The following is a 144,179-nucleotide window of genomic DNA, read 5'->3' on the forward strand; positions in this document are numbered from 1 at the left end:
ACAATGCCAGGTCCAGGCCCTGCCCCCGGAAAATCTGATTTAGTTGTTCTGGGCTATGGCTGAGGCATCTATCTGTCTTTTTAAATTTTTTTTTTTTTTCAACGTTTATTTATTTTTGGGACAGAGAGAGACAGAGCATGAATGGGCGAGGGGCAGAGAGAGAGGGAGACACAGAATCGGAAACAGCTCCAGGCTCTGAGCCATCAGCCCAGAGCCCGATGCGGGGCTCGAACTCACGGACCGCGAGATCGTGACCTGGCTGAAGTCGGACGCTTAACCGACTGCGCCACCCAGGCGCCCCTCTATCTGTCTTTTTAAATGGCTCCTAGTGGGGTGCCTGGGTGGCGCAGTCGGTTGAGCATCCGACTCCGGCTCAGGTCATGATCTCATGGTCCGTGAGTTCCAGCCCTGCATCGGGCTCTGTGCTGATGGCTCAGAGCCTGGAGCCTGTTTCAGATTCTGTGTCTCCCTCTCTCTCTGCCCCTCCCCCATTCATGCTCTGTCTCTCTCTGTCTCAAAAATAAATAAACGTTAAAAGAAAATTTTTTTAAATGGCTCCTAGTGACTCTGATGAGGACCAAGTTGAGAATCTCTGGTCAGGGAGGTATAGGGTGAAAAGGGCTGGCCATGTTTGCAGGGTGTGTGTATGGGGGCTCCTGGGAGTAAAATTAAGTCAGCCCCAGTGTCCCATCTATGACTTATACAACTTAATTCCATTCTTCTTATCCCAAACTCCTTCAGATCGCAATTCTCAAACCAGAAGCACTCATGCATTCATTCTGCTCCTGCAAGAGTAAAGACTACAGGGGACAAGTCCATGACTAAATCAGTAAGCAAATTATCTCTACTTTCAGAGAAAAGACCTTGGCTGGTTGTGCCAGGGAATTAACATTTCTTGAGACCCCTTGTATGTTAGGAATCTTTATATTGGCATTAGGGGGCTTCCTATAGACTTTCTCAAGAGAAAGAAATGTAGAATCTTACAAAGTGACCCTTTGAAATGATTCTTCCACGGGAGCTAAAGAGGACCGGGCCAGCCTTGGGCAAAATTGGACAGATGTGGCAAAGGGTGTCTTTGGGGCTCTTCTATTTTCTGGCCGTACGAAGGTGTCTGTGCCTCCTTGCCCTCTCCCTCCCCCACCCCCCAGGCATTGTGGGAGAACTTTCTCTGCCTCCTGTGGCATTTTCCTACTCTCAGAGCTTTAATAACTGACAACGAATGGTATAATGAGATAATCAACCAAAGTAATACTTGATTAAAGGTTATTGGTCTCATAGAAAGGAATACTTCTGTCTAGTTAAAATTCATGAGTTTCCTTGAGAAAGCCCTTAAGGAAAGATCCTAAGATGGGAATCATTTCAGATCCCTAATGGCAGATGGGGGAAGATCTATTTTTAACAATTTCATTGATATACAATTTACATATCATAAAATTCACCCATTTTGCAATAGCCAAAAGGTGGCAGCAACTCAAATGTCCATCAATGGATGAATGGATAAACGACATGTGGTGTATATATACCACGGAAGATTTATTCAGTTTTAAAAAGGAAGGGAGTTCTGACCCATGCCGTACCATGGATGAACCTTGAAGACATTATGTTAAGTGACATAAGCCAGTCGCAAAAGGACAATTACTGTCAGATTCTGCTTACATAAGGTACCAAGGGTAGTCACATTAATAGAGACAAAAAGTAGAATGGTGGTTGCTAGGGGCTGGAGGGAGGAGGAAATGGGGGCTTGTTCGATGGGTTTGGAGCCGCTGAATTGTACCCCTGAAGACGGTGAAGACGGTAAGTTTTATATTACATGTATTTTAGCATAATTACAAAAATAATAAATTCACCCATTTAAAGTGTACAATTTAATGGTTTTTAGTACATATAGAGTTGTGCAACCATTGCAATAATCTAATTTTAAAACTTTCCCTCCTCTCCCAAAAGCCCCTCCTCGTACCCCCCAGCAAACATTTGGGGAAGATATTTTTAACAGGCCACAGGTGTTACTCAACACTCATAGACTCTTAGAGAAGGGACCTTAGAGATTTAGTCCTACCTCCTCAGATGAAGACATCGAGGGTCAGGTAGGCAAAGCGTCTTGGCAAAGGTCTCATAGCTAATTCATGACAGCGTCAGGCCGTTTCATTTCCTGGGAAGTTATTTTTGCTGGTACAAAAATGCTGTCTCTCGCGTTCTTTCAAACTGATGCTTACAGTAGATGAATAGTCTCAGGAGGTATCACTGCTCCCGGTCGGGGACGACCGGGCTCTTTCTTCAGCCTCCCTTCTCGTCTGCCCGAGTTAGGAAGCCGAGAGTAAGAGGAGAAAAGTGGGAGAATTTGAAACTGTTCATTCATGCTCCCTTATGCCTTGGATTCTGTTAGGAAAGAGTTATAACGAGCTTTACTGAGAATGATGTCTCCGCCTCTCTTAGAAGAACGATCCGAAACGCAGCTAGGCGCAGTGGTTTTGAAAGATGTGGCGTTTTTTAGCGGTGGTAGAGGTACCCGGCAATGAGCAGCAACATCATGTGTCAGAAATGCCGGGGTCTTGGGCTGGCAGTGGCGGTCACTACGTCCGTTGCCATATGGCTACTAGAAAGCTGCAGAGGAAGCGTGAGCCAGGGTTTCTGTAGGTCCTGCCATCCTCTGCCTCCTGCCTTTCTACCTCCACTTGCGTTTAGGCCTAGCACAGCCTGGGCCAGGGCGGTCATTGGATAAAGGTTGGAGTTAGGGGAGTGGTGGATAACTAACTTTGTGAGTTAGTTCGAAATGTGTTTCATACTCCTGAACTCATTGGTCAATTGAAGCATTTTCAATGGCTCTCATTCCGGGAGGCCTGGTGGGAACAGCTCTGTGGTGGCTAGCCATGAAGAAGGAGCAACCAACGACCAGAGGCCCTGGAAAATCACATGGCTAGAGAATCAGGAATTTCTAGACCAAGGCCTGAAGCCTAATTGTGGTGAGATTTGGGCCTCTTTTTTCTTCCGTCCTTCGGTTTCTCTGTGGATGGGAGCCACCCTCCCTCCTGGTGACCACCCTAACTCACCCCAGGCTGATGTGGGTCCCTAAGAGTGCTTGGAATTTCTCCAGCCGGGCTACACAGGAGGCAAATACTCCCAGCGTCCTGTGAGTTTCCATCCTAATGAGACAAACCTGACTGCGGAGATTGCTGTGGGGAATGACATAGGCTTCTCAACAATGAGTTCCCTGAGGACAGTGCCTAGATTATTCATCTTTAAACTCCTGGTGCCTAGCAGAGAGCCTGGATCGTGTGTTTGCTGAATGAATGAATAGTAACATTTCACATCAAATGACGCCTTGTTATTTACAAAGTGATTTATTTCCCATGCATTAACTCATCCGCACAACTGGATGGTAGGCAAGACTGTTTTACAGATGAGGTCACATGGCTGTAGGTTGGAGAGGTGACTTTCAGACTCTAAATCTGTTGACATACTGAGACTGCCCTTGCTAAGATACTCTGCCAAAGCACTGAGAGAGCTGAACAGGGATTCAGATAGACGTTGGTGGTTTCTGAATTTTGTTCCTAAATCTGGAGTAGCCGTAGCCTTCCTCTAAGTTTCTCCCTAATGGTATGGTTTTGTGCTATTTGCTAATCACTGTGGGTGTGTAGGTTTTTTATTACATTTGAGTTAAATAAAATTTGGGGGCTGGCCTGGTAAACTGGTGAATCCCCATGTAGTTTGTAGCAGCTATTTCCTATTGATATACATTTGGCGTGATATACTATTGTACCTCATACAGGTTTTGGTAATTTCAATTAACTGGATTGTAGCTTTATGGCCCTAGGTCTTCAAGAAACACATGTTCAAACATTCTCCCCGCTTAATGAGATCCTTGTTCCTGTTGAACTTCTACGACCTTATTGGAAATCAATGATTGCTTCTGATCTTCCAAATGCAATGCTGAAAAGACCTAGATGAAATCACTATACAAAATGCTTTGAGATTGCAGGATGTGGAGAGCGCGCTGTCATTAAAATGAATGATTCTTCTTGGAGGTAAACCGTATTTTTAGTCTGTGCGTCTATTGTGCTTGAGGGGATTTCTCTGTGCAGAATTATTTCCTCCAAATAATTCGCACGCTCACAGCACTCCTGGTAGCAGGTATCACCTAACTCCTAGAGGGCAGCTGAGCTAAAGCGAGCTTTCCTTTCCTAGCAACTGTTGCTAGGAGGGGCGTGGCTTCGGAGTCCCGAGAGGCCGCCTTAGGCCGCCCCCCCCCCCCCCCGCCGCCCCCCGGCGTAGACTACATTTCCCATGATGCTCGAGGGTGGTCTCCGTAGTGACGCACTGGGTGTCCGCGGAGCGGTGGGGGGGGGGGGGGCGGGGAAGAGAGGAAGGCGGGGGCGGTGGCGGCGGCTGCGAGGAGGGGCCGTGCTCTCCCCGTGTCCCCGACTTGCGCTCAGGCGGCTGCCGCCGCCGCCGCCATGTTGGCTTGAGAGGCGATGACAGGAGGCGGCTGCGGCGTTTGAGACTGAAAAGTGGAGGAGGTGGAGGAGGAGAGACAAAGCTCCGAGAGGAAACCATTCCCGGGCTGAGGAGAGGGAGGACCCGGCCTCTTCCGGGGACCAGCCGAAGTCGGCGTCGGAGGGGAGGGGAAGGCGGCGACGGGGGGTGGCGGAGGCAGGAGAGGAGCGCCGAGACCCGCCGCTGCCCGGAGGCGCCCGCGGCCTGAGCCCCGAGGGGCCGTGGGGTCTCCCGTCCGGCCCGAGCTCCCCGCGCCCCCACCTCCCTCCCCCCGCTCGCCGCCCCGGGCTTTCGCTTCGGCCCCCAACTAGTTAAATGCCCTTGAGCGCGGGTTTCCGCGGCCCGGCTCTCAGCCCCGGCAGCGCGAGTTGAGCCGTTTCCCCGAGCCGACCGCCGGCGCCGGTTCCTGCGCGGCCGCCACTCACTGCTCACGCGTCCATGTGTAGCCACATAGTTATCTATGTACATCCACGCCGGGGCATTTTCCTCCTGCTTAATGAGGACTTGACTCGGGAGCAAGTGTGAATCACTGCCGGGCTGGGAAAGGAGGAAGGCGGATTTAACCCCCTCCCACCCCGCTCCATGTCCGTGTGTCACTCGGCTCGGTCTACCTGGCGCGGCCGGTCCTGGAGCTGCTGCTGCTGCTGCTGACGACGACGACGACGACGACGACGGGGGCTGCTGCTGTCCGCCCGGGAGTTCCCTCCGGCTCCGGCCACCCAGTTCCTGGGGATTGTTCCTCTTCGCTCGGAACCTCGGCCAGGCCGGCACTGTGACTCCGAAATAACTTATTTTTTGGAAAGCACATCACGAACCGATCGAGATCGTTAAGGTTGATTTCTGTAGCTTGAAGACTTCTGCTCTTTTTTGTTTGTTGTAATTTTTCCCCCCCGGTGAACATCTGGGTGTATATCAAACGGCAAGATGTCCAGTAATGTCCCGGCGGATATGGTAAGTGAAGGATAAGTTACGACACTGATTTAATTGTGGTTTCCAATCTTATTTAATCAGAAAGGATGCAGGCGTGGGGTGAAGGTCTGCGGGGGACTGTTGAAACGCCACGGTGCTGGGAGATTTGGAGAAGTTGGAGGTTCTGGTGTCCCCGTCTTAGGAAGTACCGCTTTTAATATGGCTTTTCTCATTTGGTTGTGTTTTCTGAATCCTTTAAGACGATGGAGAAGTAGGGAAGATGTGGCGATGTAGCTTGGAGAAAATCTCCCCCCTGTCTGTTAGAAGCCTTTGAACACTTGATCTTAGAGCTTCTGAAAACGTCAGTGACAGTGGGCAGAGCTGAGGACGGGTGTCCTTACTAGATACAGAGGTAGACAGGAAAACGGGAATCTTGTTCTATGACACTGACGGGATCATTAATGCAGTAGATACAAACTTGATGTTTTCAAGCGCAGGGACGTGTAGGTCTGCAAGAAAAAGTCTACTAGAATTCGCTGGGAGCTTTTCAGTATGTCTGGGTGAACAAGTACGGCAGCAGAAATGTTAAGATGTTTCGGAATTTTTACAGATCTAGACTGACCGCATATTGGTGCTTCTTACGGATTTTCAGGACTTTCAGTAGCAAATATTTACTCGTATTACATCATTGGACTTTTCAAAGCTAATAAAACAAATTATTGAGCCTTGATCCTTGAATTTTGAGAACTTGAACTTGAAACAAAAAGTCCTCTTGCTTATTGATGCTTTTCTTTGTGTTTCTCAAGGTTCATGTTTGTTAATATTGTGAGTGTGTTGGCTAACAGTAACCGTGCAGGCTTGCAGTGCTGGGAGGGGGTGGGTTTGTGCGAATTGAAATTACACTCCGCAGTCTTAGGGACGAACATAATGCAATTAACAGGAAGATGAATGATCTTGTTTATGAAAGAATTGAAGTTAACATAACATTAACATTTGAGTGTTCGTGTATTCCAGTGAAAAAACAAAATTGAACTTTGCTGGTTAAATTTTAAAATGTCAGATGTTTCTATAGGATCGAACCTCATTTACAGACTCAAAAAAACCACCCACCTAAATGGCTGTAAATGGCATCTTTGACCTTGGTTTAAAGCCATTTTGCTTACGTTTGATTTGCCATTTAACATGCTATTTTAATGTATAGGAACCACAATGTTCTGTCTCTTGTGTGGCCACACAGCAACTTACACTCTCTTTCCTGAGTCTTAAAACTCGTGCATCGTCCCTTTAGTTTTCCTTTCCCTCCTGGTGTGCACACCCCAGAATGGTCTCCTGCCTGCCCCATTAATGGTAGCTGGATATGGTTTCCTCCACTCCACTCTCGAAGTTGCCTAGATAGGTCTCTGGACTGAGCTGGAAAGTGCTATTTGCCCTGTTAGTTGGGTGTTTTTGGGGCTCATTGCCCCCAGCAAAGATTGGTTCTCTAAAGCCTCCATTTTATATCAGTGCAAGGTATGTCCACTCTAAGTACTGTTCATTCTGCCACAGAAATTGTAATGAAATAGATTTGTGTCATTAAAACAGTGCCACTACTTTCTTTAGGCCCAGTGCTGAAGACAAGCGGAATGTGCGTAGCATCAGTTACAAATTGCAATGACTTGGGGAATACGGTTTCCAAGTCAGAGAGAGAGAAGGTTCGGAAGCTAATGCTCGGATCAGGGGGACGGGAACTAGTGGCAAGGTTTTATTAATAGGTGCAGTTATAAAATGTAACTATTTCTGTTTTAGACTGTATTTTAAGGCCTTGATTCGGTGGTGCTTTGAGATCCCTTGATTAAAGGTGATAGGCAAGGGCAAAGCAGTATTATGTAATAAACATATAATGCCCTGATGATGCTGTTTCAGAGTGTGCCTAATCTACACCTCAGATTAGATTGTTCTGAGTATTTTTCATGTCTAGTTTTGAAGTTGCTCAACTTGTTGGAAGTCTTGAGGCTTTTTTCCTCCTATGTCACAACCTCTTAAACCTTCATTTGCTGTTACTTCCTTAACATTGCATTTTTGCTTAAAAAGTGCCTTCATTAGATACGTGCCTAGAATTCTCAACTTTTTGAAACGTAACATGACAAATATTGGTTAGAGGTTGTTGATTACAATGTTTTGTATTTGTTAAGCTCTTCGTATCAATAACTGATAGTTTGCGTTTACTTTCAGAACAGTTTTACCACTTCGAATCCTACCCTACCCCCACTGCTTTCCACAGTCTGACCTTTTTTTTGCAGCATAAACTCCCAACTGATCAGGATACGTATGAATACATACATTTTTGCTAGGTGCAGTAAAATTTTCGAGTTTCTAGTGGTGACAGCTAGTATGTGCTGTGTAGAAACAAATGTTACGCTTTTACATGTTAATGATGCTTGTCTGTTGTAAAGGAAAATTCGTAGTTGGGAGATGAGGTGGGGCAGTGAAATTATAACCTCTATCATGTTTTCATTAAAGATAATTCATTCTTGAGCTACAGTAATTGCTAAATCAATTGATGTTTTTGATAAAGTCTTTATATGACAGCGATTGTGACTGACTTTAAAATAGGTTTTTTAGCATCGTTTTTTGTTTTATAAATATAACTCACATTTCCAATTTCTTTCGAAACATTCAATAAATTTTTGTGTTTACCATAAGGAGTCTCTTTTTTTATAATCCGAATTTAGCAAATCCATCTTTTTTGGAGGGGGAGTGGCACCCCTAGTGAATGGATTTGTAAAATTTACAGTTGGTACTTTAGCAATTAACATTCTGTAAATGTGATCTATAAATAAGTGTATTTACATAAAATACTGGTTTTTCTTTGGCTAAGAGTGATTGGGTTTGAACTAAGAGATTTACTAACATTCTAGTGTAATAACTTATTTGTGAAAAAAAGTCTAAAAATATCTGAACAGAATATCATTGTAATGCATTGTGTTTAAATGATTCATTTCCTTTATGTTTGTTTTCCCAGCCCAAATCATAATTCATGATGGGGCAGTATTCATTGTTAATAATTGTAGGATGGATTATGTTAATGAGTTTAGGTTTTCTGAAAGAGGATATTTACTCTTTCTGTTAATAGTAAGGCCTAAGGCTGGGTAGATGAGGTGATGATTTTGTTTTCTGGACTGGGAAAGCTATCAAGAAATAAATTACTGTATTTATGAAAGTATTATATAAAACATTTGAGCTGCTGTTTAGAGCTTTGGACTAAAATTATATTTTATGATATCTACAAAATTGAAAGCCCCACTTAAGAAAGAAATTGGCCGTGTGAGGATAACAGCAAAGCAATTTTGGTATTTGAAACATTTTTCGGTGATGAAACTCTTGGAGAAAAGCTCTATCTTTTTAAGCTGTTCGTGTAGAAATTGTAACAGATAGAACAATTTTTAGTCTGAGGTTAAATAAGATCATGATAATTTGAGTTTTTTCAGTGCTTAAGGACTATTTTTATTGTAACGTATCTCTTCCATTTGTGGAGAAATGTGGGAGCCCTCTGGTGGACAGGAAATTACCAAAATGAATTTCCTTTCAAAGTGAACTTCTATCACTTTTCCAAGTTGAAGTAAAATGACCGACATAGAGTCTACCAGGGGAAGATGTCATGCTAGAAAAAGGCCCAGGGAACAGAACATTTTTAACTTCGAAAAAAGAGGATGTAGTACCTCACATGTTCTCCTTACCTACAGCTCCTTTTAATTTTTCTTTCTCTTGCTGGAAGTCTCCTTTCAAGTATAAGTGGAGAGGTTTTATGAAGCTAAAGGGTGGATAAATAAGTACGTTTATATATAGAAGTGTGTGACCTGAGGAACAGCTTGAAGAATGTATCTCCAGTGGAATGTTCTTCTAAAATTGTTTGCCTTGAATATGTCTTGCATTCCGTGTTCTGGATGAGACACTTATTGTTAAGAAAACAAAAGACAATTTACCTCAGCTTTGAATGCCTTTTCCTTTCTAGCTCTGAATCCTCCTCCGGCTCATGTTCCTCTCCTGTGAAAATGGCTTTTAGTTCATTTCTAGCCCTCAAGTGTGAATCCTCTTCTGTCAGTGCGTTTGAGATTCTTCTTCTACGATGACAATTATATAGATATGTCTTATTTCTGATTTTTAAAACAGAATAGATATTTAAGAACAAATGAGTGAATTTTCTTGACTCATGGAGCATTATTGTCTTTGTTACTTGTAGAAAAAGTAAATATTGTTCCATACCACTGCTAATTATGCTGTTAAATATGAAGTGTAGGATGTCGTCTTCTCTTACTACTTTGAATATGAAAAATGTATTTTTAATATTAAGGCTTGAAATTATTTTAAATTAGTGGCTGCCTAATAATGGCTCTAGTTTTCATAATAAGGAACAGTGGAAGTATTTTAGGAGAGCGAAATATATGCTTCTTAAATATATTCTTTAAGAATTCCACTCATTCTGGGAGAAGAAATTGAAAGTGATTGTAGAATATATGGTAACTGGAAACACTGGGGAATAAGTCATTCTAAATCAGTCAATTTTCTGAGTACATGAAGGCTCTTTTGGAAATAGTTCAATCTAACGAGTTGGATTTCTGTCCTGTTTACTTAAGCATAATACACTACGCATAATTTAACTTATTTTTGGTGATCTAGAGTCATCGTTTGAATAATGTCGATTGGGTTCAATGAGGGTTCCTTGTTGAGTGCTTCTCTGTGTAACGTATCATTATTCTATAAACTACAATTTCACACCCTGAACACCTAATATAGATTGTGAAGCTTTATGCCCCTTGGCTGTGTCAGTAATTTCCAAAGTGACATGAGGCAAGTCAGTTGAGATGTGAGAATAATAATATTAGAATTTGTATTGGTTCATTTTATGCTCCAAAAAGGGGGAGGCATTGAGGTTTTGTATTAATATATGGATTGTCTCTGAGGCTTTTCTAGGCCCACATTCAGATGGTTACAATGAGTGTGGTTTGCTGCAGGAACTTAGGGGAGTTGTGTAATGTAGAAGCCAACAGCATGAGTTTTCTCAGAAGTTTTGTGGTGTTTCTGTGGTATGTTACATAGTTAGTTTAAAAAATGCCTTTTAAAAGACTATGACTTTGAATTGAGATGGGGAGCAGAGGCTCACTGTCCCAAGTATTTAAAAGGGTTGCAAAAAAAAAAAAAAAAAAAGGAGTTGTAGAACTTAAACCTGAATTACACATTTTATTATAGATGCTGATTTTTTCCATGGTGATAAGAAGCTATCAGTATTATGCTACCTAGCAGATATTTTTGAGAAAACAAACAGTAAGTTGTCTCTACAAGGCAAAATTGACATTTTAATCATTAAGTGAGAAAGTATCTGCTTTTCAGAAGAAACTAATGTTATGGAGAGAGCATTTTGAAAACATGTTTAGACATTTCCAGTCTGTTGAAAAATCTTACAGAGAATTTCGGTGGACTTTGGACCCATTTGTTAGAACCTAAAAAGCAACACATTTTACTCAGCTTGCAAAAATATCTGACGTCAGGAAAAAGAAAATGTTCATAACATTGACATCTGGTAACTGACTTTAAGTTTTTCTTTTTCTTTTTTACTTTTTTGAGTTTGTTTTGAGAGAGAAAGTGAGCAGGGGAGGGGCAGAGAGAGGGACAGGAGAATCTCAAGCAGACTCCACGCTGTCAGCACAGATCCTGATGTCAGGCTCAGACTCACAAATTGTGACATCGTGACCTTTTTTTTGTTTGTTTTAATTTTAATTTTTTATTTTTTAAAATTTACATCCAAATTAGTTAGCATATAGTGCAACAATGATTTCAGGAGTAGATTCCTTAGTGCCCCTTAGTGACGTCATGACCTGAACCAAAACCAGGAGCTGGATGCTTAACCCACTAAGCCACCCAGGTGCCCCCAGTAACTGACTTTTAATAAAAATTTGTGCGGGGCTGCCTGGGTGGCTCAGTCAGTTGAGTGTTCAGCTCTTGATTTCGGTTCAGGTCATGACCCCAGGGTCCTGGGATCAAGCCCTGTGTGGGGCTCTGCGCGTGGGGCCTGCTTGGGATTTTCTCTCTCCCTCTGTCATCCTGTGCCCCCCCCCCAACACCCCACTTGCTGCGCACATGCTCTCCTTCTCGTAAAATTAAAACAACAACAACCAACTTGTGCATATTTGGTGATAGAAAAGTGATACAGTTTAGTAAACCAGTAAGTGACCTATTTTTCCATAAAGATCTATGCATCTTTGTGAACTAAGTTTTTCAGTTAGGATTTATAGCAGTGCTTTTTTTAAAGTTTGTTTTTATTTATTTTCATAGAGATATGGAGAGCAAGTGGGGAACGGGCAGAGAGAGAGGGAGGCAGAATCCCAAGCAAGCTCCATGCTGTCAGTGCAGAGCCCAATGCAGGGCCTGATCCCATGAACTCTGAGATCATGATCTGAGCCGAGATCATGATCTGAGCCAAAATCAAGAGCCAGACTCTTAACCAAGGCGCCCCTGACTTATAACAGTTCTTAAATCATCAAAATACATTGAACTTTACAAATTGAGAAGGCAAGATTTCAAAAAAAAATTTTTTAATGCTTATTTATTTTTGAGACAGAGAGAGACAGAGTGTGAGTGGGGGAGGGGCAGAGAGAGAGACACAGAATGCAAAGTAGGCTCCAGACTGTCAGCACTGAGCCCGATGCGGGGATCTGAGCCAAAGTCGGACGCTTAACTGACTGAGCCACCCAGGCCCCAGGAAAGCAAGACTTTTAAAAAGGCATGTTAACAGTGCTGTCACTTAAAATGTTAATAGTAATAGCATTTTTAGTGATTGCAAGATTAAAACAAATTAATATTTAACATGGTTAATAGTTAAAATTGAAAACAATGTTTTAATCTTTTAATTTGTTTTGGTATTTGTTTTATAATGCACATAAAATATGATTTGTAAATGAAGATACATATATTGGAGGTATATGCGCAAGCATTTTAGAGCTGGGATGTTCAGTCAAAAGAATTTAGAACCATTGCATAAGATGACTGCAGATTTCTGAGCATTTTGAGTTACTGTGTTTGATATTTATAGTTTTTTTGTCCCCTGCCTTGTTGAGCAGTTATATTTTTCTTTGGTCAGTATGCTTGCCTCTCGCTCTCTCTGACCATTTACAGTTGCTGATTCTTATTTGCTATGGATGTGGAAGACAGATTTTCAAAGTTTATTAAAGTATGTTAAAAATATCAAATGGTGTCCAAGTAGGATTTTCAGGAGTTGCCCTATAGCAAAGTGCATGATCTTTATTTCATGGACTTGATCATGTCTATTCTGGTTGCTTAGAGTTCTGTTCACTTGAGGGGCTCATTTTCTGATCTTAACTGTGTTTTGCAGAGATGTAGATTCTTGATAGTGAAAGGTACATGACTAAAACAATAAAATTACACGTACAGCTTTATTTTGAGCCGAGAGCAAGGAGTAGGTAGTCTTTGCTGTGTGCTTGCTATACCAGGCAGCTGCTTGGCATTTTATATATCATGTTACATGATAACATTTCCTTTAAGTGACCCTGGGTAACTAGAGTTGGTTTATAGGTAAAGAAGCTGCTACTGCCTACCAGGGTAAGACCACCAGGAATGCATCTGGAGTGAAACAAATTAGGTTAATGACGTGCTGCAGCAAAGAAGGGCGCCTGCCATGCCAAGCCCCAGTGACAGGAAATGGGAGAGGTTTGGGGTAGGGTTTGGGTCGAGCTGCATGATTCTAATGAGGAGCCGGGGGAAGTACAGACTAGCTCTGGATTGTATACCCTCAGCCACGAAGTGCAGGTGGGTTAGTAATCTCTCAGTGATCTCTCAGCTGTCTTTGTTTAGGAGGCAGGAGAAATAAAGGGGCTGGGGCAGATGTTAGTCATTTTGGAACTCTGGTGTGGCCGTGGGAGAAGTTTTGTTGCCTATTGGTCTTCTCTTGGCCTTGCTGTGTCTTGTCCAGACATCACAGGGTGATTATCAGCAGAGCTGCTTTTTACTTTCTCACAGTCGAGGTTTAGAGAGGGTAAGGAGGTCATAGAGCCGGTAAAAAGTAGAGCCGGGATAGGAATTTGGGTCTGATGGTAACAGTGATAAGGGAGCTAAGCCCTTTCCCCCTCCTGTACCTGCTAAATCCCTCAAGCACATTCTCCAAAGCAGAATACCTTAGATTCCTTACCAACACCTCACTGCTGGCGTTCACTGCTGGTTGGTCTGAGATAGCGTGGTAAGGTAGAGCTGACACCTGTTTTATAGATCTTGGCAAAATACCGTATAACCTCTGGGTTGGAATGATTGTAATGAGCGTGGATTCTTTTGTTAGTTGCTAGAATTAAAGGGAGTTTTCTTTAAACTTGTTGGAGCTTTGAGTCTCCAACAAGTTGGAGCTTTGAGAATATATATATTATACAGTAGAATTTTTTCCTATAAACTCACCACTTTGAATGTAGAAACTATTATTGCTTTATGTATCTAACGCAGATTTTTAATGGATTCAGTGCTTTCAGAGTATTTTGGTTTTGTTTTTGTACTGTAGATACTTTTGTGTTGCAGGTTTTCTTTTTTTTTTTTAATTTTTTTTTTAACGTTTATTTATTTTTGAGACAGAGAGAGACAGAGCATGAATGGGGGAGGGTCAGAGAGAGGGAGACACAGAATCTGAAACAGGCTCCAGGCTCTGAGCTGTCAGCACAGAGCCCGACGCGGGGCTTGAACTCACTGACCGTGAGATCATAACCTGAGCCGAAGTCGGCCGCTTAACCGACTGAGCCACCCAGGCGCCCCTGTGTTGCAGGTTTTCTATTGATTGGTTCAAATCCAGTAGCATTTTTGTGGTCTGTATAAAATATATATGTGGGCAATTTTCTATGACTAGATTCTGAGAAGAAAATGTTCTTCCTGCTGTTGAAAATTGTCTGAGGCGTTAAATCTTTTGTTTATGAACTTAAATTAAGATGGTAATTCATTATGTTTAGAAAAAATGTTCTCATGATACATGTTCGATTTTCCTTACTTTCACATAAAATTAGTGTTTTTGCCTTAGAAACATTCGTGCTTTTGTATGCTGCTTTTTTCACTTAGTCATATGTCATAAAGAGCTATCCATACAAAGAAGTGTAGAACCATATTATAATTTTGAACTGATTCTGATGTACATAAATTGTTTAGCTAATTTCATACCTATGGGCATTTAAAAGCTATTGTAAACAATGATCTAATGCATATTTTAAAACATATCTCTGTACCTCGTCTGATTATTTTATTTCGTTTTTAAAAATGTTTGTTTTTGAGAAAGAGCACGAGCACAAGTAGGGGAGGGGCAGAGAGAGAGGGAGACACAGAATCTGAAGCAGGCTCCAGACTCCGAGCTGTTAGGGCTCGAACCCACGAGCTGTGAGATCATGACCTGAGCTGAAGTCGACGCTTAATGGACTGAGCCACCTACGCGCCCCTGGTTATTTTCTTAGGATAAAAGTCTTAGGAATGTAGTTGCTGTGTGTTAGATATGTGTTAAAATTTGGGGGGGAAGAGGGATACATTTTTATAAGTTTAAAGCATCCTTGGAATACTCAATAACTTTAACTTTTGTTTATGCGTTACCCTGTTCATATGCTAGATTATATTTCATTTACAATGTTTGCATTTTTGTTCATGAAAGAGGTTGACTAGTAAAGGTTTAGTTGTCAAGCTTATGATGACTTCATAAAATGAGCTGGGAAATGTTTTTGTATTCTTTGGTAGAGTTTGTGAGGATTGATTTTATTTCATCTATAAATGTTTGGAAGAATTCACTGGTGAAGCCATCTGGAGTTTTCTTATGGGGATTGTTGACTCTTACATACATACATGAAGGACTATTCACATTTTCTGTTACTTTGTCAATTTTTACAAGTTTTGCTTTTCAAGGGATTTGTCCATTTTATCAAAATTTTCCAATTTGGCTTACAATTTTACACGCTATCTTTTTATCTATCTATCTATTTATTTGATGTTCATAATATCTGTAATGATACCTGCGTTTTAAATCTGCTTACTGGTGATTTGTGCTTCCTCTTTATCTCCATCAATTTTTAAAGAGCCAATTTTCAGATTTAAAACATTATTTTCTAATTGATTCCTGCTTTTACCTTTATTTCTTTCCTTCTAGCTTTTTATTTTTATTTATTTATTTATTTATTTTTAATTTTTTTTTTTAACGTTTATTTATTTTTGGGACAGAGAGAGACAGAGCATGAACGGGGGAGGGGCAGAGAGAGAGGGAGACACAGAATCAGAAGCAGGCTCCAGGCTCGGAGCCATCAGCCCAGAGCCTGACGCGGGGCTCGAACTCACGGACCGCGAGATGGTGACCTGAGCTGAAGTCGGACGCTTAAACCGACTGAGCCACCCAGGCGCCCCTCCTTCTAGCTTTTTAAAAAAATTTAATTTGCTGTTCTTTTTTCCAGTTTCTTGAGATGGATACTCAAATCATTAACTGTCAGTCTTCTTTTTTTAATTTTTTTTTTAACGTTTATTTATTTTTGAGACAGAGACAGAGCATGAACGGGGGAGGGTCAGAGAGAGGGAGACACAGAATCGGAAGCAGGCTCCAGGCTCGGAGCCATCAGCCCAGAGCCCGACGCGGGGCTTGAACTCACGGACCGCAAGATTGTGACCTGAGTCGAAGTCGGACGCTCAACCGACTGAGCCACCCAGGCGCCCCAGTCTTCTTTTTTTAATGTATGTATTTAAGTCATGGAATTTCCCTATAAAAGCAACTTTAGCTGGATCTCACAAGTCTGATATGTTTTTATTTATCACTCAATCCAAATATTTTAAAATATCCATTGTGGTTTCTTATTTGATCCGTGGATTATTTCACCAGCTGTGAGATCATGACCTGAGTGGAAATCAAGAGTTGGACGCTTAACTGAGCCACCTGGGCACCCCTGGATTGATCCATTTATTGTCATTATCTCTAGTAATAATCTTCGCCTTAAAGCTTGCTTGCTTATGTATGTATGTATGTATGTATGTATGTATGTATTGGATGTAGTATACTTTTGGCTTCTGTTTCCATCTTTTTTTTTTTTTTTAATTTTTTTTTTTTTTAACGTTTATTTATTTTTGGGACAGAGAGAGACAGAGCATGAACGGGGGAGGGGCAGAGAGAGAGGGAGACACAGAATCGGAAACAGGCTCCAGGCTCTGAGCCATCAGCCCAGACAGAGCCTGACGCGGGGCTCGAACTCACGGACCGCGAGATCGTGACCTGGCTGAAGTCGGACGCTTAACCGACTGCGCCACCCAGGCGCCCCTCCATCTTTTTTTAAAACGCTTCTTTGGGGGCGCCTGGGTGGCTCAGTTGGTTGAGCGTCCGACTTTGGCCCAGGTCATGATCTCACGGTTTGTGAGTTCGAGCCCCGCGTCGGGCTCTGTGATGACAGCTCAGAGCCTGGAGCCTGCTTCGGATTCTGTGTCTGCCTCTCTCTGCCTGCCCCTCCCCCACTCATGCTCTGTCTCTCTCTCTCTCTCTCTCTCTCTCTCTTTCTCTCTGCCAAAAATAAACATTAAAAAAAAAGTTGTTTAAAAAAAGAGGACTTTTCAAAAAAAAACAAAAAACAAAAACGCTTCTTTGTCCTTAGAGATAAGATGAATCTCTTCATATACCATATAGTTGTTTTTTTTTTTAAACTTGATAATCTGTGTTGTTTCACATTTAATGTAACTGCTTTAGCACAATTTGGGGGTTTAAATAGACCATTTTTGTTTGTTTTCTACTTGTACTATCTTTTATAACATCTTTCCTCATTTCTTGCTTTCTTTTTGATTAAACATTCCCCCTCCCCCCCTATGTTTCCCCTCTTAGCTTTTTTGTTATAAATTCTTTTATTATCTCCTTACTGGCAACCTTAAGATTACAATATACATCTTTGACTTATTTGAGTCTATCATAAGTTATTTCCTTACTGCTTCCAGGAAAATGGAAAGGCCTTACAATATTTGAATCCCATTTCTGTATTCCATGCTTTGCTTTATTGTAAACCCCCAAAGATGACATTATTGTTGCTGTTGAGATAATAGTAATGGTAGTAGTAATTAGTAATAATAGTGTTGCTGTTTTTATTAAAATAGCCGTTACTCATCACTTTATCGTCACATTTACCCTTTTTGGAAGCCTTCATTTCTTACTGTTTTACTGCATTGACCTCTGGGTCATTTTCCTTTGTTATATATAAGGAGTTCCCTGTAGTATTACTTTCAGTGCAGGTCTTCTGGTAATAAATTCTCTGCCTTCATATGCCTTAAAAGTGCATTTGTTTTGCCTTCATTTTTAAAGGGTCTTTTCTTTCTGCACTTTCAACTTATTTTATAATTTCTGGCTCCCACTGTTTCTGTTAAGTCAGCTTTTGGTTTTACTGTTGCTTCTTTGAAGTCAGTGTGTTTTTCTTTGACAGTGTTTAAGATTTTATCTTTGTCTTTGGTTTCCAGCAATTTTACTATTGTGTGCTTATATATGACTTTTATTGTAATTATTCTGTGTAGAGCTTGTGGAGCATCTCGACTCTGTGGCTTGTTATCTTTTGTCACTTTGGGGATTTTCTTAGCTGGTATTCTTTAAATATTGTTTCTGTTCAGTTCTCTCCTTTCCTTCTGTGACTACGGTTACATGTATGTTAGGTCATTTCATAGTTTCTGACCACTCACCCCTACTCTACTCTATCATTTTGGATATTTTTTTACTGATTTCAAGTTCACTTACCGTATCTTCTCTGTGCACTGTTCACTTATACCCAATTATTAAACTCTCAGTTTCAGTTTCTGTATGTTCAGGCCTAAAATTTACAAGTTCTCACAGTGTGTACATAAATTTTCTTGAGCACATTCATCATTGGTGTACTATTCCTGTCCGATGACTCTAATACCTAGATTACCTATGAACCTGTTTCTGTTGTCTGGTTTTTGATCATTTGATCCTTTTTCCTAGGATACTTGGTAATGTTTTATTAACATTATGATGAAAAATTATAGAGGGTTTGAATGATGTTATCTTTTTACAGGTAGGTTTTAAATTTTTTTTTTCAATGTTTATTTATTTTTGGGACAGAGAGAGACAGAGCATGAACGGGGGAGGGGCAGAGAGAGAGGGAGACACAGAATGGGAAACAGGCTCCAGGCTCTGAGCCATCAGCCCAGACAGAGCCTGACGCGGGGCTCGAACTCACGGACCGCGAGATCGTGACCTGGCTGAAGTCGGACGCTTAACCGACTGCGCCACCCAGGCGCCCCTACAGGTAGGTTTTAATATTCTCTGGCAGGCAGTTAGAAAAACATTGGTCACTTTAATTCATCAGTGATTGATATGACATGAGGCTGAATTCTGGGCTGTCAGGAAATTCACTCCTAGTTTGTAGCCCTTCTGTGCTCTCACTTGAAAGTTTGGAGTATTTACCAAGATGTTTCTTTTTGGTAAGCCTTGGCAATTGTAAGTACAATTAACCCTTGAACAACACAGGTTTGAGCTGCACAGGTCCACATATATGCGGACTTTTTTTTTTTTACAATACTGTCAATGTATTTTCTTTGTGATTTTTGTAATAACATTTTCTTGTCTCTAGCATACTTGATTATAAGAATATATATATAATACCAATAACTTACAAAATAAATATGTGCAATAATTGTTTATCTTATTGGTAAGGCTTCTGGTGAACAGTAGGCTGTTAAGTTTTGGGGTGTCAAAAGGTATATGTGGATTTGTGACTGCAGAGGGATTGGCACTCCTAAATCCCCATGTTGTTCAAGGGTCACCTGCTGATGAAAGCCCTGCTTATTTAGTCTCTTTGCAACATCTTTTTGCTGGTTTTTCCTGCATTTCAGTCCATGTTTATGATTCAGCACATTTCTGGAGGGCAAAAATGGAACCAAATGTTGGGCTCATTCTTTGAGATTCCTTTTTATCTGAGATCCTCAATTCCTGCTTACCTCGGTAGTACAGAATTCCAGTTTTGTCTTCTCAGTCCAGTGAGACTGATGCAAACACCAGGATGTGCTTTGTGTTTGGCTTTTATGCTGTGTATTGGTAGTTGGCAAATACCCAAAGGGGAAAGAGTGGCGATCGCGAGGTGTTTCTCTTCTCTGTGGGCTTTTGGCTCCCAATGTCCTGGATGTCTTGGTTGCTCCCTCTATGCCTTCAAATAGCTGAGTTTCTTTGTTTTTTTAATTTTATCTCACTTTTATCGTTGTTTTCAGTGGGAAATTTTGTTTGATATTGCTATTCCCTCATACCTTGACCAAACTCCTCTCCCCACCCCCACACTCCCATTTTGGCCATACACTCACCAGTTCTCTCTCTCTTTTATTCTAATAGTAATTGAGAATAGCTACAATTAATTAAATACTTAACTATGTCACTTCCCATGCCACCATCAGCCCAGCAGTTGCTTAAGTTAGGAGTCATCTTTGATTCCTCGCCCCCCCCCCCCCCCCCATCCAGTCCATTGCCAAATATTTCTGGAATCTGTCCACTGCTCTTTATCTCCATACTACCACTCCAGTGCAAGCACCGTCTTTCTCCCCTGGACTCTCCTGCATTAGTCTTGGAGCTAATTCTTCTCCTTCCATTCGCATCACCCTATACTACATTTTCCAAAATGGTTTGAGTGATGTTTATAAGACATAAATTGCATTCTCTTTGCCTCTGAAAAACAGAAAACTTAAGCAGCTTTCCATTAAAGAATAAATTCACATAGAATAATATAACAGTCCCAAGGCCCTTCAGAGTCATCATCTGGCTCCTGCCTATCCCTCTGATTTTCTGTCATTTGACTTGTGAGGCTTCAGTTACACTGGGTTCTTCTCAGTTCCTCAAACAAGTCACAAGCTCTTTTCCACAGCTAGTTTGAGTCTTCGCACATTTCAGTACCTATGCCAAAAACACTTAGCAGTATACTTCTATGCCCTCTGTATATGGCTAATGCCTTATTTTTTCTGTCCTCAGAAGATACTTCCTGACCATTATCTAAAGTTGAATTTCCTTGCCTTCTTGGTATATGCCTCTGGACTCATTAGTTTCCTCCATAGAACTTGTCACACCTTGTAATTCATTTGTCTGTCTTTCCCCGTAGACCACAGATAGAGTCTATGAGAATAGATATATATAGCTAGCACCTAGTATGGTACCCTTTGTATAGTAAGTTCTTCATAAATAGTTGTGGATGAAAGGAATAAAGGACTGTGATAGGAACTGTACCAAGCTTATTACTCGAAAGATTTAATCCTCCAAAAAAACTCTCAGAATAAGCCTGTCAGGTAGGTAGGTTCTAGTGTTAGCTGTATTTTATTGCTAAGGAAAGTGAGATTTAAGATGTCTGGTCATTTTCCTGAAGCCACTGGCTAGGTGGGCTTTTTTGTGTTCTTGGATTGTTTTTTACTTTTCCAACTTTTTGACATTCTTTACCTCGCTTACGTCATTTCCTCTTCACCGTGTGTTTAAAACTAACTGCTGTAATCATACAAATATTCTGGTATTGCAACTTAAGCTTTTTGCCTAATAACAGCCAAAATGTCAGAAAAGAAATTAGAAATTTGTAATGGAAGTTGAGAAAGTATTAATAGGACTTAAATACTTGAAGTGGTGAATTTTCAGTATGGCTGTCAAGTATTGTGACTTTCAAGCTATAAAATCTCATCCTTTTGTGACTAAATAAAAAGGTTACGTTACAATTAACTACATATATTTGAATATCTATATATATTAAAAACCTATTTGAATAAAACATTTTGAATCTTTTATACCTAAAGGACATACAGATTTTTGATTTTTGCATTCAAAATAATTATAAAATTTCCATGGTAGACATCGTTTTATGTGTATACTTATTAGTCTAATATAATAACCCTGCCCTTTTTATTTCTTTGCATTATTCATTCAGTTAATCAACAACTATTTGTTGAGGATATGCTGTATGCCAGGCATTTTTTAGTCTCTGGTATACGGTGGTAAATGAAACAAAGTCGCCCCCCCCCCCCCCCCCAGTGGAGCTTACATTTAAGTAGTGGGAAGACAGACATTAAACAAATAACTAAAATGTATAGTAGATGTTTGTAAGTACTACAGAGAAAAATAAAGCAGGAAAGAGGTTGAGAGTGCTGAGAGCATGCTTGTGCTGGTCGGTTTTAAATATTGTGTTCAGGGAAGAGCTGACCAAGATACTGACGTTTTTATATGGATCTCGAGGAGATGGGGAACAAGCCATCCAGGCATCTTGAGGAATCACGTTCCAGGCTGTGCGAATACTGCCTCATTCGATTTCTTATTTTTCGGTTTCGCTCACTGTTTCTTCCGCCAGCCCTCCCCTTAAATGTTTGTGTTTCTCACGGTTTCTGTTTTCTTTCCTTCTGCGTGAACTAAGTGATTATTACCTTCCTCACAACTTTTTGCAGCAAACATTTGTTGGATTCCATTGTGCCAGATAGATTCTGTCAATAGTTAGAGGCCATCAGTTTTCTCTGATGTCTCTCGGATCAATTTCCTCTTATCTCCACTACCTTCAGCCAGGTCTTCATCCAGATACTGGTCTGCTTTCTCCACTACTATCTACCTTTCACCCTTCCCCCCCCCCCCCCAGGTTTGCTTTTGAAAACACATATCTCCTCATTGGACCGTTCTACTTAGTGGCTGGCCACCACTTAAAGGCCAGTCCAGGCCACGCTGCTTAGTTGGTGGCATTAAGGCTCTTAGCGGTCGGGTTTTGATCCGTTCTCTTCTCTTGCTGCTGCCCCTCGGATGTGGCGTGTGCTTGAGTTTTGATGACCCCCTTGCTTGACACACATCTTTCTGTTAACTGTTAGCTTCTGTCTTTCATCTTCTCTCTGCTTAGGATGCACCGTTCCTCCCCCTTCTGGTGCCATTGGTACCTGAGACTTGTTCTCAACTGCAGTGCTGACTGGTAGCATCTTGTCATTTTGTCAGGCACTCAGGCACCGTAGGTATCACATGCTGGAGGCTCCAGACCAAGTGACAGTTGAAGCAGAGCTGCCTCCTAGGAGGGACCAGGGGAGGATAGCCAGAGGGCAGGACTGCTTTTTTCCGGCAAGAGTTAGCCACAGTGTAAAGCACCAAGTCCAGAGAGATGGGGCTTAAATCTTGTTTGGGCCTAACTAAGCACCTCTGGTTCTGAGTCCAGAGATTTCTAGGTAGCGGCGAGTCTCAGCATTTCCTGCTGAACCATCATAACTCCAGATGAAGAAGGCCAGATCTACAGAAAAGCCAGGTGAAAGGATTGGAATCCTAGGCGACTGGGCAGGAATAAAGGTTATTTTCTCTACTCTGGTCCTTGTAGATATTGCTGTTTCTTCTACTAGACAGATAATCTGTTCTTTGAGGCAAGAGAGAAGCCCTGTCTCCCTCATCTTGCTCTACTCCTTGCTCTGCTCCTAGCGCTGTGCCTATTATGCAGAGAATACTTCATGAATGTTGAATTAGCACTGCAGCTTTGTCCAGTAGAACTTTCTGAACTGATCAAAATGTTCTTATCTGTGCTGTCCAGTAAATAGCCACTAGCTGCGCGTGGCTTCTGAGCACTTGCACAATGGCTAGTGTGACTGAGGGACTACATTTTTAAATTTTATTTTAATTAACTTAAATGTAAATAGCTATATGTGGCTAATGGGCTGTATTGGACAGTGCAGTCATATATAGTTTACATAGTTAATGCTCTCAGTGGATTAAAGAGATCTCTGGGTTTTTTGTTTTTTGGTTTTTTTTCCTTTCTCTTTCTCTTTTCTTTTGCTTATTTTCCAAATGGTCCCAAGTTGCTAAGCTTTGGGTCCTGTGTGTGTGTGTGTGTGTGTGTGTGTGTGTGTGTGTGTGTGTGTGTGTGTGTGTGATTTTTCTGTTCTCTCAATGTCAGCATTCATTTTTTGCTGCTATCGTTATGTATACGGTCATCAGCCTTACTTAAAACTTTTTGGATTTTAGTCTAAGTGGCATAAAAAGACCGGTAATCAAGCTTATAGCATCCTCTTAAAAAAGAGCAGATAGGTAGGAACCTGGGAGTCATCTTTGACCTCTTTTTAACCCCAGTAAGAATGTGAAATCAGCCTTCAGGAAAGAAGAGAGGGCTAAAAATATAAATAACTGTGCACAGGCAATTGAAGAAAAAATCGTATCAATATGAGATTACATGAATTCACCAAGAGAGAGGGGACAGCCCAAAAGTACAATACCTCTATTTAGAGATGGGAGAGAAAAAGAGCAGAATTACAGGAATTTTTTTTAAAGTTTGTTTATAGTGAAAGCCACGCATGGAGAAACTCAAGGAGGAATAGTCTTGGGCGATAGTAGGCACGGCAGGAAGTGAAGAATAAGGACGAATTAAAGTCCCTTTTGGGTAATATGGTGAAGGCTATGTGGATCTTAACTCACCGTCAAGTATTTCAATGGGGTCAAAACAGTGTTTTCCTTGTAATTCTTCCATATTGAAGTGCCAGGCTTCGATGGATTCAATATGGCCACTCTTTTTGAAGTCATTACTGTTTCTTACTTTCGTGTCCACATCTACCTTTTCTCAACCCTTGCTGTGTGTCCAAATGTTTTGCTTTGCTACTGTATTATCTAGACAGGCGTTAATGGTTCTTTTTGCTCTGTCATTGATTCTTTTTAATCCTGCACAGGTGATTTTCCTTATTACCTAATACTAGGGCTGTTGTTTCAGTAACAACCCTTCAGTTCATGCTTTGATGCCGGGTTTACTAAGAGATGTCATTTCTTGTTAAATTATCCATGCCCGGAGAAAGACAGTTTTGCTAAAAATTGGGGCCACTTGCCTCTTAGGGGTGCTGTCAGACTCCCAGCTGGCATAGGAAGCAAGCACATGGCTCTTTCATTTCCCAAAGTGTTGTCTACTTCACACCTTTGGGACTTAGGACAGGCAGCCAAGAAAAATAAAAAACTGGGAAAATATTTCCCCTAAATATCTTTATTCTAAAATAGAGACGGGTTCATTCTTAGGTTGTGTATAGTGCATAGAGCAGATGTAAGCTTATTGTACTTTTATTTTCAAATTATGCCAACACTGGTCTTTTCTGAAATCTCGTTTCTCAGTTAGAACCACCACATGTACAGCTGAATCCTTCCTGGAATAATTGAAGTGGCCATTGCAGTTGGACACAAGGGGAGAGCAGTCTACCCTGAATTTGTAAAACCTTTTCCTTGTTTACCAGGTGATTTGAATACCTTATGTCAGTGATAGTTACCTGGGAAATGCACTAGAGATAGTCATAAGTACAAAGGGAGATGTCTGAGAATAGGTCCATCAAGAGTAACGAGGGGCGCCCGGGTGGCGCAGTCGGTTAAGCATCTGACTTCAGCCGGGTCACGGTCTCGCGGTCCGTGAGTTCGAGCCCCGCATCGGGCTCTGGGCTGATGGCTCAGAGCCTGGAGCCTGTTTCCGATTCTGTGTCTCCCTCTCTCTCTGCCCCTCCCCCGTTCATGCTCTGTCTCTCTCTGTCCCAAAAATAAAAAAAAAATAAAAAAAAAAAAGAGTAATGAGACAAGAAGAATGGTGCCCACCATTTTCCTTCTGTTTGAAACAGTCAGTACATATATTCATTTTAGCTAAAGAAGAACTTTCTCAATTTGACCATCCTTGTTTTGTTAGTCTTAGCATCTATTATTTTTTTTAAACGTTTTATTTTTTGAGAGAGAGAGAATGAATGAGCAGGGGAGGGGTAGAAAGAGAGGGGGACAGAGGATCTGAAGCAGGCTCTGTGCTGACAACAGAGAACCCGATGTGGGGCTCTAACTCACGAACTGTGAGATCATGACCTGAGCCGAAGTTGGATGCTCAACCGACTGAGCCACCCAGGCGCCCCAGCATCTGTTTGTTTTTTTTTTAAATAAACTGTTTAGAAGGAAAGGTAATCATAATTCTGCATTATCAAGTAGGTTAATGAGATTGCCACTCAGCAATAAATGAATGTAACTTATCTTACATAGTAAAACGAAATGATACTTATCCTTTCTGTGATCTCTAGATTTACTTGTCCAATGTTTTCTAAAGGGAAGTATTTATCTGGCTTGTCTTATTTTGCCATTTTTTTGGCCATAATCTATTTATTTTATGTATTTGCATTTACAAATCTGAATTTCATTGTTTTATTATTTTATTCTAATTTTGTAACTGATTAGAAAAGCAATAGCATTATTGTAAAACTTGTAAAATCGAAAACATTTGAAAGAAAATAATGCCATATATAAACTTAGTACAAATACTATTAATGTTTTTGCTCTCGACTCTCTAGACTTTGTGTGTGTGCACAGTTGATGATTCATTTTGGATTGTTGTGATTTGGGGAGGTCTTAAAGATCAAATTTAAGTGTAGGCAGTTTATATTAAAAAACCTTTATATATTTTTAAATGTTTATTTTATTGGGAGAGAGAGAGAGAGACACAGAGGATCCAAAGTGGGCTCTGTGCTGACAGCAGAGAGCCCGGTGTGGGGCTTGAACCCACGAACTGTAAGATCATGACCTGACCCAAAGTCAGACACTTAACCGACTTAGCCACCTAGGCACCCCCCAAAAACCTTTAAATCTTTGACTTTGTCCAAAGAATGAAGTAGGCTTCTTTTTAACACATCGTATCTGTACCATTACCTTTTTTTTAAAGATGCAGTCTTTCTGGACTTTCTGTAGAGTCTAATATGGATGTGCCTAATTTTAATTCAGTAATTTCCCTAAAGTCAAAGCAAAGCAAATATTCACCTAAATCAGAGTACTACTTTATTTTAGTAGAATCAAAAGGTGGAGGAGTTGGAGTATTTTTATATTTGAGATTTGCAGAAATGCTTATTTAAAGTCTTTCTAATCTCTCCAAAGGACTCAACTTTTTTTTTTTTGTTTTTTTTTTTTTACCCCCTCAAATAATATTTTGCTTTATCCTATTTCTAGTTTGGAGACACGTATATAGTATATGATAATAACATCTATGTACATCTTTATAGTACACAAGAGTTTTAAAAGAATCTTATACTTTGAATTTTATTTATAGTTTATTTACTCCCCTGTCCACCTGTCAAATAAGGTAAAAACAAATTCCTAAATGTAGAACTTACAAAATTTGTACACTGTGTTTACTTTTTAGAAATTGACTTACTGAGTTTAGTCTCTGTCAGTTTATAAGCTACTTTGCTTGCCAGATCTGTTCAACCAAGCAGAGTATTCTAGTGGTGGTATTGTTAATTATACCAAAATTGATAACATCAGCACTGTTTCTCAGCAGTCCTGAGATGAGCGATTTCTGCTTCTAATTTAAGTAGTCCAACAAAGAGGGCTTTAAAAAGACCAGTTGCAGTCACCTGGTGACTACTTATAAAATACTTTTTAGTTACATCTAAGTTCCTTAAGAGCCACATTTGTTAATGATTCTATTTTGGGAACTTATGTGCAGTCAGGTAATTCAGATTATGTATTTCTTTACCACATCAGTACGATACCATAAACCAAAAGTAAGTTTAAAGAACGTTGGTCAAAGTTTTTATATGCCCTTGTACTAGAGAAATATTAAGCAAGTAAGTTGGCATACTAAACCTTGTTATCTGTGGGATACATATTCAATGAATAAAGGATACATTCAGTGATAAATGAATGAATAAGGAAAATGGTAGAAAATTCAACCAAAGAAGTCAGCATATTTTTTTGGAAAGGACAGAGTCTTCAAGTTCCAGGTGAAATTTAAGATGCAGAGGAATAGTAGCACAGTCTTTGTTTGAAAGGTTAGTTAGACCTACCGATAAACTTTACAGAATGACTTTCTGAGCAATTTGATTAGTTACCCAAGAACCGTGATTCCTATGAAATAACGTAGTACAACTGTAAATAATAAATACAAGCTCAATCCTGATATGTATACAGCTTTGCTATGTCATGAGGAAATTGTTTTTTTTCTCTGTGATGAATCTAGTATACTAAATCAGATATGTAGTCTACACATAACAGATTTAAAAAACACACAAACATCAGATATACTGAAACATTGCTCAGATTTCAGTCTTTTATAACAAGATCCTTTTGGAGCCTAAGTCAGTATGCCTTCTTGTCTGGTTTGTGTTATTTTCAATATGTAAATACAGTTTAGATTAGCATGTATTGAGTGGTCAGGTGGGCAGTGTTTTAAGTGCATCAGACATGTTCAGTAAAATTTCCCAAAGTGCTATCAGCTAGGTATTGCTATTCCCATTTTATAGATATGGAAACTGAAACATGGAGAAATTGAGCACTTTGCTTGTAACTGGTAGAGTTAGGATTCAAACTCAGACCTTCTGTTTCTAGGGCCTATTATGTGACATAGGTAATGTCTCTGGATTTCTGGAAAGTTGTGCTATATTATGAAATACTACATATATTAGAAATGAAGCAGTTCATTTTACGTAAGCATGTGGTGATGTTAGAAATACGGCGGCCTTCATTTAACAAATAAGAGTAAAAAAGCTAAAGGGTTTACTTTAGTATCTTTAGCATGTAGTTACGTTTACAAAGTTAAAGGGTCAACCTTATTATCTTTAACGTGCAGTTTACTGTTTATATCATGGTCATAACCTAACATGTTGATTTGAGCAATGTCCATAGTCGATTCTTGAGATTAGGAGAACAAAAGTAGGGTGGAGGGTAACCCAAGGACGAAAAACCCTTGAGTGTAATGTTTTAAAATGTCTAATACCACTTCAAATATAGGAACATGAATGCAAAATAAACTCCAGGGTTGCAAGGAATCTGGTAGTAGCCAAAATCTAGAATTCATTTTATGTTACTATAAAAATCTAAGGACCTCCCGGTGAGATGCTGCTAGTCTCTGGTACATCTTTTTTGCAGAGTCACTAACATACCACTATCACTAGGGTCTTCATTAGAGAAGCTTCTTTCCAGAAAAAAATAAAATGCCGTATGTTAGAAGTGCTGTAAGAGACATTATTAGGCTTATCCAAACACCATAAATCATTCTGTTGAGTTTATTTGTAGAATCTCTTACAATTTCTGAAGTGGCTGATATTTCATCCTTGCAGTGGTCTCTAGAAAAATCTGCGGGGGGCGGGGGGGGGGGGTAAGGAATAGGGGAAAGGGATCATTATCCTTCCCTGTGATGGAAGCCTTAGGTCTTTTAATTAGCCTTTGACATTAATGAATGTTGCTCATTAATTCTTTTGAGGGGTTTGGAGTCTTTGTTTTTTTAAGTTTATGTATTTTGAGGGAGGGAGGGAGGAAGGGGGAGAGAGAGAGCGCGTGCGCGCGAGTGCACAAGCTGGGGAGGAGCAGAGAGAGGGAGAGAGAGAGAGAATCCCAAGCTGACCCCACACTGTCAGTGCAGAGCCAGACACAGAGCTCAAGCCCACAAACCATGCGATCATGACCTGAGTGGAAAATCAAGTCCGATGTTTAAAGGACTGAGCCACCCAGGTGCCCCAAGGGGTTTGGATTCTTTCTAAACCATTTCTCTCTAAATTGCTAATATGTTTCTCCTTTAACTTTTCCTATTAAAAAAAAAAAATGATGTCTGTAAGAGGAGATTTTATTTTAGAAGACTCATAAAAAAAATCTATATAATTTTCAGTGCCGTAGTATTTTAATTTATTATTAAAAGTAACCAGTAGTTATCCAGAATCAGTTACAGAAAATGTAACTGCTTTATTATATCAGGTCTTCTAATTCCATAATAGGTGGGTTAAGTTTTTTCCCAGATTTGTAGTACTATTAAAACCATCTCCGTAGTTTATGGACTTGGCAGAATCTTGTATTCGCAGGTGGCTGTATTTCTTTTGAAGTCTGTAACCATGTTTCTTTATTCCAGGACTTGTGCTGTGGATACACACTGCAACAAAACAGTTGGCCTTGCTTGGCCTTTCTCTTCAATCTTACACTGACTGTTCATTTCTCTCTCTCTCTTTTTTTTTTTTTTTTTTGTCCCAAGCTAGATGACCTGCCCTACAGTTTGAGTCAACTCTTTATAATATTGGGAGTCGCTTAGGTGGCAGTTTGCAAATGCTTAAAGTTCTATGAAAAATTGCAGACATACACAGAAATGGAGAGAGTAATATAATGAAACCACTATGTATCCATGTTCCAGCTTCAACAGTTCTCAACTCATGGTCAGAAATGTTTTATCTGTAAACCTGCTCTACTGGCTCCTGGGTTATTTTGAAACAAATCTCAATTATGTGTGATTTTTGATATATATGTTGAGATACATGATAATGACTTTTTGTAAACTACCATAATACCCAACACAGCTTCAGAGTTAGCAGTAATTACCTAAGATTACCAAACATTTAGACATAAAGCATATAAAGGCAAATTTTTATATTACCTGTTAGCAATTTGAACTGAAACCACTGAAAAATTAACATTTCAAAATGTGGTTAGCATTTAAATGGTTTTTGTCTTAAGAGCATTGGAAAGTAGAGAATACATAGGACAGATTTTTTTTATTTTTATTTATTTTTTTTTTTAATGTTTATTTTATTTTTGAGAGAGAGGGAGAGAGAGAACATGAGCGGGAGAGGGGCAGAGAAAGAGGAGGACACAGGATCTGAAGCAGGCTCCAGGCTCTGAGCTGTCAGCACAGAGCCCGATGCGGGGCTCGAACCCATGAGCTGCAAGATCACGACCTGAGCCAAAGACGGACGCTTAACCGACTGAGCCACTCAGGCGCCCCTAGGACAGTTCTTTTTAAATCCTACTTTAGACAATTTTCTAGAGTTCTGCTTTTCTATCTTACATCAGAAAGAAATAAAAAAGCATTTTGACTTGGCCGTCAGAATACATACGTTGGCCAGTAATGTCAAGCACATACACATTTGTGACATACATATTCTGTGAAGTAAGATTTTTAAGTAACTTTTTGAAAGGCAAAAAAAAAAAAAAAAGTATGCCTCAAGATCTAAAAACAGTTCTTGAACAGAAATTTCTTTCTGGTGATTGATTGGCTTTACTTTGGGAAATCATTATGTTGCTGTCTTCCTTTTTTATTGAGAGGAAAAGGAAGAAAATGAGTAGTTTTACCTCTGGTCAAGTGACCTAAATAGTTTGTTCTCTTTTTCCTTTGCTCTGCAATAGATTAGTATTTATTTAAATAATTGATGTTAAGTGTCCCTGAATTCCTGTGGTTTGAAGGCTTTCCAGATACTGTTAACTTTCTCTTCCTGACAAAGAGGATGTGTGTGATAGTATCTTTTTTTCTTTAGTCAGTCTAAAATTAGACTTCTTGATAATGAATTAAAAAGCTTGTGAATCTATGTGAACCAGAGGTGAGATACGGCTGTATTCTATACGGCTGTATTCTGATTTCTTCGCTGTTTCTGCTTCTTAACTTCCTTTTTTCACTCCTTGATGCAGTTAAGGGTGAAAGGAGAGCTAAATATAAACGTTTGCAAACAGTTCAAGCTAGAAGTTATGATTTGTATACCTTTGAATAAAAGCAAGTATTTATAAAACTCTCTAAATCAAATTTAATTTGGAATTCGTGGCTTACAGAGAAAGCAGTTCTTTATGTCTGGTTGCCATTTACCCAGCTCCCTGCTTTTCCGTCTCTCAAAACCTTGACCCATTTCGGTACCAGAGTAGGGATTGGCCACGTGTACATGTGAATTTAACAAAGTTGATCTTCCGTTACCTGGAGGTCATTTTTTCTATGATTACTTTCTCCTTTTAGAGTTGGATCACAGATTGACATTTAAAAAATTAAAACCCTTTAGAAGCCTTGTCTTCTCTAATACATTTAAAAATCTATTTTGTTTATGGCCTCTTCGTGTGACTCCATTGACCCATTCTGTCATTCCCATCACTGCAACTACTAGCCTTAACATCTTAACCCTGAGCATCCGCCTCCCCCACAACGCCCGACAAGGGTGGGCAAGGGACCGAAGCAGTGATGAAAATATGAGCACAAGTGTAAAATGGCTTAAATCATAGTTTTAAAAATTCAAGGCTTCTGCTGCCTCTACATGTATGCCACACGGGAGGCAAAGGAACAGAGAAACTGAAATTTAATTATTACAATTTATACTTTCATTCAGAACACTTAACATACTGCTGTAGTAACTAGTAGTCCTCCCCCATATTGGCCTTCAAAATCTAAACTTTTCTGGTTTAGATGCCTTTTTTTGTTCATTTATTCCAGAATGCCTACAATATGGCAGACAGATTAAGTTTATGTATTCACCTTCTTTCTACTCATGATTTTAAAGAATGAAGTGGTTCATCACTTGGCACCGTGGCTTGGGTCTGAAGGGTCTCAGCACAGAATTTGCAAGGCTGAAGAGCACACGGCACAGCACATTGCCACAGATTTTGTCTTGCTCTTGAGGTGGTTGCATGCAGCCAAGACAGCTTGTGTTCCGTAGCTTCAATCAAGAAATGATGCAACATAAGGTAGATAATCCCTAATTTGCCTAGTGGTTATCTTTAAGCAATCTCTGCTACCTGCAGCTTAGCTAAGACCAAGAAAGTAACGGCAAAGGTCTCCCAGACAGCAAAACAGTAACAACGACAAAAATCACACCAAGTCTGGTAACCAGATTGATAACAGCTTATTACTAAAAGATTTCAGAGTTCAACGTTGGCGGCATAGTTGCTCTCGTTTTATTTAATATAATTTATTTTTTTTAATGTTTATTTACTTTTGAGACAGAGCATGAACAGGGGAGGGTCAGAGAAAGAGGGAGACACAGAACCCGAAACAGGCTCCAGGCTCCGAGCTGTCAGCACAGAACCCGACACGGGGCTCGAACCCACGGATCTCGAGATCATGACCTGAGCCGAAGTCGGATGCTTAACCGACTGAGCCGCCCAGGCGCCCCTGTCGCTCTCATTTTAGACACAGTTTATAACTCCGCCCATAGCAAGAGATAAGCCCTCCGGGTAAAACAGCATGCTGCCCGACAGGCAGCTTCTGTGATAAAAACCCCTTCCTATGTTGGTTGGTTCCAAAAGTAAGTTCCCTAAATTCTGTGATTGTATTCCATAATCGAGTCAGTGTCTTCAGTACCACGTTTCATGTGGTAAATATTTATGATGGTTCGAGCAGAGACTGATTATTTGCTAGATAGTGAAGGATGCTCAGCTTATCAGCATTAGAAATGTGTAGATTATGCAACTGTTCACAGCTTGAATTGGCTCCAGAAAATAAAGCTAAGCTAGGAATGTATGGGTTGTTTCCTTCATTACAGTAAGGGAGTTCTTCAGGCAGCTTCTATTGAGTGCTTTTCTGTTTGGACTGGAATCCATTTGATCAACCTGTGAGTGATAAGCCAGTTGTTTGCCCATGCATGGAACTCATCTTGTAACTTAGAGACAGGTCTCAGTGCAGTTCGGGAAGCACAACAGAGAATTTCCACTAAATGACGGTAACATTGCCTGCATTTTTGTTTTATGGTTCTGAGTTGAGAAAATAGGGGATTAAATGGCATTCAGAAGGGTGAGAATAAAATAAGGATTTTTTTTTTAGTTTTGCCATGGGTAATGTATTTTCCTGGCTTCTGGCCCTCTCACATTTATTTGTTCCGGAAAGTTTTAACTTGGTAAAGTAATTTTAATGTTAATATCTTTTGATCCCTTTGATCCATGGCAGATTGTAATTCAGGGCAATTTCGTGAGGTATATGTATTTATAATGTTATAGCATTCACACTTAGAGGATCTCACAAGTTTCAAACAGTTTTAAGAGGCACCCCCCTCGCCCCCCCCACCCCCCCGCCCCCCTACACTTTCCACTTCACTAACTCCTATTCCAGGTTTCAGTTTAGGAGTCTCTTTCTCTGGGGTGCTATTCCAGACCCTTTTAAGTCTATGTTGGTGCTTTTCTCTCTGTGCCTGATGACATAAGATTTGGTTGTGGTATTGAGTTACGCTAGATTGACATTTCAGTTGCTAGTTATTTTGCCCAGGATTAGGCCCAATTCATGTGAATTGGGAACTAATAATGTTCTTTAAATATTTGCTCAACATATATTTAATGGAAGAAAGATAAACTGATTTTTTTTTTCTGGTAACATTTTTATATAGGAGCAAACACCTTATTCATTTCTACTGGCTGAAGCAAGGTCAATTTTCTAAAAATTCTTAGACATTTCCCAAACTTTGGTAGTTTTAATTTATGTTTTTTTTCTGAACGAGACAACTTTCTCAAGGGCATTTAAATTTTAGAAAAAACCTCTATACTGTTCAGTTGTGGAACCTGAGCTGACTGCAGCCAAATATGGCCAGTGTATTCCCATAGTGACTTAGTGTCCCCTGTAGATCTGAATTCCTAGACAGCAGCCTACCTGGGCCATGCCGTTATCAGACTCTGGTCTCTCCAGGGAGAGAATGGGGCCCATGCATCTTAGAAAACAGTGGGTGTTCAGTAAGCATTTGATGAATTGCTAGGAGTGTTAGTTTTTCTCCCCGTTACCCATGTGCAGAAATTTGGCTTGGAATTTCAGAAATAAAAGTTTTATCATTGTTTCTTATTACGTGTTAATGTGTATCTCTGTATATTAAGTGGTCTCTTCATGTGAGGAGTAGAACTTTTTTTTTTTAATTTTTTTTTCAACGTTTATTTATTTTTGGGACAGAGAGAGACAGAGCATGAACGGGGGAGGGGCAGAGAGAGAGGGAGACACAGAATCGGAAACAGGCTCCAGGCTCTGAGCCATCAGCCCAGAGCCCGACGCGGGGCTCGAACTCACGGACCGCAAGATCGTGACCTGGCTGAAGTCGGACGCTTAACCGACTGTGCCACCCAGGCACCCCGAAGAGTAGAACTTTTTAGCAGAACTTTCAGGTTGTTACCAAGAGTTTCTTTCCTAGATTAAGTTTTCTTTTTGGTAGAATAGAAATTTGTTTTCTTTGATAATATCTGTAAGCTAGCAGTCAGGCTTAGTTTTAGTTAAGGACTGAAGAGTAAAATAGGTGCATATGTAAAGATTTTGTTGCTACAAATGATATTTGAAGTAAGTAATTCATTCTGTTTATTCATACTCGCTGTAAAATAAGATAATTTCACAAAATCTATATCCAAGTAACATTATATACAGTTTTTGTTTTCCTAAAGCTTCAGAGTTAGACCCCAAACTGCTATTTCCTCTAAGGTTAGATGTGTTCATCAGAATAAGAATGGACTCCTAAATTTGAGGAGCCTGAGTGGGATTCCTTCTTCTGTGTGTGTGTGTGTGTGTGTGTGTGTGTGTGTTTTAATGTTTAGTTACTTTTTGAGACAATGCAAGAGACAGAGTGCAAGCAGCAGAGGGGCAGACAGAGGGAGACACAGAATCTGAAGCGGGCTCCAGGCTCTGAGCTGTCAGCCCAGAGCCTGACACGGGGCTCGAACTCACAAGCCATGAGATCATGACCTGAGCGGAAGTCAGACCCTTAACCGACTGAGCCACTCAGGTGCCCCTGGGATTCCTTCTTTTGTAACCATGAACATTATTTCATTAGAACAGTGTCACTAATATTCACTAATGACAACTTTTTCCTCTAAGGATTTTCATCTTATTTCAAAAGTGATTTTGATTCTCCTTCTCCAAAGTATATTAGAGTATTGTGGTGTATTAATTAAGGTTACTTTATTTTCATTGAAATGAATGAACTATGCAGAGTGAATTAGAAAATGAGAAATAGCATTTTGAAGATTTGGATACAGTTTTTAGTATTTTCCCTAAGTTTGCGTTTGCCTGAAATTGTTTTTAATATTTATCTAGGCTCTGATTCTTATATAGGGTTACTTCTTAACTCATTACCAAAAAAAAAAAAAAAAAAAAAAAAGTGTCTTTCGAAAAGAAAAATAAAATCAGCAAAGAGAAAGTAAGGTAAAATACTTCTTTCCAGGGGGCAAGGCAAAAAGAGATACCTCATTTTTTTTTTTAATTATTTTTTTTAACGTTTTTATTTATTTTTGAGACAGAGAGAGACAGAGCACGAACGGGGGAGGGGCAGAGAGAGAGGGAGACACAGAATCCGAAGCAGGCTCCAGGCTCTGAGCTGTCAGCACAGAGCCCGACGCGGGGCTCGAACTCACGGACCGCGAGATCATGACCTGAGCCGAAGTCGGCCGCTTAACCGACTGAGCCACCCAGGCGCCCCATACCTCATTTTTTTAATGAGGTTAATGTTAACACTGTAAAGCAAATTTTACCAGTTGCTTAGGAAAAGGAAATTGTTTTTCCTGGTACTAAGTCTGAAATTCTTACATAGGCGTTTATAAAAGAGGTATCGAGGGGCGCCTGGGTGGCTTGGTCGGTTAAGCATCCGACTTCGGCTCAGGTCATGATCTCGTGGTCCGTGAGTTCGGGCCCCGCGTCGGGCTCTGTGCTGACAGCTCAGAGCCTGGAGCCTGCTTCCGATTCTGTGTCTCCCTCTCTCTCTGTCCCTACCCCGTTCATGCTCTGTCTCTCTCTGTCTCAAAAATAAATAAACATTAAATAAAAAAAATTTTTTTTTTAAATAAAAAAAAAATAATAAAAGAGGTATCAAGGGGCGCCTGGGTGGCTCAGTCGGTTAAGCGTTAAGCATCCAACTCGGGCTCATGATCTCACGGCTTGTGAGTTCGAGCCTCATGTTGGGCTCTGTGCTGACAGACAGCTCAGAGTTTGGAGCCTGCTTCAGACCCTGTCTCCCTCTCTCTGCTCCACCCCTGCTTGCATGTGCTCACACTCGCTCTCTCTCTCTCTCTCTCTCTCTCAAAATAAATAAATAAACATTTTTTAAAAAAGGAGATATCTAGTATAGTAAGTAAATATAGGGAATTTTGAATGTCATAACTCCTGTTCACAATTTGGTAAAATGATTATTTAAAGAATAGCACTGTCAGTAAAAATACAGTGCAACAATAAATATAATTAAAAATTTTCTAGTAGCCACATTTAAAAAGTAAAAGAAATGGTTGAAATTAATGTTTTTAACCTGATATATAAAAATATTATCATCTCAGCATATAATTAAAATAACATTATTAATGGTATTTTACATTTTTTTCATACCAAGTCTTTGAAATCTATTTACAGCACATTTCAATTTAGGTGTTAAATTTTCATGAGAAATAATTCAGTCTGTAGTTAGATTACATAAAATTTACACTGATAATTATCAGTGAAGTAATATAATACTTCAATATGAAGTATATTAAATATGAATTGGGAAATACAGCCCCACAGTAGGAAAAAAGATAGATGTTATTTTGAAGCCTAGAACTGCTTCATTGACACGCAAGCTACTGCGTAAAGCATCAGCAGTCACAAAACAAAAAACTGAATTAGGAGTATGCACGTGTATCACTGGGTCAGGAGCGATGACAAAGGCAAAGACAGCATGTCTTTTCAGGGAATGGCCATGTGATACACAGAGACAGATTTCAGAATGAAGAAAGTGGTTTTGTTGTTTTAAGTTTATTTACTTAGCGTGCATGGGAGGGGCAGAATGAGAGGGAAAGAGAGAGAATCCGAGCAGGCTCCGCACTGTCTGTACAGAGCCCAGAGCAGGGCTTGAACTCAGGAACCACGAGATGATGACCTGGGCTGAAACCAAGAGTCGGATGCTTAACTGACTGAGCCACCCAAGCACCCCAAAGAAAGTGCTTTTTTAATGCAATATGTATTTAAGCTAAAGAACTCCTCACTTAGTGTATAATGAAGCAAAGATTTTGGGATAATTAAAAAAAGCATTAGACTGGGATCAGTAAATACATGGCATCGTTGCGCTACAGCTTTACTCCCCCGGCCCCCGAGCCCTACCCGTTGCCCATGATAGACGTGGATAATTAATCACAACTCCTGTTATACTGAGCCCAGAGATGGCTGTGGAATCCCTCCTAATGGAGCATTTTTGGCATCTGCTATAAATCAGTAGGAATTGGCAAGAGTAATACACCCCATTTTCCAGCCTGGCATTAGATATTTTCTGGTTATTATTACTATTTTTTTCTAAAGTAGACTAATGTAAAGGTTAGTATGTCAATCAGTATGAAAGAGGAAGTAACTACCCACTAATAGAGTAAATGACTTTTTTCCCTCCATGACACAGTTTTATCTAATTGAATGACTTGCATGTAATTTACTAACAGACGATACAATCTGCTAATTAGGATGCACACCAGGTTATTCTAGAATGGGTCCATATTTTCCCACACCAGTTTATTCTAGAATGGGTCCATATTTTCCCATATTTTATAAATTTTTATAACTGTATAATGTTCCATCAGCTTGGTCTGCCTATTTTTCACCTTTTTCTTTTTTTGGATATTAAATCTATACATTGTTGGGGTTTTTTAGAAGTAACATTTTTATATGTCATAGCTTCATTTCCTCTGCTTCTTTTGTTTTTTTAACAACTTACATCAAATGAATTTCTAGGAGTGGGATCTATCAGTAAAAGAGGGGGACCGGTTTTTACAGATCATGACTGCTAATCACCAAATGACCATCCAGAAGAGTTTACACCATCTAAGCTCCTCTTGCTCCTGAACCTATCCGCTATCAGAGCTTACTCATTCATCTAGGGTCTGGAACTTAAACCTCTCCTCATTCACTTAATTAGGGCCAGAAGGGGAAATGAGCTGTAATTTAAACCTATCAGTCATATTACTTTGTTGGTATCTTTTGTCAAATATATAGTAGAAGAAAATGTCAAAAACTGGTATTTCGAAAGACATTTTAAAATTGTGAAATTCAGGGGTGCCTGGGTGGCTCAGTCGGTTGAGCGTCCGACTTCGGCTCAGGTCATGATCTCGCGGTTTGTGGGTTCCTGCCCCGTGTCAGGCTCTGTGCTGACAGCTCAGAGTCTGGGGCCTGCTTCCAATTCTGTGTCTCCCTCTCTCTCTGCCCCTCCCCCGCTCATGCTCTGTCTGTCTCTCTCTGTCAAAAATAAATAAACATTAAAAAACTTGGGGCGCCTGGGTGGCGCAGTCGGTTGGGCGTCCGACTTCGGCCAGGTCGCGATCTTGCGGTCCGTGAGTTCGAGCCCCGCGTCGGGCTCTGGACTGCTGGCTCAGAGCCTGGAGCCTGTTTCCCATTCTGTGTCTCCCTCTCTCTCTGCCCCTCCCCCGTTCGTGCTCTGTCTCTCTCTGTCCCAGAAATAGAATGAACGTTGAAAAAAAAAAAAAAATTAAAAAAAAAAAAAGAAAAAAAAAAACATAAATAAAATTGTGAAACTCAGTGATTTATCTGTTTGGATTGACTGTAGGGTGTTTGGAGAAGTAAAACCCTTATAAGATCATAAATACAAACATGATAAAGAATGACTGTTCGGCAGTTGGATTTTGAAATAAACTCTTGAAACCTTTAGATAGTAATATAGTCGTTCCTTCCCTTTTGCCCTCATCCCAGAATCATTTTAGGAATTTTTATCCTACACCCATTTATCCTGCCATTGTATAAAATACTTTTACTCTTTGGACTTTTCTTTCGGTACCCACAGTTGTAGCAAACGTTGTCCTTTAAGATTTGGTCTTATTTTGAAAGCAAGCAAAAGTCATTCAAAACAAAGTCTGAAATAAAATGATGATAAACTCTATAGTCTTTGTATATGGAAGGAAATAAAATACAGTAGTGTAATTTATTGAGTTTAAATACCATCAAAACATTTTTACTTACCCATAGAATATCTTTAGTTATTCTTATTTCAAATGGTTTGAAATACCCTTTTTTGCTGTGTAGTTTAACCCATGAAGTTACTCGTTGCCTTGGATTTCTCCAAAATGTGGTCTTGATGATTCAACAGATTAAAGTGCTTAGTCTAGTGTTTCTCAACCAAGATGATACTGCCCCCCTAGGAGACATTTGGCAATGTCTGGGGACATTTTTTTGTTGCCATTACTTCTTAGAGGGTGAGGTGCCACTGGCATTTAGTAGAGAGAGAGACTAGGGATGATACTACACAGCCTGCAGTGCACAAAACAGCCCCTCACAGCACAAAATTGTCCATTCTAAAATCTTCAGTCATGCCGAGGTTAAGAAACCCTATCTCAGTCTAAGTTCGTGGTTCAGAGGTAGTCAGAGCTGTATTCAATCTTCTACTTGACCTTGGCAAGACGTTTAATCTCAGTTAGGCCTCAGTTTCCCCATCTGGAAAATAAAGATAATAATATCCTTTTCATGTAATTGTAGTTAGCATAGTTTCTGACACATGGTAAGCAGTCAGTAAATCTTAGTGTTATTATGAGCACCACCACCAATAATATCAACCATGTCAAAAATTACTAGAATGGTAAAGTTTGATGAGCGCTTACGAAGATCCTACAATTCAACTTCTTTGCTAAGTTCCCTCATTTGAAAAGTAATTCATATATGTGTTCTTTGTGTAATAGCTGTGCAATTGTATACCTAGGAGTCTTTGTTTTCTACATCTTCTTACATGTGCTTAAGGCTAACTTATTCAGATTTAAATTATCAAAGTAATAATGATTTAAAGACTGAAAAAGTGTATAGAATGATTGTAGATGGTCAAGGACCTTGACTCTTTGGAAGAAGGATGGTTAGTAAGCATATGGGCTATAGCTGCTGCTTTTTAGAGCTGCCTTGTGAGTGGTTCCTGTAGAAATCATGCATTGGCGATCATGGTATTTTCGTCTTCCTCTCTAATGGCCCCCTGATGATTTTATTGACGCACATTGGGGAAGATAATCAGATGGCTCAGTGCTTCCACCACGCCTGCATTAAGGATATTAATAATGCCACCACAAATACCCACTCTGTGAAAAGCTGGCTAATGGTGAAAGCAAGTAGAAGGAAGTAAAGACACAAAAGGAACAGAAGATATTGTGATTCTTGCCCTTGAGGAGTTTATAATCTAATTGAGGAGTTACACCTTACTTACAAGTTTAACTCCTATTCAGAGGATTTATAGGCTTACATATATGTTAGACCTCCCATATAAAGTAGGAAGTAACTGAGCAAGGTTAGGAAAGGGAAAAATCAAGGGCTGCTATTTTATTTGAAGCTAAGTATATCTTTTATATAAATATGAGACTAACAGTATTTTAAGGTCTTAGGATTTACACTACATGTTCATACTTTATTTGATCTTTGCAGTAGCTGTAAAAGGTAAAGTAACAGTTCTTAAAGTGCCTCCCTAATGCATGGAGGTCATGTATGTAATGTGAATGAAACTGTAGATTTGAACATGTATTGGGGAATATCTGTGTGCAATTAAAAGAGTAATAGTCTGTCTCCAGCGCTGCCCTGGCCAGTGGACATAAATGTGTTAGGAGACCTGAAAGGAGATTACCAGTGTTCACCAGATAACCCTATCTTGACAAAACTATCCTACAGTGACATTGCACTCCTTTAATTCTAGGATTCTGTCTGCACCTTTCAGACATATTTTACTTAACCAACATTTGATTTCAGCTCAGATCATGATCTTGTGGTTTGTGAGATAGAGCCCCGTGTGGGGCTCTGCACTGAGAGCACAGAGCCTGCTTGGGATTCTTTCTCCCTCGCTCTCTGCCCCTCCTCCATCCCTCTCTCCCTCCATCCCTCTCTCTCTCTCTCTCAAAGTAAAACTTAAAAAAAAAAAAAAAAGTACAATTTTAAGAATAGCAGGATGATTCCTAAGGAATGACATACTGTTTTTAGACAGATTTGATTACTCTGAAGTCAAGTAGCAAGTCAAGGGAGAAAAAGGCATTGTCCCTAATTTGAGGGGTCATATAGTGTGATCAGTCATGTGTCCACTGTTGTTCTGCCTGGAGGGAAATTTCCCACTGGTCTGTTCACTTATACCTGGGTTGATGACAAGATTTTTATTTCGCACTCCTGCCCCCATAGAAGGTGGTCCAAGCATCTGGGATTGTTGACTTCAATTGTCCACAAGTTATCAGGTCAACAGAAAGTCCATACTACACCCCTGATCTTTGAGTCAGTGATTTCTTTTCCCTTTTCCTTGGGGACTCTGTCTCCATTTCTTTCTCCCTAGTTTGAATCATCATTAAGCTTTTGCTCCATCTTCCAAGCCCTTCACCCCCACCTCAGTCTTGTCTTCATGGAAAAACTATCCTCAAATGCATAGCAATAAATTTTTCTGATTTGAACCTATGTTCGTAGTTTCTTTGGGTGGAATTCTGCTTTTGTGATTTTGTAGGCACGATGCCTTTAGTTCTTCCCCAAAACTGCTTCCAGGAAACATTCTTGGAGTAAGTGGATGGTGCTACCAAGATTGGTGTTACCAAGAGCAGTCAGTGGTGGAGGGAAATTTACAGAAAATGAACAGATGAAACTATCCAGCTATAACCCTGCCCTCAGTAAATGTACAAGACAACACTTAGAACTGGAATCAGAAGTTAATTCAGTATATTTCCAGAGTGATTTATAGAAGTTGTGGCAATATTTTCCCTTACAGTTAACTTTCTAACAGATTGTTGGGTTTTTGTTTTGTGTTTTGTTTTTTGTTTTTAAAGCCAGAACAAGTCAGGTTTATTTATTTAGGGAGCCTATATTTTGGAAATGAATGGGGCAGTCCAAGAGCTTCAGCTTACCCAGAATCTTTGACCATATAGCTAATCCTGAAGTAAATTCTGTATAAAGGTATGCGAGCAATTCAGTAAGTAAATAGCAATGAGAGAAGTAATAAAACCATTCAACTTCAGAAGAACCTGAAATATCAGAGGAGTCATTTGAAGTGAAACCCTGGTGTACTTTAAAAAATTTGACTGCTCTACAGAGTTAACTAAAACTTTTTAATAGTTATAGGCAGTTTAACATAGTGGCTAAAAGCACAAAGCTGGGAGCCAGGATTGGATCGAAACCCAGTTCTGGTACTTCTTAACTGTTGGACCTTGGGCAGGTTCTAGAGTCTCTGCTTGAGTTTCCTCCTCTGTAAACATGGACATAATAATAACTTTCCTGTAGGGTCGCTATCAAGAGTAAATGAGTCAATATATGTAAAATACCTAAAAGAGGATCTTTTAGGACATAGTAAGAGTTATATGTGTTTGTGATTATTAATAGTGTTACTACTTTTCACTGCATGTTAGGTATATGTAGTCTTATTATTAGATTAAATAGACAAAGGAATTCTCTGGGAAACTGACAAGCCCTATATAGACTTTTTTCTATAGAAATGTAATTCAGGTCACAAACAATGGATGTACAAATGAAACTTGGGGACATAAAAGTTTATTAATTAGAATTGGTTGGAATCCAAATTATTTAGTATTTGCTAAATTTTTTTAGTTTTTTTTACTTAAAAAATTTTTTTAAAAATATTTTGTTTATTTTTGATAGAGACAGAGCACAAGTGGGGAAGGGGCAGAGGGAGAAGGAGACACAGAATCCGAAGCAGGCTCCAGGGTCTGAGCCGTTGGCCCAGAGCCTGATGTGGGGCTCGAACTCACCGTGAGATCATGACCTGAGCCGAAGTCGGACGCTCAACTGACTGAGCCACCCAGGCGCCCCAGTATTTGCTAAATTAAAGCCATTTATCGTAGAGCTGTTCCTCGAAGGCATTAGATCCTGTATTCATAAAAGCTTATGTGTAAGTATATGGAACCAAAATCCCTAACTCCAATCATGAGTGAATAGCCTGAACACTCAAATGTGAAATGAATGGTTGCAGTGTTAGCAGCTTAAGACTGCCAAGGATTGTTGGCTTCAATAGGTAAGAACTGTAACAGTAACTTTGGGTGGAATCCTGCCTTTGTTATTTCATAGGCCTAATGCATTCAGTTCTTCCCCAAAACTGCTGCCAGAAAACATATATAGCCAATTTCATGATCTTAGAAGCACATACTAAAGTGTACCTGCTAATTTCCCTTGATTTTGTAGGTCTTAAATATTTAAGCATTCACATAGTAGGCCAGCAGTAAGTGTCCAACAAATATTTGTTGCATGGATGAGTTGTAGTACAAGGATTAAGAATGGCACGGGGGAAGGGGGGTGGCACAGAACACCCAGGAAGACCAATTAGCAGGAGACTACTGGTAAGAGTCTAAACTAGGATGTTGACAGAATGGGGGCAAGGGGTAGGGAAAAAATAAATGCAGTAAACACTGCAGAAGAAAAATTAATAAAATCTGGTGACTGAGGAGCTATGGAAAAAATAGTTGTGATCAAAATAATATTTTATTATTTTTTTTTATTTAAAATTTAAAAAAAGATGGTTTTATTTATTTTGAGAGAGCACGTGTGCAAGCCGGGGAGGGGCAGAGAGAGGGAGAGAGAATCCCAAGCAGGCTCTGCACCATCAGCCCAGAGCCCCATGCGGGGCTTGAACTCACAAACTGTGAGATCATAACCTGAGCTGAGATCAAGAGTTAGATGTTTAACTGACTGTGCCACCCAGGCACCCCTCAAAATAATATTTAAAATCATATCCACTAGCAGCCTCCCTTGTTGAGGAATCTGTGTTCTTCGTATCTTCTAACTTTTTAAAAAATGTTTATTATTTATTTTTGAGACAGAGACAGAGCATGAGCAGGGGAGAGGAAGAGAGAGAGGGAGACACAGAATCTGAGGCAGCTTCCAGGCTTGGAGCTGTCAGCACAGAGGCCAATGCGGGACTCGAACACACAAACCGTGAGATCATGATGACCTGAGCTGAAGTCAGATGCTTAACTGACTGAGCCACCTGGGTGCCCCTCTTCTTCTACCTTCTAGAATCATTATTGTATTCTCTACATTAACCTTTACAGGGTACCTATTTGTCACCTGACAAACAGAAGTAAGCCAGAAGGGTCAACATACATATGGGTACGAGCGTGTGCGTCCGAGTGTGTGTGTAAGATGGAGGGTGGTAGCTGCAGTGTGGATAGGGAGTGCCTCTTAGCGTCATTTGCTTCTGCAGAAAACTGGGAAAAAATAATCTTATTATATTACCTAAAATATCATCTTTTATGCCATAGTCCTACTTTATAAAACTTTGAAGATAAAGTAAGGACAGTTCCTTAGGGATTAGTAATTTTTCACACACTAATGTCATGAATATTCTGAAAATAAAATCTGATCTAGGAAATGAAAGTGATCAGAACACTGTCATTAGTTCCTATAGTAAGAGGTCCAGAGACTCATTAAATATCTTTCCCAGACTTTTATATCTGTTTTATGGTATTAATTACTCTGTTATTGTTGATAGAAGTTGGCAACTTCTGAAATTTCTCACATATTCTGCAGATGGTTATTTTTTTTTTTTTTTAATTTTTTTTTTTTTCAACGTTTATTTATTTTTGGGACAGAGAGAGACAGAGCATGAACGGGGGAGGGGCAGAGAGAGAGGGAGACACAGAATCGGAAACAGGCTCCAGGCTCTGAGCCATCAGCCCAGAGCCCGACGCGGGGCTCGAACTCACGGACCGCAAGATCGTGACCTGGCTGAAGTCGGACGCTTAACCGACTGCGCCACCCAGGCGCCCCATGCAGATGGTTATTTAATACACATGAGCATAGGCTAGTTCACTGGTTTAAAAAAAAAAAAAAAGCCTTGCTCAGCAGATAGTCCAAGTGACACTTAACTGCTCAAATGAAGAGTTCTATCTTCTGGTTCCTTTATAACCTCACACGACGTTTCTTTATCTCGGAGCCTAAGTTTCTAAATTTGCAAAAAGCGTAATGTGGTATTTGCAGCTCAGTGCTGGGGGTCCTTTAGTTCCTGAATTATTTGTCTGGCAACGATACTTCCTGATCTTTTCTTGTTCATGTCTTCAGATAATTGTCTAATCTACTCATAACAATCTTTCCTGTTGATAAACATTTCTTCTTTTGCTATTAGTCATTTACTTTCTTCCAGGAGTTCATCTGACCTTTTCCTTAACTATTTCTTTGTGAACATTTCCCTTTTATTTATAATTTGGACTTTACTGCCCTGCAGTTCTCTGTTTCCCCTCTTTGAAACCATCTGCTATCATTTGTTTTGCTTTCTGCATTGTAATACTAAATGTTCTGATGTTGCTGGATTTATGTCCTGTACCAACTCTTTATGGACATTCAGGGTTTGTTTTTTTAAGATGCATTCATCTCTAGTGACTAGCATTCGATGATTATGTTAATTAACATTCTTAGATCTAACATTCTTGGATAGTATATCCTGCATAGATCTTATGCTGTGTTGTACTGAAAATCGTACTTAATATTATATGGCGATGTTGATGCGTTTATCACATTTGCCTGTTTCGATCCCTTTTTGTTATGTACAACTGTGCTGCTGAATAATTCATCATCCTAATCCTAAGTGAACTGATAGATTATTTGCTAAAGTTTCAAAATTTAATAAATAATAATTAAAGCGTACTTGTATTCAAGTAAGAATCCATGGGTATTCCAGAGACAGTCATTCATAAATGAGAACCTCAGTATGAAGAGCACATGAGGTCATGGCTATCTGGGGCACCACTAAGTGACAGTATCCCTAGTCACAGGTTGATGCACATTGTCTGTGCAAGCTGAATAGGACTGCCCGGCACAGGCAGCCTGGAACAATCGGTTTCTTCATGGACACACAAATGTATTCTTCCTAAATAGGAGAGCGTGCTATCACTTTTGAATAATGAGTCGACTGACAAACATATTGTAAAGAATAGAATGATTTTTGAATGTCTTTTTCTTTTTTCCCTTTTCAGGGCAACTGTTTTTCACTCTCACTGTGGTCTGTTTCAGGGTTTATATTGCAAGATAGCTGTGTGTGGAAAATAGTCTATCATCACCTAACTGTATAACAGTAAAAAATATTAAAATACACTTTCTTCTTGGTAATTGTTGGTAGATCTCCTTCGTGGATATACTGTTACATGTACATTATTGAAATATTCTAGGAATGTTGTCTCTAGTCTGGCATATTCTAGTACATTCTTCATTCATCTTCCAGTATATTATGTACCTACTATTTTTCAGGCACAGTTAATCATATGAGGTTAACTATGTGCATTAATTAAATATACATGTTTTTCATTTGATCTGAAATGAAGGTTTAATTGGGAAACACAAAACAGCCAAAGGCACCTCATCTCCACAACTGTGCTTATTGATATGTTAGCAACTTCTGAGAGAACTATTAAGAAGTTTTAAGATTGATTTTCCATCCTCAAAGACCATGATTTAATTGGAGAGTTAAAACATATACAAAATGTATCTTGCTACAATAAATGATAATAGATGAGATAACCTTATAATTTATTATGTAGATTAAGATACTTTTGAGAGCAAAAGGGAGCACTGTACATCCTAATAGTAATCCCACAACTGTAGATCAGAACTGTCCCAGATGAAGCGTGAACACATAGGGCCGCTCCGGCACATGCCATGATTGGATGGAAGCCCTGGGGGAGGAATGGGCACTGTCATCCAGAGTGGTCACAAAGGCTTCAAAGGAGGCATTAGAACTGAATGAACAGAATCAGGAATTCATTCTTATGATTCTTGGCAGGATAGAATTATAACGAATTTGGCTGGAATAGAAATTTGGGTAGGGGAAGAGTAGTAATTGGATTGGACTGAGAAGTTTGGATTGTGAACCATGTGGTCTTGAGAAGTTACTTAATGGCAGTGTCCTAGTTTACCATCTACAACATGGAGGTGGTGTCTCATAGGGTTGTATAACAGTTAACTGTATACCTCATGCAAAGTACTGTATCACTTGTAAGTGATTAGTAAACGTTAGCTACCTATAGCACCGTGAGAAAATTTTAAGGTGTTGAAATTGTTTGGCAATGTGCAAGATGGATTAGGGGTGAGAGGCAGCAGAGAGAATTTGCAAGAGTTTAGGAACCCAGTAAAGGGGGAAAAAAGCGCAGAGTAAATGACAACCCTGAGCCTTCAAGCCTGAGTAACTGGGAGACCAGGAGAGTTTAGCAGAAATGATAACTGTTATTTAGGAAGAAATAAGTTTAAACATAGTCTTTGAGAGGACAACAGGCTATCCAATTAGAAATGGTCAGCTGACAGTTGGAGAAACAAAATTGGTGTCCCGTGGAGAATTAGTTTGGGAATGTTCCACACAGGTGACAGTTGAAGCCCTATCCACCCCCAGAGTGTGGGGAAGGTGTTGGGGAAAGAAAAGATTGATGAGGGAACCTTGGAAGGCCCATATTTGGAGTACAAGAGGAAAAAGAACAGTTAAAAGAGAGGGTCAGAGAAGCAGGAATAGTATTCCCCAAAGTATGTTTTACCAGACACTAGATCTGTGGGGGGGGTGGGGGGGGGGAGGAGTTGGGAGGGGGGCAACAGGTAATATGGGAAAGAACATTGGTCCTGTGGTTAAATACTACAGCAGTCTTGGGTGAATTTGTTCACTGCAATTCTCTGGGTTTTTAATGTTAACACACATGACAAATCTCCAAGAGGGAAATATATGAAGCAGTGTTTTGCAGATTCACTTGATCACTGGACCGTTTTTTTCTCCCAGAATCCTTCATGGAGGCCAGTGTTTCAGAAAACACACTCGGGGAATTACAGAAACCTAACGAGGAGAGGAATTAACTGTGTCACATGTTACAGAGAGACTAAGGAAGATGAGAAATGAGAAGAAGCTATTTGATGTTTCTTATTAGGTGGTTGTAAGTGACCTTCAAGAGTGCAGTTCAGTAGTGTGGCTTCCAAGGCAGATTCACAGGGAATTAAAGAGCAGAGTCAGTGATGAGGAAATGAAGGCAGTGGGTCTACATCATCCCGCCTCGATGACTTCAAATAAGAGGTGTGACTGATAGGAATAGCAGTGTCATTAGAACGTTGACATATCCTACATATATTTTTTATTATATATAATAAAATTCTTATATTTCTAAATAACATGACCTTTCTGTTTAATGCTAATCACATGACATTAGAGCTGGAAGGGACTTGAACAGTCCCTCAGAGAACTGTTTGTTTCCCTTTCATAGGGCAAAGGCACACATTAAAATTATTTTGTTTTCTAACCATAGTCATGGCATCAAGTCTAAGCCATTTTCCTCATTAAAAAAAAAAAAAAAAGTTTAGGGGCGTCTGGGTGGCTCAGTCGGTTAAGTGTCCAACTTCAGCTCAGGTCATGATCTCACAGCTCATGAGTTTGAGCCTTGCGTCAGGCTCCGTGCTGACAGCTCAGAGCCTGGAACCTGCTTCGGATTCTGTCTCTCCCTCTCTCTCTGTCCGCACCCCCCCCCCCCCACTTGTGTTCTGTCTCTGTCTCTCTCTCAAAAATAAACATTGAAAAAAAAGGTTTGTGGAAAAATAAGTCTTTGCAATTGTGCATTTTTATTTTTTAAGTTTTTTTTTTAATGTTTATTTACTTTTGAGAGATCAAGAGATCATGACCTGAGCCGAAGTCGGACACTTAACCTACTGAGCCACTCAAGTGCCCCTTAGTTGTGCGTTTTAAGATGTTCATCTTAATGTGTATTGTAGTCTAATATTAAAGGCCATTTCTGGGTATATCCTGCCCTTTCAGCAGTGGTGCAAATATCTAATTCACAATTATACCTCAAAAAGGAATGTCACTCTGACATCCTCTAACAATAGGTATAAAAGAGGTTATTTTAATTACAACCCTTTCAACATTTTTTATGATAAAATATTATGCCATAACACTGATGGTTGATTTTTTATTATGTGCAAATCAGGCTCCACATCAATATATTATGTCTGACAAATTTGAAATTCAGTAAACAAACTTTTTCAGTGACCTGCTTATGTTAGCCCCACTGCCTCCTGAGGTGATTGAATGCTTTATCGCAAATCCTAAGTACTTATTATGTTTTGATCACCTTTGTATCTTCTGTAGCATCTAGCCTCGTATCTTGTTTAAGAAACATTTGTGTGTTCAGTCTTTTGAAGTATCGGCTTAAAGTAGCATTATCGGTCCCTCTTCCCCTTAGAGATTCACAAATTCATTTTGGCGTATGAATGATTCTGAGAAGTTTTGCAGAGAAGAAACCGAATTTTTAAAAAATATTTTTTGGTTTTTAGATGGTGGTAGAATACACATAATATTTACCATCTTGACCATTCTTGTACTTCGTATAAAATGAAACACTTTAGTGTATCGGAATTACCTAGATGAGATGACTCCCCTACTGTTTTATTATATTTCAATAATTTAAAACTTCAGAGGATCAAGATTAATTATTAATGGGAAGTTATTTTTTTTTTAACAAACCATTGTCTTTGTGTTCTTAACTGTTCTTAAATGTACAGTTCAGTGGTATTAAAGACATTCATAATGTGCAACCATCACCACCATCCATTTCCAGAAGTCTTTTCATCTTGCAAAAATGAAAATCTGTAATCATTTAACATTAACTCGCCGTTACTCTCCCCACCAGCTCTTGACAGACACGTTGTTTGAATTTTTTAACCTGGCATTTCCAGATTTATTCTACAGTGTATAATATAGAACTCTTTTTCTCTTAACATTTGCTTATATTCCATACAGGTTCTGTCACTCAGAGAAACAGGATTAATTTTCAGCTACTATGCAGCAGATTAAGGAATATTTTGTCTCACAAGTTGTGTGAATCCTAAGAGAAGCAAGCCCTTCTGGAGTGGCTGTATGAATAAGACAAGAAGTCCAATGTTGAGAAAGCTGTAGGATGTTGAGAGAGAGTTTGGGGAGACACTGAAGTATGCTAGGACAAACCCTGACCCTGGAGAGAGAAAATCTGGGTTCTGTTTGGCCTCACCACTACTTGGCCGGCCTCTCGGGGCCTCTTTTCCCTTGTGCGTTCTCTATCTGTGAACCAGAAGAATTCTGTAAAAGTTGAATGATTGAGGAATATTGTGAAAGGCATAGTATTTAGAGTAGTGCTGAGAATTTGACAATAGCATAGAAGCAGCAAGGGAAATTGATACCCCAGCAGAAGGGCAGATGCTCACCTCAAGGGGAATATGGCCAAGGCTCAAGCAATGGCACAGCCAAGACAAATGAGTAAGTGTGATCTAAAAGATTCATCCTGGTTTTATCAGAGCAGCTAGGTGATTAGAGAGAAGAGAAAGTACTATTCAGGAGATACCAAAATAGGATGTGTGCTAGAACTACTCAAATGAGATACTACATGTAAGGAAAACTTCTGGTGCATAGTTGATACTCAGTAAATACTAATTTCCTTCCCCATGATTTCAGGCCATTAGCCAAAAAACATAAACCGTCGGATTTCCACTAATGGGAGATGGGCAGAGAAAAGGAAGTTGTCATCCTCCCGAAATACGTAATAGATAATTTATAATATTATAAATACAGGAAAAGCTACTCTCTCCCTTCCCCAGTGTCCTCTTTATCGCTTTGCCTTTGCCAGTTCCGTTTCTCCTATCTATAATTTAATATCTTCGGTGCTTGGTTGACAGAAACAGTTGTACTGAACTGTTGTTCTTAATTGAGTCCTAAGGCCTGAAAGTCTTTCTCAAAACAAAGGTTTCCCTAGATACAAATCCAGTGTCCCAGAGAGACTGCTTTGGTTAAATTCAAATTCGCTATTTAGTCCATAGTATGTATAGGAAATTAGACCGCTACACTTGCATGTTGAAATCTCGTTAAAGCAGCTAGCTTGTATCCTACTGTCAGGTTTTAATGTGAAACAGAACCATAATTCATTTTCAGAACCAACATGTTTTCTAAGTTTACAGGATTTGGAACTTGAAAGATTAGAATTCTAAGAATAATTTGGAAGGCTTTCTCAAGAAAATATGTTGTTCAGTCTTCTCATGGAATTTTAATTTTACCAGGGTTTCCCAGACTTGTTTTGTACTTTATAAAGTATTTAAAGAAAGAACATTGTATAGTTAGTATAATGTGATCTACTAAACTAACAATGGTTTTGATGATGACAATGATAGATAATTTGTGATAATGGCTAATTAGACACTGACTGTGTGCCAGGCACTAAATGTCATATAAATTTTGAGCTACATTATTTGATTCTGAACTGTGCTTACAAGAACCCAATGTGTTCTTTGTTTCTTCACTGATGAGTAAAAAAAAAAAAAAAAAAAATCAGTCAACATTTTCTAGAAAGCAAATAGGCTGATTTAATATTATTATTAATTCATTTGTATAGCCCAAAGGTTTCTTGTGTTCAGTGCTCAAAAAATAATAAATAGCTGGCAGGTTCATATAATTTAAAAAGCATGAAATGTTGCTTTGGAATGTCGTTCTCCACCTACATTTTAAAATGAGTTAAGTGTTCTGGAAAATCACATGCCAACTAAAATGAGATGTCATGAAAGTTTACTTTGGAACTTAAACTGGAGAACTCTCTAGCCTCCCCTTTGCCTATGGTTCAGGGCAGGTAAGTGTTGTTACCTATAAAGATTTTATATTCCGTGTGTATTAGAATCGACATCATGCTGAGTGCTAAAAAGAGTGTAGAAAAAGATCCCATAGTTTCAAGTCATTTAGCAGATCTCAATGTACCTTAGTTTATGACCCCACAATACAAGTAAATTCATAGACAAGAATTTAGGTGTGTTTTCTTAGAGGTAAAAATCTGTTTCCTTGGATGCCTTAACTTCTCCACAAATAGGATTTCTGCTTCATTCCAGTGGGGAATAGGAACGCTTTCTTGGCTTCTCTAATTCTAGTTTGAATTTTTTTTCTACTGTTTTCTTCAAAAATTTTGTGTCATTGCTCAGGAGGATTTATTTGTGCCGTCCCGCCTTAAACACATTGAAGCCAGAGTGTGTGGGGCTTGGGGTGGGGAGCATAGGGCACCCAGCGTTCTACACACAAGGGCCTTAAGCAAGTAAGAACTTGGCAGTTTTGAGGAGCTGAAAAAAGATACCTGTGGTCCGAGCATAGGGAGGGCAAGAGTAGTTAAGATGATGACCAATAATGGAGACCTTGGTAAGGAATTTGCCATGACCACCTGGTTCACTTGACCCAAGTGGTGAACATCAAATACTGGGCTGTTAGCACACCCCGGTTCAAATCTCAGTTTACCCGCTTATTAAAGTCTCTAAATGCATTCCCACAACTCTAAACTGGGAGTAGGAAGAACTGCTTCAGAAATGGGCTGGGTGACTAGTAACTAAGTGCAGTACCCAAAATACCATTAAAGCCACACAATAAATGGCAGGGGTTAGCATTTCTACTCCTTTATTCACTGTACCGAAAAAAAAAAAAAAAAAAAAAGACCCGACTCTGGAATGTCGGATTCCAGGTTCTCCTTTTTGTTTTTAAAATTAATTCAGCTAATATTTATGAGCACTTAAATTTTACATCCTAGCCACCCCTCTCCCCCACAGTGATGTCTCTCATAGTTTCAAGGTTATGAAATCCTCAAAGGCTTTCATAATAAGTCTTTTGTAATACAGACACCAAGCACACTGTCTGTTTCAGAAAATATTTGAAGAAATGAACAACTAAAAGCAAGTTTATGAAATATGATTACCATAATTTAGCACTGCAGTTGTGTGAATAATTTGTTTTAAATCAGTTCTCTGTAAAAAAAAAAAAAACACATTTCTTCCTCATTCCATTTTTCTGTAATGTTTAACAGAAATCCAGAATATACCATTTATAAATCCATAACTCTAGGAAAAAGAAGATATGCTTATCTATTTTAAAATTTATACATTGTCTTAAAATAAGTCACTGATAGACTTATATACTTTTTTCTATATCAAGTAGCTATTTTAATACAGTATTAATTTTTAAAAAGCATTAATTTGTCTTCAAATGCAAATAAGTAAAGACAGACATATAATGCCATATACATTTTTAGCAAGCTGAGTGCTTAGTTTAAAAAAAATATATATTTTTTTTTAAATTTTTTTTTTTCAACGTTTATTTATTTTTGGGACAGAGAGAGACAGAGCATGAACGGGGGAGGGACAGAGAGAGAGGGAGACACAGAATCGGAAACAGGCTCCAGGCTCTGAGCCATCAGCCCAGAGCCTGACGCGGGGCTCAAACTCATAGACCGCGAGATCGTGACCTGGCTGAAGTCGGACGCTTAACCGACTGCGCCACCCAGGTGCCCCAAAAAAATATTTTTTTAATGTTTATTTATTTTTGAGAGAGACAGAAACAGAATATGAGTGGGTTAGGGGCAGAGAGGGAGAGAGAGAGAGAGAGAGAGAGACAGGCAGACAGACAGACAGACAGACAGAGACAGAATCCTAAGCAGCCTTCAGGCTCTGAGCAGTCAGCACAGAGCCTGATGTGGGGCTCGAACTCACAAGCTGTGAGATCATGACCTGAGCCGAAGTCGGACGCTCAACCGACTGAGCCACCCAAGGTGCCCCTGAGTGCTTACTTTAAAAAAAATCTTTTTTTTTTTGGTTAAATGTTCTTTATTTATTTTTTGTTTTGTTTTGTTTTTTCAATATATGAAGTTTATTGTCAAATTGGTTTCCATACAACACCCAGTGCTCATCCCAAAAGGTGCCCTCCTCAATACCCATCACCCACCCCCCAAAAAATCTTATTTTGAGATAATTATAGGTGTGCATGCCCATGTAAGAAATGGTACAGAGGAATCCCATATCCCCTTCACCTGGTTTTCCCTGATGGTAGCATCTCACATAACTGTAGGACGGTTATCACAGCAAAAATGGACTCTGATAAAATCCACAGACTTTATTCAGATTTCTCCAGCTTTACATGCACTCCTTTGTGTGTGTGCGTTTGCGTTTAGTTCTGTGCAGTTTTATCACATGTGCAGATTCATGTGACCACTCACCGCGGTAAGACACAGAACAGTTCCATCACAAGCATCCCTTGTGCTTCCCTTTTATAGACACAGCCACCCCTCCCCCTTCTCTTCCTAAAACCTGGCTACCGCTAATCCGTTCTCCATTCCATAGTTTTGTCATTTCAGGAATATTATGTTAATGGAATCGCACAGTCTGTAACCTTTTGCGGTTGGCTTTATCTACTCAGTATAATCCCCTTGAGATAAATTGAGAGCTTCGGGGGAAAAAAACTGATTTGCAAAGAAAGTCTAACATCTCTCCACTGGCCACTTGCTTGCCCTTGAGCAAAAAGGGCAGGCATGAGCACTACGAGGGCTAGGGTTCCTCACTTGAACGTGCAGTACCCCAGTATTCATTTTATTCTTCCGAGACTCAGAGGAGGAGTCGGGAACTCCTTTTCTGGTGAACCCGTTGATCTCTTGTAGAAAACAGCCCCATTTCTCTTAAAGGACATGGTCCATCTCCATAGTTGTCTGTCTTATTTCTAAAGACCATTCCAATCAATTCCATCTTCCATTCTCTCCCTGTTTACTTCCTCTAAGTTTTTTTCATCCTGACCAATTGAATACAAATTGTTGTGTGAATTAAGTTCTAGATGCGGTTTCTCCAAATTGCTGTAATCTGACAAATAGGAATGACAATTTGACTAAAAACTTTTTTTTAACTTGAAATTACATACATAGAAGAATCCTTATCATTTCCACTGGCCTTAAAGAAAATGATCGTGGTAGCTACCTCACTAATAGTCTTGTTTTGATTTGTTTTGCCTCAAAAATAATTATGAAATGTATCACTCATTTGGATATCTAAACACCATCCTTGGGGATTGTATGACATAATAACTCCATCTCATGAAGTCATTCAGAGTCCTCATTAACAGTTTAATTTTTAGACAAGTATGTACATGTGGTATATCACATTTTAAGCTGTAAATAAGAGTTGTTTTTTTTAATTTTAATGTTTATTTTTGAGAGAGAGACTGAGCACAAGCAGGGGAGGGGCAGAGAGAGAGGGAGACACAGAATCCGAAGCGGGCTCCGGGCTCTGAGCTGTCAGCACAGAGCCCAACACGGGGCTTGAACCCATAAACCATGAGATCATGACCTGAGCTGAAGTTGGACGCTTAACCAACTGAGCCACCCATGCACCCCAAGAGTTGTTTTTAATCCATGGTTGATGAGCCAAGAATCCTACTGCTTCACAAGCAAAAGTTCTTTTGAGGTATTGACTTAGCTTTTCAAAGAAGTAAAACGATCTTTCATTAATAAATATTTAATTGGAACATAATCTTTTAAAATTTTTTTTAGGGGCGCCTCTGTGGCCCAGTCGTTTGAGTGTCCGATTTCGGCTCAGGTCATGATCTCACAGTTTTGTGAGTTTGAGCCCCTCATCGGGCTCTGTGCTGACAGCTCAGAGCCTGGAGCCTGTTTCAGATTCTGTATCTCCCTCTCTCTCTGTCCCTCCCCCACTCATGCTCGCTCTCTCTCTCTCTCTCTCTCCCTCTCTCTGTCTCTGTCTCTCTGTCAAAAATAAATAAACATTAAAAAAAATTAAAATTTTTTTAATCTTTTTTTTTTTTTTTGAGAGAGAGAGAGCGAGAGCGAGCATGAGCCGGGGAGAGTCAGAGAGAGAGACAGAGGCATAGAATCCGAAGCAGGCTCCAGGCTCTGAGCTGTCAGCACAGAACCTGATGCAGGCCTCCAACCCACAAGCTGTGAGATCATGACCTGAGCCGAAGTCGGACGCTTAACCAACCGGGACACCCCTGGAACGTAATCTTTTAAAGGAAACTAGCTCACATTTATAGGAATGCCCTGCATTTACTGAGAGTAGCTATAATTAACATTATTTATCTGAATAAGCTTGAGAAAATTTTTACTATGATAGGAGTAGTTAACTACTGACCCACCTGTGTATCCAGATGTTTATCTGGGTGATTGCTTTCAAGACTTTTCCTAAAAAGAGGCTATGGGATTTGCTGTTTTCCTCCATTGGTGTTACAGTCCTAAGATACACTTGACTGTATACTGAGGCAGATGGAAGCTTCTAGTCTAGAAGCAAGATCATCACATAGAGAATAAGCGTAAGAACAGATCTAGACTCATCCATTGACTTCTGCGTCAGTAACCCAACCTTCAGCCTCTTTTGAAAATTGGGTACAATATACGTGTTGAATATGGTAGATCAGAATTAATTTTGTTTTTGGAAATGCCTTACTGACTGACAGCATTTGTGTAAACTGTGGCACGTTGCTCACAGTGGCGATCCAGAGCCTGACAGATTGAGCACAGAGGTGGTCACATGTTGGAAGTATCCGTATGTCCATAGGACTACCAAGAAATGATTATTATCCATTCTCATTCTCCATCCCACACTGGCCATTTGATAAAACGCCCAGAACGCTGAGGCCTGGGTTTGAACCCTAGTGCTTGACTTTTCCAGTATGTTTCCACTTGGATATCAAAACTGAAGAAACTGAACTATTGGTAAACAAATAACGCATTCTGTATGCCAGGCATTGTACCGGGCACTGGAAGCGTGTTGGGCAACGTGTTCCTTTACTCGGCAACTGAATTTTGTGAGTTTATTGCTGTTATTTTTAATTTGGGACATAAACTTCATTCCTGAAGTGGTCTTTAACTGTTAATGTCAGTTTGAGATAGTTTTAACTGTAAGATTTGATAAGTTCTAGATTTATATATTTATACAGACTTAGAGTTTTTCATATTCTCTTTCTTCCCTACCCACAGAGGGGATTAGGTTCTCTCTGAGGTAGATTTTGAAATCTTACCTTGCTTTTTGTTCTGATTTTGTAGCCCAAAGCCACTTTGAAACTGTACCATGCGTTACAAACTGAACTGTTTTCTGGGAGCAGGCAGGTATCTTAAGGGCATGAAGCAGGCCAGTGTGAATAACCAGTAGGGCTTAGTAGGCCTGTGTCAAACTGAAAAGTTTATGTCAACCCATAAACATGAAAAAAAAATTTTTTTAACCTGTGACAAACACAGCTAGAGGCCAAAAGTTTCTAACATTCTGAAAACTTAGATGCACACAGATTCTTTAGACCATTGATTATGAAGCAAAAGTGAAACATCAGTTTGCTGGTGACAGTGATTGGTATCAGTTTTAAAAAAAGAAATGCTGAGAACTTTGCTGCGTGAACCCATTTAGTGTTACGTATTTATGCGGGGGTGTGTGTATGTTATTTTGTTTAATCTATTATGGACACCTTTCCTGGTCAAATCATATAGATCTATATCTCATGTTGTTTAACAACTGTGCAGATTTCCATAGTAAGGATGTACTGTCATTTATTTTCCTGTTTCCATATTGATGGATATTAGGGAAAATCTGAAGTACGCTTTGGCGTTGTCTTTACAGATCCTAAGGAGTCTTTTTTCCCTTTTTTCTTCGTTATTTTTAGATATTATAATTTGAATAAAAGCCCAGTAGAAATTAATTTTGAACTTAAAAAGATGATTCTGAGAAAAAGTAGATTCATATCATTTACATTGTCTTTAGGAGGCTTGAATTTAATTATCTTTCTGGTTAAACACATGTGACTGAGCCATTATGAGGGCATAATTTCTTGGGCATTAATGACTGAAGGGCTTGTATACTATTGTAGAAGTGGGAAGCCATTGAAAGTCTCCATATAATTTCAGAGTATAGTGTATATTTATCAATATTCACATATAAAGAGATTGCTCTGAGTTGGGCATCTCTGGCAACTAAAATTCGTATTATAGGCTTGTTGGTTTTCTTGCCTTAAGAATCACTCATTACTGATTTGTTATAGGAAATAAATATGTGGTGCTTTCTTAAAATGTAATCGTCCTTACAAACTATTATTGAATTATTCAGATGGAACTTAAAGAATTTACTTGTTTGCTGCAGTGTGATTTCATCAGATTTCTTCCTATATTAGGCTCTTTGGTCTAATTCCATTCTGGTTACGAAAGGCGGCAAGAAATTCTTACTGAACGTATAGAAAGAGCTTTTCACCCAGAATATAGATTTTTCTCTGATCTTCTAAAAAACTTTTTTATGGAGATACAATGCACATACAGTTAGAATACAATTTCTAATATTGTATCTACCCCACCTAATATGGGATCCAGCCACATCCCAGTGAATGAGGAATTGTTTGTGCAGAGCATTTTTCTAGAGGAGTTATTTTATAACTTTCAATACTTTTTCAAAGTGCTGAGGCACTGGGAAGTGGCATTGGCCATAGTGGTGAGAGATAGTAAATCAGTGACCTGGTATCTTTTTTTTTTTTTTTTTTTTTTTAACGTTTATTTATTTTTGAGACAGAGAGAGACAGAGCATGAACGGGGAAGGGGCAGATAGAGAGGGAGACACAGAATCGGAAGCAGGCTCCAGGCTCTGAGCCATCAGCCCAGAGCCCGACACGGGGCTCGAACTCACGGACCGCGAGATCGTGACCTGAGCTGAAGTCGGCCGCTTAACCGACTGAGCCACCCAGGCGCCCCCTGATATCTTTAATGGTACTGTGTTAGGAGCCAACTTATTCATTGTAGACGTGGCCATCTTCAAGGTGTTCTGGTATTTGTTTTTTTGTTTTTTTGTTTTTTTTTTTTAAGAGGAAAAAGTATTGGTAACTGAAGAAGAGAGCTTGGCTAACCTGGGACTGGGTACAATCAAACCAGTACAATGACGTTCTCTGTTCTTTATATATAAAGCAGCTGGGCCGGTCCCAGGACTCCACTCTGGAGTAGGCCCAACTTTGGGGAAGGTCTTATTTGCTCTCTTTAACAGTCCCAGAAGCACAGAAAACCCCGCCTGCATTTCCGTAACAGAGAAATGAGTGATACCATAGTTTTTAAAAATAACATCAAATTAATTCTGGATAGCGAAAAAATATTTTAAGAAATGAACATTTAGAAATGTGTTACAAAAGGTATAAACAAATATATTTATTTGGAAATGTAAATTCATTGGATCTCAAAAACTTTAATTCCTTTATTTATTTACCTTAGTTTATTCACTGAGCATGAATTTATGGCCTTTGTCACACATAGCTCCTCCTTTACTGTCCCCAAATAAATGATTGCGTTTGGGATTGATACAGCTACTATTATTGATTCCTCGTTTAACCACTGTAAAGTCTTTATTGTTTCTGGTTAGTTTGTTTAGACTTGAGTGATTTTTTATAGGCTAAAATGCTATGTATAATTTATTGTTCCCTCCTCGTTTTTTCTAAGAAGTAGATTATCAACTAAATTTTTTTCCCATTTAGTGATGTGATCTGCAAGGTCAACACTTTTGTTTTTCAATGGGTAGTATGTATATTACAGTAATAGTGATAACGTATAAAAGTCCAATTCTGAACATTGTTAGAGCAATTAAATATAAAAGTATGATGAATTTTGGTTTTCCTTTGTTCATTTATTAAGGCAAATATATCTGCCCCCATATATAATAAATAAAATAATGGAAATAAAGTCATATGCGAAATTCCCATTCTTTAAAAAAAGAAAGGCTTTATAGAATTAAATAAGTAAAACCCAGAAAATGGCATTTAGTAATACTTTAGAATGTGATTGAAATGAAAAGCCTAGAGTCATATTTTTACTTTAAAAATTTCAAGATTTATATTAAAAGAATCATTGTCTTCTTTCAGATAAATTTGCGCCTCATCTTGGTAAGCGGGAAAACAAAAGAGTTCCTGTTTTCTCCTAATGATTCTGCTTCTGACATTGCGAAGCATGTGTATGACAATTGGCCAATGGGTGAGTGGTGTTTTTCTCTTGAGAATGAATAATGTTAATTCTTGATACCCTACCTTGTTTCACAAACATTTTGAAAAAGTTAGAAAGATATAAAAGAAGGACAAATAATTGGGGGTATCAGGCTTCAGCGTTAAAGGGGAAGGAACACTGTGTTCATCCTTAGGTTTTGCTCTCCTGCTACCTCATTGCAAAATGGGGAAGGAGCCAGTTTGCAAAACCCCTCTTTTTGCCTCAGAACCATTTTAATGTAAATGAAAATTCGTTTTTAAAAGGAAAACACAACATAGCTAACACGTGTGCACACTTTCATATCAGTAAATCTATTTATACCAGAATACAAAGTAAGAGGAAAGAGAAACAAGGTTTTAAAAAAATTATAATGCATTCTCACTGTTCTATCCTATATGTAACCAGCTTAACATTGAGTTTAACACAGTTTCTAATTCATGTCACTTCATGTGTCCTCTGAGCTACAAGGGGCAAGAAGGTATAAAATCCATTTACGCATTGCATTTTCAAGCCAGTATCCATGACAGAACAAAATTTGAGAGAGGGGAGGATGGTATTCCTTTCTTCTCTGATTCTTTTCCATGTAATAAGACTTTGTCTTGCCATCCTAAAGTGAGTCGTTAGCTTGTGTTTTTCCTTTGAACTTTGCCTCAGTCATCTCGATCCTTTTTAGGGCATGTGTTATAGTGATACGAAGGTTTCAGCTGATTTCACTTAATTTTACTAGTGAAAACAATTTGGACCTTTAAAGGACAAGACTCATTTCAACAAAGAACGCAGTGTATTCGAAATGAATCAATCAGATCAGTATTTCTGAACTTTAAATAATATATGGAACTCCTTTAGAGAGAAGAAAATTCCTGTAGATTCCCTAGTGCTGATTCCAATTATTTTTGTTAGAGTGTTTTTTTTTTTTAAAGATAGAAACATAAAACCCAGTTAAGATGCTTTATCCTTATTAACTCATATACAACCACAAGCACAAGTATAACTCAAAAACCAATAATGTTCAAATTAACAACATTAATGTGCCAGATGATGTATATTTGCTAAAACCAACTCCCTGCTTGCACCACAAGTAAAGGACCGTTGAGCTTGGCTTGCCTTAGCTACTGTGTGCTGTATGAGGACCCAGTTATCTGCAGGTTCACCACAAAAGCTTCCTTCACACAGTGTACCCAGTTGTCACTTAGCAAGAATGCATTGTTTACGTATTGAGCCAACCTCCGTTCTTTTCTTATGAGCCTCTTGACAATTAAAGAGGTACTGCTTGGTGCCAGTACGATCATAAAGTGCATATGTGGGCAATAAATCCCAAGGCAGTACAAGGTGATTATTTGAACGATGTGGATAATCTCTTCCAGATTATCATTAAAATGAAAGCATGATTTAAAAATTCTTGAGGAGGACTTTTAGACCCTAGGAGCACGGCTGTGTTGTTCATGAACTCAGGATTCATAGACCTGCACTTGAGAAACACTGGTTTAGACAAATACTTTCAAATGACTGGATCTTTTTTCCATTGGTAACCAAGGGAATGGTTACTTCTAAGGGTAACCGCTAAGGGTTAGAGGTAAGAAGGACTTTCAGAAAAGCTGAAGAAGATTAAACTTGGGGCTCTAAGAATATTAGATTTCCTTCATAGCCAGGCAGGACAGATAACTATAGTAGGAAAAGCATTTAAAAATTTTTTTCTTTTAATGTTTATTTATTTTTGAGAGAGAGAGACATACACAGCATGAGCAGGGGAGGGCAGAGAGTGAGGGAGACACAGAATCTCAAGCAGGCTCCAGGCTCTGAGCTGTCCACATAGAGGCTGACATGGGGCGCAAACTCATGAATCATGAGATCATGACCTAAGCCAAAGTTGGACGCTTGACTGAGCCACCCAGGTGCCCTGGAGAAGTATTTTTAAATACCTAATAGTGATGTTTTACTAAAGATGATATAGAAGATTACTTCTATGATTTGGGGAGGAGAGGGTAAAGGTCAGTTTGGACATCGATGGTATTGTAGAAAATGTTACACAAGACAAAAAAGGGCAGTCCCTCTTAAACTAATTTGTGGAGGGCAGCATTGTAACTTGTGGCAAAAAAAAAAAAATAGCTTTACCATCATAATTGTCAGACTTAGATATTAAAATTGCTTTTAATTCCTTAAAAATCCTGACAGAGTAAACAAAGACAGGACTCAAGTGCAGGTGTTTGCCATAAATGGTGTCCCAAATGAATGAACCGCCATCTACGAGCACTGAAATCGTATCAATCTTACGTTACTTATTTTCACATACAAATTTTTGAGCCCAGCCTTTCCTAAGTTTACCACTTCTGCTCTGCAGTTTTAGACAATGCAGGGAATAGGAATCAGTCGTTTTTATTTTATATAAAATATTTAAATTAAAAACCTAGCTCTACATTTTATCTCCATACACTAAAGGTCAGCACATGTAAATATTTGCTAATATGAAATATTAGTGCTAATAATGAAAGTGTAGTAAACATTAAATGAGTAGAAAAAAAAACGCTTGGTGCGGTGTATTTTTGGCAACAGTTAGTTGTCATTGGTCTGCTCTGCCAGTTTAGCGGAATATTGCTAATAGGCGGAGTAATCAGACACCTAGCTCTTACCGGGTTGGGGTGCAAAACAGTAGCCACTAAATACATGTTACTAGTTGCTGAAATTCCTCCTTAAAGCATTGTTCTTCTATAGGTCTTGCTAAATTTTAGATCCTCTGAGAGGGGAGGGTAGATAGCATATTAAACCCATGAAGTGCATGGAAATCACAACAGTCTCTAAAATAATGAAGTGTGTAGCTTTAAGTTTCTGCATCTCAAAACAATAGTTTAAATATTTTTAGAATTTTTTTTTCCAGTGAATTAGACCCTGTCATTTGTCTTTATTTATATGGACACTTTCATCTTGACCAGAAATAGTCTCTTAAACAGTAATTTGGGGTGTGGTGAATTCAGAGTAGTCCATACTAAAATGGTAAAGGCTTAGTTGATCTTTCTTTCAGAAGAAGAGGGACCTGAGAGCACTAGGATCAGAAGGCAACAGAGGCACCTAAGGGCGGGTGGGGGGGGGGGGGGACGGACCAGGAGAAAAGGTACCGGGAGCTGGGGGAGAAATGACTCCAGTTCATGTCTCCTCTCCCATTTCTGTTGTGCTGAGTCAGTGGGGGGCACGCTTTTATCAAGTTCATATTCATCATTTTGAACACTCAGAAGGAAAGTGCTCTACTTACCTCTTTTCTGTCACTTCTCTTTAGGATATTTTAAACTCAGCCTTGTGTTGATAGTTACCTCCTGGTAATAGGAGCTTCTGTAGGAAACAAACACATCATACCAGAATTCTTGAGAAAGATGATAATAGAATTCTCCAACCTTTGTCACCGTAGGAACTTAAATGATTACATCGACCAGCTAGTAAAATTACTAACCCTGGACCCTGTCCGGTATCAGTCCTTATTAAATCATTATTTTAACAGAGTAGTATTCCATATTTCACTATAACATACGTCATACACAAAGTGAAATATTCTGTTACCCTTCCAGTTTGTCTTTTGATTTTCTTTATATACTTCCCTAGCTTTCATATTTGTGTAGTATCTTCTAATGTATGTTATTTTTCGAGTTTCGTCTGAGTATTTGGGCAAAGTGAACTAAAAGTTGTGTCTTCTATAATGTTTATCATTTGGCTTCAGAAGACAATGTAACAAATCAACATCCAGAAGTAAACATCGTTAATTTTTTTTGTTACTTTAAAATTTTTTGTTCTCCAGCCTTATTGAGGTATAATGTTTTTGTTATTCTCTATATGGGTATATTAAAATCTTTGTTAAATTGTTTCTAGCTTCAGATACATAATTTAACAGGTACGGATATCGGAACATTGTAATATTCTTTGTTAATTACTGGTAATAGCAATTAATTTTCAAATGACATTTCACTTTACCTAGGATTAGATTTTTTTCCCCATCTTGTTTTAAGTTTTAACCTTCAGGACTATATTTTGTTCTTAAGCAAACACTAGTCTTTCTGTAGCTCTTATTAATGAGAAGCACTACCAAGAACCAGGCCTGCAGTGATTGACTGTTGTGAGTGGTGACTGTTTCCATTATTGGGAGGCTCCAGGTGTCTTCTTTGATGTGTTCTCTATCCGATTTGCATCTGATTGTTTTGAACAATGAAATAATACCTTAACTCTGTCTTTAAACACACCTAACAGTTCACTCGTTCTTTTCAGACTGGGAGGAAGAGCAGGTCAGCAGTCCAAATATTCTACGACTTATTTATCAAGGACGATTTCTACATGGAAATGTCACATTAGGAGGTAATAATCACCTTTGTAATGGGATTTAATGTTTACTTCAGGCAGCATTATTCATTTGTCTCTTTAAATGCCTTGTCTGGGGGCACCTGGGCGGCTGCCTTTGGCTCAGGTCATGATCTCACAGTCTGTCGGTTCAAGACCTCCCTCGTGCTCTGTGCTGACAGCTCAGAGCCTGGAGCCTGGTTTGGATTATGTGTCTTCCTCTCTTTCTGCCCCTCCGCCGCTCGTGCTCTGTCTCTCTCTGTCTCTTAAAAATGAATAAATGTTAAAAAACATTTTTTAGGGGCACCTGGGTGGCTCAGTCGGTTAAGTGGCCGACTTCGGCTCAGGTCACGATCTCGCGGTCCGTGAGTTTGAGCCCCGCGTCGGGCTCTGTGCTGACAGCTCAGAGCCTGGAGCCTGTTTCTGATTCTGTGTCTCCCTCTCTCTGACCCTCCCCCGTTCATGCTCTGTCTCTCCCTGTCTCAAAAATAAATAAAACGTTAAAAAAATTTTTTTTTTAAATAAAAAAAAAAAACATTTTTTAAATGCTATTGTCTGATTTTACAAAAAAATTATAATTTCAAACTCATAAATTCTGCCTATTCTTTACATTTTGCATTCTCATAAATTTAAGTTTAGCACTGTGATAAGTGTTTACTCCCTTATGAAATAAACTCTCATTAGAAGTAGTCTATACCTATTATTTTGTGAATTTAATTTTATTGTACTTTTTAGATAATATAAATCAGATGTAATATTTTTAAGTTAAAGCCAGACACACAAAGTAGGAAAAATTTATGATAATTTGTTTTCAGTTTGACTCTAACTGAGACAGTTGCCCGTCGTGCAAGAATGAAGGTAAAGGAGTAACACCAGGGAGACAGTGTAGTACGGCGATTAAAAGCAGATTTAGAACCAGATGGTCTAAGCTGTATCCTAGCGCCACCACTTCCCTCTGTGTACCCTTGGGGTAGCTACCTCACTTTTCTCATCGATAAAATGGGCTAACAACAGTGCCGACCTCCTAGGTCGGGAGGGTCAGATTAGTCTCTGTCTTCAAAGCACTTAGAACAGTGCTTGGCACACAGTAAACACTTCTTTGGTACTACTGCTCTTTACATGTGATTGGAGAAATGTAGCTCAATAGTGCCTCCTAATGGGGTACATTCTCTACCACCAGCAGGGTTTGTAAGTGTATTCTGATAATTAGAGATTGGTAGGCAAATGGGGTGATCTACTTTTATATTTTTGTTTAAATATAGTATGACTTTTTTCTCTAAACCTAACAGTGAAATGTTTACTGTGTTTCCTTAAAGGTAGGATATTTTCATTCGTTCCTTCAGCATGTATTTATTCCTTACATGCTACACGGAGATAGTGGGTCGAACGAGATAGAATCCTCAGGGTGCATTAGTATCGCGTAGTAGAAACGGATAAAACCCACTCAGCGTAGGGGGTGATAAGGGCTGGCGGAGATGGATGCAAATGATTTATGATGACAGTATCAGGCAGGTGGAACATTTCAGGACAGCATTTCACTCATGACCAGGTTTCAGTGGCAGTGTTAGATAACTAGTCTAAAAAGTGCTGCTGTCTACCGAGCTACTTTCAAAATGTAGCTTTTAAAAATGTTTTCAAAATAGTAAAAAATAGAAGTACCATATGTTCCAGCAACTTCACTTCTGTGTTTTTACCTGAAGAAAATGAAAACCCTAACTCCAAAAAGATAGCCGCACCATGTTCGTTGCAGCATCATTTACATAGTCAAGATGTAGAAGCAACCTGTGTTTGTCGATGACACGCATTTCTGAACAAAATGGGAGACACACACACACACACACACACACACACACACACACACACACAGGAATATTAGCCAGCCATAAAAAAGAATGAAGTCTTGCCATTTACAACATGGAAATAAGTGAAATAAGTCAGAGAAAGACAAACACCACATGCTCTTTGATAGGAGGATGATCGATAAATACAGAAATGAACAAACCGAGCTCACAGAACAGATTTGTGGTTGCCAGAGGGGGCAGGTAGGAGAAATCAGTGAACTCTGTGTGTGTGTGTGTGTGTGTGTGTGTGTCTTAGCTGAAATAAATTGAAGAATGAATGAGTGATATAAACTAAACATTAAAATAAAATAAGTTATTAGAGGATATCGATCTCTCGGCAAGTCCATTCATCTCCAGATAGCTGACCCCCCAATCTTTTTTTTTTTTGCCTGTAGATGGTTCTTTTCCAAGTATATATTACACATTTGAAACAAATAAGTAAAACTAAATAAATAAAATACAGGTTTTTTTTGTTGTTGTTGTTCTTTTTCTAGATCTTTCACAAAGTTGCATGGACCAACTCCTTCATGAAGGATAGGCTATCTTTAGTCTTTACTTGATTGTCTCTGCTGCACATAAGCTCTTGTGATGTTGATTGAATTTAATATCTTAACTGCATGGATGAATCTTGAGACTCTGTTTCCGTTTGAGTATTGACGTATGTGAGAAATTTCCCTTACGTCTTTCATTATCTTTTTGTTGTGGCCCCAAAGTTTCAACTTTGTATTAAAGGAAGATCATGGGATTTGTGTTAAAATCAAACTCCTGATTCATTCCCATTAAAGTATAAAATTTTACTAGTACTTCTTTGGAATTTGTGTTTGTATAATTAACAGATTGACTTGTTGTTACTATTTTCCTTCTGTATTGCTGTCAATATTTTCAAAAACAAAATAAATGACTTCTGGTCTTAGTGATTTAGACAAATAACATGGAAGCATAAGCCAGACCTTTCAAGTTGATGAGTATACCTGGGTGTTTGATAAAGGTTGAATAATAACATTCAAGTGTTCGTGTTTTGGTCACAATTTTTCTTTTTAGTCTCCGTGTGTTCTTGAGTGTGGATAATGAAGGAGACGGTACACAGGGCCGTAGTAACTGTCTTCCGATGTTTGAATGGCTTGTGTGGAGAAGGGCGTAGGCTAGGTTTGCATGGCTTGAGACTTGCTCTGGTTTAACCTCTGAATTAGACTTAGGACCAACAGATGGAAATCAAGTGGACAGATTATTCAGTACAAAATCATGTGAACATGTCAGGCTGCCTAAAGAAGGGATGTGTCACTAAGGGAAAAGAGTGAAATCCTTGTTATTGGTTCCGTACAAATAGTAGGTACAGCCATGGGTGGGGTTCAGGCACTTTGTGGGTGGTTAAACCAGGAGACTTGGTGCTTCTAGTAATTCTTTTGTTACCAAGTTTCCTTAAAACATAGCCCTGAATGTCCTTTTTTGAGATACAACCTTTTAGTTGCGTAGAATTTCAGTCTACCAAAGAAATGGTGTGGTAACTGTCTTATTAAGGATAAAGAAGGATAAAAGAAAATAGGATCAGCTACAAGTTTGACATCCAGTACATTCCAGATCATTGTTTCCCAAAATGTGCTGGAGACTCTGGCATAAGAATCAGCTGGAATACTTATTTTGAAAAATGCAGATTTCTGCATGCTCGCTAGTTGGAGGAAAGCTCTCTCTCTCTCTCGCAGTCTCTTTCCCTCCCTCCCTCTCTTTCTCTCTCTCTCTCCCTCTCTTTTTCTCCTCCCCCTCCCCATCTCCCAGTCTACAACTGGAATAATTGAATTCCTGGGTGACTTTTATGTAAGGTTGAAAACTGTTGTGGATATTGTACGGTGTCACAGTAGAAAGCAGAGGCATCTGCAGAGAAGGAAAGACAAAGCCTCTTAAATTCTTGTATCCCTCTTCCCTTTACCTTCTTTGATACTGTTAGCATCGATATCTACTATTTCTAGTTAAAATTCAAATGCAGAAGAAAAATAATAATCCCCATCAAATGTGTGGCTTCAAATGGTAAACCTTTACCCAGCAGCTTCCCAGGCCTGTCCCGCGTCTCCATTCACTTACCTGTTTTCTGAGATTCGTTGCCTTCTCAAACTGATGATGACCAGAACAGGGTGGTGTTTACCGCCTGCTTTCTTTGTTCCGAGCCCCGTAAGCACTTTCCTTGGATTACTTCATTTAATCGATACAGCTGGAAGGGGCAGGTGATGGAATTGCCATCTCCAATTTGGGCACGGGAAACTGAGGCCTGGGAGCAGGTGACTGACTGACTTGCCCGTGACTCGTCTCCCGTTGGCAAGTAGCAGAGATGCGATTTTCAACCCAGATCTGGCTTACTAGATAGAGTCCAGAAATGGAAGGGGAGTGATATGCAGCTTTAAGTGCAGTCAGGTTTTCCCAGTACACTTAATGAGACTTTTTATAATAGCAAATCTTATTTGCATTTTATTGTTAAATCAAACCTAGGGGATTCTCCGGAAAAGTCCCTCCTCTACTTTCATCGTAGTGTGTATTTATGAGCCATCCTACTTCACTTGAACTTGAGAAGTCAAGAGAGTAGACCAAATAATGGCTGACCAACTTTAAGTAAGATGGAAACTCACCTTGGTTACGTTAAATATTAATAGCATTGAAGGTATTTGGTACTGTTCTTTAAATCTGCATGTTAACCATCATCCTATAGAGCAGGATTTCAGAAGCAGGTAACGGGAAGGCCACACTTGCCTGATTATAAACCTGCCTTAAGTTTGTAGTCAGTGAAGAGAACGTAGTTCTGGATGTCAGACCTGAAACATCCCGCCTGTGGCAATAACTTCCTAAGTTGTTTTATACTGGTTGCTTCTAATTTTATATACAGAATAACAAAGACATTCACCATGAAACTCAATGTTTGTATTTGCTTAAGTGGTTCGTGGACATATGGGTGTGTGTTACATTATTCTACGTCTCAAACTTTTCATAATAAAACCGTTCTATTAGGAATGAGAAAAACCTTTTAAATTAAGACTTAATTAGAAAACAGTGATTATTTTTTTTTTTAATTTTTTTTTCAACGTTTATTTATTTTTGGGACAGAGAGAGACATAGCATGAATGGGGGAGGGGCAGAGAGAGAGGGAGACACAGAATCGGAAACAGGCTCCAGGCTCTGAGCCATCAGCCCAGAGCCCGACGCGGGGCTCGAACTCACGGACTGCGAGATCGTGACCTGGCTGAAGTCGGACGCTTAACCGACTGCGCCACCCAGGCGCCCCGAAAACAGTGATTATTAAGAATACCAAGACAGCAGTTCTCTTAAAGTAACCTTTGAGAGAAAATTGTTCTCTAACTGAATTCTACAGGGTTGAGAATAAATATTTAAAATTAAATTAGTTGTTTCTTCTATTTCGACACCACGGTGGTATGTTCAAGGCAGTAATTTTCTTAAGTGACTGCATATTTCATAGATAATTAGATTTAGAAACAAGTCTCCCTTAATCTAAACTTTTCCCTAATCTAGAAAAGGTAGTCTCGAAAAATTTTTTTAGTTTCTTTTCTCCTCTTGTCCCCTTTTCTCTTGTCCCCTTTCTTAAGCATTACGGATATCTGTGTCAGACTAATGGCCATAGCTGGGCAGAATAATTTCTGAATTGTTTCTGAGAATATTGACCTAATCTCATTTTGTAAGACGTGCTCTAACTGTTTAGAAGTTCAGTCTGCTGAGGAAGTCCTGCAGAAAGCGATCGATTCTTTAAGTGGTTTCAGTTCCGACTGGTGATTTCAGTCAGTCAGTATGTATGTCACAAACTACCTTCTGCTTTTCCCATAGCATTAAAACTTCCTTTTGGCAAAACAACGGTGATGCATTTGGTGGCCAGAGAGACATTGCCAGAGCCAAACTCTCAAGGTAAGCCGGGTACCGCAGAGGTTGTTACTCACTTGAGCCGCGGAGACAGGCACTCGAAATGGTTCTTGTTTTTTTTCTGAACCTTCTGAGGGAAAGGAAGTTTTCATTGTTTATGGACAGAGCTTGTTAAGCAAATAACCAGACATCCTGGAAACAGGCTATAATGAAAACAGGCTATAATTATAATTACAGCTTTTTAATTAAAAAAAAAAATTGCAGACATTAAAAACAAATTCTTACTATGTTTGGATGCCACCCCTCCTCCCCAACCCCTGATTCGAGCACTTTTGTAAGCAAGGCTTTTCTGCATTTTCTCTAGGTCAGAGGAATCGCGAAAAGACTGGAGAGAGTAATTGTTGCGTAATCCTGTAACCACCGTGTGCTGCGTGTGCTGTCATGTGGTCTGTGTCTTTCTCGCTGCTGGGACAGAAGAGACCCGACATTGCTTCGGAAACCCTTAGGAAGAGTCTGCCTGTAAATCCATGGACCTGAATGATCCCATGAACACTGTCATCTTTCCTCATCAAAGTAAAAAGAACCAAGAACATTTTTTCACCATGCGTTTTTATTTCTAGTTTCTTCGTTTCTGTTGAGCAGTTTTAAAATCTATTGGTTTTTGGATGCTGTCAATCTCTAGGCGCACAGTTCGCAAGTTACCTTCCTAGCGGAAACCATTTTGCCGCCACAGAAATTTTCATCACCAGAACTAACAAATCAAGTGTTCCGAATATAGTTTGCACTAAAAAAGATTGACATTATTTTCTTCATCAGCAGATTTTACAACATGGTTTATGGTACCTTAAAAGTGCTCGGAAACACAATTCCGCACTGGAAAACACTCAGCAATTAATGAAGTTAATTAGTGGGCCCACTGGAGAGGGAAAAATGGAATAGAAATGGAAACGTGGGGGGAATTCCATCAAAGTCAGCCATGGTGGCTGCACTGGCACAGAGCGCAAAACTGAGCGTGACTATTTTCATGGCAACAAATGGAAAAACAAAACGTGCCTGTTGTTTAAAGCACTCGGCGGAGAGCTGACGAAACGAATTGCTTTTCCTTTCACACCTGCACTCCTCAGTCCCGCGGTCACTGAGTGCTTGTCCACACAGCACAAAAGGGGTGCGAGTGCGCTTCCTAGCCTTAACGTGGGAGGGTCAGTTCCATTCTCGTAGACGTTCATTGCCGCACAGAGATAATAGAAAACCTCATTTACTTATCAATTTTATGTATTTGAAGATCAGCAAATTGGATTTTTCCAAAATTGCTCGTCTGTAACCGTCCAGTGTCACACTCACTCATTGGGGTTCAAATGAATTCTTAAAATTGAAATAATTCTCCATAGTAACCAATTTTGTTTCTTTATGTAGTTTGCATTTGGTATTAGTGCTTGCAATTGTATTAAAATCAAAAGCTGATTTTTAAGGCGTACTACGTGATTAAGGATGACGTTCTTTTGTTTTGTACCAATCATTTAAAAATTGATAATGCTAAAACCAATTTGCACAGCACTAAAGCATGAGCTAGTTTCATCTAAACCTGTAAAAATATAAAAGATTTTATATTTTTTCACTGGGAAGAAATTCTTCCTGGATGAAATTACAAATATGTGTAGAATATATTTAATAAAAAACTTATAAAATACCTAACTATAGAACTTAAATATAGATTGGCGTGTAGTATATAGAACAATATTCCATATAAATAACTTTAGCCTTTATGAGAACGAAGTTGCAGGCTGACATTATGTTCTGTACTTTAAGTGTCCATGGCCCTTAAGAAAACATTAAGTGTGAATGGTTTCAAATGGTCAGCTTTGTCTAAAGGTAATCAGGTTATTTTACTCATTGTCAGTGCTTTGATGAAAAGGCTTTATATGCAGTAGATCTACGAAAATATTGTTCATACTGATCAGAATTAAATTTGTATAGAGCAGAGTTTTAAAATGAATGTAAATAGCACTAAACATTTTCTTTCTGCAACCTGTACTTAGAGATTCTTTCTGTAAACTAAAAATAAAATATCGTAGTGCATTTATTTCAGTGGTAATTTTAAAGGTCTTGAATAAGTTGATTGTTGTTTAAGCACCGTCTCATCCATGTTAAAATTGTGTTCTACTTTTATTTCTGAGTCTTTAAAAATTTTGTGTAATATTCCATTGTTAGTTTCAGGAGTATTCACAGTGCATCTTTGATATTTAACCTGGTTAATTTGTGCACAGAGCAACAATGGGTAGAATTATGCAGTCTCTGTTATCACTAAAATGTTGTATTCGGATGTTAAATATTTATATGCTTTGTTGACTAGCTCAAATGTGAATTCCGTTAGTGTTTGACTAAAGAAGAATCTGGTAGTTACTAAATGGGGCAATTAAGCCATTTATGGCTCTGTTCTTTTGTAAAGCAAACTACTGGTGATTATTTTTAATACCTGTTTTAATTCTAATTGCTCTTCTGTTTTTCCAAAGTTAAAGACTATCAGTTCATTATGATTGAATTTGTATGATGGTTTAAAAACTATTCTCTATTGGTTTTCAATATATTTTTCTGTGTGTTCTCCTGTTATAAATTTCCCTTCTACAAGACCTCAATTTAAAGTTTGCAAAATGGATAAACTGGTTCATTAGTAGAGAAAGAATTGTGTCACTTAATTCCTAATAACATTGTTGTGCAAAATGAAAAAAAAAAATAGCAGTAAAATTATATACTGAAAACACCAAAAATTTAGATGCCTTAATAGTATATACACGAAAATACTCAACTATCCCTCTTAAAATAGTTCCTTGGACTGCCTGATGATTACAATATGATTTATCATATCCAAGGCTACTATTGAAGATCCCTCTGCCAAAAATAACAGCTCACTTACCGAAAGGTAAAGGCTGCATAGATCTGGTAATGTAAATAAAGCCTGAATTATGGGCCTGTGACCCTGCCCAGTGCTTGGTATCTAACTCACCTCTTTTACCTAAATTATCCTAGACTCTTAAGTGTTCTGGACAAGGCGAAGCTTTTCTTCTTTATTAAAACCTCAGCATGTCTCCTTGATCTGAATTATTTGCTTTCTCTTCGAGATAGGTTGTATCTTCTCCTATCATGAAAAATATAGTATCTAACATCGTCAGTCACATTAAATGAGGTTTTCTCATAACAAACATTTATCCTTAGTTTGATGTCATCTTGACCAATGTTGCAGAAATTTCTGTTAGCTGATTGTGGTAAACAATGTTTAATGTGAAAAGAAATTAAAACTTTCTTCATCTGTTGTAGAATATTTTCTTCTTTTAAATGGCTTCTGCTTGTAATTTTGGTGCGTTTTCCTATTCTTCACTGCTTTTCTCTTTTTCTTCCCTTCGATTTATTTCCTTACGTCCTGCAGTAAAATCGCACTGCACCGGCCTTTACCAAAATCAAAGAGAAATGACTCCTCAAACTTCGGCATGCCCTCACGCCATCCTTATTGGTAACTGTCACAGGCAAGCGTTCGCGTTTTTTCCCATAACGGCTTTGTAGTAGCCAGACGGCAGACAGGTGAGAGGAGGGCTTGAGGGGGGCGGACAACCTCTCTGTAACCGCGGGCACCCCAGCCTGGTGGAGTGGGCGTCTCGGCCAAGGCAGCCGGTGGCCACTGCGGCCCCCTCGGCTTCTCCCCCCACCCCCCGCCACCTAGTGCGCTTTCTTCCCAAGACCACAAGGCACGCGAAGCTCTTTTAGGGACTCGGCAAGAGGGGCGTGGCTCCTGGAAGAGTTCATGGGCAAAATTAAGTGAGAAACCCGTAATCCTTGGGGAGTAGAGTTTAAACCAGCACTAGAGTATGAAAACATTTTCCTTACTATTTGGTGGTCTTTGACAATGCCCTCAAATGTTTGTCCTTGAATACTATTTTGTTGTTGTGGTTCTGCCTCTTTTTCAAGATCACAGCTTTCAAGAAATACAGTGTAGACATAGGGCGTCAACACTGGAGAAGAGGGAGTGTCAGTTTCTCCTAGGATTTCCACCAATAAAAAGAGGTAAACACACAGTTCTTAAAATGCCTGCAGAAGGGATTTGTGTTTGAGTTGTGAGAATCTGTCTGGGTTTAAAGAATAGTTACTACATACTCAAACATTACTACCTAATTTTTATTTTTTACATTTCTCGAGCTGTGTTTTGGTGTAAGAGAAGCCGACGGTGTACTGAGAGCCACTTTATTCAAATAATACACGGAGGGGACAATCTAGAGGGGAGTAGTGGCTGACCGGAAGTGGTCCTGGAACCTCGGGGTTCCGCTGGGGGCTGCTTCTGGACTTTCCAGACGCTCCACGTGACAATAAGACTTTGGGGGCTGTTTAGTTCACAGCTGTCTGCCCGATAAGATCGTTTTTCCAGTAGTCTGGAACCTGGCCGTCTCGGGTCCCCTGGTTCTCTGGGGGCGTCGCTTCCTGGGTTCCACCAATCTGTGTGTCACTTTTTGCCCTCGTGCTTCTCAGAAGCACTTTTTTTTTTTTTTTTAATTTTTTTTTTTCAATGTTTATTTATTTTTGGGACAGAGAGAGACAGAGCATGAACGGGGGAGGGGCAGAGAGAGAGGGAGACACAGAATCGGAAACAGGCTCCAGGCTCCGAGCCATCAGCCCAGAGCCTGACGCGGGGCTCGAACTCACGGACCGCGAGATCGTGACCTGGCTGAAGTCGGACGCTTAACCGACTGCGCCACCCAGGCGCCCCCAGAAGCACTTTTTAACAGTCCATTCGACTGGTCCTCAGTCCTCCGATTTCAGAATGAGAATACCCGGACTTCGGAGTCAGGCCTGGCTTCAAGCTAGTGACTTGGAACAAGTTGTTTCATCTGTGGGCTTCGATCTTTTTTTTTTTTCATATAGAATAAGAATAATACCTATTTTGTAGGGTCATAAGGTTATTTTAAAATAAATATTGAGAGCGCTGTTTTGCCTAAGAACTTACCTGGCAAGCTGGCAAAGCTGTCAGAAGTCTTTATGGCAAAAATTAAATGCCAGGCATCGACAGGGACTACAAAAAGTAGCTTGCAAAAATGTCAGAAAGTATACGGAGACTTGTAAAAAGTTTTTTTGCCGTTTATTTTTGAGAGAGAGCGTGAGCAGGGGAGGGGCAGAGAGAGAAGGAGACACAGAATCCGAAGGCGGCTCCAGGCTCCGAGCGGCCAGCACGGAGCCCGACGCGGGGCTCAGGCCCGTGAACCGTGAGATCGTGACCTGAGCTGAAGTCGGACGCTCAACCCACTGAGCCACCCGGGCGCCCTTATGTTTAGAGACTTTTAAAACGAAGACAAGAAGTGGGGAGATCTTAAAAATAAGCCTTACGTTAGAGGAAAAGTAGAGGACCCAGTAATTCACCAGTGAGACATGGCTTCAGATATGGATACCAGGTTATAGAGCTTGGACGATAATCCTAGAACTAGACGTATTAATAGAAGAACGCGATTCAAAATTTGAGATGAGATTTATTGACTAAAATGTAAAAACAGACGTGTACGTTGTTCAAAAGAGGCCGAAAGGGGTGGGAAGCAGGGCCGTGTCTAGCCACATACATGGAACTTCACAGATGGGAGGGATGAGGCAGGTGAGAAGTGTCTGATGATGGGGAGAGGAGGCAAAAATACGGGCTAACGCTTCAGATTCGGGCTACTGATTTCTGAATCCAGGAACCACTGAGGCAAGGTACTTGTGCCGAAGGAGCAGGACCTCCCTGGAGTTCTTTTTTTTTTTAACGTTTATTTTTGAGAGACAGCACGGGTGTGCGTGAGCAGGGGAGGGGCAGAGAGAGGGAAACAGAGGATCCGAGGGGGGCTCTGCCCGTGACCCACGAGCCCGATGCGGGGCTTGAACTCACAAAAAGTGAGATCATGACCTGAACTGAAGTCAGACGCTCAACCTACTGAGCCGCCCAGGCGCCCCGGGACCTCACTGCAGTTCTTACTCACCAAGACCATCCGTTGGCTCTTGACTCGTGGAAATGCCGTCTCATAGTTGTGTCCTTCTAGATTTCTGTAATGATCAAAGCAATTAAAGCCGGCCCTGCTGAGTGCTTCTCCAACACACTCCCCTCTTCCTCGCTGGCGAGGCTCTGATTTTTTTTTTTTTTTTCCCCCACTCTTCGCCCTCCTCCCCCATGTGGCTCAGGGAAGCGTGGCCTTGTCCCAGCTCCCAGCCTAACTCCCATTCCTTTCGGCGTGATGGTTTAGAGGCGGCCGTGGGACCGATCCTGGCAAACGGAACTGGAAGGGAAGTCGGCTGATGGTGTTTCTAGAGAAAGTTCTCACTCCCAAGGGGACCTTACAGGAGACTGTTTTGCCTCCGGACATTATTATGGATGTCATGATGGAAACCTCTATAGCCACCTTGTGACCCTCAGGTGGGCCGGCCTGGGGCCAGAGCCAGTGCCTTGCATTTGCAGAGCAGAAAGACGGAAAGACTCCCGGCCCCCGAGTGTACTGCAGAACCGCTTTGCCCGCGTGAAGCCCGTGCTCGAGACCTCCCGAGAGCCCATTGCATATATTTATTGGCGACATAAACATCCTTAATGACACCTAGAAGGGACGGCTAGACATCGACGTGCCCTCCAAACCGTATGAAATTAGTGTGCAAAAAGATGAAAGAAAACCACGAAATGATTCTGCGTTCGCATCTCCCAAGAATCGATCTCTGTCGCAAATCGTCCTGATGGTGAAGGAAAGAAGAGACATCTGAAGACGATCGTGCCACAGGTCAGCTCTCCGATCTTGTAACGTTTTAGAAGGCATGAGCCGCAAAAGGGAGGGTGGACAGAGAAATCAGAGATGCAGGTACTCAGCGTCCAGCCCCTCTGAGAATAGTGTCAGAAAGACTTGGAATGAGGTGGCGTTGACAAAATAATAAAAAGTACATGTTTGCTGTGTTCAAAACAAAAGAAAAAGCAGGGATATACCGCTGGTCGTCAACCCTGGCTGTCCCTTAGAGTCACCTAGGGAGTTTTCTTTCTTTCTTTCTTTCTTTCTTTCTTTCTTTCTTTCTTTCTTTCTTTCTTTCTTTCCTTTCTTTCCTTCCTTCCTTCCTTCCTTCCTTCCTTCCTTCCTTCCTTCCTTCCTTCTTTCTTTCCTTCCTTCCTTCCTTCCTCTTTCTTTCTTTCCTTCCTTCCTTCCTCTTTCTTTCTTTCCTTCCTTCCTTCCTTCCGTCTTCTTTCTTTCCTTCCTTCCTTCCTTCCTTCCTTCCTTCCTTCCTTCCTTCTGTCTTCTTTCTTTTTTTCTTCCTTTCTTTCCTTCCATCTTCTTTCTTTCTTTCTTTCTTTCCTTCTGTCTTCTTTCCTTCCTTCCTTCCTTCCTTCCTTCCTTCCTTCCTTCCATCTTCCTTCCTTCCATCTTCCTTCCTTCCTGCCTTCCTTCCTTCCTTCCTTCCTTCCCTCCTTCCTTCCTTCCTTCCTTCCTTCCCTCCTTCCTTCCTTCCTTCTTTTCCTTTCTTCCTTTCTTTTTAATAGTAAAGCTTGGAACTCTCACATCAGCCGGATTAATTCTGCACACTTGTGGCTTGGAGCAGTTGCCTGAGTTTCTGCAGAAAACAGACCCACGTTAAATACCAGGAATACAAAGCAACACAGTGGAGAGGTGGGGATGTAGAAGTGAAAGTGGGATTGGAAACCAAATGGGATGCTGGAGACAGGAACAAGGTGCCAGCTAACGCTGGGCTCAAGCTCCCAGACCCCGGCCAGTTAACGTTTCGGGATTCTTCAAGGATGCATGTGCTGAGTGACCGGGTCATATGGTGGCCGGGGGGTGAAGGGGGAGCCCTAGACCCCCTCCCTCCTGCTGGCCCTCCCACGTGCTCCCCACCGCCCCTGCTGCGGGAGCCCAGGAAGGCCCAGCCAGCCCTCCCAGCATTCTCAGCGCTGTCCCTGATCCCTGTGTGGCCCAGGATGCCCACTTCTGTTCCCCTTGCCTCCCCTCATCCCAGAAACCCTCTCAACGGGCCCTGAGGAATTCAGGACCCGGCAGAAATCCGCCACGTTGCCTCGACCTGGATGTTTCCTTTCATTTTCTCACTCCCCCTGGAGGGTGCTGCCTCCTGGGCAATCCCGGAAGTACTGTGTTTTCAAAAGCTGTCACTGCCTGAGCGCTTCCATGGAGACAAGCGTCATTCCATGGTCGTGCCGTGGGCTCGCACTACGGGGGAGAAAACAGGCCCAGAGACGTACAGCTTATTTTTTGACCCAAGAGGTTCATTTTCCTAGGCAGACACTGTTCCTGAAAAGAATCTTCGTTGTTTTGTTTCGTTTTTTTTTTTTAATTTTTTTTTTCAACGTTTATTTATTTTTTGGGACAGAGAGAGACAGAGCATGAATGGGGGAGGGGCAGAGAGAGAGGGAGACACAGAATCAGAAACAGGGTCCAGGCTCTGAGCCATCAGCTCAGAGCCTGACGCGGGGCTCGAACTCACGGACCGCGAGATCGTGACCTGGCTGAAGTCGGACGCTTAACCGACTGCGCCACCCAGGCGCCCCTTGTTTCGTTTTTAAAAGTAATTTTTGCTCATTGTACCACATCTCATGATTACAGAAAAGCATGAGGAAAAAGAAACTAATCCCATCCTCCAGAACCAACCACTAACATCTGGGTGAATTTCTTCTAGTCCTCTTTGTTAATATGTATACACTAAAAATAAAAACAACAGATACTACAAGCCCTGTTTATATATTATTTTTCATCTTTAACATAAGTATGCATCCACAGAATATTAAATCTTTGCACACACATTTGTTTGTAGCTATATAATAGTCCATTTTGGAGGCATATCATTTTCATTGATGCATTTAATAAATGTCTAATATAAAAATTGCAATGGAATAGTAGCTCACCGGTATGGCTAAAAAAAAATTTTAATGTTTTTTTTTTTTATTTTTGAGAGACAGAGACAGAGCACGAGAGGGGGAGGGGCAGAGAGAGAGGGAGACACAGAATCCGAAGCGGGCTCCAGGCTCCGAGCTGTTGGCACAGAGCCCGACGCGGGGCTTGAACCCACGAACCACAAGATCTGAGCCAAAGTCAGACACTCAACCGACTGAGCCACCCAGGTGCCCCTCGAATGGCTAAAATCAAAAGGACGACAATATCAAGTGTTGGCAAAGTTGTGAAGCAACCAGAATGCTTGCGTATTCTTGGTGAGCCTGTAAATTAGAACAACTGTTGTACAAACGCTCTTGTCGTTATCTACCAAAGCTAAAAATATGTATATCTTGGGACCTAGAAATTCTACTCCTGGATGAATACTCAACAGAGACGGATGTTTGTCCATGAAGGACATGTACAAGGGTCTTCATAGCTACTTGGTTCACAAACAAGAGCCAACCCAAGTGCCCATCAACAGCAGAATGGATTTTTAAATCGCAGTATCGTTCAGACAGTAAAAGATTATAGGGCAGCGTAAAACAATAGCCACTGCTACGTGCGACAACATTATTAAAGGGAGAAGCTAGACATAAAAAATATATATATACTGTATGAGGTCATCTAAATGAAGTTCACAAACAGGCAAACCTGGTGTTTGGTGATGGAATCAGAATAACGTTACCCTTTGCTGGTGAGGGGTGCGATTACCTAGGAGAGAGAATGAGGGGGTTTTCCGCGGTGCTGGAAATATTCTCTATGTTGAAATGTTTACAAGGGAGTGCACATACACCTCTAACAACCGAGCTGTTCGCTTAAGATTTATGTGCTTTATGTAATCTCTGGATACGAGTTAGAGCTCCATAAAAACAAAGGGCAAAGAAAGAAGTTTTTAACGCACACCAGGAAAGACGCAAGGCACTAGGGATTTAATGACAGTAGTCCAGGCCGCCTCTGAGCTTCCTGGATTTCACCTAATTTTGGACATGTAAGCTATTTCAAGCATTTCTACACATAAATCAATATGAGAAATTATTAGGAAAATGTTGAGGCACCTGGGTGGCTCGGTCGGTTAAGCCTCCAGTCATGATCTCACTGTCATGGGGCTGAGCCCCATGTGGGGCTCTGCACGGACAGCACAGAGCCTGCTGGGGATTCTCCCTCTCTCCTCTCTCCTCTCTCGGAAGAGAGTTGGGGGGGGGGGGTACCACCCCCATTTGCTTTCTCGGTCTCTCTCAAATCATCTTAAAAAAAAAATTTCCCCAACTTTGCATCTGGAAAATTCCAAACCCACAGGAAAGTTGCAAACATTGTCTAATGACAACTCACGTAGCCTTCGTCTACATATCTATCATTTGTTACCGTTTTGCCACATTTGCCTTCTCTCTAGACCTGTAAAGACAAATAGGTACATGGAATACAAAGAAACAAAGATTTGGGAGGTGAGTGCTGAATCCTTTGAAAGGATTCGTGCCCCTTTACCCCGAAATCCTGTAGCATCTATTTACTGACAAGTATTCAGGGAATTCATTTCACAGTCAGGATATTTAACTGATTTGAAGCATGTTATTTTTTTAAATTTTTTTTTTTTCAACGTTTATTTATTTTTGGGACAGAGAGAGACAGAGCATGAACGGGGGAGGGGCAGAGAGAGAGGGAGACACAGAATCGGAAACAGGCTCCAGGCTCTGAGCCATCAGCCCAGAGCCCGACGCGGGGCTCGAACTCACGGACCGCGAGATCGTGACCTGGCTGAAGTCGGACGCTTAACCGACTGTGCCACCCAGGCGCCCCGAAGCATGTTATTTAAAATGCGGCCAATATTGAAATGTCCCACAATTGTCCCAATAACACTCTCTAAGCTGTCTTCCCCACCCTCAATCTAGGGTCCAATCAAGTTATCACGCGTTTCATTTAAAAAAAAAAAAAAAAATTTTTTTTTTTAATGTTTATTTATTTTTGAGAGAGACAGAGACAGAATGCAAGTGGATTAGGGGCAGAGAGAGAGGGAGACACAGAACTCGAAGCAGGCTCCAGGCTCTGAGCTGTCAGCACGGAGCCCGACGCGGGGCTTGAACCCACGAGCTGTGAGACCATGACCTGAGCCAAAGTCAGATGCCCAACCAACTGAGCCACCAGGCGCCCCACAGATTTCATTTAATTTCACGTAACCTTAGTCTTCTTCCTCCCAGGGGAATCCCCTGTTGTTTTCATCTTTCAAGACATTGATATTCTTGAAGGGTCCAGGCTAGTAGTTGTGTAACCTCTTGAGAGACTTTCGAGTCTTTTTATTCCTGCTTCTCTGTCCTCCTTGCTCCCGAGGGACCATTCTTCCATCCCGGCTGTGAATCTCCTGCCATCAGACCAGAGAACGCATTAACTTTTTTCCTGTGGTCCTCAACTCCCATGAAGGGAACCGAACTTCCGCCCCCTGGAGGTAGAGAGCTGGGGGGGAGGGGGGCGGGGGGGGGAGGGGTCCTCAGTCAGCCCTCCTGGCTGGGTGCAAGGGCCATTGTCACACTTAGGTGCTGGGACCAGTGAGCACAGCTGGGTAGGAGAATACATATAAAAATAGGACACAGGCTGCCCCAAACACTATTATGTGGCCTTGAAATCTTATTTTGAGAACATTATATTCTAAAATCGAGTGAAGCAAAACTGGAGAAAAGTGAGAGTACAGGAAAGCCATGGAATGAATATAAGGAGCCCAGCCTCCTGTACGGAGCCCGATTCACACTTGTTTTCTTTCCAGATCATTTCCCAGCAGCAGGGTGCAGAGCATCTGTGATATGTGAAAACACCTCAATTAAAACTCCATTCTACTGTCGATGCACATTTGGGTTGCTTCTTGATTCTGAACGAAGAGGCCATTAAGATTCTTGTGTATTTTAAGGACAAACACAGTCTTCTAATGTTATTTCCCTGCTCACCCCTATGTGGGATCAGAAAATTGGGCACATGTATGGTTTCGGGAGCTATGTGTGATGGCTAAAATTTTGTGTGTCAACATGACTGGGCCATGGGGGGCAACCAGATGTTATTCTGAGTATTTCCATGAGGCTAGTTTTGCATGAGATTAACCTTCAGATTGGCAGACTGAGTCGTGCAGATTGCACTCTGTGATATGGTGGGCCTTATCCAATCAGTTGAAGGCCTGACTAGAACAAAAAGTTGCCCCTCCTGGGCGTGAGAGAGGATTCTTCCTGCCTGCTGGCCTTCACACTGGGGACATGGGCTTTTTTCCTGCCTTTGGACTACAACTGAAATATCAGTTCTTCCTGGGTATCAAACCTTCTGGCCCTTAGGCTGGAACTATGCCATCAGCTTCTCTGGATCTCCAGCTTGCCAACTGCGGATCTTACGACTTGCCAGCCTCCTTGATTGCATGAATCAGTTCCTTATAATAAATCCTGTCTCTACGTGTACATACATCCTATTGGTCCTGTCTTTCTAGAGAACACCAACACAGTAGGCAACGGATAATTCTTAAGAAATGTTAAAGATTCAGCAATATGGGTGGGGTTTGCTACCATAAAAGCTCCCAGGGATAAAACATCTTCAGGGATCCCATCTCACTACTTTTTTGTTTAGTCTTTTTTTTTTTTTTCCCCTTTCCCTACCAGCTCTGAACTCTGATGGGTCTGCATATTAGAACGTCTGTGGGATTCTTACGCTCTCTGACATCAGTGGTCCAGCTGTTTGTTTTTTTTTTTTCAGCTGTTTCACTAGAATATGCTGCAACCTTGGCCGATGAATCCCCTTCCTAAATATAATCGAGTGTTGCCTGTGTTCTAAGCATAGGTGAGCCATCAGGGATTCTGAGTCAAATGGAATGATTCCTGCTCTCAAGAAGCCAATAGTCTAGTGGAGGCAGATGATAAGCAGAACTTATAAGCCAGCAACTGTGATATAACCTGACAGATACGATTGTATATCCACAAGATTTCATGAGAACACAGTGGGCCAGTACCAATCCGAAACAGGGAAACCAGGAAGGGCTTTTGGGAAACGATAATGTCCAAGTATTATCTTTAAACACGAGTAGGATTTTGGGGCACCTGGGTGGCTCAGTCGGTTAAGCGTCCGACTTCTGCTCAGGTCGTGATCTTGCGGTTTGTGGGTTCGAGGCCTGTGATGGGCTCTGGGCTGACAGCTCAGAGCCTGGAGTCTGCTTCGGATTCTGTGTCTCCCTCTCTCTCTGCCCCTCCCCTGTTTGTACTCTCTCTCTCTCTCAAAAATAAATAAATAAATAAATAAACATTTTTAAAAAATGAGTAGGATTTAGGGGCGCCTCGGTGGCTCAGTCAGTTACGCACCACCTCTTGATCTCAGCTCGGGTCGTGATTTCAGGGTTGTGAGTTCAAGCCCCACATTGGGCTTCATGCTGGGCACGGAACCTACTTAAAAGAAAAATGAGAAGGATCTGTACATCAGCGTTCAGTGTTCAGCATTATTCGCAAAACCCCAAAGGCGGAAACTACCCAGATGTCCATCAACAGATGAACGGGAATGCAAAATGGGGTATTTCCATTCAACGGAATACTATCCAGCCTTTAAAAGGACATTTTGACACCTGCTGCAACACGGATGAGCCTTGAAGATGCTATTTCACGTGAAATAAGCAGACACAGAAGGACGAACATTGTGGAGGTAAAAAGTAAAGGTTGCCAGGGGCCAGGAGGAGGAAGGAATGGGGAGTTAGTGTTTAATGGGGACAGCGTTTCAGTTTGGGAAGATGAAAAGAGTCCTGGAGATGGACGGTGGTGATGGTCGCACAACAGTGTGAATATGCATCATGCCCCTCAATTGCACACTTAAAAAAATGGGTAAATGATAAATGTTATGTTTGCATATATTTTACCACAATAAAAAATAATAACATTTTTTCAAAAATATGAGTATTATCCAGGGAAAGGGGCATGGTGGAGTGTCAGAAAGGTGCGGTGGGGGCACCTGGCCAGGAGATTTTGAGATTTTGAAATACATGACCTTGAACGAGTACGTCAGAAAGTTGAGGCTAGAAAGGTGGGCAGGGAGCGTGTCATGAGGAACCCAGGAAGCCCTGCCAGGGACTTTGGACTTTTTCTGAAGACAGCCGCCCGAATAAGTGTCACCCACTTTCACAGCACCCCGGATGGGCTCTGATCATCTGGGCGTAATTCCCACCAGCCTTTCTGGCGTGAGAAATTATAAATTGCTCTTGTCAAAAAATGCTTGTGATCTGGGGGGTGAGCCACCAGGGGGGTGGCAGGGGGAGCCACCTGGGTGGCTCTGTCAGTGAAGCGTCCAACTCTTGATAATCGGCTCAGGTCAAGATCTCAGAGTTTGTGAGTTCAAGCCCCGCATGGGCCTTTGTGCTGGCGGTGCAGAGCTCGCTTGGGATCCTCTCTCTCCCCCTCTCTCTGCCTCTCCCCTACTTGCGCTGTCTATCAAAAATAAATGAATAAATTTAAAAAATGCATGTTATCAGAGTCAGCCTTATAAATACAGAGAACAAACTGATGGTTGCCAGAGGGGCGTGGGTGTGGGATGGGCAAGATGGGTGAAGGGGAGCGTGAGACACAGGCCTTCAGGGATGGAGTGACTAAGTCTCGGGGACAAAGGCACAGCGTAGGGCAGGCAGTCAGTGGCATTATAGCAGCCTTGTGTGGTGACACATGGTAGCTACATTTGCGGTGAGCCCAGCAGAACGCACAGAGTTGTAGGATCACTATGTTTACACCTGCCGCGAACGTTACGCGTCAGCTACACTCAAATTTAGAGAGTTTAAAAGCAAAACAAAAACTGCTTTATCATGAAGAATTCAAATAGTCCTAAAGATGGAGAGATGACCGCAAGCCCCTCACTCCTAAATAAGACCACGATCTGAGTCTTTTCTATTCACACTGTGGGTAGAGACAGTTAATGAGCAAAGTCACTTTTAGAAACTCGGGGTCGTAAAATAGAAGCGGTCTTGAATTCTGTAGGCGCTGCGTTTCAGTTGCACTGGACAAAAGAGACTCAGGGGAGTTGAAAGAGTTACTGAGGTCAAAGGTCACATTAAAGTTTCTCAGCGCGAGAGGGCTGTTTCCCAAAGATCCCTGTAGGATCAAAGAAAGCAATTATGAAGGGGGGAAAAAAAGAAAAAAGAGGCTGGGTTATTATTTCTGTAACTTTCTGTATCAATGTCAGATAACACCGATCGATTCCTTTCTCCAATGGATGAAAAACGTTTATGCTTCTTCCAACTGAACTCCTCTGAATTTTTTGTCGGTTGTGTGATAACTTTAGTATTTTTCAGATTCCTAACACATACACTGTGCTCCGTAATTACGTGTTCCCATGATTATTTAGTTTTGACCCTATATTTAAGTGGATTCCATCTTCCAATCCACTGTCTAAGGCTTTGGTTGCTGTGGTCAGTCTCACTTGTTTCTTTTAGAGCTGATGGCGTTTTACCGGGTGCCTGGAAACTTCTCCGTGGACGCCAAGAGTTCAAAAGCTTCTCCAGGGTGAGCCGCGGAACAGGGCCTTGAGGGTAAAAATCTGCAGGATCGTGGGGTGTACTTTTAATCTGCAGATTCAGTTCCCTCTGGGAAGTTTTTTTGTATATCTCTTTGAGCACATCTTCTGTTCTACTTGTCAGTCCTCTGCTGCAGGGTCGCCAATTATCCTTATGTTGGATTATCTTCATGTTTGCACCGTATCTAGTATCTTCCGTGTTTGCCTTAACATTCGTGTCTTTCCCGTCTGCATTCGCTGAGATTACTTCAAGTCTTCCTTCTGTGTCAGCATTTCGGTTTGCAGCAACAGCTAGTCCTTTGATTTTTAAGTGTATACCTTAGTGCTCTAATTATGATGCTCCGGGGTGTGCGGAAGGGGGCAGGGGCAGAGGGGAATGGAAGGAAAGGAAGAAGGTTCAGATGCACTGCTGCACAGTCCCTGTGGAGAAGCTCCAGCCTGCCCTCTCTGTCCTGTGGCTGAGCCAGGGTTCCCTCCGCCTGGCCAGGGTGACTTTCACTCCCACATGGGGCCACCCTCAAGGTTCAGGCTGTTCTCCCGGGACCCTCCCTTCTGCTGCAGAATCAGCACCATTTGTTACTGTCTCCCCTTTCTCTACCCCCCAAACTCCTCAGTCCCTCCCTTGACTCTTTGTAAAGTGCTCTTTCTATTCACCTCTCAGGCTACTGGCTACACGGAGGGAATAACAGCGCCACCAACGGACTCATTGTTTTAAGTGGTTATTTGATCACCTACCTGCCTTTTGACAACCACTTGCCATGTTTGACTTCCCTTCTCGTTCACTCGTTCTTTATTGATCACCTACAAGCCATGTATTGGCGGGTGGGGGGGGGACGCCGAGAGTTCAAGGACAGGTGATACAGCCTCTGCACATAGTTTATGATTCATTTCGTGACCCGTCTCCTCAGTCATCAGATATTCGCAGCTTGCTGTTAGCTATTATTCTGTTCCTCTCTACCCCCCGCCGCCCCCACTCTGTGCTGTCGGCATCTCTGACTTTAGAATATTACAACAACCAGCTCCTGAATAGTCCTCTTTGCCCAAGACTTCTGTTCTCAGAGAAATATCTGGTCTGAATAATGTTTTTTTTTTTATTTTAATTTTATTTTTTAAATTATATTTAAAAAAATATTTTTGAGAGAGAGAGAGAGAGAGAGCAAGCAGGGGAAGGGCAGAGAGAGTGGGGGGACAGAGGATCTGAAGCAGGCAGCACAGAGCCCGACTGGAGGCCCAAACTCACAAATCGTGAGATAGTGACCCCAGCCGAAGTTGGACACGTAATGGACTGAGCCACCGGGTGCCCCTGAATAATGTTTTTACATAAGTCTTTTCAAAAGCACTGTCTTCCTGACTCTGCCCAAGCCCTCATCAGCGACTCCTTTTTTTTTTAATTTTTTTTTACGTTTATTTATTTTTGATACAGAGCACAAGTTGGGGGAGGGGCAGAGAGAGAGGGGGAGACACAGAATCCGAAGCAGGCTCCAGGCTCGGAGCCGTCCGCACAGTGCCCGACGCGGGGCTCGAACCCACAAACCGCGAGATCATGACCGGACGCTTAACTGACTGAACCCCCCCCCCCCCGGGCGCCCCATCCTTGCTTCTGACCATAATACCCAAGCTCCCAGGCACGGTCCCCGTCCTGGGGCTCCAGGCCCTGCCTCTGTAGTGAATGTTGCGGACTGGCTTGTCCACCATCCATTCCGGACCCTTCCAGCGTTCCAACATCAGCTGTACAAGCGGAGGCTAAAACCCCATTTTCCTGACTCCCACGCAGCTAAGTGAGCGTTCCAGCTTTGATCGTGATCCCCGGGGTCGGATGCGCTCGGGTGCGATTCTGATGCGGACCTGAGGTCCGTGGGAAGAGAAACAGGGCACAGAACATCCAGTCTGCCGGTAGGGGTCGCGGCAGGGGCGGTGGGTTCTGGTTTAGAAGCGGCGACTTCTGGCGCACACACGCAGCACCGCCTAGCCGGCAGCTTTCTGACCTTGACGGAGGCCTCAGCTCCGCGGCAGCCGGGTGTGGCCGCACAGCTGCGGGGGTCATTGTCAGGGGCTCGGCCGGGAAGCCCCGTGCTTGCCCTTTCCTCTCCGCTTCCCTAGCCAGCTCGGTGGCCACTTTCTGCAAGGATGACCTCTGACCCTTACCACTCAGCTTCAATTCTCCCTGCTCCCCAGGCGGGCCTCCCCTCTGGCCCCAGGAGCACACTATTCGCCTTTGCCCCATGGCTTCCTTCTCACTCGCTCTTTCCCCCGTGGGCAGCCCTCCTCCCCGAGGCCTCCGGTTCCAGAATCAGACCCGGCCCCGTCTCCCCGGGAGCCTGCGCCCCGCCCCGTGGTCTCTACTGGGCAGGGGGAGCACCGCACCCGCAGTCAGAGCAGCCCACGGTCTCCGCTCCTCTCTTCCAGTGGTGATCCCAGAAAAACTAGTCGCCAGGCTCCGTTGCCATTAAACGCGGAGGCCGCGCCTTGTGAGCCCGGCCTTCTCGTCCAGTTCCAAAGTCGTCGAGACTCCGACCCTCTCAGCGAGGCCGCCTCCCAACTCGAGAGAGCCAGGCTGCTCTTCGCGCCTTTCAAGTTCCGTGGCATCTTTGGTTCCTGACACCTTCTCCCCAAGGTTGGCTGTGCGCACGTGGGACTGTTTATTTTAATCGCTGGAAAGAAGTCCCTGCAGCCGGCAGAGCCAGGCACGGAATGGCGAGGAGCTGAGTTCTTTCTTAACAGGGCAATTTCTCCTCGGTGTCGTCACTGTTTTACGGACAGAGTGAACAGCTTGCATATGTTCGGTTACCCGGCTTATCCGCCGGACTCCCGAGGCCCCCCGCTAAGGCCCGACTGGGGAGGGTGCAGGACCAGCTCCCCGAACTTGTGCTGTGGGAGATGCCAGGCTTGGTCGCAGGCGCTGTGAAGGTCGGCCCTGATGAGCGTCCACTTACGGAGCCTGGGGTGACTGACCGGGCAGAGCCACGAGGCCAGTGGGACGCCACACTCGGCCCTTCTGCTTCAGAGGAACGGGCTGCTCTGATTCCCCTCCACTGCAAAGGCCCTGGGGTCACCAGGGGGACGGAGGTGTTTCCCCAGAGGAAACACCTTAGAGCTTCTCTGCAGGCGGGTTCAGCAGGCCGTCCCAAGGCACGGGAACCCCGCAAAAAATGCTCAGCTGCTTTTAGACCCATTTGTGCCAGCTATTCCTTTTGTTTGTTTGTTTGTTTAACATTTATTCATTTTCGAAAGGCAGAGAGAGACAGAGCGCAATTGGAGGAGGGGCAGAGAAAGAGGGAGACACAGAAACAGAAGCAGCCTCCAGGCTCCGAGCTATCAGCACAGAGCCCGACACGGGGCTCGAACTCACGGACCGCAAGTTCATGACCTGAGATGAAGTCGGACGCTTAACTGAGCCACCCAGGCGCCCTGCTTTATTTATTTATTTTTGAGAGAGAGAGAGAGAGAGAGAGAGAGAGAGTGGAGGAGGGGCAGAGAGAGAGGGAGACAGAGAATCATAAGCAGGCTCCAGGCTCTGAGCTGTCAGCACAGAGCCCGACTCGGGGCTCGAACTCGGGGACGGCAAGTTCGTGACCTGAGATGAAGTCGGACGCTTAACCGACTGAGCCACCCAGGCGCCCCTGTGCTAGCTATTTCTAGACGGCTCTTCATCCAAGGCTGCCGTTCTGTTACTTGAACCGCCCACAGGAATGGCTTCCTGGTGCTAGACTGGTGTCACCTTTAATCAAGGGATGATGTAGGGGCGCCTGGGTGGCTCAGTCGGTTAAGCATCTGAGTCTTAATTTCGGCTCAGGTCATGATCTCACGGTTCGTGGGATCGAGCCCCACGTCGGGCTCTGTGCGGAGCCGGCTTGGGATTCTCTGTATCACTCTCTCTCTGCCCCCTCCCTGCTCATGCTTGCTCTCTCAAAAATAAACATTTCTTTTTAAAAGCGAGGGATGATGTAAAAAATGGCCAGCTGGAAAATGTTTACGCCTGTTTGTATGTCTTCATATGTGCACCCAAAGGTGCTACTTAAAATAAACAAAGCACGTAAGCAGATTGCCTCTGGGTCGGGGATGAGTCCAGACCTCCCCTATTTCCATCTGCTTTGACCTTTCCAAGCACTGGCTCCTTTATCTGCCTTTGTGTGTACGCCCAGGCACACAGACCCCCCGGGCCCAAACCCATGTGGCCTGGAGACCCCGCCCTGGCCTGTCCATTCTAACTCTGGCCTGGCGTCTCCTTGGCCCCCTGCCTCCAGTAATTGTGACTCACCTCCCCGCGCTGCCTACACCCCCTCCCACGACTGAACCCGCTCCATCGTGGCCCCCGGTTTCCGAGGGAGGGAGCTCAGACAGCTCCTGAGTGGTGGGAGACGTCGGGCATAACTATAGTGATGCCATAACTATAAAAGGCCACTGTAGCAAATTTCTCTGAAAGTCTCTTTTTCCTGAGGAATTGCTCTGACCTACTTATCAGATGAGAGCCCGCAATCTGTTCCTCGGTTGTGTGGAAACTCTCAGCTCTGCTTTGTACCCATTTACAGCAATGATCCCTGGCCTGCTTTTCTGGTTCTTGTCTGCACAGCCGCCCAGCCTTTACATAACCCTGCTGGTAACGTGGACAAGGCACCAGCCCGGCAGTCAGGCAGATGTGGTTTGTGAATCCCCGGCCTACCGTGAGTCGAATGAATGTGGGCATGCAATTTAACTTCCCCAAACGTCAATTTCTCCCCGTGAAAGCAGAGACATAATACCTAGTCTCCAAGTAGGTTTTATCTTTGTTGAGATTCAGTGAGCTAACGTCTGCACAGAAGGCTAGCCCTGCTCCAAGGAGGTGGATTCCCTTTCCTTTTTCTTTTCCAGATGAACCCCTCCTGGCCGTGTTTTGCATAGGGACGCATTTGCAGAACAATCCTGAGCGATACATAGTGAAATAAACAAACAAACAAGTAAACAAACAAGCAAGCAAATTAAAACTGGGACTTTGTGGCGTCTGACCCGCGGCCGCCAGGATACCTGAACTGTAAGCCACAGAACATTCAGGACCTAGCACCCCGCAGGATGGGGGATGTGCATCAGCCACACGTGCAGATTGGTTCTCTATCTCAGTTCCCCAAGCGGCTCTGGGGATCCCCAAGACCCGCTTCCGCGTTAAGACCCGCAGCGCAGCCGAGGCGGCAAGGCGTTGAGAATGGTCTCCGCGAGACGATAAACAAGCGTGAGAGGAGGAAGTGGGTGTCACCGCACAGCCCGATAAACAAGCGTGAGAGGAGGAAGTGGGTGTCACCGCACAGCCCGTGCCTGGCCCGGGAGCGCAGGCCAAGCTGTTTACAAATTGGTGCCTGCAAAAAAGTTTGAGCCGCAAAGCTCATTTCTTGCCGTCTGACCCCTCCTCTGGGGTGGGCCTTCCTTTAAACAAAGGACAGCTTCCGCAGCACTCAGAAACAAATGTTTGCTTGCCCGGAGGCAGAAGGAGGCGGGCGCCCTGCGCGATGCCTGAAATAAGCCTTCCTCCTGTCACTTAGGAGCCTGTGCCGTCTTGTCGGCAGGAGACACCGCAGCAAGGGGACAGGCACCTGGAGAGAATCAGATTCCACAGATAATTACAGGAAGGGCAACCACAGGTCCTAGTGAGGCCAGCTGTCTGCGGGCGGTTTTCATCGGGCTCTTTTTCACTCTATTGACTGATCTGCACGGAATCAGTTTCCCCGAGGTGCCAGAAAGTACCGCACGTTGGGCGCCTTGCACACAGAAATCGATCGCCCCACGGTTCCGGAGGCCAGACGCCCAAGATCGAGGCCTTGGCAGGGCTGGCTTCTTCCGAGGCCACCAGCGAGAATTTATTCCATGCCTGTCTCCTGGCTTCTGGCGTTTGCTGGCAAGATTTGACATTCCAGAAGCAACGTCCCAGTCCCTGTCTTGGTGGCCACGTGGTAGGCTCCCTGTCAGCATGTCTGTGTCCAAATCTGCCCTTTTTATGAGGACGCCGGTCATCCTGAATCACTCCGGGATGGCCTCACCGTAACCAATGGCACCTGTAATGACCCTATTTCCAATATGGCGACCTTCTGAGGCACTGGGAGTTAGGTCTTGAACGTGTACGTTTGTGGGGGATACAATTCAACTCCTAACACCTGCTGCGTGGCACACCTTTGCTAGAAGCTGAGGGAGAGAAAGAGGTGGTGACACACAGCCTGTGCTTGGCTCACCCACAAGCCAGCCTGGAACACGGCCAGCAGGGCATTCTGCAGCCCGGTTTACGGTTGATGAGCGGGACAGTGGAGATACGAGCCAAGTTCCATGGGAGCAGGAAGGAGGGCACCTTACAGAAATGGCATTTGAGGACTGGGTTGAGAGGTACAATCTTTAAGTTGCTCTTTAGTGTGAAGCTGAGGGGGGCTGTAGTATCTGAGACTTGGTTTACCAGGACACAAGTTCAAAGTCCTCCCTGGTGTATGTCTGGTCTCTCTCTGGTGCAGAACTGCATGGCCGTTGTTAAAGCCAATATGCTGTGGAATATACACAGGCCGGTCTGGAGTATGAAGTGGAAATACTTGAAGTTTCAAATAATCAGTCACGGTGAGCCTATAATTGTAATTTAAATTGTTTGGGAAATGCATTGAAGTAAGTGCGTAACCAATGTTCAGATGTTCATGAAGAATTGTACTCCTCATGTGGTTTATTAAAATGGTTTAGTATTTGGGGCACCTGGGTGGCTCAGTCGGTTAAGCGTCTGACCTTTTTTCTTTTTTTTGGGCGGGGGGGCAGGAGGCACATGTAAACAGGGGAGGAGCAGAGAGAGAGGGAGACAGGGAACCTCAAGCATGGCTGCAAAGCCCCGATGCAAGGCTTGATCCCACGACGGTGAGATCATGACCTGAGCGGAGATCAAGAGTCAGACGCTTAACCAACTGAGCCACCCAGATGCCCCGAGCGTCTGACTCTTGATCTCAGCTCACGTCCTGATCCCAGGGTCGTGAGTTCCAACTGCACGTTGGGCTCCACGCTGGGTATGACACCTCCTTAAAAAAATAAAAATCAAAATCGTGTTGCATTTGATAGAAGCAGGCTTAATTCCCATAACAACAAATGAAATAAAACGAACACCCTGTGTTATGGGCCGAATTGCGTCACCCGCCAAAGTCATGTGTTGAAGTCCTCAGCCCCGGTACTTCAGGACGTTGACTGGACACAGGTAGGATCTTCAAAGACGTGATCCAAGCTACTGTGGAGCCTTTAGGGCAGGCTCTGGTCCAATATGGCTGGTGTTCTCAGCAAAGGATGTGAGTCCATAGAGGGAGAGTCCCCCTGGGGATGAGCACCCATCTGGAGAAAAGGCCGCGGGGGGACACAGGGAGGAAGGGCCACCTGCGAGCCGGGGGAGAGGCCTCCGGAGAAAGCAAGCCTGCTGACACCTTGGTCTCAGACTCCCAGCCTCCAGAACTGTGCGAAGCCAGATCTCTGTTGTTTCGGCCCTTCCATCTGTGCTATTTCGTTACGGCCGCACTAGCAAACTAATACACGCTGCGACTCGTTCAGAAGTCTCGGGGTTCTCGGTTATTTGTTGGCCTGTTTGCACCTCGTTTTGCTCTGCTCCTTAATGTCTACCTTCAAAATAAGACCCAGACACGTCCCCTTTGCTCCCCGTTGCGATCTCCTCTTCCCGCGGGGTCCTTGTTACAGTCTGGAGTACGTGGATGCATGCATCTAGAGGATTCTTTTTCTAGAAATATTGTACGTATCATTCGGCAATTTTGCTTTTACCTAATCAGATGGCGCCGAGGTCTTTTGGACTTTATGAGCATTTCCCTTGTTGATCTGCTTTTAAATTTTTTCCGGGGTTTGCCGAGAAAGACTTTATGTCACAAAATAGCTCTTTGGGTCGAGCTGGTAGCTTACATAGTCCAGTTTCTTTAAACTTGTAAGGGAACAGGAGCGGTGATAGCAGCCTGAATAAACTGTCGTGCCTTTGGAAAAAGCAAAAAGAACCAAAGGCCTCAGTTTAAGAAGTCAGCAGAGCCATATTCCTGAATGTCACGGTTTCGACGATGAAAGACAAAAACCCGAAACTCCAATACGGCAGTGCTACTTTTCTTCCATGTGTACAACTTAAACCCAAACCTAAATCGACCTCTGATTTATTGGCACTTAATTCCCTAAAATGTTGACTGAGTGTTGCCAGGAAGGCCTGGTGGGACTCCACTTAAGTCTTTAGCTACAAACCCGGAAACGTACAAGGCCTGACAATCATTTGCATTTTATTGCAGCTTGGTATGGAGCTGAATTGCTTTGCTAAAATCAACTCCTAGATTAAGAAAGGCTGATATCATTTATTGCAGGCACTGAGTGACATCCAAGAGACGACAGCCTCTCTGATTTGCCATTACCTTGGAGAGATTTAACTGTGTTTTGCAATACTTTTCGGCGCATACTATTGTTTTATTCTATTTCCAAAGGATTTTTTACTTCAACGAGCCATGAATGTTTTGTCAATTATTACTGGTACGTTTTCGCCATTCAATTTAGCAGCGGCTAACTTCTATTGGAAGTCTACAACAAAAGCGAACACAATAACCTGAAAGAATGCGTGCTGATTGAAACAAACCTGTGAGTTGTATTGAAAAATCAATTTGAGGCAAAGAGCATACAGCATGTCCCAATGCAAGTTGATAGTAAGTTCCTGCTAGGTTAGAACCCACAACTTTAATGAAATACAGTGATCATTTCAATTTAATTATTTTAAATATTCACAGTACCCACTAAAGTGTGACCTCTGGGGTGCCGAACACTGAAAACAGTAAGCTTTCATTTTCAGTTGTCATCAACACTGCCACACCAGAGGTGTCTCGAAAACCCTGCCACGTTCTTGGCAGATCACGAATCCACCAGGAAGCCCCAATCAAGGACGGTTGAGTTAGGTATCTGAAAACCGTACCCCATAGTAGCAATAATTGTGGTAGTATTAGCAGGAATAGCAGGAGTACTTGTTATCCAACTTAATTTTTTTTTTTAACGTTTATTTATTTTTTTTGAGACAGAGAGAGACAGAGCATGAGTGGGGGGAGGGTCAGAGAGAGAGGGAGACACAGAATCCAAAGCAGGCTCCAGGCTCCGAGCTGTCGGCACAGAGCCCGACACGGGGCTCGAACTCATGGACTATGAGATCATGACCTGAGCCGAAGTCGGACGCTCAGCCGACTGAGCCACCCAGGCGCCCCACTTGTTATCCAACTTAATAACTGGACCACCTGCAGTTAAAATTTTACAGGAATTTGAACTTGAGGAAAGCCTCCCCAGATGTTCCTATAGACAAGGTTCTCCTCATTCTCCTAGTGGGTTAACCAGCCTTGGAAGCAAGAGTGAAAAAAAGAAGACTGTTCTCCATTTTATTTGTGCTTTGTTATTGTTGTTGTTGTTGGGGGGGGGCTTTTAAAATACAGTTTATTTATTTTTGAGAGAGAGAGCGTGAGAGAACGCGTGCGTATGAGCCGAGGAGCAGAGAGAGAAGGAGAGAGAATCACCGACTGTGAGACCATGATGTAAGCCAAAACCAAGAGTCGGACGCCTAACCGACTGAGCCAGCCCAGTGCCCCACGTCTCCATTCTATATGGGGCTCGAACGCCCTGCAGAAGGTAGGGTACCTCTGAACGGTGGCCAATTCGGTTGTTTCACCCTCTGCAGCTGGGGACTTGGCTCAGAAATTCCATCGCCGTGTTCTGGCACAACACAAAACCACTTCAACCCTTCTTCCTTTTCTCTTAGAAAGGCTGGGGCTGTGTTCTTGCGAAAACACAATTTCGGGTGGTTCCTGCCGTGACCTAGGGAGGCAGAGCCGAAAAGGCTTCGGCGTCAGACTGGCGTGGGCTCAGCTCTTGGTTCCCACACTCAGTGGCTTTGGGATCTTGGGGATGCTACTTAACCTCTTGAAGCCCTAGTGTCCTCAGCTGAAACATGGTACCAGTGCCACCGGCACCATAGGGTGACGTAGTGATTGAGAGAGACACTTGCCATATGCCTTGCGAACGTCTGTCCTCTTCCTCTGGGTGAAAAGCCACATGGCCTCAGTTTGGCTCAGGTACACCAGCCCGGTCAAGATCGCAGCAAGTAAGCTAGGAACACTGTGACCAACAAACCCGATAAAGGTCAAACTTTCCAATCGGCGTGAAGCATCACGTAACAGACACAGTGCCCGAGGGCTGGCCTGTCTCCCCCTCTGGCCACTGCTGGTTTCTGGAGCCAGGCGACAATAGTGATCGCAGAACTGAAACAAAACAACAACGTGGGCATGTTGTCCATATCGCTTTGGATTTACAATAAAGTATTGGCACTGACACTAATATTTTTATGACTGCAAAATTTATTAAACAAAAAAAACCAGTGAAAACAGAAATTTTATATCTTACACATCAGAGGAAATATGCTTGTAAGCATATTACAAATAGCAAGAAAAGCACTTATAATTGTTATGTTTTGGTTGTTCAGACATTCAATTATTAGGAAACCTCACTAAAAATTGAAGTGTTTGGAAACTGAGCAAAAACGACATGAAATGAAGAACACTTAATCCTCAGTAATGGATCTTTTTTTTCCCCAGGGTTCGGTCCTAAGAAACAAAATGGCCCAATGATATCATTGTTGAATGGTGAACATATTTGTGTGGAAAATTTTGCTGCCACTGGAAAAGTTTATTTTCATCTTACACCAGTTTAGAAGTTGTCGGGAGATAGTAATAAACCAGATTCCATCTTCAAATAATCTTTTCCCCTGTTTGATGACTCCCAGAGTTCTTTCAAAGTAACTTTTTGGGGGTTTTGGGTGGAGAATGGTGGTCAGAAACTTGAAGTTTTCACTGATAGCCAGTTGTAGTTTTATTCCTCAAAAGAGCATTTCAGTCTTATCTTTATCCTCGTTGCTTTGTCGCCAATAGAGATTCAATTCAGTTTCCGTATTACTCTCAAAGATATTCCATTTATATCCTGCTTGCGAGAAAATGTTTTCACTGGGGTAAGAGTCTTCCCATAGAAATTGTCCTGCTCCAACGTCTTCTAAAGGAATGTAGCTTTGTTCTACTTGAAAATTAATGCAGCATGGAATTCTCTGAGTACCTCTTAGGAAAATGCAGGATGTCAATCGCAGATTATTTAAGTATTTCCCAAAAAGGTTTTACCAACAAAAGTATCTATAGGTCAGTAATCAAGACTGGAGCCCTTACTGACAGAGTATTAGTTATTGATGCTATCCTTATGCATTCATGCAAAAACCATTCTTTGAGCACAAGTTATCTGCAGGGTGTTTCGCTAGGCATGAAGGATAAGTGACAGATGTTTATTATCCCCGTCCTTGGGATGCTTATGGTCTAATGGGAGCTGCGATAAACAAATGAATAAACGATTGCAAAGGGTGATTTGTGCATGAAGGAAAATAAGGGCTACGGCAGAGAATAGGGTGACCAGCGAAGGTCTTTCTGAGGCGGTGACATTTTGACTGAGTCACAACTCAAAGACAACACCGGGCAATAGAGGAAAGTGATCTAGGCAGAGGGAGAAGTGGGTGCCAAGGCCCTGGGGCAGAAAAGAGTTTTGTGTATTCCAAGAACTTAGGGATGGCCTTTGTGCCTGGGACAAAGTGAGAGACAGGAGACAAACACGGATGAGGTCATAAAGTCAAGAGGGGCTAGAAGAGGCAGTACCTGGGGGACTGGGAGAAGACATTGGCCTTTATCTATCGGGCAATGCAACATCATTGAAAGATTTTAAGTAGCGAAGCAGCTTAAATAATTTGCCTTTCAAAGAACACTCTGTGGAAAATTTCTGTTGTGAGAAGAAGAGAGAAAGCAAGAGAGAAAGTAGTGGGACCAGTTAGGAGACCGCTTGGTCAACCACAGGAAACATGACGGTAGCTTTGACCCAGATGGTTGTGGTGGAGGCCGCAGGGAGACAGGCTCATACCAGATGTATCTGAAGGAAAGCAAACAGAACTTACTATTGGGTTAGATAGAGGAGAACAGAAATGCAAGGGGCCAAGGATGGTCCCCAGTAACCCGGGCACATTGCTAATCAGGTGCGTGACGGCGGAGGAGTAGGAGAGGGCCAGAAGAGACTGACAGACGGGCTGGTGCAATAGGACAAACAAGGACAGTGGAGTGTCTTCCATGACGAGGCCACGGAGCTTCAAGATGGAAAAGGTGGTCAAGTGTGTCTGACAAAGCGACGTAAAGACCCAAGAGCCCATTAGACTGGCCAATATGGAGGTTGTCGGTAACCTGGCCACACGGTTTCAGAGCAAAGGTGGGTTTGGGGAGAGGCTGGTGAGGAAGCAGGTAGAGCGTGTGTAAGCGTCTCTTTTGAAAGCTTGTCCTTTTTGCCAGGCGGGGGAGCCCAGGACGGAGCTCGGGACCACTGGGCAAGAGGACAGTCATTTCTCTCAGTTAACCACCCTCAACCCTTTAGCCCAGACACCTTTCCCAGAGAGTAAGAGACTCCTTCCCCACCTCTTTACCTTCATCCCCATCATCCTCATAATTACCCTGGCGAGGGCAGGCGTGACAAAGAACCACTTGCTTTTGACCTCTTAGGTGGACGTCTGCCCAGTTTTTGGCTCCGGGACCCTTCTCCCCTCCTGTCAATGAGCCCCAGGCCTCCCTCCGCACCATTCTCACGTCGGCCAGCTCAAGGTGAGCTTCTGACTCATACACGCTTTCCTCTTAAATTTTCTCGGCTTTCTCACTTAGCCAACGACGAGGTAGGACATGAAAATGTCTAAGAAATGTCGGAGGGCAGGAAATTAAGGAGGACTTGTAAGGACGCAGTTGTTCTCACGTTTTTGTCTTTCAAATTGCATTTTGTTAAACTAACCACGTTAGGGGAAATTGCCAATGGAGGAATATTGATCTTTCAAAGCGACGCACGCTTTAGGAGGATTTGACGTGGCTTTTACTGAAATTGCAGAATGGCTTTACTCTGTACGTGCCCTCTGCGATGGCCTACGGGGAAGGATGTGTGATATGTGTAAGAAAAGGAGTAGAAGGAATTTCATTAAGGGTAGGATGCTAGAACGTGAAGGTTCCAGCTCTTACGTAATTGAGGAAGGGCAGAAGTTGCATTTCAGGGAATAAAGGAAATCAGATGCCACAAATTTAACTGATTCTCATCACCAGCCAGTTAAACTCTCTTTTGCAGATCAGACATCTTTCCTCTATTTGCAGCAAAGCTTCAAAGCTGCAGGCTGGGCATCAGGCCATCAGAGTCACTCAGACCACAATGATGACATTTCCCGGAGTCCAGCATCCAGCCGTCATCCCTCTCTCCCCTCATCGTCCTCTGTCCTGTCACCAAAACAGAAAAAGATGGGAAAGGAGAATATTGTTTCCTTCCTGCCTCAAAGCTCCCTGGGCCTCCTAAGAATACAATATAACCCCCAACTTTCCCCAAATCTCCACATCCTAACATTGCCAGGAAGTTATAAGCCATGGGAGTCCGGGCAGACCCAGAAGAACATGTGTCTTTTTCTCTAAAAGCCCTTGTGGAAAGTCCCCACTATTCTGTGGGGGAGAAACAGTGTCTGCTTTGTTCATTCTGTTTCTAACGCCTAGTACAGTGCCCGGTCCAGGATCAACAATAGTGTTTCTTTAATGAATAAACAGGCGAATGAGTGAAGCTTTCCAAGTGGATATATTCAAATGCTAAACACTTGGGCTCTATGTCTATGTGCTTCCATTTACCCCTAAAGAAGTTTCTCCTATTTGTTTTTGTATCTTTATTCCCTGGGAACAAGAAAATCAAAACAGTGAAATGACTTTTTGCTGGGTCACAAAGCATGAAAATAAAAGCATCAGAGCCTGGCAATCCGTGAGGCTGATGACAGCTTTGATGTGTTGACTTCTCTTCCAGGGTCCCGTTCACCATCTCTGTGTCCCTCCTCACCTCTCCGTTTCTCTTGCTCCCCCTCCCACTCCCCCTGATTTCCCGGGCTCAGCTGTGAATTCAGCTGCCTACCATAGAGTTCATGAAGACTGGATTCACCTAGGGTTATTTGAATTTTGGTAGAAGATTCTTGAACTCAAAGGAATAACATTGAGTGTTAAAATTTCCAAGGGGTGGAGGCAGGTGGTTTAGAGGGACTTAATTTTCCCATCTCAAATTATTCCAAATAGGCAGTTATATATTCTGGCCATTCATAAGGCCAGGTGTGCTCATTGTTCACTCTGCTGGACCAAACTGGATTAGGACCCAGACTAGGGTTGCAAGATCATCTTTAAAGAGTAACCACAATCCCTGTTGTCCATCCATTCATCCATCTACTTCATTCATTCGTTTGTTCACTGGAGACCAATGGTGAGAAAGGCAAGGACGTGTCAGTTCTCTAGCAATTTACAGACTCAGGGAGAGAGATAGTGATCTCCTAATCCTGCAACTGAAAGAAACACCTTGGATAAAAGGAGTCAAGCTCAGGGAGTTTACAGAGGAGCCACAGAGGCTGGGCGGGTCTACAGGTGCTTCCCAGAGGAAGGAGGAGTGGGAGTCAAGGGTGGATAGACAGAAGACCCAATGGGAGAGGGAGCTCCCTGAAGGTATAGAAAGCAGGCTGGAGTGGCTGGTGTTCAAACCTCCAGGTGGACAATCGGCTGGGGAGGAAGGCAAAGGCCAGAGCATTTAGTCTCTTTGGGACCAGATTTAAGGTCGTATTCTTTATCTTAAGGTGGATAGGGACCTCTTGAATAGTTTTAAGTGGGAGAGGAGCCTGGGAGGAGCCTGGGCATTATCCTGCCTTGAGCTACTCGCAAATATATTCGTGTATCGCTGTACTTTTCTTCTTGTGCATGTCTAACTCCACACATCTCTTCCTGGGGAGAATTAAGACTGGTGCTTTCCTGGGTAGCAGAAACAAAGACAGGGTCAAGGTTCAACCAGTGACTTTCACTCCAGAGATAACAGTTGTAAAAGCCCAAGCTTTGTTTTGTAAGAGCAGAGCTCTCAGTGAATCAAAAGGCAATGGCCAGAAGAGATCGAGGGGATAAAGTTCCCCTAAAATGAGTAGATAATAAACTGGCCCCTGTGTGGGGAGGAGGGAAGTGATGAGAAGCAGGAAGGCTGAGGCCAGAGAGACTTCTTGGCTGGTGGAAACCACGTAGAGGGAAGCGTCCTCGGCATGGAGACACTGCCCCACCTCTGCCCCAGCAGGCATCAGAGAGCCAGCTGGGAACCTCGCAGTCCCTGCAGACCGCACCTGTTGGGGAACGTGCTGTGTGAAGCGTGAAGGTGGCCGGGGCTGAGGAGCCGGTCTTTCTCACTGCACTTCACCCATCGTTTACTCAGCAGGAGTGAGAATCACCTTTGAACACACACAAACTATCCCCCCACCCTCCCTCCTCAAAGGCTCAGGACCCGCTTTGTCCCCTGAGAGCTAACAGTGAAATAGTTAACCTGGATACAGTCAAAGGCGGTACAGTGACGCTGTGGATGGGCAGGCCCCCTCGTTATCTGTACCGAGGTGAGAATAATAGAGTCACTCGGGTCAAGATCGCGGTGAAACCCAGCCCAGTTGTAAAATGAGGTTGGCCATTTTCAAAGGTTAATCTGGCTGTGGGGTGGAGAGCTGAATGCCAAGGGGCCAGAGCTGAGATCGTGTGACTAGACAGGAGCTTATCTCAGTGGTCCGGGCAAAAAAGTCGCCATGGCTTGGGCTAACATGGTGGCCCTGGGGATGGAGAGGAGTGACTGGATTCGAGAGATGTAACTGAGGTAAACAGACAGGACTTGAAGAAGCAGGTAAGGCAGTATAAGAGAGCTTCGTTAATTGGGTTTCTATAATCAGCAAATAGCTTCGATGGTTTCCACCATAATGTTGAAAGCAAACAACCCCAAGTTCTCAGTGGCTTACGGTCATCTTTTTGTCTTTCTTGTTATATAGGTCTGCAGATTGGTTGGACATTTCTGTGTCAGGTCATAGTCGGTCCATGTGTCTCTTACTCTAGGACCTATGGTTACACGGGGGTGAGCTCTTCCATGGTGGGTGGCAGGAGGTCAAGGGCCCAAGCTAAAACACACAAATATGTTGCAATCCTCTAGCTGGACAGGGCCTAGGAAATGTCTACTCATATACCATCGGTTGAAGGATACTAGGAGACAAAGCCCAGAGACAGCGGGGCAGCGAACTAAACTGCCCCAGAGAAGCCATGGCAAGACTGAATTGTAAACAAATAATGCTCTCTGTCTTAAGAATCAAGGGTGGCCCCTAGGTTTCTGGCTTACCTAGCTGGATATATTGGGGTGCCCTTCCCTGAGAAAGGAAACCTAAGAAATGAATCAGGCTTGGGAGACCCCCTGGGCTCAGTCTTGGATATTTGGTTTGGGATGTCTTTGGATAGCAAAGTGGCAGGAGCTACGGAGAAGCGTGGCCTGGAGGTATGTACTGGGGAGATTATGGCAAAGACTGCCTGTTGTACCCAAATATCCATCCACTTACCCCTTCTTCTTCTTCAGTTGAACCTTGAGCTTTTCTTTTCTTTTCCAACCTCTCTTGAATGGAGTAGTTGCCTGACTACATTTAAACCAATGAAATGGGGCGCCTGGGTGGCGCAGTCGGTTAAGCGTCCGACTTCAGCCAGGTCACGATCTCGCGGTCCGTGAGTTCGAGCCCCGCGTCGGGCTCTGGGCTGATGGCTCGGAGCCTGGAGCCTGTTTCCGATTCTGTGTCTCCCTCTGTCTCTGCCCCTCCCCTGTTCATGCTCTGTCTCTCTCTGTCCCAAAAAATAAATAAATGTTGAAAAAAAAAAATTTAAACCAATGAAATACAGGAAGGGTCAATTATGACTTCTAAAAACTATCCTAAAAGGAAAGAGTATGTCCTTCCTCCTGTTTTATCGGTCCCTGCTGGCAGAAATGTGGTTGTGATGGCTTAAGCCCAAGGGGTCAACCTGGGCCGCGAGGTAAAAGTCCGATGTTGAGAACGGCAGAGCAACGGCAGAGAAAGAAGACTAGTTCCCTGAAAAGAAAAATCACTTTTATAGTATTTAAGTTACTGCCACTTGTAGTCAAACCCAGTCCTAACTGTCACAAGAGTCATGGGAGCGAGGAAGTGCGAGACACTGCTGAATTTAACACCAGATTTTCTTTTTTTTTTTTTTTTCTTTTTTTTTTTTTTCAGACTGAAAATGGCACAGATGTCCGGGGTGCCTGGGGGGCTCAGGTTGAGCATCCAGCTTTTTTTTTTTTTTTTTTAACGTTTATTTATTTTTGGGACAGAGAGAGACAGAGCATGAACGGGGGAGGGGCAGAGAGAGAGGGAGACACAGAATCGGAAACAGGCTCCAGGCTCCGAGCCATCAGCCCAGAGCCCGACGCGGGGCTCGAACTCACGGACCGCGAGATCGTGACCTGGCTGAAGTCGGACGCTTAACCGACTGCGCCACCCAGGCGCCCCTTAACACCAGATTTTCAAGAAGAGAATGTGGAACGAGAGGTGAGGAGGGCCCAGGACTGAGCTTCCGGGAGCTCTAAGGTGTAAGCGCCAAGTAGAGGAGGGGACCACCCACAAACAGAGACAGACGCAGCTGAGGGGTAGAAGAAAAGTGAGACTTGGTTGTTCTGGACAGGAAAGGAGGAGAGCATGTCAAGGAAGAGGAAGTGGCCAAAAGTGGGAGACCATCCAACAAGTGAACAGCAGAGGAGATGAACTAGGTTCAGAAGATGACAAGGACGCGGGGGAACACGGCCTTTGATTCGCAAGAGTATCCTCTGAAAGACTTAGGAACAAAATAAGGCTGTATTGGGGCTATTAAAACATGATTCCTAAAAAAAAAAAAAAAAAATTACCCATAATTCCAAATATTTCTAAACCACCAACGGCCCAGAGTACCGTCCAGGATGCTTTAAGAGGAAAACGACTCCATTCTAGACTTCTATTAGAAGGTAAGCGGAAGTGATGGAGAAGACAGATGGGCCTCAACATGACTTTCTGTCCTTACACGTCAGGTTTTCCTCTCCACTCCTCTCCTTTGCCCCCACCTCTGCCTTCTGCACAGCTTCAGGCAAAAGCCTCCACCTCTCTGGCCTGTCCTTTGTCCTGTCCCCACACTGCTTCTCATTGTTTTCTTAGGAAAACATGGTAACTTCACTCTCTTGCCCCAAATCCTTTCAGGACTTTCCACTGACTACATTTTCAAGTTTCAATTCCTTAGTCAGGCCTATTAATCTTTCAAGATACAACCCTGACTTTTCTCTCTCATCTATCCATATATTCTGCCTCGACGATATCAAAGGACAAGCTCCAGCACTCGTCTGTGACCAGTCAGAATGCGAAAACATTAAATATTGCTGTTTCAAGACACTAAGTTTGGGGGGGGGGTGCTACACAGCAATAGATAAGCAGAACAGAAGTGGGTACCAGGAGGGGGGGGGTCCGGCATTAAAAACTTAAACCATACGGCATTGGCTTTGGAACAGGCCGTGGCCTACAGAGTCTCGGGAAGATGGTTATTGGGGCCTATAAGAACAGTGAGAAAATTGACAGTGAGGGAAATCATTATTGGAAGCAGGAGTAAAGTGACTAGCAAGGCCGTCACCTGCAGTAAGGCGGAAAAGAAAAAAATGTAACTAGTGGATAGTGAGACCGGCTAAGGAGATTTCAAGCGGGATGTTGAAAGTGTCACCTGAGTCCTGTTAGCCATGGATGGTAAGGGGCAGAGAGAAATGAACAAGAAGAAGAAATTTTTAGGTTTCAGATGTAATTTAGAGAAAATGAAGAGAATCCAGGATTGCCTAGGTTCAAAATTAAGCTCCTTGGTATCCGCCGCCCCCCACCCCCCCGCCAGAGAGTAAATTATTTATTTTCTTATTTATTTTAGTTTTTTTTAGTGTTTATTTTTGAGAGAGAGAGAGACAGACAGAACATGAGTGGGGGAGGGGCAGAGAGAGAGGGAGACGCAGAATCCGAGGCAGGCTCCAGGCTCTGAGCTGTCAGCACGGAATCCGACGTGGGGCTCGAACTCACAGACCGCAAGATCATGACCTGAGCCGAAGTCAGACGCTCAACCCACTGAGCCACCCGGGCGCCCGGAGAGTAAATTTTTTATAAAGTAGGATGACCAAAGAGCCTCTCAAGGATGTGGCTCTACTTTAAGACTTCAGAAATACTTAGGGGTGTGCCTCCTACCTAGAACCCTCAGCTAGGCAAAAGATTTCTAAGAGTTTTAACAGCATTGCCCCACAGAATCCTAACCTTAAGCCCAAAATCAGACAGGGTCCTATCTCAAAAACACTTGTGAGTGTGGCTTTTGTAAACTGCAAGATTCCTAGGAACCCCACAATGTGTTTATGAGTTTGAGTGGATGGGTGCACCATCAGCCAGCGTGAACTAAAAGGGGCAGAGTGACTCAAAACTGAAAAGAAGCCTCTAGACCTTCGAACTTCTATGGGCAGGAAGCCGGCTAAGGGAGCTATTCAGTGGCAAATGTAAGCCATCTCTCACAGCAAAGAAAGGGTGATTCAGAGGACAGAACCAGGGACCATGGAGAGTGACGCCCTGAGGGCAGGACTGTGACCCAGGATAGAACTGGAGGCAATACCTAGCCGGATTTCAGAAATGCTACGGACAAGTGACTGCTCTACGTGCCTCCCATTCTTCCTGCCCCCTCTGAGCCGGAGTGTCTCCTACAGGTATTTGTACACCCCAGTGTATATTGGGTGCTTGTGTGTAGGGGTGCAGGTAGCCTGTCTTTTTAGTTCACAGGTAGTTCTATTGACAGGAAACTGTTTAAGGAACACCACCGGAAGAGGAAGCCATTTGTGCCTGGACTGTATTTAGATGACAAGTTCCAGGTTTTTCCATCTGATTCTTATGCGCTTTGGGGGCAGGTGCAAAAGGGTGTGAACATTTTTGCTTGAGGGAAGGATGTGAATTATCGTGCCTGGAGGGCAGACGGGATTTTCTGAAGACAGCCACCACAGAGTCTCCATCCCCCAAGCTCTTCCGCACTGGTGGGAACTCGCCACTTCCTCATCAAGAGGTGAAGATTATTTCTCTCTGCCTGCTTCTACTGGGAAGGGCCTGTGTCTGCCGTGACCAGTAGAATATGGCAGCATCACTGCTGGGCCCACCGTGTCCACTGTGTCCACACAGTGTTTCACTGGCCTGGCAGTTTTCACTTCCTGCCTTTTAGAACACTCCCTCTGGAGCCCAGACTCCATGCTGTGAGGGCCCCAAGCTACACAGAGGGGCCACAGCCAACAGCCCACATAAGCTGTCAGCGCCATCTTGAATGTCCAGGTCCAGCTGTGGCCAACATCTGACCAAGACCACGTAAGGGACTCCAGATGAGAACTAGTCACCGAACCCAGTCAACCCTCAGAGCCACAAGAGGTAATAATACGTTGTGATTTTTATGTTACTAGGTTTCGGAGTGGTTTGTAAGGTCCTCAATACTTGTTCGTTGAATTTGTGACCCAATTCACTGCACCTTGGAATTTTTAAAGCAAGTAATACCACAGAGGACAAAGACAAATATTTACACCACATGCTAACTTGCAAGGTTATCAATTTTTTGGTGTGAGGTGATAGATGACCCACCTGTAAATGGCTTAAATTGGGGATTGGCAAACATTTTTATAATGGGCTAGATAGAAAATATTTTAGGTTTTGCCTCTGTCACAACTCTACAACTCTGCCATTGTAGCTGTAGTCAGTAAGTAAAGGAATAAGTGTGCCTGTTTCCTAATAAACGATTTTGCTTACAAAAGCAGGCTGCAGGGTGCTTTGGCCCACGGGCCATAGTTCGCGGACTCCTGCCTTTAAACATAGGGACTCATTATTTTGTAACAAGAACTGAGAGTTAATTCAAATAGATCAACCATATAAGCACGAACGTGGGGTCTCTCCACCTTTCTGCTCTGTCATCCTCAATTCTGTGAATTTTGTTCTCAGGCTGGTCCCTTCACGCGGTTGTAAAATGGCTGCCACTTCCTCGCGCCTCCAGGCATCACATCCTGACACCCACGTCCCCAGTGGAGAGAGAGGACTGCTTCTCTGCATCCTGTTTAAGAGCTAAGAGAACTTTTCCAGAGGTCTTCCAGCAGACTTTCACGCCCCATGGGCTATAAGTGCATCTCACATCCATTCGTAAACCATGAGTTACCATTATCTTGACCTCAGACTACTCCAGCTTCCCCCCATCGGAAGCTTTGCCCAATACGGGAACAAAATGGGGTTCCGTTAGCAAGGAGTCTAGCTACTGGGTGGGCGATAACCCAGAAAACCAAGCAGAAGCCCAGAGGCATTGGCGATAGGGTGCGCAGAAGATTCGAGGGCCAGATCCTGATGCCCAGCTTGGTCGGTTAGGGGAACAACAAGGAAACAAAGCACGTGTCGTCCAGTGGCTTCCGGAAGTTCCTAGTCCACAGCGTCAAGGAGCTTGAAGTGCTGCCGATGCCCGACAGAGATTTCTCACGATGTCTCCTCCAAGAACCACAAAGCCCATCTACAGATTGCAGGTGGCAAGAGGTGTGAGGCTCTCTGCAAACTCCAGGTGGCCAGGCCCAGCCGAGGCCACGGAAACAAAAAGCCCCAGCCTTTCGGCGTGTACTGCTTGAGGTCACTTTCTCCATGGAGGTTTTCCTGAGCCCTCCCTCAGGAGACACTGCCGGCTCCCTCCTTCGGTCCTCAACCCACACATCATGCCTTCAGCCCCCTACTTGTCTATGCCCCCCCTGAACTGGGACTTCCTTACTTTGACATTAAAGTGGCTGCTGCCACTCCTGGCCCACAGAAGGCCATCACCCATGTGTGATGGCGGGTGGAGGAGGGTGCAGAGGAAGTCAGCCCCCCAGGTCCCTGGGTCATTAACGTTAACACTGTGGAATTATCTCTGCCTTGCTCTTCTTTTCGGAGCGGTGGCCTCAAGCTTGCAGACTTGTGCCCTTGAGCCAGGATCCCGTCAAGCTGAGAAACCCAGTTTGCTTGTTTTCCTTTTAGTTGGGGCCGGATAGGAACCCCGTGGGCAGTGTTGGGCCACAGGCTTTTGGCAAGTGGTGCCATGGGCTTGACTCCTAACTTTTCCCACATTCCTTCAAACGGACCCCCTGCCCTGCAGGATGGCTTTTAGTGGAATGTCACATGTCCTCGGCACTCGTCTGTGGTCCCTGGGACGACACCTACCACACTATCTAAGCTGCGTGTCTTTGGTCTGTCTCTCCTGCACGATGACCAGCTTTGTGAGGACAGACGTGCTCTTAGGATCATTTCTGAACCCAGTGCCTGGAAAACGCAGAAGAGATGTTTAACGAATGGATGAATGTCAGTGATGTTTCTGTAAACACACACACACACACACACACCCCTTTCTTTTTTCTTTTCTTAATGTTTATTTATTTTGAGATAGAGACACAGCATGAGCAGGAGAGGTGCAAAGAGAGAGAGGGAGAGAGAGAATCCCGGGCAGGCTTCCCGCTCAGTGCAGAGCCTGACTCAGGGCTTAATGCTTCGAACCATGAGATCATGACCTGAGCAGAAATCAAGAGTCCGATGCTTAACTGGCTGAGCCACCCAGGCGCCCCTTGCGCACACACCTTCCAACGGCCCCAGAATCAGGTGTGTTGGCGAATGCTGTTGCCTTCATCCTTTAACCTGGCTACCTCCCAAGCACCTCTGCTCAAAGCCATGGAACCGCCACTGCCACAGGGAAGCTCTGAACTGAGAGTCCTTGCCAGTGATGGCCTGTTGATCTACCCCAGTGCCCCTGCGTCCCCTGCAGCCCCAGCCAACGCTCGCCTGGCCAGCACTGCCCGGATGTGTGCTGACCTGGGGATGCGCTGCGGGTCGAGGGAGGCGCCCACGCAGAGCTCACTCGGGGGTGGCCGCCCTCCTCTCATCCTGCAACATGGGCAGAATCGGGAGCCCCAGCAACCTGAAATTCACAGAAATCCTGGAGTGGACCGAGGAAGGGTGGGAACAGGAGGCACACGTGGCAGCTTGTCCTGAAGGCGACAAGATGTCTATTTGCATATAATAATTACCGGGCTCCTAGCTGCACCAGCCGCTGGCTGCCGAGCCCGCGGCTTGCACCGGTGCACTTAATGCCGCAGCTGTGATGGGAGAATTTCAGCTGAGTCATATCCCCATCTTAGGGGCTGAGGGGGAGAGTTGAGCCTGGGGGAAGGTAGCTGACTTGTCAAAAGTCACACGCAGCTAGGAAGCGGGGGTGGGGGTCAAGATCAGAGCCAGGCCAGCTTGCCCCAAAGTCCATCTTCCTGATCACTGGAGCACACTGCTCGCGAAGAAGCAATCGATCAGCAGCTTTGAACGTTTCCGTCTGTGGACACAGTCTGGTTGACGCACTGCCTCTCTCAGGAGGGGGCTGGAAATGTGTCCCCAGTGGAGCAGGATATCCCTCCCTCGGGTTGCGGGGCCAGCGAGGTCGATGAGTGGGGCGCAGGTGGGCCCCAGGTCCTGGCGTCCTGGGCCTGGGGTGGAATGTTCCATCCCTTCTAGCCTCGGAAGGCCTTGCTCCGCGTGCTGCTCAGATCTCACCCTCCCGGAAGGGGCTGGGCTCCCTGGCAGCTTGTGCTGAGGACTGGGTATCCCGCCCCTCCCCCCTTCCCTTACTTTGTCACTGGCAAGGGCAACTTCGTCTGGAAAAGGGGCCAGGCCAGAGTCACCAGGCTCTTAATGGAGCTGTGCAAGACACTGTCGTGGCCACTTTCTCGTCCACCCGGGGGGGGGGGGGATGGGACAGCGCTTGTGATGTCAGGAAGTTCACAGAAGCGAGTCCAGGCATGGCGGGTGTCCGGGGCCTGATCCTTGTCGCGCCCCACGTCATGAGAAGGGGGAGGCCCAAGGCCACGGGCAGACCCCTGCCAACATCGTTATGTCCCCTTGTGTCTTTATGTGGGAGGAGAATGAGCCTCCCCTCCCGCATCCATCTGGTCCCCCCATCCTCAAATACACCCAATCTGAGCCCCACACCCCCGTCACCTCCGTGGCGCAGCTGGGTGACTCAGCGCCAGGCCCTTTATGGCCCCGAAGTCACACACAGTGCCGGCCCGGACCAGCCAAGCACCTTCAGCCCCACACCCACTCTTCCCTCTCTCTTCGGGTATCTGTGAAGGAAGGTTCCCGAATCCCAGATCGTAGGCTCCCCCGACGGTGCAGCTGTACTCCTCACGTCCAAGTAGTCGTGGACAAGCTCCCTAACCATCTGTGGGCCTCCATTTTCTCAGCTGAACAAGGAGGATGAAAACAACAGCTTCTCTTCGCGAGACTGTGGCAAAGACCAGATGACGGAACACACGAGAGCCCTCTGCACACTGCCTGGCACGCCGTACCTTCCCCACCACGAGGGCACGGTCGGGGCGGCCGGCCCTCAGGACCGTGTGCACGAGCCGGCTCCTAAGCCACGCAGCCGAGAAACAGCAGGGCTCGTTTCCCCTGCTGGCCTAGGACTTCCCTCAGGGTCCCCGAGTCTCCGGTGTCTGAGTCCCCGTCTCCTAGGCGAGTGTGACCTCCCTCCCTCTTTCTGCAGAGGCTCCCTTGGGAAAGTGGTATTTCTCAGAGTCTCAGGACACTGAGCTCTGCTTATCTCCGGGACTTGAGTAGTCGCAGAAATGAGACTTGTGTTCCAGCCTGCATCGGTCCCAGCCCATGACCTTCAGGGAAGGTCATGCTTAAGCAGAAAATTTCAGCAGGTTTCCTATCCAGCCGTGCTCACCTGCAACTGCCTTTAACTGTGTTAACATCTGTCTCCACGCAGCCACCCTCCCCCCTCCTCCCCACGGCCACCGCATACAGGGACCTCGCTAGGCTGCCCGAAACGCATATTCAAACACAGCTTCTCTGTTTCCCGTTGGGCAAGTCCGTTTTCTCAACTATAAAATGAGACTGTGATGCCCTGTCGATCTCGCAAAGCTATTGAGTGGAACAGATGAGATCCATGAGAGGCTTTTTCCCTAAACCACGAAGTCTGCATAAATGTGCATTATGGTAATAGTAAAACTCTGGAAACTTGGCTCACCTGGGTGGCTCAGTTGGTTGAACGGCCGACTTTTGATTTCCGCTCAGGTCATGATCCCAGGGTCAGGGGATCGGGTCTTACAACGGGCTTCGTACCAAGCTGCGTGGAGCCTCCTTGAGATTCTCTCTCTCCCCACCTTCTCTCTTTCTGCACCTCCCCCACTCTCTCTCTCTCTCTCTCTGAAATAAACTTAAAAACAATACATAAAAATAAAAAAGTCAATCTCAAACGGTAACTACCTTTGGCTGGCATTGATTTAACACTATTGACATTACAAATCAGAAGTTGGGGAGTGAGTGAGGGCTGTGCAAGGGCAACATGGGGGACCCCCGTGGGGGCAGAAGTCTTCTGTGTCTTGATTGTATCAGTGCTAATAGTCTGGTTGTGATCTGGTTTTTTAGAATATCACTGGGGAAAACTAAGTCATCTCTCCGGATTACTTCTTGCAGCTGCATGTGAATCTATAATTATCTCAAAATTAAAACTTTAATTTAAAAATGTGCTGCAGAGTTATCTAGTTGGATCCAAAGTTTATAAAATAGCGACTGTATTTACTGATCTTGCATCATGCTACTTTATCTGTTTGGCTCACTTACTTGTGCAATGTACCGTTGTTGGCCTACTTTGCAGATAATAAAACTGGGCGCTGGAAATAGTAAGGCCATAAAAATAGTGCGTCACATTGTTGGGGTTCGGAGCCCTGAGCCACTCTGCACTACAGTCAATTCTAATAAGACATTAGGCACACTCAGGATTTGAACCAAGCGGGGCTGAATCCTCAAACCAATTCTGGGTATATTTACTTAAGTGCAAGAATCACCAGCAATGGGAAGACTAAATTCAAAGGTCATTCTTTAGGATTCCTTTGGGGGATGATGACAGTGTTCTGGCTTAGATCCTGGTTGTGGTTGTACATGTCTGAGGATATATTAAAAACCACACACAGAATTACACATTTTAAAAGAGTAAATTTCACGGTATGTGAATTATCTCTCAATTTTTAAAATCAACCCCACTCTCCACCCCTCCCCCCCCCCAGCAGAAAAAGTTCTTGTGGTAAAAAAAGTTGACCTCTAGTGATAGTGGTGGTAGTAAGGAAATCTCCAAGGAAGAATTAACTTCTGAAATAAAGTGGGGATAGGGGCACCTGGGTGGCTCAGTCGGTTGAGCGTCCGACTTCGGCCCAGGTCATGATCTCACGGTTTGCGAGTTCGAGCCCCACGTTGGGCTCTGTGCTGACAGCTCAGAGCCTGCAGCCTGCTTTGGATTCTGTGTCTCCCCGTCTCTCTGGCCCTCCCCAGCTCATGCTCACACTCTATCCCTGTCAAAAATAAACTTAAAAAAAATAAATTGGGGACCATGGCAAAGACATAGAAAGTGTCTAAGATCCTGCCTCTGGTGACAAGAAGGAGAAGGGGGCACAGGAGGTCACAGAGGTGTGTTGAACTTGAGATGGCTTGAGCAGCCTCTCCTAGGGACCTCTAGTGGACTGATTAGGGGTGGAAGCAAAGACGCAGAGGTTTGGGATCCGGAAGTAGATGAGATATCTCAGGGAGACAAGATGAACCCGGATGATCATTTATTAGGAGGAGTCAAAGTGGAAGGCATTGATTTCCAACAGAAAAATAGAGCTCAGCATGCAAAATCTGCCGTCTCTAATCACACGCCAAATTCACAATTTTTCTTTCCTCCTTTAAAGGGCAAAACCAGATCCAGTGACAGAACATGACTCATAAAAGCAGAGTAAGAAAAATCATGTTCCCCTGGGAAAGCACATCACCTGGTGCCTCTCATTTGTCCTGGTTATTGTAAGGTTTCTGTTGTTCCAGAGGAGACTCTGAGCACAGAGAAGACGGCTTCGGTGTTGAGAATTAATATTCAACCTTTTTAGGGTAACATATTCTAAAATCCAGGTTTTCACAAGCTTTCAAGTTAAATTTAACAAAGCTTATTATTTTACTTCTAAGTCTATTCAAAGTCCCGTGACTGTTTTTGAGAAGACTTGGGAACTTAGTTAATTAAATTCCCTTGACCAGTTCAGAGTCCATTTATAGTCTAAATATGCTTAATTTTCTTATAAAGCACTTTAGGCATCAAATAAACAAAACTCTCCCAAATACTTAAATAACGCTCGCAAATTGAATAAGCCAACCCTTACACATATGGTGAGAATGAAATGCTCTGAAACGGGGCCACTGGCTGCATTGGATGATGCCCCAGACCCTAGCGGCCTAGGAGCGGTCTGGCATGGACCACTTTTAGGAGAAGGCAGGCCCGAGAGGACAGCTGTTCCCTACAAAGAGCAGGAGAACTGGTCTGGAGGACCAAGGATGTGGTACAAACCCGCCCCTGGAAAAATCTAAAGTTGTCCATGCCTTCCAACAGGAAGACTTTCTTGTGCCCAATCCACATGTCAAATTTGGAGCATCATCCCTCTCTCACCCTCTGTCTGTCCAGATTCTACCCACCACCCAAGACATATTCAAGGCCTCTGTCCTTTGACTACCCAGGTCTCCAGGAATGGCCCCATCTCCTCAACTCTGGTTTGTATATTCTCTCTCTCACTCTTCTCTAAGTGTTCCAGCTGTAAGCATCTTTTCAACATATTCACACATTTCTTCAAGCAATTCTTACCAGTTTTTAAAGCCCCAAGGGGCTTATCACAAAGCCTGCCACATGGTAGAAATGGTACTCGATACCCACTGATTAACTGATGGACCCATAGTAACTCTTTGGTAGAGAATCTGTAATTCACTTTAAAACAGTTCAGTTGAAACTGTATGGTATTATGTGGTCACTGGTTAGTTCAAGCTACAATGCTAGAGAAGTCAGTTGCCAGTTTTGAGGATTCACACTCCAGAAACATTGGATTGATAACCAACCATTGAGACCCAAAGCTCTGATACCCAAATCCTTAGCAATATTAAGGCTTTATGAGTGTGTACAGTAAATGTCTGAAAAGGGTATTGATTAGCAATTAGTCACTAATAAATTAATATAATGAATATTGGAATGGATCTCATTGATAAAAATAAAGGTGTTCAAAAATACGAGTTGGCTAAAATATTTAAAGGACACACTCCCACCCTGAACAGAGAGTCTAAGTCTAGGGGTATCTGTGGCCTGTATTCTTCAGGACGACACTCAGGCCTTGATCTGTGAACAGCCCTGTGTCCAGCCACGGCTTTAGGAGCGTCCCTGTGCCTAATGCTGACCATGAAAGTGACAGAGCCTGAGTCAGAACACTGTTCTATGTACCTTGGGATCCTTCACAAGGTGGGGGGGGGGGGGGGGGGGGCAGTCAGAACACTTAAAATATGGGGATCTGGGACATCTGCAAATTTACAAAACAGATTGGGGGTACTATTTTGGCCTTTTTTTAGTGGAAATACGTCTGTCTTTATTAGCAAACAAAGTAAAGGGAAAATACATAAATTCACAGGTTAGAGTCACAATATTTCTCTCAATCTAGGAGTATAGAAAGCACATAACAACAATTTATATGCCACCCTGCTATTCATAAATTATATTTTTAAAAATAGAGAAAAAAAACAAGTGACAAAATACTTTAAAATGGGTTCAGTGGATCTGATTCACTGGCAAAATGTTTCAGATTCACAGAAGCATTTCAAGTATTTTACCACTGTGTAGTTACTCTAAGTCAATACCTGATCTTTATAATCTGTAAGTTCCTGAGGAGTCCAGATTGCCATTTATTTTTCCCTATTTCAAAATAAAAGTTCACATAAGAATTTAATTTCTAATTGTTTTCAATAATAAAGTATGGTAACACACTCATTTTGCATAAGGCATTTACTTTATGTTCATCTCTTTTTATGTGAACTTTAGAAGTTGAATTATAAATTAACTAGAATCCTAGTTTGCTACAGAAAAAAAATGGGACTCCAACTGGGAATTTGGCTTGGTTTTGTCCCTCAAGCTTATGTTCATTGTATGTTCGTATTAATTTTAAATTTTAGGAAATTTAACTGAACAATTAATTTCATCATTACTAGTTTAAGTACCCTACCCCAAGGATCCTATCCTTATCCTATCCTTTTAAAAAAATTTTTTTAACTTTATTTAAATCAAATTTAGTTAACATATAGTGTAATAATGATTTTGGGGGCAGAATTTAGTGACTCATCACTTATATACAACACCCAGTGCTCATCCCAACAAGTGCCTTCCTTAATTCCCAGCATCCATTTAGCCCATCCCCCACTGAACACCCCTCCAGCAACCCTCAGTTTGTTCTCTGGATTCAGAGTCTCTTACAGTTTGTCGCCTCTCGGTTTTTATATTTTCCTTCCCTTCCCTTCTGTTCACCTGTTTTGTGCTTTCTTATTAATAAGTGTCTGTTTGTTTCCTTAAATGAATGTGACAGAATTTGATTTGAGACTTCTTTTAATTACAACCTGGTTAGGAAGGTTGTGGAGAGGACTAACTCTCTCCCATCAACATCTTCCAAAAAGGCCCTAAGAGCTGTGTGTGGCCAACAGGCTGCCCTCTAGTGTTTCTGTGAGCCCACTGTTGGGAGGGTCAGACCGATGAAGGGAGTTCTGTGTTCAAAAAAAGCTTGGCAGGAAAGAATTCATATTGTTCCCCTTGGGTTTCCACAAGTGTCCTGATGTATCTCTGAGGTAGCTTGGGAGCTGTCTTGCATTATGATCCCCTGTAAATATAGCCGAACTCCACCTCCGTGAACAGAATGCCTTTTGGGCCAAATTGCCTTCAAATGGTACCCATGCAGCATTCTAGGAAACCAACTCTGGGGATTGACTTCAAAATGGGTTTTCCATTTTCCTTATTCTAAAATTTGTTTTTTTTTTTTTTTTTATTTTTTTTTCAATGTTTTTATTTATTTATGGGACAGACAGAGACAGAGCATGAACGGGGGAGGGGCAGAGAGAGAGGGAGACACAGAATCGGAAACAGGCTCCAGGCTCCGAGCCATCAGCCCAGAGCCTGACGCGGGGCTCGAACTCACGGACCGTGAGATCGTGACCTGGCTGAAGTCGGACGCTTAACCGACTGCGCCACCCAGGCGCCCCCTAAAATTTGTTTTAATGTTCATTTAGTTTTGAGAGAGAGAGAGACCAAGCGTGAGCAGGGAAGGGACAGAGAGAGTGGGAGACACAGAGAGAGTGGGAGACACAGAATCAATCCAAAGCAGGCTCCAGACTCTGAGCTGTCAGCACAGAGCTCAAACTCATGAACCATGAGATCATGACCTGAGCTGAAGTAGGACACGTAACCAACTGAGCCACCTCGGGGCCCGTCCATATTCTAGTCAGTAGTAAACAGCAAGAGTCCAGATCCTAAGAACATTTACCGAATACCCAATATGCGTAAAGCAATTTCATTTATGGTTTCTCATTTGTTCCTCAAGAAATCTTGCGAGAGAGTTCACATTGTCACCAGTTTGCAGCTGAGCAAACAGAGGACTGAACAAAGAATTTTTCTTTGCAGCGATTTCTGCAGCTGATGCTGATTTGTCGACAAGCCTCCTTCCTCCCTGTCACCTCTTAGCAATAACTTATAATATTGATTTGTCCAGCCACCAAAGGAAACCCAGACGGCATCTCTTAGAACTTACAAATTTGGCCCAAGCCATGGGGAACTCTGAAATCCAGTCCATAGGGTTCTGTATTCTTTGGGAGAACAGCTGGAAGGTCAGGAAGATGCCACCAGTGTGGACAGATGGTTAAGGCCCAATAGCACCAGCTCTGAGGCCAACACGGAAGCCGTCTCCCTGCCAGCTCGTGACTCGCACTCCAACTAATTGGTCACACTTAATTTGACTGTTACTCAAGGAGGTGGTGAAAACTCATGCCTGCTTTATTCCGGATGAAATGTTGGACCAGAAGTCTGGGAGACCGGAACCGTGTCACCGCTCAGCGGATGGCTCCATCCTGGGTGCTCATCCCATGCCAGCCTTCAACACTCCAGCGGAAAGAAGCAGGCGTGTGGAGCAGTGCACACGGCTGGGTCCCTGAGCGCCCACCTTGTCCCTGGCTCTCCTCGCGGATGAGGCCCCGCCCACAGTCTCAGCAAACACAGGCCCTGTGGCTCTATGGCTGGGGTTTGGGAACATCCATTTAACAAGGGGGTAGACTTGGCCATTTAGAAAATGTATCTCTAAGACTGTGCTTCATTGGATTCCTGCCATGGAGCGGGGGGAGGAAATGAGCCAAGTCTAGTCCCTGCTGCCAATGGGCTTACTGCACGGGGGAGGACAGAGGGCAAGAAGAGTCACGGCCTCCTCCCACGGTGACTCTGGGGGACGCAAGGAGCTGAGAACAAAAAGACCCAGGCACACGGAACTGGAGAGGCTGCTTCCTGTTGGGCCAGTGAGGGAGGTGGCAGGAGGCCCTCGGGTCGGTGTAGGAACTCCAGTCCCGAGAAAAGGCCCCACGAATTGCCCTTGAACTCCCTGAGCCCTCGTTCCCACTTCAGCCAAGTCCAGGCAGTGGGGGCAGAACCATCTTCCGCCTTTGACTCCTCCACCGTGGCCAAAGCCTGAAAACACAGTGGCCGCTCTCAAGTGGCTCTTGCTACGGAGCAGAGAGGCCTGTGTGGCGAAGGCTGACGTACCTGAGACGAATATACTCTCACGAGTGGTGGAGCTCGGAGGGAAGCCAAATGCTTGTGCCCCAAGACTGCGTTAGGAAACGCGGGCCATGACTCTTGGTGTGGTCCAGGTATTAACGTTGATCAGTGAGTAGCTCAGGTCTTAAAGCCGTTTTATTAACATGGACCCGGGTTGAGTATGAGGGGTGAGAGGTGTGAGAAGTGTGTCTATCATCTTTAAAGCCTCCCCTTGAGGAGTCAGGGTGGCTGGGCTAACAGGACACGGGGGCAATCCCTTCTGACCTGCTGGGGGAGTCAGCACAATTGGTATAGCTCCCCTCTCCCATCGGAGCACAGAGATGCCTGGTCAGCTCTGCCTTCAGAAATCACTTATTTGGAGTCCATTTATTATTAGGAACCTGCACTCATGCCTTTGAAAGAGAAAAAAAAAAAAAGGCACGGGCTGAGGCACATTGATTTGTTAAGACAAAAACCATAAGGCTGTTACTCATGGCGAGATAGAGGCAAGTTATTTAAGTCTTTGGCGCCTCTGTGAATCCTCGCTTGCAGGGGTTTGATTGGGGCAGAACAGTGCCTCTCAATTTTCAATGCACTTACAAGTCACCTGCAGATCTGGTTAAAATGCAGATTCTGTTTCGGGGAGTCTGGGGCGGGGGCAGGGGTTCCTGAGAGTCTGTATTTCTGACACATTCCCCAGTGTCGTTGCTGCTGCCAGTCCGTGGACCACACTTTGAGGAGGCAGCGACCAGACCACGGTCTTATGCGGGGTCTTCACAAATGCTGTTCCCTCCCACAGGAAGGATCCCTACCTTGGGCAGAGTAAATGTTCATTAAGTAATATCAAATGGATCATATGTATACCACCCAAATGAGCTATATCGTAGTTCATGGTCATGTTGACAATTGATACAAGAGAGCTAGTTTTATGTTAGAAGGCTTGACCTTCAGGGGTAATCTATAGCGCTGGGACAGGCGCTGGTGGTATCCGATCCCTCTCTTTTCCTTAGACCCTTGGACCAGTGGCTCCTCTGGTGACTTGGGTCAGGGTGAGACTGCCTTTCGCTGCCTTCAGATTTGCACAGGGGCTTTTCAGGCCGCCGGCATGTTGCATACAGAGTGCTCTATCTGGTTCCCTCGGCCCCAATACCCCGGACTCTGACTGGATTTGTCACACCTGGGCAGCAGGTGGAACATTCTACATGCGGCCTATGAGGAAGCATGAAGTGCACCTGTGTTGGGAGCTCAGCGTTCTGGGACATAAAGGGAGGTCATGCCTTTTGCGGTTGCTGACTCCCGCACCAAATTCACCCAGACGCTCATTTAAAATACAGATTTGGGGCGCCTGGGTGGCGCAGTCGGTTGAGCGTCCGACTTCAGCCAGGTCACGATCTCGCGGTCCGGGAGTTCGAGCCTCGCGTCAGGTTCTGGGCTGATGGCTCGGAGCCTGGAGCCTGTTTCCGATTCTGTGTCTCCCTCTCTCTCTGCCCCTCCCCCGTTCATGCTCTGTCTCTCTCTGTCCCAAAAATAAATAAAAAACGTTGAAAAAAAAATTTTTAAATACAGATTCCTGGGGCACCTGGGTGGCTTAGTTAAGTGTCTGACTCCATTTCAGTTCAGGTCATGACCTCCTGGTTCATGAGTTCAAGTCCCACATCAGGATTCTCTCTCTCCCCCCCCCCCTCTCTCTCTGCCCCTCCCCTGCTCGTGCTGTCTCTCTCTCAAAAATAAATAAAAAATAATAATAATAAAATAAAATGCAGGTTCCTGGGCCTCACCTCAGATCCACCTAATTGAGGTCCCTGGGAGCAGACTGGAGTCCTTTTGCGTGTTGGATTTTGAGACTCGCTTCACCGCCCAAGGCTGACGCGGAGCAGGCCGGGTGTGGGGGGAGCATTTGTGTGAGTGTGAGAGCTATAGGCAGCTCTCCTCGGAGCAAGGAATTCTGGAGCATCTGTAGGTTTCCCCCAGGGACACGAACACCCGTTCCGCAAGCACTCCCCTGAGCCCAGTTAAGGAAGTGGTTTCCTTCCCTGGTGATAGGGTGACAGAACCTTTTTCTCCTTGGAATGCCACCATACCCATTTCACGGGCAACCCCTTTCCTGGAGCTTCAGGGTGAGGCCGGAGATGTTGGTCTTAACTTACACACACAACAACGTACCTCGAGAATATGGAGAAATCGGTACAAGCACACCCGAATAATCCACAGAGCGGGGAACTGGCGCTCACAAGAAAGCCCCGGCTTCCCAGGCTTGAGGAATCAGGTGGGCAAATGCGAAGCGACCCCCTCCGCACTGGCTTAGCTTTCCCAGAAGGTGTGTGACAGAGCTGGCGAGGAATATCGTACCAGGAAAGAACTGCTCCACTTCGTCTAGGCCAGGTCTCCTGGCTGGGTGAGAGGCCAGGCGCTCGGACCGACATTTAAGCTGTTTTCCACACTTCGTAGAAATCAATGCCTGTCTCCCGCCCCCCGGATGAATGAATTTGGAGATGGTGCCAGACTCAGAAACGTTTCTGTGGATTTCTCCTAGAATTTTAAGGGTCTGTAAATCCTACGGCTGGCTGGGAGCCTACTTTGATTATTTTTAATGCAAAAGAGGATGTATTTGAGCATCTGGCCTAGAAATCGACTAAATCTGTCTATAGCATAATTGGTTCGGAAAGAGCTGGAAGACAAATGGAGACTGGTGGTTGTAAATAGGAGAAGAGGAGGCAGAAGGGGAGCCAGATGGATGGGCTCAGACATAAAACACACACAAACAAAAGCTGCCTGAGAGACCGGGGGAGCACATTTGCATCTGGGGTCTGGAACTGGACTGGCAGGAGGGGGCCTCGCGGGCTTGCAAGTGTTCAGACCCAAAGCCTGGCTCCCAGGACAGAGCCTGGGCTTGGCTAGCAGGACTCAAAGTCGGTGTCGCTGTGACGGGTGGTCCCAGATCGGCCTCGGTGGGGAATTCGGAACACAAGTCACAGAGAAACCACTCGGTTCTTTAGAGCATGGAGGCTCAAGGCTGAGGCAGGGGTATGATCAGAGCTGAAGATGAGGGGAGATGACTTTTTGGTTACTTTGTGTAGCTTTCCCTTTTAGGTGGCATCTTTTTGAGGCGGCCCGGAGCAGAGCGTCTTGCACGTGGTGGGCCATCAGTGCTCGTCTGAAGACGGCGTTGACTTCCGTTTGGTGATAAGGAGAGGTCCTGGTTTGATAAAGCCTTGTCGCGGCAAGGAGGGAGCTGAGAGTTCAAAACATCTATCTGCCGAGCGCCATCCCCGACTCGTTCGCCAGTGGCGACGGTGAGAGCATCCTGTTCAACAGGCACAACGTGCACCTCTACCCAACAGATACGTGTAATTTAAAAATAATACAGGTTTTGTTTGCTGGCAAACACTGAAAACCCTTTCCAAGAGGACCAGGAAGAGCCTGGCAGGGACGGTAGCTGCATCACTGTAGTTAACGAACACATAAAATAACGAGCAAAAGCTTGTTTTGAGCAAGACGCCAGACGCAAAAGGCCCCACGTCCCATGGTTCCACGTATGCATTTATACATTCCATGATCCGTGAATTGTTAGAACAGGCAAATCGGTAGAGACAGAAAGTCGATGAGCGGTGGCCAGGGGCTGGGGGAGGGGGTGGGGGTGCGGGGAGAAATGGGGAGTGACTGCTAATGGGTGAGGGGTTTCTTTCTGGGGTGAGGAAAATCTTCTCCAGCTGATCGTGATGCTGGTTGGGAGACTCTGGCAATATACTAAAAACCACCGAGTTGTACACTTTAAATGGGCGAATTGTACCCTATATGAGTTATGTAGCTCAGTAAAGCTGCTCTATTAAAACAAAAGTTAATAAAGAGTTAACCCACAGAAATGCTAGAAGGGAAAAACAAAAAAGTTCGTGCTCGGTCTTTCTGCCAGCGAGCACCCTCTGTACTTTCAGGGCCCGTGCCTTCACAAGAGGCCGGTTATTCATTCTGGAAGGATGTGGTAACTCCTGTTGGCCTCTGGAGGGCCCCTTGCACACAACTCCTGCATTTTCACGAGGCTTGTAGGATCAAGAGAAGGAGTATGAGGTTCCTCACAGTCATTGCTGAGAATCAAGGTGTGTGGGTTGGCCTTTAAATGGTGGGAGGCGTCCGTGGGGGACCCGCATCCTGAAGGCAGAGATGAGCCTAGTAACATTTAAGCCCAGTAACAATGGTTGTCGGCTGGAGGGAATATGGCAGAAGATTCTGAGTGGGACTTGCCCTTCTTCAGTCGTGCCCCTTGCTAGTGGCTTCCCAATTAGGAAGGGGGAGGGAAGAGTTACAGGTGATGGTGGAGATAGGTATGGGGACAGGAGTTATTCTCCCCGTAGGAATTCAGTCCATTATTCCTCATGCAGCACAGGGTCAGTGCTCAATTTAGGCACCTCTAGGAAGCAAAGGACAATGATGAAGGGTCCACTTGACAGGAGGACCCCTCAGCCCCAGGTCCTTTGAAAGAGATTATGGGACCTATAACATACCATGCTCCCAATCCACCTATCGGAATTGGGTCCCTCATTCAAGGGAAGGGAGTTGAGCTTGAAATCTGTAAGAAGATTGAAAATTTACATCGTGCATTTTTATATCCTCAACCCCTGCCACAGGGCTTGGCACTTAGCAGTGGTTGTTTGGGTGGACGGGTGGACAACAGGGTTCACGTGAGCAGAAAAGGCTACAGATACGGCCTGGTGTCTTGGCCCAAGGCTAGGGTGCTGGGTCCAGGCCTCCAACAGAGGGCGCTATACGCCTGAGAGAGCAAGCGTGGGTCCAGCGCCAGAAGCCTGATTGGCATGTTAGGGCGACAGAGCTGTTGGCTGAGTGCAGACCAGAGGCGGAGATGGGGCGTTGAGCATAGGAGCTGGGCAAGGCAGTGAACCCAGTGACCACACGCTCAGGGCAGAGAGGAGACAGACCCGTTCTCCTGCCTGGGCATTTCCTCAGCATTAGGGAAGGAAAGCCAATCGCTCCGGGGGAGGACAGGATCCATGTCAGTTTTGTTCATCAGTCAATCCACAAGTGTCCAGCCTGGTACAAGGAAGGCTCACAAAACACTTCTCAAATGGAATGAATGAACACATGAGTCTAGGGAAACGAATTCATGCTGGACCGTATTATTCTTGGACTAGATCTAAATGCATATGTTCTTAGGCTACATCTCTGGCCTTTGCCTCGTCTGTCTCAGAAACCAGAGTTATACATAAATTCCTGTAAACTGCCCAGTGGGGTCAGTACCTGGCTGGTCTTCGCACTGCATAGAGCTGAGTGCTGGCAAGACCAATGGTGAGCCTAATTAATTTTGCAAGATCAATCCCTATTCCCCCGCCTTTCCTACTCCCCAAACCATGCGTGTAACGGAAACTAGGACAAAGCCCTCCCACTGGGGCTACAACGTCTTCAGGTGAGAGTGTTTGAGAGTCTGAGACACAGCTGTTGGGTGAATCCAGGAGGTGAATCCAGGAATGAACACGGTGGAGTTGAATATGCCTGCTGTGGAGAGCCCCGGCATATTAATCCCTGCTCTTCCACACTAGCGTCCATTTCTTCCTCAATTTTCCTGTCTGTCTTTATCATGGTCAAGGAAATCTGCAAAGAGTGCAGTCAGGAATGGATAGGAGGGCCACAAAATGAAGAAACGGAAGGCCCCTCTTCCCCAACCCAGGGCCAGTGGCAAAGCACATCCATCCCAGGCAAATCCTCTGGGCGGCAGTCTTGTCTCTGGGAAGGTCGCTCAAGGGCAAAGTTCATAAAAACAGGAACAATGAGTCCCTCATAGCCAGCACCTTCTACCTGAAAAGGTGGGTTATTGCAGACTGTGAAATTCTTGTGGATTTGGAGTTCTCTGTAAGCTTGAGTGGTTGAAAGCATATGTGAACTCGTTATTTCTTCTCTTAAATTCTCCTGGGACAAATTCCACTGAATCTTAAGATGTTAGAGCTAAAGAGGAAAAAGAGTAAGACTTTCAAAGCTTTTCCCTTTATTTATAGTTAGAGGAAGACAAGAACTTTGGTGGCCAGTGACTGACTCCCACCTCAATGCACACACATTCGGTCTCTCTCTGTCTCTCTCTCTCTCTCTCTCACACACACACACACACACACACACACACACACAGAAGGGGGGTGGGAAAGAATAGCAAGAAAGACTCTGCCATATGTTACACACCAACTAAAGATCATCACTTTGGCTCCTTGCTTATGGCTACCCAGCTCACATCAGGAGGGCCAGTTGTGTCCCATGGTTGTAGACCCCAGTACAGTCCCATTAGCCATCTTGCCAATGAGTGTGGAGTCCCAACCACACAGTGCCTCCCTTACTTCTGGAGAACATGCAAATTGTCCTTAAGTGAAACTGGATGAAATAAAGGAGATTTTCCACAAGTGTGGAAACCGTTGGTAAACATGACTAAAGAAATTGGAACCATCCAAACGCAAGGTGACCCAGAGAGGAAAACTGGCCTCCAGTCATAATGTAGTAAGTGGGGTCCTGCTCATGCCTTGTTCAGGGGAAGGCAGTGAGAACCCCCGGGGTGAGTCTGTGGGCCTCAGGGCAGCACGAAGAGAGGAGGTTAGCGAAGCCATACTGGCCACGTGACCTCAGGAGGGAGAGAGGGTTAGTGCCTGGCAAGGTGGCCCCCAGAGCCGGACTGGACCTGAGCTGGGAGGCTTTTCTTTCTAAAGATGGAGAGCAGCCAACGTTTGATATTCTGGCCTGGGGCTCTGCCCACACAGGGAGAAGGCACTGGGCAGACGGTGACCTCCCTTTCTCCATTGTGTTTCTCTGTAAATAGGTGACCCCTTATTCTGGGGATGGACAGGGTGGCGTGTAACTAGTGAATCAAGCCCCAAGAGCAGGAGTGGCGGTCGCCTGTGTTAGTTTCTCGTGGCTGTCTTCCCAAACGAACACAAACTTCGTGGCTTACAACAACAGAAATTTCTCCTCTTGCACTTCTGGAGGCAAGAGTCCAAAATCAAGGTGTTAGCAGGGTCAACACATGCTCTGAAGGCTCTGGAGGACCATCCTTGCTTTCTTCTTCCAGCTTCTGGTGGCCCCAGGTGTTCCTTGGCTCATGGCGGCACCACTGTGTTTCTGGGTCCGTCATCATGTGGCCTTCTCCCCTGCGTCTGTGTCTCAAACCTTCCTCTGCTTTTTTGTCTAAGGACAACTGTCATTGGATTTATGACCCACCTGAGATTCAACGTGATTTCATCTCAAGATCCTAAAACTAATTACATCTGCAAAGGCGCCTCTCCAAATAAGTCACGCTCACAGGTTCTGGGAGTTAGGACTTGGGCATGTCTTTTGGAGGGGGCACAGTTGAACCAACTGTATACCTCAGGGCCCTGGGCCTGCCATGTAGTGCCAGCCTCTGAAGGGCGCAGACTTTCACAGGGAGAGCCAACCTACGGGACCATCTGGGGGCGGACTGCTTTCACTGAAGATGCCCCTTCAAAATGCTGTTGCATTTTGTTATGTTAAGCCGACTTCACCACCGGGTCTGAAAAAGCACCTATGAGGACCTGGCTGGCCCAGGGCCTCCCCTTGGACCAAACGCTCAGCCTTGAGGGTCATATCACCTGAGACCAAAGGGTGTGGGGAATTCTTCCCTCTGCAGTTAATGTCTCAGCAACTACCCAGAAAGGAGCTTCTAAAGAGGGTTGCGTGTGCTTGGGTGTGCAGTCAACAAGAAGCCAGGCTAAGCCCGTCCATAAAGCACACAATTTCCTCATCTCTCCCCCTGCGGGATCATAAAGAGAATTTGGCCCGGCTCTGCCAGTCCTAGACCGTCCCTGTGCTTTGGCCCCTCAGTCCTGAATGTGCAGGCCAGCTCCTCAGGGAGGGTGGCTCTGAGAGTCTGACAGATGGTGATGGGGCACAGCCTAAACTTACAGGCCGTGGGTAAGTCCCTAGACTCCACAATCAGTCTGGATTTGAAGCCTAGACCTGCCACTGACCAGCTATGTGACTCTGGGCAGATTCCTCAACGTCTCCCAGCTTCATCTAAAGAACGGGTGGTTGTGCAAATTGTTACTTTTCTGGGTAGACGGCTCACCAGGTGCCTGGCTCACAGTGTGTGTGCTCAGCAAGTGCCGGTTGTTATGGTTATTACTCAGAGGAAGGAAACTGGTCGCACCCCTTTATCTGAACCCCCCAAAGCTGGTCACACCCCTTTATCTGAACCCCCCCAAAGCTCAGGGCTGATGGATTGGAAACAGAACTGCCAACCAGTGCCCTCCACCCTGTGAATTCCTCCACTTTCTAGCCTAATTGCCATTACAGATGGTTTTATTTTTCAATCATTGACACACCAAGACTTTCTTTTCATGATCTAATTTATGTAAAATGCAAGGTTGATTCTAGAAACAGGGAACCAAGGGGAAGGAAGTTATTAGAAACTGCTCTGCCTTGTCTCCTGACCATTTGTCCTGAATATCTGGAAGAATTTCTATCTATCGCCTCCTCAATCTGTAGCTCTCTCGTTGTGTCCTCGGAACAGGAACTAACTTCTCTCCAACAAAAGAGCCCGGTGAGGCATGCGGAATAGTTGACAGAAGGCCTGGCAAGTAGAACGCAGCTCTAAGGTCTGTGAAAGAAAGGACCAAATGCCTCCCATATGTGGGGTCCTGACTACATGGCATGACAGGGCCCGGGACACACAGCATTCAGTCCTATTCCTGGTCCCAAAGTGAGAAGAAATCAGGATGAAATCTGCCTCCCCTCACCTCCTACACAGTCCTGTAGGAGTTAACCTAGCCCACTCACTACCCCCTAATCATCCTGCTTTTCTTTCCCTCAAATGCCCAAGTTGTTCCCACCTCAGGGCCTTTGCACAGGTCGTGCCTCTTGCCAAATACATTCTTCCTGGGGTCTTTGCAAGGCTGGCCCCACTGCATCACTCAGGTCTCAACTCAGATGTCACTTCCTCAGGGGTGATGCCATCTAAACACTCCCCACCCTTCATTTGCAAGTCACGTAGCTAGTTTTATTTTCTTCCGTCAGGGAGCAAGAATTTCCTGTCCCTTTCAAGGTCCTTCTCATAGGACCAACTATCAAATTGACATGAGCCAGATTAACAGGAGGAAAGAAAATTTAATTTTGTATGTACAGGGAATCCACACAGACATGGGGATTCCAAAGAGTCAAGGAAAAATGAGGTATCTATGTCATCCTGAACAAGGAGAAGGGGCTAGAGGGGTTCAAAGGGAAGGAACGCAATTCACAGGGAGATGAAAAAGAGCAAATGTTTGGTCAACAAACGTTTCCTGGGCCACTAAGAAACAACGGGACAAAGAGGACTTTGGTCAAACAGGCCTTGCTGGATTCCTCCCTGTTCACTGTATGTAGTTCATAGTATAAAGTCGTTATCTGCGGAGATAGCGCTCTTCCTGGAGTGAGTCCTCTAAATTCTTTTTAGGTAGCTGTAGGGGAGGGTCCTGAATCTGCTGGGTTTTGATTGCTTTTTAACTTCAAATAATCTTCATGACAAAGTAGTCCATCTTGGGGAAGCCTGACCTTGGCCCCTACACTTCACGGTGCTCTGTATTTTGTCTTTTTTTTCTACGTTTGCCAATTTATTGTCTGCCTTCTCCTCTGCGGAGGGCAAGGGCATCTGTCCTGGCAAGAGGTATGTACCGCGAAGTTTCCTGAGTGCTGAGGGTAAAGAAGAGGGGAAACGCGGGGAAGATTTCCTGGGTGTGGTGGTTACTGAACAGCGAATACTGTTTGGAGAGCTGAAGAATGGAACAGCATTCCAAGGGAGGGCCCAGCAGAAACGAAGGCTCTGGGGCCAGGATGATGGTGCAAGTTCTGTAAGCACAGTGGGTTCGTCCTGAGGTTGAGCAAATGACATCTACTATTATCACTCTAGCCTCATCAAATGCTGCCCAGGACCGGGATGGGAAGAGCGGAGAGGAATGTACCCAGGAGGGGTACAGGAGGGGCTGGAGCCCTGGAAGCCAGGGAGAGGTCGGGACCAGTAGGGGCTGAGAAGCAGAGCATGAAACACAGGACCCCGGGGTCCTCGCTCTGTGTGCTAGAGCAAGCCTGGGAGCAGGAAATGGGTCACCAGAGGCCCCCAGGGCAGACGGCAAGGTGCACCTCTGAAGTGAGAGGCCACAGTCAAGCTACAAGCCCTGACTCTCACAGAGAGGGAGGCATTCTTTAATAGCTATCTGCTGAGTGAGCGGTGGGTGAGTCAGTTTAGAAAGGGTGGGAGAGGCAAGCGCTTGCGGTGCTGATCGCTGCTCCCTGGCTCATCTCACGGAGCGCATCTGTCCATCTGCCAGGAACCCAGGTCGCTACGTCTCAGAAACAGGCTGTCCGTGGCTCTCTCTTTGTGGGAGTAGGCTGAACTGTCCACTCGCCACCTGTCTCTTAAGGAAGCTGGGAGGATCATCTGGTTAATCTTTCCAAAGCTCTTTGTAGACCTTTTGTGCAGAATGTCCCAAAGATTTCTGGAATAGTGATGCTGTACTTTGAATTCATGTGGCTATTTTCTCTTGAAAACCTTGGACGGCCTTATTGGCGGTGGAGTGGATTTTCTTACAGTATGGTTCGGCTTCTGTTTCTTCACCTCTAGAGACATATAAGGTGAACTTTGCCTTCAGGATCTTAATCAGGACCACGTACTTACTCGTTTATTGGATGGTTAACCCGTTTATTATTGAGTTATAAGAGTTCTCGCTATATTCTAAATACAAATCCTGTGTCAGTTATATAGTATCAATATATAGTATAGATATTGTAAAATTTTTCCCAATCTGTGAGTTATCTATTAACTTTCTTTCTTGTCTTTTTTTTTAAGAGAGAGAGAGAGAGAAAGAGAGAGAGCACGAGTGGAGGAGAGGGGCAGAGGGAGAGAGAGAGAATCTTAAGCAGGCTCCACACTCAGCACAGAGCCCGACGTGGGGCTTGATCCCAAGACCTAGGATCATGACCTGAGCCAAAATCAAGAGTCAGACACTCAGCTGATTAAGCCACCCAGATGCCCTAATCTACTAACTTTTTGATGGTGTTTTTTGATGGGCAGAACTTTTTAATACTGTGGAGTCCAATTTATCAACATTTTCTTTTATGCTTGGTATTCTCTGTGTCTTAGGTAAGTAATTTTTGCCTCCTATATGCTTGCAAATGTAATCTCCTATGTATTCTAGAAGCTTGATAGTTTTGGCTATTACATTTAGGTTTATAATCTATCCAGAATTAATTTGGAGGTAGGGTGTAAGGTAAGGTCAAGATTGATTCTTTCTACATGGACATCCAGTTGCTCTGGTATCAGATGTTGAAAAGATTTTCCTTTACTCCATCGAATTGCTTTGGCAGTTGTAGTAAATACAAATGGACAATTTAACTGTGGGTCCGTTTCTGGACTCCATTGATGTACAGGTATATCCTTATGCCAATACCATATTTTCTTGATTAATGTACCTTATAGTAACCCTTGAAATTTTGTTTAAAAATTATTTCATCATTTATAGTTATTTTACGGTAACTTTTGGAGCTTGTTCAAAATTAAGTATTCTAAGTCCTTTGTACTTCTTTATAAATTTTAGAATCTGCTTGCAAGTTTCTATAATAAAAGCCTTCTTGGACTTGATTAGGATTGCATTGAATCTATATATCAATATGGGGGAAAATGACATCAGGTAACGATATTGCTTTCCAGTCTATGGACATGGTATACCTTCCTATTTATTTGGATCTTCTTTAATTTCTCAACATATAGGTCTTGATCATATTTGTTAAATTAATCTCTAAATATTTCCTGATTTTGATGCAACTGTAGTGTTTCATTAAATTTCATTTACAACTCATTGTTAATATATAAAAATACATCTAATTTTTGTATATTAACTTTCTATCTTGCAACCTTACTAAATTTGCTTATTATTCCTAAGACTTTGGGGGAGGGGGCTGGAGGGTTAGATTCCTTGGGATTTTCTGCGTATGCAACCATGTCAACTGTGAATAAAGACATTTTTACGTCTTTCTTAAATTTTTTTTAATGTTTATTTATTTTTGAGAGAGAGAGACAGAGTGCAAGCAGGGGAGGGGCAGAGAGAGAGGGAGACACAGAAACTGAAGCAGGCTCCGGGCTCTGAGCTGTCAGCACAGAGCCCGACACGGGGCTCCAACTCACAAACTGTGAGATCATGACCAGGCCGAAGTCGGCCACTGAACGAATGAGCCACCCAGGCGCCCCTTCGCTTCTTTCTTTACACTCTTTATGTTTTTCTTTATTGCACTAAGCCCTTCAGTACTATGCTGGAAAGAAGTGGTAAGGGTGGAAATCCTTGCCTTACCCTCAATTTTAAGGGGACACACTCAGTTTTGCATCAGTTGTTATGAGCTGAACGGTGTTCCCCCACCTTATTCATATGTTGCAGTCCCAATCCACAGTACCTCAGATGGAACCGTATCTGGAGACAGGGTCTGTACAGAAGTGACACAGCTGAAATGAGGTCATCGGAGTACACTCTATAATAATTGGACTGGGATAGAAAGATGGATAAAGACCATGTAAGAACATAGAGAGAAGACAGCCATCTACCAACTGAAGAGAGAGGCCTCTGAAGAGCCCAGCCCTGCTGACACCTTCATCTTGGACTTCTGGCTCTCAAAATTGTGAGAGAATAAGTCTCTATTGATTAAGCCACCCAGTCTATGACAGCCTGAGCAAACTGACACAGACATTGAGGAAGTGCTTCTTACTCCAAGTTGGCTGAGAATTTTTTTTTTTTAATTATAAACAAAGCGTTGAATTTCTCAATGCTTTTTCTTTTTTGTTTTGGCTTCAACTGAAATGATTTTTTTTTTAATTTATTTATTTTGAGAGAGACAGAAACAGCACAAGTTGGGGAGGGGCAGAGAGGGAGAGAGAGAGAATCCCAAGCAGGTTCAGAGCCCAATGCTGGGCTTGAACTCATGAACTGTGAGATCATGACCTGAGCTGAAACCAAGATTCAGATGCTCAACTGACTGAGCCATGCAGGTGCCCCTGAAATGAGTTTTTAAAAATTTTGTTAATGAGGCAAATTACATTGATTCATTAAATTAACTAAAATAACTCTAATTTGCATTCCTGGGATAAATTCTTTTTAAAAATTTTTTTTAATGTTTATTTTTGAGAGAGAGAGAGAGAGAGAGAGAGTGAGCAGGGGAGGGGCAGAGAGAGAGGGAGACACAGAATCCGAAGCAGGCTCCAGGCTCTGAGTTGTCAGCACAGAGCCTGATGCGGGGCTCGAATTCACGAACCGCAAGACCATGACCTGAGCCGAAGTCGGATGCTTAACCGACTGAGCCACCCAGGCACCCTTTGGGATAAATTCTAATTGGTCATAGTATGTTGTACCTTGTATATATTGCTGAGTTTGACTGGCTAACATTGTCTCAAGGATTTTTGTGTCTACGTTTATGAGGAATATTAGTCCGTTTTTTATTTTTGGTCGTACATATTCTTTTCTGGTTTTGCTATCAGTCTCACTCGAGGCTGAATCAGAGAAATAGAACCAGGAGGAGATGCATTAAGGGACTTATTGTGAGGAATATGTGATTGTGGGGGCAGATGAGGCAAGTCTGAAATCCCTAAGGCCATCAGGAGGGGCAGGCCAGGACTCCCAGGCATGAGCTGAAGCTGCTGTCCACAGGCAGAATTTCTTCCAGGAAGCACAAACTCTGCTCTGGATTAGCCTCACCCAGAGCATCTGGGATAATCCCCCTTGAGTAAAGTCAACTGATGATGGACTTTAATCACATCTGCAAAACACCTGCACAGCAATCTCAGCGTTCCGTAACCGGGGCGGTGGTACAGCCAAGTTGATGTGTCAAGAAGACCATCACGGTGTGATGATGGCCTCATGAAATGAGTCGGAAAGCATTTCCTCTTTCTATACTTATTTTTTTTGAGATATAATTCATATACCATAAATTCACCATTTTAAAGGGTACAGTTCTGTGGTTTACTAAAGATTTACATGACACTGTGCAACCATCACCACCGTCTAATTCCAGAAAAGAAACCCTGTCATTCATGAGCATTTTCCATTTACTCCTTCCCTCAGCCCTTGGCAACCACTAAGCTTCTTTCCGTCTCTACGGATGTGCCTGTTTGGGACATTTCGTGTTAATGGAATCATACAACAGGGGGTCTTTCGTGTTGGGCTTCTTCCACTGAGCTGACATTTACCAGGTTCATTCCTGCCGCGGCAACTACAAGGACTTCATTCCTTTTTAAGGCTGAACAATATTCCATTGTATGGATGTATTGCTTTTGTTTATTCATTCAACAGGTGACGGACATTTGGACTGTTGCCACTTTTTGACTATTAAGAAGAACGCTGCTGTAAATATTTGCATACAAGTTTACGTGTGAATACGTATCTTCAGATCTCTGGGGCACATACCTAGGAGTGGAATTAGTGGGTCACATGCTAATTCCATGTTTAACATTTTGAAAAAAACACCAACCTGTTTCCTGACAGCGATGTTCCAATTTCACCACATCCTCACCAAACTTCTCCTTTTCTGTTTTTTTTTATAATAGCTGTGCTGGTGGGTGTGAATTCACATCTCATTTTGATTTTGACTTGCGTTTCCCTAATGACTAATGTTGTTGAACATCTTTGCTTGTGCTTAATGGTCATTTTTATATCTACTTTGGAGACACGTCTACTAAAATCCTTGGCCCCTTTTTAAAAAATGTCCTTTCTAATGCTGAGTTGTAATAGTTTTTTTCCCCCTAGTTTTAGCAGAGACATGATTCGCGAAGTTTTTCTCTTATTTTCTCTTCACTTCTCACTTTCACTTTCTTGATAGTATACTTTGAAGCGCAAAGCTTTACATTTTGCTGAAGTCTAATTTACACAATTTTTCTTTTGTTACTTGTACTTCTGGTATCATATCTAAGAAATTACTACCTAATCTCAGGTCCCAAACCTAAGAGTTTTACATTTAGCTCTTTGATCCGCTTTAAGTTCGTTTCTGTATATGCTGTGAGGGATATACTTACTGTATATGCTGTGAGGGATATAAAACTTACTGTTTTGCATGTAGACATCTGGTTGCCCCGGTGCCATTTGTTGAAAACCCTGTTCTTTTTTCTCTATTGGTGGTCTTGGCATTCTTGTCAACAATTGGTTGGCTGTGTGCATATGGGTTTGTTTCTGGCCACTCTGTTCTATTTATGGACTTTTTAACTCCCCATTCCATTGATTAATATGTCTGCCCTTAGGCTAGCACCACACTGTCTTGATTACTGTAGCTTTGTAATAAATTTTGAATACAGTAAATGTTAGTTCTCTCAATTTGATCTTCCTTTTTAAAATTCAATGTATTTAGGGGCGCCTGGGTGGCTCAGTTGGTTAAGCGTCTGACTTCGGCTCAGGTCATGATCTCGCAGTCCGTGAGTTCGAGCCCCATGTCGGGCTCTGTGCTGACAGCTCAGAGCCTGGAGCCTGTTTCAGATTCTGTGGTCTCCCTCTCTCTCTGACCCTCCCCCATTCATGCTCTGTCTCTCTTTGTCTCAAAAATAAATAAACGTAAAAAAAAAAAAAATTCAATGTATTTAAACTAAAAACAAAAGCAGTTCACTCATTTCTCCCACCCTTCCCCCCACCCCATCTCTGGTAACCATCCATCTGTTCTCCGTATCTATGAGCTTCACTTTTTTTATTCATTTTTAAGATTCCACTTATAACAGAGATCATATGGTATTTGTCTTTCTCTGACTTATTTAGCATATTGCCCTTGACATCAATCTATGTTGTCACAGATGGCAAAATTTCATTCTCGGTCTTATTTAATATCTCTCTCTTTTTTTTTTTTTCTTGCCTTTCCTGACTTCTTGTGATTACCTCAACGTTTCTTAGTACTCAGTTTTTCTTCCTTTATTTAACTGTACCTCTTTGTTTCATTTTATTCATTTATTTATAATATATTAATTGAATACCTGACATCTTCATTTCTTTGATTTCTTGAATCTCCACACCAGCCATTAGCTTCCTTGAGGTGGCAAGAGTGAAATTAATACAGGGAAGGTCAAAGACCTAACTTGAAAGAACTCTACCACAATAAGAGGAGAAGCTTAGAGGAAGAAGAAAGAAAGTGGAAGGTGAGCAGAGGGATGGAGGGGAGAGCTAGAGGAAGTAAAGGCAGACAAGAATTTCAAGAAAGAAGTGATGGTCGAGAGGGGAATTGAATAGAAAATTCCCCCCAAAAGATATGCAAATGGCCAATAAGTACATGAAAAAGATGCTCAACAACATTGATCATCAAAATCAAGATCACAGTAAGATACCACCTCACACTAATTAGAACTGCTATTATCAAACTCCTCTCTACTGCCCCCCTCCAAGCCCCAGAAAATAAATACTGGCACGAATGTGGAGACATTGGAACCCATGTGCATTGCTGATAGGAATGTAAAATGGTCCAACCACTGTTGAAGACATACGTATGGCCGTTCTCCCAAAAATTCATAAAATTACCATACGATCCAACAATTCCACTTCTAGGTATGTACCCCAAAGAACTGAAAGCAGAGATTCAAACAGATATTTATACACCGATGTTCATAGCAGCATTATTCACAATAGCCAAAAGGTGGAAACAACTCAAAAGGCTATCATCAGAAGACTGAATAAATAAAATGTGGTATATACATACAAGAGAATATTATTTAGCCTTAAGAAAGAATGAAATTTGTATATGTGCTACAACATAGTTGGACCTTGAAGACATACTAAGTAAAATAAGCCAGACACAAAAGGACAAATATTGTACCTAGAATAGCCAAATCCACAGAGACACAAAGTGGAACGAAGGCTAAGTGTAGGAGAGAATGTGGAGTTAGTGTTTAGCTGATGCAGAGTTTCAGTTTAGGATAATGAACAAGTTCTAGAGATGGATGGTGGTGATGGTCACACAACAATGTGAATGTACTCAATGCCACTGAACTTAAAAATGCTTAAAATGGGGGGCGCCTGGGTGGCTCGGTCAGTTAAGCGTCCGACTTCGGCTCAGGTCACGATCTCACGGTCCGTGAGTTCGAGCCCCGCGTCGGGCTCTGTGCTGACAGCTCAGAGCCTGCAGCCTGTTTCAGATTCTGTGTCTCCCTCTCTCTCTGCTCTTCCCCCGTTCATGCTCTGTCTCTCTCTGTCTTAAAAATAAATAAAAACGTTAAAAAAATGCTTAAAATGGTAACTTATGTATATTTTAGTTCAATAAAAAGGTAAGAAGAAGAGGAGGAGGGAAGATGGCGGCGTAGGAGGACGCTGGGCTCACCGCGCGTCCTGCTGATCACTTAGATTCCACCTACACCTGCCTAAATAACCCAGAACCGCCAGAGGATTAGCAGAACGGAGTCGCCGGAGCCAAGCGCAGACGAGAGGCCCACGGAAGAGGGTAGGAAGGGCGGCGAGGCGGTGCGCGCTCCACGGACTGGCGGGAGGGAGCCGGGGCGGAGGGGCGGCTCGCCGGCCAAGCAGAGCCCTCGAGTCTGGCTTGCAAAAAGCGGAGGGGCCTGACGGACTGTGTTCCGACAGCAAGCGCGACTTAGTGTCTGGGAGGTCATAAGTTAACAGCTCTGCTCAGAAAGCGGGAAGGCTGGAGGACAAAGGGAAGGAGAGCTGCTGAGCCCCCGGACGACAGAGCTCAGTTTGGTGGGGAACAAAGGCGCTCACCAGCGCCATCTCCCCCGCCCATCCCCCGGCCAAAATCCCAAAGAGAACCAGTTCCTGCCAGGGAACTTGCTCGCTCCACGCAAACACCCAACTCTGCGCTTCTGCGGAGCCAAACCTCCGGCAGCGGATCTGACTCCCTCCTGCTGCCACAGGGCCCCTCCTGAAGTGGATCACCTAAGGAGAAGCAAGCTAAGCCTGCCCCTCCTGCCCCTGTGCACCTTGCCTACCCACCCCAGCTAAGACGCCAGATCCCCAGCATCACAAGCCTGGCAGTGTGCAAGTAGCCCAGACAGGCCACCCCACCCCACAGTGAATCCCGCCCCTACGAGAGGGGAAGAGAAGGCACACACCAGTCTGACTGTGGCCCCAGCGGTGGGCTGGGGGCAGACATCAGGTCTGACTGCGGCTCCACCCACCAACTCCAGTTATACACCACAGCACAGGGGAAGTGCCCTGCAGGTCCTCACCACGCCAGGGACTATCCAAAATGACCAAGCGGAAGAATTCCCCTCAGAAGAATCTCCAGGAAATAACAACAGCTAATGAGCTGATCAAAAAGGATTTAAATAATATAACAGAAAGTGAATTTAGAATAATAGTCATAAAATTAATCGCTGGGCTTGAAAACAGTATAGCTGACAGCAGAGAATCTCTTGCTACAGAGATCAAGGGACTAAGGAACAGTCACGAGGAGCTGAAAAACGCTTTAAACGAAATGCATAACAAAATGGAAACCACCACGGCTCGGATTGAAGAGGCAGAGGAGAGAATAGGTGAACTAGAAGATAAAGTTATGGAAAAAGAGGAAGCTGAGAAAAAGAGAGATAAAAAAATCCAGGAGTATGAGGGGAAAATTAGAGAACTAAGTGATACACTAAAAAGAAATAATATACGCATAATTGGTATCCCAGAGGAGGAAGAGAGAGGGAAAGGTGCTGAAGGGGTACTTGAAGAAATAATAGCTGAGAACTTCCCTGAAGTGGGGAAGGAAAAAGGCATTGAAATCCAGAGAACTCCCTTCAGACATAACTTGAATCGATCTTCTGCACGACATATCATAGTGAAACTGGCAAAATACAAGGATAAAGAGAAAATTCTGAAAGCAGCAAGGGGTAAACGTGCCCTTACATATAAAGGGAGACCTATAAGACTCGTGACTGATCTCTCTTTTGAAACTTGGCAGGCCAGAAAGAATTGGCACGAGATTTTCAGGGTGCTAGACAGAAAAAATATGCAGCCGAGAATCCTTTATCCAGCAAGTCTGTCATTGAGAATAGAAGGAGAGATAAAGGTCTTCCCAAACAAACAAAAACTGAAGGAATTTGTCACCACTAAACCAGCCCTACAAGAGATCCTAAGGGGGACCCTGTGAGACAAAGTACCAGAGACATCACTACAAGCATAAAACATACAGACATCACAATGACTCTAAACCCACATCTTTCTATAATAACACTGAATGTAAATGGATTAAATGCGCCAACCAAAAGACATAGGGTATCAGAATGGATAAAAAAACAAGACCCATCTATTTGCTGTCTACAAGAGACTCATTTTAGACCTGAGGACACCTTTAGATTGAGTCGAGGGGATGGAGAACTATTTATCATGCTACTGGAAGCCAAAAGAAAGCTGGAGTAGCCATACTTATATCAGACAAACTAGACTTTAAATTGAAGGCTGTAACAAGAGATGAAGAAGGACATTATATAACAGTGACAGGGTCTATCCATCAGGAAGAGCTAACAATTATAAATGTCTATGCGCCGAATACCGGAGCGCCCAAATATATAAAACAATTACTCATAAACATAAGCAACCTTATTGATAGGAATGTGGTAATTGCAGGGGACTTTAACACCCCACTTACAGAAATGGATAGATCATCTAGACACACGGTCAATAAAGAAACAAGGGCCCTGAATGAGACATTGGATCAGATGGACTTGACAGATATATTTAGAACTCTGCATCCCAAAGCAACAGAATATACTTTCTTCTCGAGTGCACATGGAACATTCTCCAAGATAGATCATATACTGGGTCACAAAACAGCCCTTCATAAGTTTACAAGAATTGAAATCACACCATGCATACTTTCAGACCACAATGCTATGAAGCTTGAAATCAACCACAGGAAAAAGTCTGGAAAACCTCCAAAAGCATGGAGGTTAAAGAACACCCTACTAACGAATGAGTGGGTCAACCAGGCAATTAGAGAAGAAATTAAAAAATATATGGAAACAAACGAAAATGAAAATATAACAATCCAAACGCTTTGGGACGCAGCGAAGGCAGTCCTGAGAGGAAAATACATTGCAATCCAGGCCTATCTCAAGAAACAAGAAAAATCCCAAATACAAAATCTAACAGCACACCTAAAAGAAATAGAAGCAGAACAGCAAAGGCAGCCTAAACCCAGCAGAAGAAGAGAAATAATAAAGATCAGAGCAGAAATAAACAATATAGAATCTAAAAAAACTGTAGAGCAGATCAACGAAACCAAGAGTTGGTTTTTTGAAAAAATAAACAAAATTGACAAACCTCTAGCCAGGCTTCTCAAAAAGAAAAGGGAGATAAAATCATGAATGAAAATGGAATTATTAAAACCAATCCCTCAGAGATACAAGCAATTATCAGGGAATACTATGAAAAATTATATGCCAACAAATTGGACAACCTGGAAGAAATGGACAAATTCCTGAACACCCACACTCTTCCAAAACTCAATCAGGAGGAAATAGAAAGCTTGAACAGACCCATAACCAGCGAAGAAATTGAATCGGTTATCACAAATCTCCCAACAAATAAGAGTCCAGGATCAGATGGCTTCCCAGGGGAGTTCTACCAGACGTTTAAAGCAGAGATAATACCTATCCTTCTCAAGCTATTCCAAGAAATAGAAAGGGAAGGAAAACTTCCAGACTCATTCTATGAAGCCAGTATTACTTTGATTCCTAAACCAGACAGAGACCCAGTAAAACAAGAGAACTACAGGCCAATATCCCTGATGAATATGGATGCAAAAATTCTCAATAAGATACTAGCAAATCGAATTCAACGGCATATAAAAAGAATTATTCACCATGATCAAGTGGGATTCCTTCCTGGGATGCAGGGCTGGTTCAACATTCGCAAATCAATCAACGTGATACATCACATTAACAAAAAAAAGGAGAAAAACCATATGATCCTGTCAATCGATGCAGAAAAGGCCTTTGACAAAATCCAGCACCCTTTCTTAATAAAAACCCTTGAGAAAGTCGGGATAGAAGGAACATACTTAAAGATCATAAAAGCCATTTATGAAAAGCCCACAGCTAACATCATCCTCAACGGGGAAAAACTGAGAGCTTTTTCCCTGAGATCAGGAACACGACAGGGATGCCCACTCTCACCGCTGTTGTTTAACATAGTGCTGGAAGTTCTAGCATCAGCAATCAGACAACAAAAGGAAATCAAAGGCATCAAAATTGGCAAAGATGAAGTCAAGCTTTCGCTTTTTGCAGATGACATGATATTATACATGGAAAATCCGATAGACTCCACCAAAAGTCTGCTAGAACTGATCCATGAATTCAGCAAAGTTGCAGGATACAAAATCAATGTACAGAAATCAGTTGCATTCTTATACACTAACAAAGAAGCAACAGAAAGACAAATAAAGAAACTGATCCCATTCACAATTGCACCAAGAAACATAAAATACCTAGGAATAAATCTAACCAAAGATGTAAAGGATCTGTATGCTGAAAACTATAGAAAGCTTATGAAGGTAATTGAAGAAGATTTAAAGAAATGGAAAGACATTCCCTGCTCATGGATTGGAAGAATAAATATTGTCAAAATGTCAATACTACCCAAAGCTATCTACACATTCAATGCAATCCCAATCAAAATTGCACCAGCATTCTTCTCGAAACTAGAGCAAGCAATCCTAAAATTCATATGGAACCACAAAAGGCCCCGAATAGCCAAAGTAATTTTGAAGAAGAAGACCAAAGCAGGAGGCATCACAATCCCAGACTTTAGCCTCTACTACAAAGCTGTCATCATCAAGACAGCATGGTATTGGCACAAAAACAGACACATAGACCAATGGAATAGAATAGAAACCCCAGAACTAGACCCACAAACGTATGGCCAACTCATCTTTGACAAAGCAGGAAAGAACATCCAATGGAAAAAAGACAGTCTCTTTAACAAATGGTGCTGGGAGAACCGGACAGCAACATGCAGAAGGTTGAAACTAGACCACTTTGTCACACCATTCACAAAAATAAACTCAAAATGGATAAAGGACCTGAATGTGAGACAGGAAACCATCAAAACCTTAGAGGAGAAAGCAGGAAAAGACCTCTCTGACCTCAGCCGTAGCAATCTCTTACTCGACACATCCCCAAAGGCAAGGGAATTAAAAGCAAAAGTGAATTACTGGGACCTTATGAAGATCAAAAGCTTCTGCACAGCAAAGGAAACAAACAACAAAACTAAAAGGCAACCAACGGAATGGGAAAAGATATTTGCAAATGACATATCGGACAAAGGGCTAGTATCCAAAATCTATAAAGAGCTCACCAAACTCCACACCCGCAAAGCAAATAACCCAGTGAAGAAATGGGCAGAAAACATGAATAGACACTTCTCTAAAGAAGACATCCGGATGGCCAACAGGCACACGAAAAGATGTTCAGCGTCGCTCCTTATCAGGGAAATACACATCAAAACCACACTCAGGTATCACCTCACGCCAGTCAGAGTGGCCAAAATGAACAAATCAGGAGACTATAGATGCTGGAGAGGATGTGGAGAAACGGGAACCCTGTTGCACTGTTGGTGGGAATGCAAATTGGTGCAGCCGCTCTGGAAAGCAGTGTGGAGGTTCCTCAGAAAAAGAAAATTAAAAATAGACCTACCCTATGACCCAGCAATAGCACTGCTAGGAATTTATCCAAGGGACACAGGAGTACTGATGCATAGGGGCACTTGTACCCCAATGTTCATAGCAGCACTCTCAACAATAGCCAAATTATGGAAAGAGCCTAAATGTCCATCAACTGATGAATGGATAAAGAAATTGTGGTTTATATACACAATGGAATACTACGTGGCAATGAGAAAAAATGAAATATGGCCTTTTGTAGCAACGTGGATGGAACTGGAGAGTGTGATGCTAAGTGAAATAAGCCATACAGAGAAAGACAGATACCATATGGTTTCACTCTTATGTGGATCCTGAGAAACTAAAACAGGAACCCATGGGGGAGGGGAAGGAAAAAAAAAAAAAGAGGTTAGAGTGGGAGAGAGCCAAAGCATAAGAGACTGTTGAGAACTGAGAGCAAACTGAGGGTTGATGGGGGGTGGGAGGGAGGGGAGGGTGGGTGATGGGTATTGAGGAGGGCACCTTTTGGGATGAGCACTGGGTGTTGTATGGAAACCAATTTGACAATAAATTTCATATATAAATAAAAAAAAATGAAAAGCTAAACTTACAAAAAAAAAAAAAAAGGTAAGAAGAAGTGCCCACAAAAGCACTGCATTTCTTATTTTATAGATCAAGGAAACACAGCACAGACTAAGGAACTTATTCAAAGTTGCACTAGGGAAGGGCAGAACTAGAATTTGCATACAGAGAATTCAAAGGCTGTGGTCTTGACAATTCGCCACATTGTCTCTTTCCAAAGTAGTTACTGTGTTAGTGTTTATAATAGCAGAAATATGGAAACAACTTAAATGTCCAAAAATAAAGCTCCATTGTGAACTGTTATAAAGCCATTAAACTTATGTTTCGAAAGACTTTTCTACTGACATGGATATCTATTTACGCATTAAGTGGGGAAATGGCAGTATACAAAAATGAACGTACGTTATGAACCAAGTTATATTTTTTTAAAACGACATGCATTTAGCTTAAGTATGTTTGAGCATAAAAAGAAGAAATTCTAGGGCTCCTGAGTGGCTCAGTCGGTTGAGCATCCAACCAGTTCAGGTCATGATCTCACAGTTGTGAGTTTGAGCCCCACGTGGGGCTCACTGCTGTCAGCGCAGAGCCCATTTTGGATTCTCTGTCCCCTTCTCTTTCTGCTCCTCCCCTACTTACACTTTCTCAGAAGTAAATAAAACATTAAAAAAAATTTTAATTGGAATCTTACAATCGGAATTGTAAGATTCGAAGTGATTTCTTTTTCACAGTTTTCTGAGTGTTTTCTGTACTAGTTATCCAATTGCTGTGTAACAAATTGTCCCCAGACTTAGCAACTTGAATACACAACGAATATGTATTTTCTCTCACAGTTACCATGGGTCAAGAATTTTGGAGCAGCTTCATTGGGTAGTTTGGGCTCGCAATTTCTCATTCGGATCAGTCAGATGTCAGCAGAGGCCGTGCTCACTTAAAGCTTAATTGGGTTTGGAGCTTTTGCTTCCAATGTGCCTCATTTACATGGCTGCCAGGTGGGTTCCTTCTCCACAATTATCCTTGAGTGTCTACACAGCATAGCGCTGACCTCCCCCAGAGTCAGTGCTACCCTCGAGACCCAGGGGAATCGCTGCAATGCCTTCTGTGACCTAGCCTCAGATGTCACACTCGGTCACTTCCACGATGTTCTATCAGACACGCAGACTAATCCTGATTCGTGGAAGGGGACTACACAAGGGGATGAATTCCAGGAGGTGAGTACCATTTTGGAGCTGGCTTCCACAGTCTCACACTTTGCAAATGAATTCATGGGGCACAGCTGTAGTGTCATGATTAGAGGTGTGGGTTCTGAAGCGACACAATCTAGTTCAAATCCTAGTTCATCCACATAAAGTGTTTTTATCAAATAGCAAAATGTATATAATCCTGAGAAAGATACGTGACTAATTTGTGCCTCACTTTCTTCATCTGTAAAACAAGAATGAATACGGTCACCAGCTTACGGGATTGTTGTGAGAATTTAACGAGTTAGTATATGTAAAGCCCTAGAATACCACCTGGCCCATAGTAAGTGCTACATTGACTAGTATTGACTAATATTATTTACCATTTTTAAAATCATAAAACTGATTAATGGAACAATCATTTAAAAAAATGTACAGTATGGGGGCGCCTAGGTGGCTTAGTCGGTCAAATAGCCGACTTCGGCTCAGGTTATGATCTTGTGGTTCAGGAGTTCCAGCCCCCCCATCGGGCTCTGTGCTGACAGCTCAGAGCCTGGAGCCTGTTCAGCTTCTGTGTCTCCCTCTCTCTTTCTGCCCCTCCCCTGCTTGCCCTCTCTCTCTCTCTCTCTCTCTCAGAAATAAACATTAAAAAAAAAAATACAAGTTTCCCTCCTCTTGCACTTAAGATAAAGGCCCCAAAGCCAACATCAGCAGAAAGAGCTCAGTTTCATATCCACTTTGGAGTTGGTTTTTTTTGTTGTTGTTGTTTCTCCCCCCCCCCCCCCCCCATCAGAGTAAGTGGGCAACTCTGAACTGGGCCATGGTAACATAAAGCCAGCAAATATTTCCGATATACCAATAGTGTGCCAAGTCCTGCGGGAGGCACTTGAGGGAGTAGGTCTTGATGCTTAATACTCACGAGAAGACAGGAATGTGACGCTGTGATGTTTGTGATTCTCTATGCCTTTAGCTTTGCAGACGCAGCCCTGAAGAGGTTTATTCCACTTCTCCCAAAGTCGATCGTACATGATAGCCAGCCATCTATTCTTAACAAAGCCATGCAGATTAACCAAGTGGAAGCAAGATTCTAACTGAAAAGCTGGTAGGACCTCGGTGGCGAGTGGTCAGGATCAGGCCCAGCCTAGCAGGTGGCTCTTCCTGGAATCCATGACTTGCCTTTAAATGTTCGACTTCATTAGTGTCAAAAGCTAGATTCCTCTTTTTTCTACAATTGTCATTCAAATATTTACCTTATTTTAAAACTTCTTTTTAAATGACCTTTTTATCTTAGAATAATGATAGTTGCACCGAAAAGTGATGAATACAGTTTCCAGATATCCTTCATGCAGTTTCCACTAATATTAACATCTGTCATTACCTATGGTACATTTGTCAAAACTAAGAAATTAACATTGGTACAGTGCCATCAGTTAAACTCCAGACATATCTGGATTTTATCCATTTTCCCACTAATGTCTTTTTTCTGTTCTGAGATGTCATCCGGGATCCTACACTGTACTTAGGATTTCTCTTTATAGGCTCCTTTGATCTTGACAGTTTCTCAGTCTTCCCTTGTTTATCATGAACTTGACAGTTTTGAAGAGTGCTGGCCAGACATTTTGTAAAATGTTGCTTAATTTGGGTTAGAGTGATGTTTTCTCTTGATTGGACTAAGGCCTCGGGTTTGAGGAAGAATACCCAGAGGTAAAGTGCCTGAGGAGGATTTACTTTTTTAGAACACTCTTCAACACCTTTAATGTGAAGGTGATGCTATGTATCATGAATTCTCAAGAGGGAAAGCGGTTTCTTAGAGAATTTCAAGGAAGGTGTATCAAAGGGTTCCTTTCTCGTGTATCCTTCGTTTTTTTCTGTGTTTTCACCCTGATCATATTGGCTAATTGGATGTCTGATTCTGTCTCAACGTTTTCAAGCTGGCTCTGCAATAAGGGTCTTTCAAGGGTCCTGTCACCCCTTCCATACTGAGCACCTCCTGCTGGGCCAGCTGCAGGGGGAGGGGCTGGAGTGAAACACTACTAACACAGGTCCCGACTCTCGAGCTCACCTTCGGTTGGAGAGACACAGCGTTGCAAACTGAACTAAACCAATTTGGTTTCGTGATCATCGAGTCCCTTTTGGTGGATGACAGTGGCCTCCAACACGTAGGGTACAAGAAAAGATACAGATGTCCCTTGTCCCACCCCCTCCCTACCAGGTGGTATAGCACGATGAGGGCACATCTTAGCCCACTTTCCACACGGTGAACCAACTTTTATTAGCAAGCAAGTGAAAAAAAAAAAAAAAACACAGCTCTCAATCTGTTCTGTAATTCTGGTGAAGTCCTTGCTCTCTGTTCTTTCAGACTCTCCAACACCTTCACTGAAAGTTTCACTAGAGGCAAATGCATCTGTATCCTGACAATAGATGAAATCAATCAAATCAGATGGGAGAAGCCTCCAGTAAGTGCAACACCCAGGGCTGTGTGCGGTTTAGATCTTGGCTTTCCTCTGTTCTGCCCACGACAGGACAAGGTGAAGTCCTTCTGCTCTACTGTATATTTTGAATACCACCCATTCTATAAGTGAGAAATTACTTCCACACCCCTGACTCAAAGAGCAAGTCCTCTGGTGCAGACTTAAATAAGAATATTTGAAGTCGGGCAGCTTTTTAAATGTTCACCTATCACCCTTGGTATGGGAGTTCCTGATTAAGAGACTTCAGATAGTAACGAAAAGCACCAGATCGTGGATTAACATTAATTCACACACACACATTATACTGTTAAAGAAAATATAACACAAAGAGTGAAACAAGTTTACTACAGTGAGACAGGGACAGATAAAGGTCTGTATAAAGCGCTGTGAAGGGGCTCACGAGGTGAGGCTCACAGCGGTGGAGCACAGAAGTCCACAGAGGGGCAGTCTTAAGTACAGCTACCCTGGACTAGTGGCTTGTCTTCAGGGCGCTCAGGAGAAAGGGATTCTGGGTAGAGGCAGCTGCCAAGCACGGGAGCAGAGGCAGGACCTGGTTTGGTGTAGGCTCGGCATGGAATCACAGAGGGGAGGGGCAGTGGTAATGGAGAC

At 43.2% G+C, this 144,179-nt stretch overlaps 1 protein-coding gene and 2 long non-coding RNA genes across 4 annotated transcripts; all 3 read left to right on the plus strand.

Moving 5' to 3' along the window:
- Window positions 1–4,358: 4,358 nt before the first annotated feature.
- UBL3 (ubiquitin like 3) lies at window positions 4,359–73,085 on the plus strand. Its single transcript, XM_025923436.2, has 5 exons — window positions 4,359–5,442; window positions 59,647–59,755; window positions 64,010–64,096; window positions 69,739–69,816; window positions 70,136–73,085. The coding sequence occupies exons 1-5, from the start codon at window positions 5,416–5,418 to the stop codon at window positions 70,186–70,188; spliced, it is 354 nt and encodes a 117-aa protein (XP_025779221.1). The 5' UTR covers window positions 4,359–5,415; the 3' UTR covers window positions 70,189–73,085.
- Window positions 73,086–90,554: 17,469 nt separating this feature from the next.
- LOC147584858 (uncharacterized) lies at window positions 90,555–98,859 on the plus strand. 2 transcript variants are annotated; one of them, XR_015253889.1, is made up of 4 exons: window positions 90,556–91,529; window positions 91,652–91,751; window positions 94,629–94,805; window positions 95,768–98,859. It is a non-coding gene; the product is annotated as an uncharacterized LOC147584858 (long non-coding RNA). The 2 variants fall into 2 exon arrangements; XR_015253888.1 differs by having other exon boundaries at window positions 90,555–91,751.
- A 3,741-nt stretch (window positions 98,860–102,600) lies between these two features.
- Window positions 102,601–107,455, plus strand: LOC147584859 (uncharacterized). The gene is made up of 3 exons (XR_015253890.1): window positions 102,601–103,082; window positions 104,902–105,531; window positions 106,093–107,455. It is a non-coding gene; the product is annotated as an uncharacterized LOC147584859 (long non-coding RNA).
- The last annotated feature ends 36,724 nt before the right edge of the window (window positions 107,456–144,179 follow it).

The sequence above is a fragment of the Puma concolor genome, chromosome A1 (genome assembly GCF_028749965.1).
Source record: "Puma concolor isolate L17-30 chromosome A1, mPumCon1.1.hap2, whole genome shotgun sequence".
NCBI classification, from domain to species: Eukaryota; Metazoa; Chordata; class Mammalia; order Carnivora; family Felidae; genus Puma; species Puma concolor.

Excerpts from the sequence above, each read along its gene's own strand:
- UBL3 (XM_025923436.2), top strand. The coding sequence starts at position 5,416 with ATGTCCAGTAATGTCCCGGCGGATATG. Across the intron at positions 59,756-64,009 it reads GTATGACAATTGGCCAATGG|ACTGGGAGGAAGAGCAGGTC; the intron begins GTGAGTGGTGTT and ends CGTTCTTTTCAG. Across the intron at positions 69,817-70,135 it reads GCCAGAGCCAAACTCTCAAG|GTCAGAGGAATCGCGAAAAG; the intron begins GTAAGCCGGGTA and ends CATTTTCTCTAG.